This window comes from Anabrus simplex, chromosome 1 (genome assembly GCF_040414725.1).
Source record: "Anabrus simplex isolate iqAnaSimp1 chromosome 1, ASM4041472v1, whole genome shotgun sequence".
NCBI lineage: Eukaryota > Metazoa > Arthropoda > Insecta > Orthoptera > Tettigoniidae > Anabrus > Anabrus simplex.
In genome coordinates, this window is record NC_090265.1 from 518,845,919 (window position 1) to 518,990,097 (window position 144,179).

The 144,179-nt window shown below is 42.0% G+C and overlaps 1 protein-coding gene across 1 annotated transcript; it reads right to left on the bottom strand.

Moving 5' to 3' along the window:
* Positions 1-16,975: 16,975 nt before the first annotated feature.
* Positions 16,976-108,725, bottom strand: LOC136868845 (free fatty acid receptor 4). Its single transcript, XM_067144806.2, has 2 exons — positions 107,413-108,725; positions 16,976-19,249 (listed from the first exon to the last, which is right to left on the bottom strand). The coding sequence occupies exons 1-2, from the start codon at positions 107,755-107,757 to the stop codon at positions 18,254-18,256; spliced, it is 1,341 nt and encodes a 446-aa protein (XP_067000907.1). The 5' UTR covers positions 107,758-108,725; the 3' UTR covers positions 16,976-18,253.
* Positions 108,726-144,179: the final 35,454 nt, after the last annotated feature.

Below are 144,179 nucleotides of genomic sequence, written 5' to 3' on the forward strand. Positions count from 1 at the left end.
TATTATTATTATTATCACGACCTCATGATTGTCCTCACTCGTTATTACAATGAATACAATATACGACCATTTCTGTGGAATCTGAACTCTCATTATCCTTAGATCCCTTGTATCTCAACGAATAACTGTGCAGTCTATTTATTTCGTACATGCTGTCACGGGTTCGAATTCTACCCGCTGCGTAACTCAGTATTTCTCTGTGACACTGCCCGTACATTTTACACTCATATCAATATCCTAAGTGTCTCTCGTACGGAATTTATTTTCCTCTCTATATCAATATTCCTCGATTCATTTATTTATTCCTCACAGAATTATCAACTGACTTATTTATTCATTTCGGACATCGTACGACCTTTTATTATCTGACTGCAAATTCTTTCACATTTTCTATCTCATTTGGATCTATGCCTTAGTTCATTCTCCACAAATAATCGTAACATCTTGAAATTATATTTACCAAATTTTGACAATCATGGTCTCGTAATATTAGCACTACATGTTCCGGCTAATGAATCGCAACTTCAAAACGCGACATTTATACGTAAAAAAAAATTTTGGACCGTAATTTAAACCACACGTTCATTAACATGTACGGATTATTAACACCGATCTACATTTCAATATTATTAATCGATCAAATTAAGTTATCACGCACTTTAATTCCAAATTAAAACGACCTCCCGTCATTAAATGATTCCCAATAAACTCAACACTTGATCACATGAATTACATGAATTATTATTATCTCCAAATCGGATTAAAAAAAAAAATATCTTCTTTAAAAAAAATAGTTATATTATTTATTTATTATTATTATTAATATTTAAAAAAAATAATAATTTCGCCTGTAACTCGGTAGTCCACTCTTATTATGTTTAACGCATAACCCCTTTTACAAATTCAATTTATTCTGGCACTAAACACTCCAGATGTGATTTACTTGGAAATATTATATTAATCGCATCTCACAAATTTAACAACTTCACTTTGAAAATATGACCATATTAATTACAACAAAACACACTTGGTATGGCGAAGCTGGATTTTCCTTCCATGTCATTAAATGGCTCGTTAAAATGACAAAACATAAAAGCACATATCGGGTCTTATTTAACTAGCATAAACAAAATCAAATGTAAAGAAAATTATCGACTACAAAGAAAATATGAATGCATGCATGACTTAACGTACTACACTATATATACAAATTTACATCTCCAACAAACTGAATACATAAAAGACCCGATTATTTACATTATTATGATTTACTACTGTCCGTGCTACAAATTTAGGATGGGGTCGTTAAGCGACCCATCCTGTTACAGAAGGTAACCAAGTATGACCAAATTATTCCCATTTTTCCCATCACGATAACATTTCCCAAATATATTTTACAGTTTAGTACTCATCTTAGTTATCGGTATTCCATTGCAGCTTTGCAGACGAGAGGCTTCATCCAGCCCCTCTCTGCGTTTTACTCCTCCATCCTTGATGGCGTAGTTTCACAAAAGATTTCCTGGCACATTATTATTTTACTCTCATATCTTGATTACCACAAACCTTCACCATTTACTACGTTAACACTGTATACTTTAATTTGGATACAACAAATTTCTATCCTAGACCCAAGAATTTAATATATTTACTATTTAATCTTCGTCCACCTACCGCACAATGGACCTGGACACGTACGACGAGGTGTCAACTATTTCGCCCGTCGCGATACGCCCGATTTATACGGCATTCTTGACGTGTTCATTACATCGGTTCGGTATAGCTAAGTACAGGCTACTACTTCCTTAAAGTACTGTTCGTCACACAGTCTATTATGTACGTACTTATGGTGATATATTTTATACTACTCTCTTGCAGGGTAATTACTTTACGTCACTGATTATTCATAAATAACAAACACTATCCTACGTTAACTATTTCCAGATTTAACATGTTGCTTGAGCGCGATCACACTTTACAAACACTGGCGGATGCTCGCGCCATTAAATGACTGTACGTCCGTAGAATTCTAAGTTACCGGCGACCAACAGTTCAGCTCCCGATATTCAATTCACGTGTGCTGGCGACCGTCAATTCAGCTCCAACGATTCAAGACAAGTGGCTGGCGAGCGTCAATTCAGCTCCAACGATTCAAGACAAGTGGCTGGCGAGCGTCAATTCAGCTCCAACGATTCAAGACAAGTGGCTGGCGAGCGTCAATTCAGCTCCAACGATTCAAGACAAGTGGCTGCTGACCGTCAATTCAGCTCCAACGATTTAAGACAAGTGGCTGGCGACCGTCAATTCAGCTCCGTATATATGGATGAAGCCTTTTTCCCGCGGATTCGTTGACGTCATGCCCCTTAGGGAGGGGGTGGATTTTTAATATCGGTACTTGCACTCCGAATTGGAAGTTAAAATTTACATCAAATTAATCCACTCCGCTAGCATATCTGCTGGATAAAATATGAACTCCTGGTGATCACAGATTTAGGAGATATGGGTGGATTTAGCTCCTCACATTTCGCGCCTTTGTAAGCGTCCCTGACAACGTGGTCTTCTTTCAGCCAATGAGATTCAAGCTGTCCGGTTTCCAAGAAATCCAGCCTTCAATTTAATTAATTTGCCAATAAGTATTGATTATTTTTCCATGCGTGACATCTAATAAATTCATTACATTCATCCGCGTACTCATATTAATTTATTACTGATTACTTTTGTAGTTACGAAAATATCTCATCCATCATTCCTTAAGATGGTATCACTGAGTCTCCCATCAAATTTTTACTATTGGCCGGCAAGCGGTCACGTGATTTAAATCTCCACCTGCTCGAACTTAGGCTAGCGAACGTACACTCAGCCGCTGTAATTTTCCATGAGGTCATGGAATTTCCGTCCTACCAAAAATATCCCAAGGTCTTACTCATGTGGTGGGTTTTCTTTGTATGACTCTCCCCCTTCCTCTTTCTGACCAAGACTTATTTGTGGACTCTGTATTTCCTTGTACGCCAACTAATGATATTCCCTGCTGTGAAGTAGCTAAAAGTTGTCGTGTTGAGCTAATCCGTCAGGCTCCAGTCTGTCGTCCTTCCTTCGCTCTGATTTCGACATTACCTAAACGAAATATTTTCAAATACACTCCTCTGTATTTCAATAAATGTCTCATATTATTTTACCGATCAAATCATGATTGATTATGGGCCTAAGTCACTCGGGTTCATCTTCCTCTTGCCCAGGTAAAAAAAAATCTAGTGAGCATCATGAGATTTTTTTTTTTTTTTTTGATGTGTCCATATCATCACTATCATGATTTGACCTTGGATCCTCTGTTCTGTGACGGCTATTGATTTCGTCTCTCAACATCTGGTTCCTGAACCTTAATTCCTCGTTCTGTCTTTCGATTTCATGGATCGTATTGACAAATTCCTGCACGTCTCTGTCTATCTCTCCACACTCTGGACATGGCCTTGCTTCAATTGGTGTATGGATTACTTGGACTTCTTCTTCCCTTCCGTCTTCTTCTTCATCCTCTTCTTCGACATCATCTTCTTCCGGCTCGTCATCTGCTTAATCTCGTTCATCCTCTGCTTCTAGTCACATCTCTTTGTTTCCTTGTCCCGAATCGAACGTCGGTGCATTCGGGTTCAAGTCGCCGCCCCCTTTCCTTGCTCTTTGGAATTGCAAGCTCTCCGCTCCTGTTGCTTCCTCATCACGGCCTCGATCATGGATCGCCTCCTTCCATTTTCTCTTGTTCAGCTCTTCTATGTACCGCCTAGACTCTTGATATCTGTCATCCTTCTCCTGACGAGATCCTCCCTGGTAATATCTCGGGTTCCCTTGATTCCTAGCTGGATACGGCCTATAATTACTTCTCTGGACTCCCCGGTATCCCCTCGAAAGTTCCCTTGGTTGGTTTGCCGGTTGCCTTCCGCAAAATTCCTTGGTCTCGTCCATTGTCGCGGCTTCCACTCCGTATTATATGCTCGACGAGGTTCTGGATCAGTACTAGTTCCCTGGTTCTTCGTACTAGTGGTCTTCGGTTCGATTGTCCGTTCGATATTATTCACCTGTTGGTCCCTGCTCCTAATTTGTCTTGGGTTCGAATGATGCGTTGTGAGGTCTAATTGACGTAATAAAGCCTCCGCATCGACAGCTGTCTGGACATTTGACGCTATCATCATTCGTTGGACCTCGAATGGCAATTGTTTTCCAATGGCGCTAATCAATTCTGTTTCGCTCATTGGATTATCAAGCTCCCGTAGCTTGTGAAATTGTGCCACAAAGTAATCAGAGAATTTCGTTGGTGAAGATGTTGCATATCGTCTGGAGTATACTTCCAGCCTTAACTCCTGCTGTTCCTGAATACTCCAGAACTTTTGGAGAAAAGCCCGCCGAAATCCTTCAAAATCTTCAAAAGTATACAAGAAAGCCCTGAACCATACAGCTGGTGCTCCGTCTAGGAATTTCTCGACTGTTCGCAGTTGTCGCTCTACTGGTATTTTATTCTCATTTATATAACCGGCGATTTCCCGGATGAAACCTTTCGGGGTGACATGCCCACGGGCATCGAACTTTGGTGGCTTGTCATCAGACATCTTAATGACGTGTACCACCGATGTCGGGATAGCACTTGATGACGTAGACGACCCATCTCTGTTTTCAAACTTGAAACCGTGTGTATCAGCATGGGATAGGCCTCCTTTCTTATGAATCCCCTGGTTATCATGGGGTTCGTATTCGCGATATTGGAGGTTAAAATCTTGACTAGATGCTGATGGTTCCAACCTAGCCTTCAACATCTCCAAGTCTTTTCGCATGTCATCCATTCCGTCGGGATTACAACTTGACATTTCTTTTGTGCCGGAATTTTGCCCATTATACGCCTTGCATTGTTCTAATAGGCGAACTTCCGTGTCGGCAAATGATTGGCCCTGTTCGATTAAGTCTTCCGTCCGCTGGAATAACGCTAAGTTTGCGTCTTCGCACTTAGTTATTCTCTGGCTACGGTCTTCTAAATTTACAGTTAGTTCTTCGACTTTGTTTTTCAGTCCTGCTACGATGACAAGTGTACGTGCGGCTTCCCCACGTAACTCGTTCATGCCCTTGTCATGCTTGTCCAAGGTGCCAGCTATCTGCGCGCATTTTTCTTCTACTTGTCCCCGGACGATGTCATTCTCCTTCCTACACTCATCCCGAATTTCCTCTATGTGTGATTCTATGTCTTTTTTATCAGTTAATCGCAGAGCGGCGATTTCCTTGACACTAGCGTTCAATTTTTACTTAATTTCTGCGCGTTCCATTTGAGCCTCATCTCTAACGCGGTCAACCTTTTCATTAACGATGGTAATGTACGCATCCATGTGCACTTTTAATTCGTCTTTCGCGAAGTGACATGCTTCCTGGACTTGAGTTAATTTGTCCCTAAGTTCCTGTCCCATCGCTACGCTCGCGGCCTGAACTGCATCTATTTGTGCCTTGAGTTCTGTTTTATTAACTTCGCAAGCAGCCTGTACTTGGTCTATCTTATTCTCTAGTGAAACACTCGCGGCCTGTACTTGGTCTATCTTATGAATAATTTCCTGTTTATCTGAAACACTGTTAGCCTGTACTTGATCTATTTTGTTTTCTACCGAAACACTATTAGTCTGTAATTGATCCATCTTCAAAGTTAAATTTCGTATTAAGTCCTCTAACGTGAGAGCTTTCACCTCTCCCTGTCCTTCTACCAATATGTCCTGGGATTGCTCCCCACCGTCGTCAGACATTATAACTTTTCTTGAGAAAGCAAAAGGGCCGATCGGCCTCTCGCCTTGCTGCACACGAAGGAATACGCTATTGGGTCTAGGCCCTATCCTATGACATTATACCCCTACACTAACTTTCATTTAACAAAAAAAACTTTTGACTTTAAAACTTGTTCACATTTGCCGGTCATTCAACTTGAATGCTGGCTTGCGCCTAAGATTTCACAATAAACCGCTCCAATATAACAACAACAACAGCATTAAAAACAACGATGAAGTTGGAAATCTCCTGCCCTGAAATACGTTAATTTTAATTTATACCATCTCAACCTCTTTTTAAATAACAACTTGAACTGGTGCTCAGTAATATTTTTACCATTTCAAGCCTTCCTAAACAACTGTTTATAATATTCATCTCATGTCCACTGACATTTAAATGGAGTCCTGAATTACCAAAATAATATCAAATTTCATATGGGAAAAAGAGAAACATCAAATCTTCGAGCTTATTGAATTTTGAATCATTGCCAAACTTGAAGAGATTAGCAATGGATTATATTAATACACTAGTCAAATCTAGCTCCGTTCGAAACTAACCTTATTCTAGCATGATATTACGTTACAAGTGAACACACACTTGACCGTGATGCGGTCATCAATTAATAAAAATCAAAAATTTAAAAATATAAAATTTTGAAAAAAAAAATATAAAAATTTTACAATTGATTAGCAATAATATTGGCCTCTCTGCCGTTCTTAAAGCAACACTTTGCCGTTCTTAAAGCCCCACTTTGGGCCAGCCATTTTGCACCCGTCCACCTCCCGAGTCCCAGACTAGCATTTATCTCAGGGGTGTCGGTTCATTATTTAAATCATCAAATATAAATATAACGGCATAATAGAACACGGGGATGAACGGAGCAACTTAAAATTAAAAGGGGGAAGGCTCGATTGTAACTTGAATTTAAGGACTCCATGATAGGACTAGGAAGTGACTGTTACTTCAAAAAGGGCATCATCTAACTACAATAAAAAGATTATGAGAGTGGTTTCCTTTGAAATAATTTGCCAGAAGGAGCGGTTTATTACGCCATTTGACGTATAAAACTTTGATACACGTGGCAACAATATTTGAATTTACACACATGTTACATATATAAATCACTTGCCATACCGCAAGTGGTATCAATATCTTGCTGCGTTGCTTCTGGAATAAAATGACATTTTGGAGGTATAATTTACGGATCGATTCCATTTGAATCGAACCGTCACTCAAAGATATAGCTTCCTTCTATCGGGAGCCCGAGCATAACCCATGTTACGGTCGGCTTCCCGATTTAACTAAGATGACGTACTCCGGCTATATACATTTTTCCGAGACCGGTACTCGGACTGGGTAATGTTTCTCGTGAAGTGCGAAAACTGGATTCCACGGACAGTTCCTATCTTACGATATCCAGCTGATGCCATACCAATGAATTAGCATATACATATTATTTACATGTGATCTGAATTGTTACCAGTTAGCCTCAGTAGACTACTGACACAAATGAGATAACGAGGAGCGGTGGGAAATACCATGCCAGTGACCCCCCTCGCATCGCGAGCGAAATAAACAAACACGCAAGTATGACTGTCACATCGTCCCGTACGGAAACCGTACAATAACGCGGTAAAAAAAATGATTCTAATATTATCACTCGCATTATTCAAACATACGAATAGAGGGATATCGTCACCAAATAATTTAATCCACGAAATTATCATCCTCGAAATTATTATTATTATTATTATTATTATTATTATTATGCAACGGTTCCTGGCACTGTCACGTTGATTAATATCATCATTATTATGCGGGATGCAAACACAAATGGTTATTACTGTTATTATTATTATATCCCTCTCGTGGTTATTATTATTATTAATTAATAGGTGACTCAAGATATTATTATTGTTATTCACGTCACTTAAGAGGTTATTATTATTAATGGACCGGTCACTTCCGCCAAATTATATATTAAGATATCGGTCGCAATTACAAACATTTCACTGATCAACCAACGACATCATTACAGTTATTATTATGACAATTATTATTAATCTGACTGCGATGATTTAACATTGTCCTTACATTGTTATTATTATTATCGGTTGCATATTATCATTTAGATTCCCGTTTAACATCCTTATCAACGCTCAATTAATTAAGGCGGTCCAATCCTTTATCTGCAATATTTATTATTATTATTATCACGACCTCATGATTGTCCTCACTCGTTATTACAATGAATACAATATACGACCATTTCTGTGGAATCTGAACTCTCATTATCCTTAGATCCCTTGTATCTCAACGAATAACTGTGCAGTCTATTTATTTCGTACATGCTGTCACGGGTTCGAATTCTACCCGCTGCGTAACTCAGTATTTCTCTGTGACACTGCCCGTACATTTTACACTCATATCAATATCCTAAGTGTCTCTCGTACGGAATTTATTTTCCTCTCTATATCAATATTCCTCGATTCATTTATTTATTCCTCACAGAATTATCAACTGACTTATTTATTCATTTCGGACATCGTACGACCTTTTATTATCTGACTGCAAATTCTTTCACATTTTCTATCTCATTTGGATCTATGCCTTAGTTCATTCTCCACAAATAATCGTAACATCTTGAAATTATATTTACCAAATTTTGACAATCATGGTCTCGTAATATTAGCACTACATGTTCCGGCTAATGAATCGCAACTTCAAAACGCGACATTTATACGTAAAAAAAAATTTTGGACCGTAATTTAAACCACACGTTCATTAACATGTACGGATTATTAACACCGATCTACATTTCAATATTATTAATCGATCAAATTAAGTTATCACGCACTTTAATTCCAAATTAAAACGACCTCCCGTCATTAAATGATTCCCAATAAACTCAACACTTGATCACATGAATTACATGAATTATTATTATCTCCAAATCGGATTAAAAAAAAAATATCTTCTTTAAAAAAAATAGTTATATTATTTATTTATTATTATTATTAATATTTAAAAAAAATAATAATTTCGCCTGTAACTCGGTAGTCCACTCTTATTATGTTTAACGCATAACCCCTTTTACAAATTCAATTTATTCTGGCACTAAACACTCCAGATGTGATTTACTTGGAAATATTATATTAATCGCATCTCACAAATTTAACAACTTCACTTTGAAAATATGACCATATTAATTACAACAAAACACACTTGGTATGGCGAAGCTGGATTTTCCTTCCATGTCATTAAATGGCTCGTTAAAATGACAAAACATAAAAGCACATATCGGGTCTTATTTAACTAGCATAAACAAAATCAAATGTAAAGAAAATTATCGACTACAAAGAAAATATGAATGCATGCATGACTTAACGTACTACACTATATATACAAATTTACATCTCCAACAAACTGAATACATAAAAGACCCGATTATTTACATTATTATGATTTACTACTGTCCGTGCTACAAATTTAGGATGGGGTCGTTAAGCGACCCATCTTGTTACAGAAGGTAACCAAGTATGACCAAATTATTCCCATTTTTCCCATCACGATAACATTTCCCAAATATATTTTACAGTTTAGTACTCATCTTAGTTATCGGTATTCCATTGCAGCTTTGCAGACGAGAGGCTTCATCCAGCCCCTCTCTGCGTTTTACTCCTCCATCCTTGATGGCGTAGTTTCACAAAAGATTTCCTGGCACATTATTATTTTACTCTCATATCTTGATTACCACAAACCTTCACCATTTACTACGTTAACACTGTATACTTTAATTTGGATACAACAAATTTCTATCCTAGACCCAAGAATTTAATATATTTACTATTTAATCTTCGTCCACCTACCGCACAATGGACCTGAACACGTACGACGAGGTGTCAACTATTTCGCCCGTCGCGATACGCCCGATTTATACGGCATTCTTGACGTGTTCATTACATCGGTTCGGTATAGCTAAGTACAGGCTACTACTTCCTTAAAGTACTGTTCGTCACACAGTCTATTATGTACGTACTTATGGTGATATATTTTATACTACTCTCTTGCAGGGTAATTACTTTACGTCACTGATTATTCATAAATAACAAACACTATCCTACGTTAACTATTTCCAGATTTAACATGTTGCTTGAGCGCGATCACACTTTACAAACACTGGCGGATGCTCGCGCCATTAAATGACTGTACGTCCGTAGAATTCTAAGTTACCGGCGACCAACAGTTCAGCTCCCGATATTCAATTCACGTGTGCTGGCGACCGTCAATTCAGCTCCAACGATTCAAGACAAGTGGCTGGCGAGCGTCAATTCAGCTCCAACGATTCAAGACAAGTGGCTGGCGAGCGTCAATTCAGCTCCAACGATTCAAGACAAGTGGCTGGCGAGCGTCAATTCAGCTCCAACGATTCAAGACAAGTGGCTGCTGACCGTCAATTCAGCTCCAACGATTTAAGACAAGTGGCTGGCGACCGTCAATTCAGCTCCGTATATATGGATGAAGCCTTTTTCCCGCGGATTCGTTGACGTCATGCCCCTTAGGGAGGGGGTGGATTTTTAATATCGGTACTTGCACTCCGAATTGGAAGTTAAAATTTACATCAAATTAATCCACTCCGCTAGCATATCTGCTGGATAAAATATGAACTCCTGGTGATCACAGATTTAGGAGATATGGGTGGATTTAGCTCCTCACATTTCGCGCCTTTGTAAGCGTCCCTGACAACGTGGTCTTCTTTCAGCCAATGAGATTCAAGCTGTCCGGTTTCCAAGAAATCCAGCCTTCAATTTAATTAATTTGCCAATAAGTATTGATTATTTTTCCATGCGTGACATCTAATAAATTCATTACATTCATCCGCGTACTCATATTAATTTATTACTGATTACTTTTGTAGTTACGAAAATATCTCATCCATCATTCCTTAAGATGGTATCACTGAGTCTCCCATCAAATTTTTACTATTGGCCGGCAAGCGGTCACGTGATTTAAATCTCCACCTGCTCGAACTTAGGCTAGCGAACGTACACTCAGCCGCTGTAATTTTCCATGAGGTCATGGAATTTCCGTCCTACCAAAAATATCCCAAGGTCTTACTCATGTGGTGGGTTTTCTTTGTATGACTCTCCCCCTTCCTCTTTCTGACCAAGACTTATTTGTGGACTCTGTATTTCCTTGTACGCCAACTAATGATATTCCCTGCTGTGAAGTAGCTAAAAGTTGTCGTGTTGAGCTAATCCGTCAGGCTCCAGTCTGTCGTCCTTCCTTCGCTCTGATTTCGACATTACCTAAACGAAATATTTTCAAATACACTCCTCTGTATTTCAATAAATGTCTCATATTATTTTACCGATCAAATCATGATTGATTATGGGCCTAAGTCACTCGGGTTCAATATATATGTATATATACAGTTGAACCTGACTTATACGTATATCAAGGGGAAGAGAAAAAACTACTTGTAACTCAGAATTACTTAGAAATCAGACTTACGCAATACATCACATATTTACTGAAAAACCAATGGAATAGACCTGCATGTGTAAATCCTTGCAAATAATAAATACATTAAGACAGAAAATAGTATTTTGAACTTGGCCCGGCCTTAAAGATATCAGATAGTTTGGCTTATTTCACTTTTCTTGCATTAAGAAAATAAACCTCCTTTAGCAAACTTGGTAATGCATTCAAAGCATTTTCACTTTAACTTTTCGCACTGATGGAACGCCTACACACTTCGATTGCACTTTAACACTTCACTCAGTTCAGGTGTCAAGATTCAAGTCGTTATCTCCATCTCCAATGTCACTATCGCTTGTAGCTGGTCCATCACCGCCGCGTTGTTGGCATACATCAGCAATAATCTCTTCTTCCGGTAGTTCTCCACATACAGCCAGATTGTCATCGAAATGCACAAAAGTATCGAATTCTATTTTTTATACACTCACCGTTAGCTCGCTTACGATACCCCATAATCACATCATAATTAGAGGCAGCCTCTTTTCGTAAGACACCAGTTTTGCAGGAACGGTTGCTGATTGTGGAGGATGACACCTGCTTCCAGGCAGCCGAAATAAAGTATATGGCTTGTAGCAAATTAATGGAGAGAGGTTCATTTCCTGCATCACTCAGTGTTATTAAATGTTGAGCCAGCATTTTTCTATAATGCACTTTGAAATTTGCAATGATGCCCAAATCAAGCGGTTGTAGAACGCTGGTACAGTTAGGAGGGAAAAATTCCATTCGGATATTCTCCAGAACGATTTGAGGTGGATGTACTGCACATCGATCCATAAAATGAATGATCTTCTTCTGTTTCTTTTTCACTTTAATGTCCAGTTTTTCAACCACTGTTCCATTGGATTCAACTTCCTTAGGTTTTGTTTTCGCACCCTTAAAAGACCTCGGATTCTTCGATTTTCTTATCACAAGTGGAGGAAGTTTGTCAGATCCACCTGCATTGGTGGCGAGAAGTACTGTTACACGAATTTTATTTTTCTTCCCTCCGTGGCATGAGTCACCTTTTTCAGCTAATGTCTTATTAGGAAGGAGATTGTAGAATAGGCCGGTCACATCACAGTTGTAGATGTTTGGAGGCTGATAATCGCTTACGATACCCGGCAGAACCTCCTCTTTCCAGTGTTGCACCGTGACGTCGTCTGCAGATTTTGAGTCACCGCAAATTGTTCTCCCTGTAATTCCATGACGATATTTAAATCCTTGCAACCATCCTGATGAAGCCTTGAAAGCAGCAGTGATACTCATCATTTTAGCTAAATCTATCGCCTTTGCCTTCAGCATGTCTGCACTAATTGGTAGTGCTGCAGCCCGCTTTTGCTGGAACCATGTGAAAAGTGCTTTCTCCAAATCTACGTACCATCCTTCTTGCTGACGGCTGCGCTTTGGTGATTTTGAACCCAGATTTAAGAACTCATCCAAAATAGCGTTTCTTTTACTGATGACTGTACATAGCGTGGTATAAGCAATGCCTAAGTCTGAAGCGATTTCAATTTTCGTTTTGTGTGGATTAGCGTCCACTTCTCGTATAACTTTTCCCTTTTCTGTTCTCCATGGCTAATCAAAAGCAACTACTGTTCAACAGTAAACATCAGACACCGGCATCGTGGACATTTTATTCTCCGTTGTTCCCACGAAAGAAATTCTCATATTCAAACAAATGTACTGTATTTTATTTTGTTTACGCACCGACACCGCCCATTTTGCTTACAATGTACCTTAATCTTTGGCGGCGTGTTAAAAACGACGAAGGTAGAGGAGGAGCGAAGGGGGCTCGTCTTTGTTAACCCGCCAGTAAGTAAGGGTCAACAATGTCACTCGGCGAAACTCTCTGTTCTGTTTCAGCACCGAAACCCGATCGCTCTATTTCCGCCTACGCCGACAAAGAGGGAACTTCGTAAATGCAGTAGTTTCTTTTTAAAAAGCACATTCTCATTACAATTACGCAAAACTTAGTTATATTTCACTGGCACTTAATACGTATAACAGCGAATTACGTATAAACGGATTACGTATAAATAAGATTTAATTAACACGCTTTTAAATTATATTTTTCCGGGACCTAAGGGAAATTACGTACAAATACGAATTACGTAGAACAGAGTTACGTATAAAGCATGTTTAACTGTATATATATATATATATATATATAATAAGAGTTTTGTCTGTACATTGCTCTAATTTGAAAAGAATGGCATTTCTGTATCGTTCATGACCACAGTAACAAGGAAATGGACTTTTTACTTTTCCGTAATTTCTGTCTGTCTATCTGTATGTATGTACACGATCACGAGAAAAGGGCTGAAGAGAATTTAATGAAAATCGGTATGTAAAGTCGGGGGATAAGCCACTACAATCTAAGCTATAAATCACTCTATTAACGCTGAGTGAAATGGTAGTTTAGGGGAATGCCTGAAATGTTACTCTCAAATATTTATATTATTAGCGGTCCTATCGATAATTACTACACAACTAAGTTATATAGAATTAAATTTCCGATCATTTATGTCTTATACTGTTCGCGTTTAGCAAACCGGCTATGATAACACAGACATTCACGAATTTGTATTTTTGTTGCTAAGTCCATGTCAACGCCAAGCCACGAGAAAATTGGTTAACAGAATTAATGAAAATCGGTATGTAGAGTCGGGGAATAAGAAACTACAGTCTAAGCTATAAACAATTGTATTCACCCTGGATGAAATTGTAGTTTAGGGGAAGGCGCATAAAAATCATGCACTTATGTTATTGGTCCTATCGAAAAGTAGGCCCTACTACATGACAAAATTTATAGAGAATACAATTTCTGATCATTTACTATATATTCAGTTTTACCGTACCGACTATGATAAGAGATGTATTTCAGAGTCAGAAGAAAACTAAGCGTGAAGACCTACAATATCGAAAGCGCAAAACATTGATCAATAAAAACCTTACATTGGCCATTGTTTGCTGTGATGTTCTTTGTCTCTTATGCTGCTCCTCAACTCCGATAGATGGGATTACTGCTGCGTACTAGCAGCCTGACTGAATATTGGTGGGAAATAGCTGGGGAGTTAGAAAACTTTCTTCTTTAGCATGCCATTCCTCTGGTTCATACATTTTCTGATACTGGTGGTACGTAACACACTGGTTCATCATAGTATTCCAGCTATTCGATCCCTTAAGGCAGAGGCTCACTTAGTAGTAGCCAATTTAGCGGTGAAGAGGGGTTTCTCTCTTGCTTGGAGGAAAAATTTGGCTCCAAGTCAGATTTTTCCGCCGCCAGTGTAGTGAATTGAGATTTTCCGACTCATCGGAATGGTTTTTGCCCTGGGACTCTCCACTATTCGATCCCCCCCCCCCATCGCCGCGAAAAAAGATGAAGAGTGTTCACGGATCACGGCTGTCTGCGGCTTGGTCATTCCAGCTCTGGAAATTTGGACTGTTAGATCGGCAGCGTAGTACTGTTCGTTAAAAGTGAGAAAATGTGTGGTTTTTCATTTAATGGAGTATATCTGATGAAAGCGTTGCTTTTAATCGCGCTATTCCTACTGACGTCATTGTATGTTCATTACGGTTGGAAAACAACTAAGGCATCCTTTCTGAGGATGTAAAAAGGCAGGTGGAGAGTGAGTGTCTGCCATTATAATGAAAACTCCCCAACATGATTGTGACTGATGGTAGGCAAGCGGGCCCACCATAACAATTAAAATTCCCTAACACAGTCTTCATATGAGAAAAGACGTTCGGTGATTTCCCCGTCGCGTTTCTAGGGTAACTTTAAGAGCTATGTATTTTAATACTATCTTGCTCACAACGTGTACACTACCTAACCTAGAATTCTGTATACAATATAGAATTCCGTAGCGAAGCACGGGTACATCAGCTAGTCTATATTAAAAATGAACATGTTTTTCATAATCAAACTCCCATTACATATAATTTTTATTATTTGATTAGGGCCTATATAAGTATTTTTGAACTTACCAGAACTCGTAAGGAATTGGAACTGATGACATACTCTCCGAATTACTGACAGCCTTAGGAGAAACCGATATGGCAAGGGTATTTCATTTAGTGTGCAAGATGCATGATACAAGAGAAGTGGCATCCGATTTTAGACAGAATGTTGTCATAACTATTCACAAGAAAGCAGGTGCTGACAAGTGTGAAATCTACAGCATCATTACTAGAGCCCTGCGCGGATATACAGAATATTATCCGCATCTGCACTTCCTTCACCCGCACCCATATCCGCATCCGCGAATGGTTATCCGCGGATACTGTAACTATTTACTATGTTACACCGAAAGTGTTGGAACGGATAGATCTGTTAACATAATACAATAGGTCTGATACCTGAAGAAGTGAAGATTGAAATGGGAGTGTATGATTCTCGAATTATTTTATTTGGCAGTAAAAGTCTACCAACTCAAGTCAGGCATATTTGAGCACCTTCAAATACCACCGGTCTGGCGCGGGAAGCACTCGCCAACTTGAGCTCAGAACAAAATTCTTACCATCTGAGCTACTCAGCCCGACTGACTCGTTCTTTTCTAGAGAGAACCTTTACGCGGTACGGGTTGTGTAGATGTAAGCGTGCAGTCGCGAGATTATGGGTTCGAACTCTACCATCGGCAGTTCTGGAGTACCGGTAAGTTTTTCAGTAGTTCCCCTTTTAGTTATATGGAAAACGCCGAGTTGCTTCGTAATTAAGGTCACGGTCATTACCTTTGCCCATTTATCGATCTTTCCTCTCCCAACCTCAGAAAAAACTTACCTGGGTTAGTGCAAAAATTAACTGCTATCAGTGGGGACGATGAAAATTAGCATGTGACACCTCACATCACCACATGAAACGCCATCTCCTGATTTTCCTCTCCTAAGAAGATCCTCAGTGACAAAAGTCATTGATACTGCACGGATTAGAATTTTGGCTATGTTTACTCTTAGCTCCAGTTGTTATGATTGGTTGTCTCTTGTACAGTGTGTTGAATATTATTATTATTATTATTATTATTATTATTATTATTATTATTATTATTATTATTATTATTATTATTATTATTATTATCATCATCATCATCATAATTAAATGCCCTTTTCAGTGAAGTGATTATCTTGTTGAATATAAAATTGTCACTTAACTGGATTTTTAATTGTTTGGTTATGAGGAAAACGTCGCATCAACTGAGATAGGTTTTCGGCGATGTTGAGAGATGAAAGGGAACGGCCTTGAAAGGTAAATTTTCAGCCCAGAGGCTGGCTGATCCTCAAAAAAATCAATCAATCAATCAATCAATCAATCAATCAATCAATCAATCAATCAATCAATCAATCAATCAATCAATCAATCAATCAATCAATCAATCAATCAATCAATCAATCAATCAATCAATCAATCAACCACTCAACCAATCAATCAATCAATCAATCACCACTGATCTGCATTTAAGTTAGGGCAGTCGCCCAGGTGGTAGATTCCCTATCTGTTGGTTTCCTAGTCTTTTCTTAAATGATCGCAAATAAATTGGAAATTCATTTAACATCTCAGGCAGAAAGACAAGTACATGATCATAAGCCAATAAAATGTCAATTTTATGTGTTACACGACCAAAGTTTTATGCGGGAAAAGGATAAGAAAAGGTAGAAATAAATACGTCATATGTTATTTGTATAAATTCTGTTTTATATAATATTCGATACATTGCATCGAGATTATGCATATGTGTTACATATATAATAGCATACAAATACATATTTGTTTCAAAATGCAACTGTACAAATGTCTCCTGTCTAAAAATATATTACATGGGACATTTTTATTGGAGAAAAATTACCTGTTCAAATTTCTACACAGATATGAATACCTATTTACAATATTATATACAAGAAACAGTATGGGAACTACATGCTGTTCAGTCAGTATACTGTTATTTGGAATTTCATTATCGTTTTCTAATTTGAACAAAATATCTCATATTAAGTTCCTCCAAATATTTCCGACCGATACACAAGAATTATCTCTTCAGTAAAACTGACTTGATAAAATATACATAAATTATTACTCGTATGTCTTTTTTTCTTAAAAAAATATGGAAAGAAAGTAACTTAGAGTAACACTGGTCCCTGAAATTCCCTTCATTGTACTACAAGAACATAACCGTCACTGACACAGTTAATGTTTCGTCTTACAGCAATAAAGGCGGTAAATGAACGGTAATTAAATGTTCAATTAGATATCATAATATTCTTCGGTCCAAATCACTCAGAACCTTTCTATAAACTTCACATGAAGTGCGACAAGAGCGTGAAATACGAAGTCACTCCTTTTATCCAACCAGGAAAAGGAGCACATGTGACACTTTGAACAAAACTAACGTACTCATCATACCATCGCACTTCAATAAAACTGCACTAAGAGTTGTTCTGTTGCTAGCTAAAGGAAACCAGATGTCGCGGAAAAATACTGTTACGGGTAGGAGATCAAGTTTGGGGGTACGTAGTTTTCGTCTTGAGATTTTTGTGTTCTCAATCAATCAAAAGGAGCTTCGTGATTATAGGATTGATATCACTTTGAATAATACGGGTATTCTGAGAAGAGAATACGAAGTACATTATTGTAAGAAACATTTACACTAATCACGATCTCCAATTCAGGTGGAACACAGATGGAACAAAGTATCAGTACAGAATCTAAGGTATTTTTAAGTTTTGTTAAGCATAATGTTCATAAGGTTTTAATATAATATGACACTGTGTTAACAATAGAATGTCCTGAACCACTTTTTACCGTCCTTTGTTGCTAAATGGGCTTGAGGACCACTAGAAAGTAGAAAGGCAAGAAATCTGTTTGTGAGGTTCATATTTTCTATAATGAATCTTAGATAGTGATATTACTTTCTATGGCATCTAAGAGCGTATCCCTCACCAGAAAAGGTAGTGGAAGAAATCACACGAGATTTCCATTCGGAGATTCTAGAATGGAACAATTGGACATCTTCTTATGCGGCATGTATCCATTCGCTCGGCCACTACTTGGAGTTCTAGTCCCGTTCGTTCTATTCATGCACTCTTGAAGCACATCGAGGTTAGATTTACTCGCACCTGTCCTTATATCACAGACATCACGGCTCTTCTTCTTGGAGCCAAACCAGAGCCTCAAGAAACAGGCCCTGAAATTTTCGGATAGCACACCGTACAAAAGTGGGTTCACGACCGTATTTAACAGAGCTACCAACAGTGCAATGATGAAGTGTTGAGATCTAAGGAAGAAGTTGGTGTCTTCATTAGGTCTGCTACCATCCACATAGATGAGAAACATGAGGATGGTAATTGGGAGCCACATCAAGAGGACTACCACAACATTTAATAACAGAACTCGGACGACCCTCAGATGTTTGTTCAGTCTCAGCTCTTCGTGGGTCGAGAGGGAACCATTGCGTCCATTTGGAGTCATAGACGCTTGACTCGCTGTGGAGATCTTCCTCGTCCACGACGTGACCAGAGAGCCCACGAAACTCAACTCGCTATCCCGACGGGCAGATGGAGGCTCCGTATCTGGCTGCATTACCACGCACGGCACGGCCCATCGGCTGCGAGTGGCGAGTAACTTCTGGAAGATCCTCTGATAATGGTAGACTAACAATCCCATTGGTAGGAGACAGGCTAGCAGCAGTACGGGGATGGTGAAGCACAGCGACATGTTGACACTATCCGACTTCGGGAACACCAGAGTGCACACAGTGGAGCCATTGTCCGCCGGCTGCTCGTGAAACCAGAAAGCCACTGGAAGGAACAAGACTGCGGCCAAGAACCATGTAGCTGCTGTCAGTACGGTGGCGAGCCGCGGGGTGAGCTGCGAGCGGTACGGGGGCACCACGATACAGCGGTGTCGATCCATGCTGATCAGCGTCAGAGTCCACAGCAGCACGAAGCCGCAAACGAACTGCAACAAAAAGAGAACCGAACTTATTTTATTGCAACATGAGGCCTAGTAAAAATAATATTTTGGTAACTGCTTGGAGTCACCAGCCTTCAGACTGGCTGTGCTATAATAACTATCTCTACGAGGATAATCCACACCGTCACTATCCTCGCAGGCATTACGACATCGTCAAAGGCCCGACCCGACCATCAGGGTGGAAACAAACGAGCGCCAACCAGCTGAGGCTAATAACCCCATCATACCCTACTATCAATAGAAATACAATGTAACATCCATTCAAATTACAGAATTAGAATTATACTTGAAATTATAAACCATAATAATAATAATAATGATAATAATAATAATAATAATAATAATAATAATAATAATAATAATAATGGTGTATGGCCTCTGGAGAAGGTCTTTCGCGTTGACGTCCATGAGTGACCTACGCGTCTGTGAGGATGAGGCCTTACCTAGGATGAAATGTAATGTTCAACGCGGCTCAAACACCCAGTCCCCGAGCCATAGGAATGGAGATTAAAATCCTCTACCTGACCGGGAATCGAACCTGGGGACACTTGGATCCTAGGTCAGCATGCTAACCACTTAGTCACAGAGCCAGATGAAGCTCTAAAGACGTTATGAAAACCGATGCCAGATTACTGACTTAGTCGTCGATTTGAGAAGCCATTAATAATAATAATAATAATAATAATAATAATAATAATAATAATAATAATAATAATAATAATAATATGATTAATTTACGACCTACTAACTACCATTACAATCTTCGGAGACGCCGTGGAGCCGGAATTTTGTTCCGTAAGTGTTCCTTTACGTGCTGATAATTCTACCGATACGAGGTTGGCATATTTGACTGCCTTCAAAAACACTAGACTGGTGTGAAAATGGGAAACGATATTCAAAGCCGTCGTCGGTGGATTTCGAATCCATCATCTCTTCAACGGCCTGTACCACACAGCCAACTCGCTAGGTGACAGTCACTTAAAACTAGTCAGCTTGCTTTTGCTTACACGGATAGACAGTGGTGAAACAAGGTTACGGAAATCATCCACAAAACCTGCGGGAAGTACTAAACTGTCTGGACAGAACTAGCCCCGGTACTGGCCATAGTGTTTGAGGCAGGATAGCGGATCTGAAGGCGGGCTGTTTACTACTACTGTATCTCTTGCGTGTTAGTACTAGCCCAGTGTAAACTGTAGGTGGATACTAGGCTATCACGGACTATGTGCTAAACGTTCTATGGTGGGAGAAACCAGCTGGAGTAAATTTTCAAAATTCTCAGATTCAGTCTCAAAAATGTCTGCTTTCAGTTGGGTCTTGTACAATTAATTCCTTTAACTTTTTTTTTGCTAGGGGTTTTACGTCGCACCGACACAGATAGGTCTTATGGCGACGATGGGATAGGAATGGCCTAGGAGTTGGAAGGAAGCGGCCGTGGCCTTAATTAAGGTACAGCCCCAGCATTTGCGTGGTGTGAAAATGCGAAACCACGGAAATTCCTTTAACTAGCTAGCGGAAGCTCCTAACTTCCTTCTCCTTCCAACCCATTCACTTCTTGAACAGGGAGAGGGCGTAACCCTCTAGGTGGCCCGCCCCACCCCTTCAGGGTTGAATATGAAAACTTTTGCCAGTCAGTCATTCTCTTTTCGGTAAAAACATTTCGACCTCAATCATAGCACTCAGTTCGGTCCACACAGCTCTGCACACAGGCAAGATACGTTTTTGCCAACATTTTACACTGCGTCCTTGAGAGATCACGACCACAACAGACAAATGTCAGGTTCCATGGATAAATGGTGAGCGTGCTGGCCTTTGGTCACAGGGGTCCCGGGTTCGATTCCCGGCAGGGTCTGGAATTTTAACCATCATTGGTTAATTCAGCTGTCACGGGGGCTGTATGTATGTGTTGTCTTCATCATAATTTCATCCTCATCAAGACGCGCAGGTCGGCTACGGGTGTCAAATCAAAATACCGAATTTGTCCTTGGACACTCCCAGCACTAAAAGCCATACGCCATTTCATTTCAACACACAAATGGCTTCATATTTGTCGCAGTGTTGTTAACCCAATTTTTATTTAATAAGCTAGGTTATCGTCCAACATAAGCTAGAAAAAGCTAAATCAGAACAAGCAGCAGTTAAAAATAGACCAAAAATTTATATCACTGCTTACCAGGCAGGGAATTAAATTATTCTTTGTTCTGTTCAATTAGCAAACTGCTATAACCGTGAACAACATTTAATTATATACCATGAATTAGTTATGCCAGGATGGTTTGTGAAAAAGAAGGAAGAAATTTCGCGAAACGACAGGAAATCCAGCCTATACACATTTTTACGAAGGACAATCCGAACGATTCTGTGAAAGGTTTGTCAGTAGTCTACCTATATATAATTTCGTATGGCTATTTCTAGCCGGATGCAGCCCTTGTAGGGTAGATCCTCCGATTAGGGTGGGCGGTATCTGCCATGTGTAGGTAACTGCGTGTTATTGTGGTGGGATTAACCATTTAAGGTTAAAATCTCCGACTCGGTTGGGAATCGAATCCGGGACCCTCTGGACCAAAGGCCAGCACGCTAACCATTCAGCCATGCAGCCGGACAGTAGTCTACCTAAGAATATGTAAATACAAAATACCAGCTGCCACATTAAAGTTTAGTGGACTTCTAACTGAAATTCATTTACTGCATTTTGCCATGCAACGTAAGTCGAAATACCGGATTTTAAAAAAATGATTATAAATGAGTTAGATATTTTGAAGTTTCATGAGGTCATCGATAGTGGAACTAAAGGATGAGAAGGTAAATCCTCTCTCACACTGGACCAGTGGTGTGTCGTATACTGCACCATTTACAAAGACACATCACTTGAGATAGCCTGCATATGATATTCGGCTATTATGGAAAAGTTCGAAAAATTGTTTAAAAATCTAAACATCCCGCTGAGTGGGAATATTGTTTGTTTATTTGCCGCTAAACATTGGATTAAATAAGCTAGATTTGATGGAGAAAAAAGTTGCATTAGCAACAGTGATTCGTCGCTAGATTAGCCGCTTTACTTGATGCTGCTCTTTGGGTGTAAACATTTTCTATCCTTTTTGTTAGATAGTACAGCGAACGGGCCAGTTATTAGGCCTAGTGACTACCCCTGACGTTAGTCCAATGTAAATCAGCCTTTAGGATCATTCATTCATACAGCGTTTCTCTGACAGCTATGCTCTAATGAGAAATATACAAAGGACAGATGACGTGCTATAATGTTATCACCTCCCCTTCACTATTCGTTCCATTATTATTTGCACAGAACCAACAAACAGGAGGGCAAAGCTCTGGTAATATTTCAACGTGTCATCCGATCCTACAAGAGAAATATTCTATGCAAAGCCACGCCCCCAGATGACATGACGCACGTGATCTTGTGGAAGGTGAGCACAAGGGGCGAGCCCTTGTTGCTAAGTCAGGGGCGTGACCCTACCCCGATCGGTTTGCAGTGAGACCGTCGTGATACGCACTATGAAATCTCAGTAGCGCTGAATGGAGTGGCTGACCCTGTATATTAACGAGGTCATGTTCTATTCTATAAGTCCACCGAGTACAGCAGCAGGCTTCGGCTTAACAGCGGCTAGCTTTGACTCGCCCTACGGCTCTACATTCGCGAGGCAGAGGGGTTGAACCCAACCGTTTTCCGTGGTTTTCAATTCTCGTGCACTAAGGCAAATGCCGAAACAATTCATATTACAGACCACGGCCGCACCCACCTCGCCTTATCCGCAAATCACGCCACCGATACAAGGCCCGAGAGGCGGCGTTACCGTCTAAGAGGCCCGCCGTACCCTGCCCGGGTAATGAATGAAAGCTCTTTAACCCCCTCACCTGTGACCACGACAGTCGGTTCCAACATGCAACTCAACATCGGCCTATGTATTGCTTGGATGTTATGCCTGTGACTCTATGGAGTCAAGGTTTAGACTGCTGCGAGGCTTTCTCGGCTTCGTAGAATATCTATTACGCATGAATTATTCGGTGATCACTGCTTACAGCGCTATATTCTGTTTTTTTTTTTTTTTTTTTTTTTACGATTAATAACTCCGAAACTTAAGGATATACGAAGGTGTGTACGATGTCTAAGGATAGAGAATTTCAAGCTTTGCGTTCCCGTATTAAAAGGGTGTGAGCCCCAAAAGAAAACGACAGCAAAGTAATGTTTTGAATTTCGAAATGGAATTGTTTTTGAAAAAAATAAGGCGATTTGACCACCTTAATATCAATTCCGACTCTTCGTGTGTGGTGTCGTTAGAAAGCTCTCTCTCTTTCTCTCTCTCTTTCTCTCTCTCTGTCTGACATGATGGTACTACAACGATTGCCCTGCGACCCTTAGAAAAAAGAAAGGTTATGTGGGGTCGAAAATATGAGGACTTTTGAATGTAAAATCCGATCTATTTGGTATGTATCATTGAACAGAGAATCTTAAACTCAACTTAAGGGTACCATTGCGGTCGACTGAGGGTAGTTAGTAATAATAATGCTATTGGTTTTTGCCCCCCCCCCCCCAATGTCGGCATCTCTGACTTGGTTTTCCGTGCTTTCTCATGTTCACACCAGGCAAATGCTGGGGCTGTACTTAAATGAAGGCCACGGCCGCTTCCTCCCCACTCCTGTACGTTCGTCGCAACGTAAAACAACTTGGTAAAAAAAATTATGGGTTTTGCGTCCCGCTAACTACTTTTACGTTTTTGGATTTTTGGAGACGCTGAGGTGCCGGAAATTTGTCCCGCAGGAGTTGTTTTACGTGGAGGTGAATTTACCGACACGAGGCTGACGTATAGCCTATGAGCACGTTCATATAACCAGAACTGAGCCGGGATCGAACCCGCCCATGTGTGCTTAGAAGACAAGTGTTCCACCGCCTGAGCCACTTATCCCGGCAAAAGGACAATTAAGGCAGACGTTACATAATGTACGAAATTTTTTAAATCACTAAGTACATTGAAACATTTGCTCGGGCTATAGAGTATAATTGCTCTAGCCACTTGTGTCACTAGGCGACTAACCAGACACGTTAGTTCGCGATAAATAACAACAGCAACAACAACAACAACAACAACAACAACAAAATGTTAAGATAAAATCAGTTATTTATTTATTTATTTATTTATTTATTTATTTATTTATTTAGTTAGTTACTAGCATGTACCCGCGGCTTCGCCCGCGTTATTAATTCAACCGTTAGATGTTTTTCAACTATTTATTTAAAAGCAATATTAAAATAAAACATTATATTTTATTAACATACGTCGTTTTTACATAAAGTGCATGAAGTACATTATTTTATTTTTAATTATATTGTTACTTCCAATGCTTATGCTATCACCGGGCGAGTTGGCCGGGCGGTTAGGGGCGTGCAGCTGTGAGCTCGCATCAAGGAGATAGTGGGTTCGTATCCCACTGTCGATAGCCCTAAAGAAATGTTTTTCCGTGGTTTCGCATTTTTACACCAGACAAATGCTGGGGCTGTACCTTAATTCAGGCCACGGCAGCTTCCTTCTCATTCCTAGACCTTTCCTGTCCCATCGTCGTCATAAGACCTATCTGTATCGGTGCGACGTAAATAAAGTAGAAAAAAGCGCTTATGCTATCGGGTTGGTGGATGTAACAAATAATGTTATAACAAAATAAAATACCATGTTCTATTTTTGAACACCTAAAGTTTAATTATAGAGTTTCCGGATAAACTCTGTTAAGCGTACTTCCATTTGGAGCTAGGATGCATAGTGTGTTTGTCTCTCCAACTCGTGAACAATCCACGCACAGTTGACCATGGGAGAACCACCGTCTCCGAAGATCGAGTCATGCAACTTTAAGTGATTTTCCTTGTGCCTTCATGATGCACACAGCAAAACTCAAACAAACGAAGAACTGCAGACGTCTAAATTGAAACGGTATATCCGAAGGTATGATTTGAATCCGAGGAATTAATACTACTCCACCCCGCGGCATGTCCGGTAATCATGGTGGCTTCAATAATATTCGGCATCAATTTCTTGACTGAGAATCGTGTTCCGTTGCAGAGGAGAAATCATATTCCTGAGAAGGATATTAATCAGTGCCACAATCGTCCCCTCCAAGATGTTCGAGGGTGTTACAGGTGACTCCAAGCTGTTCAAAAGCTGTGTCGTGTAGTTGGCAGCCTCATCTGTACTACATGCCGTGTCGATAGACTTGTAAATTACTAGATAATTTAGGAAGCCCCATAAAGGTTAATTTACGCCGATCCAGACGACGTTTTATCATCAGTGAAGTTCGCTTTTCAACCATTATATGCGATTTTAGTATTCTTCATCATGTTTATTTTTAAAAAAACAACATCATAGTTTATTACAAGAGCTCACCCTTATGTGAATAACTGTTTTTACCATAAACAGTCTAATGCAATTGAGCGAAGAAATAATGGTCAACGATTTATACGAACATCTAATCACTACATACTATAATAACATTTTAAGTCATTCATTCCAGTTTACATTTCAAGCAATTTTAATGATCAATTTCTTTTAATAGACATAATCTTATTGATTATTTTTAAATTGTTAACATTCATATTTTATCAATGTATATTAGACATTTTTTCGTTATATATACCAGGATCAGGGCCCTGACCCACCATGGTTTATGTTATCTATAGCTGATGATGCTCACTATGATTGAGCGAAACATGTCCTACTTGTAATTAAATGGTTTTATCCTAAATATAAAGGACATTGAGTATTGGAAAGGTGGTTTTTATTAACATAATAATTTCTTAGAGAATTCTTCTAAAAGTTGCGTGTTAATGACGTTGGCAGCTTAATTTCTTGGAACAAGATTTGCTCTTTGACGCAGCCATCATGCGTGGTCGGTGAAACGCTGTGCCCACCTATCGCAAAAATGTCATATCTCTGCATGCCGTAGATTTGGCTGGGCATCGCACACATACACACAACCAGACACTTCCGGATATCACGCACTGAACGAAAATGGCTTGCTATGCCCTCCCCATTCATTTACCACAGGCTTCAGAAGTATCTCTGGCTCACCCTCAAATACATCACTGAGGGTCGTGCAAGAATACTTGCGCCTTGCAATACTACCCATGGCCAGTAGGCAGTAACGATAGGTATTTGAATGTTTTGGTTATGGTGAAGGAGATGCTCGGAGAAGGTGAGCGGGTTGACGCCCGTGGCCTATGCTAGGAAATGTCCCGGCATTTGCCTTATGCAGGAGAATGGAAAACCACGGAAAACCATTCTCAGGACAGCCGACGCTTGGGGCCAACCGTGAGGTCAACCCTGTTCCATCTCCCGAATGCAGAGGCGTAGAGCCACGGTAGAGCCGTGGCCACCCCTCCTCTGCTCGGTAGGCCGGTCAGAGTACAGAGCTGTGGGACCACGGACCAGCCGTGGCCACTTATGGGCCTAGACCCACTCTGCATCTACCGACCGTATATATATTTTCCATGGTGGCAAACCACATCACATACGAGAGTTAAGGTACCAGTATTAGCTCCAGTTAATCAATCAATCAATCAATCAATCAATCAATCAATCAATCAATCAATCAATCAATCAATCAATCAATCAATCAATCAATCAATCAATCAATCAATCAATCAATCAATCAATCAATCAATCAATCAATCAAGAATTAATTGTTGCTAAATCTAAGACATTGAACAAAAGTTGAACTTTAAAGCTTGACATTTTCGTCACCAAATGCAAACGAAACATGTGCCGTAGAGGGTTGATGAAAGCATCTATAAACAATAACAATACACCTACGTTAAACATTTCAGATCTCTGCGCGACGTAGATTTGGTTGGCATCGCACACATACACACTTCCGGATGCTACGGACTAAATATGGCTCCTCATGTCGGGGATCTAAAATGGCTTCCTATGGCATGGACTTAAAATGGCTTCTTCATGCGTATTACCTATCTTATAAGTAGCCTACATTGCCTGACGACAGTGAATCTTTCTCAAAACACCTCAGGGAAAGCCTGACTGTGTCAGTTAAAACAATATTAACGAAATTAAAAATCTACAGCTTCTCTCCCTGGAAACTGCCTTGAAGTTGTTCGATACCAAAATACTACCCACGTTAACATACGTACATACGTACATACATACATACGTTCATAACTCATCAACGAACGCGAATATTAAAAATCTGCCGAGGTGCAGTTGGACCCCTTTCTTTTACCTGTGTTAAACATTTCAGATCTCTGTGAGCTATAGATGTGGCTGGGCATCGCGTACACACGGACAGACAAACACTTGCTTTCATTTTTATAGATGTATTTATTTATTGACAATTGACCACTACGATGCCACTCATCTCTTCATCATCAGCCACTTGCAAATAGCATAATCGTATTGAATAATTGTACCTCTCTGACGTGTCTTTCATTTCACCCGCAGTCACACTTGTGTCGTACTACGTTGTCACGAAAACCCAGCGAGACAGTCCGTCCCTGTTCCCACCCATATTTTTGTGCTTGTCCATGGTTGCTGATCTATTGTTCTGGGAGTTAACATTGAAGCTTCCCGCTCGTCTGTCCCGGGTTCGATTCCGTATTATGTGACGAATTTAAGATTGGCTTAGGGGAATACATTTGATTATTCTCAGTCTCAGCAAATGGCTAAAGAGTGCACGATACTGATGATATAGGCTACATGTGTAAAACTCCTTAAATAAAACAAGAACTAATCTCTGTTCGTGAATAATTATATTAATAATATTTATAATAAAAATAATAATATTATTATATTCGGTCCACTTCCGACCATCCTCGGAGAGGTTTCCCGGACGTCTGTCATATTAAGTCCAGACAAATGTTGATAGGAACGTAATATACGCACCACAGCTACATCCGTCGCACTTATATCCCCAAGTTATTAGAGATACAGTATGCACGTGAGTACAGACAGACTCTACAATAATACTGAAATTTCAACTCATTTTATATTTTTAAACCTAACTTCAGGGGATGTTCTTAACATTAATCGCCTATTATTAACAACATACAAAAACAATTTGTTATAAACGCTATGTTACTCCTGTATTGTTCCTGACTTCCTTATTACTGCCATGAAGCTAGATTAAAAACATACTCCCACAAAAAAAAAACGCGGAAGTTAAATCTTTCGTGTGTAGTAACTTTGCACCAGAGCGCCCTCTCCTGCAGTGTGTTGTTATCTTGAATTGCGAATCTTGACAGAAAGAAATCAGACAAGCCTAGGGTTAACGTATACACGATAAGTGAAATTCGCTCCACGCTAACCATTATCCCCCTGTGGATGGGGACGGTAGAATAACACCCACAGTAATACCTGCATGTCGTAAGAGGCAACTAGAAGAGACGCCAGGCGCTCTGAACTTGGCAGAGCGTGGTTTGTGACCACGGGGCCTTTAGCTGAGTCCTGGCATTGCTTCCACTTACTTGTGTCAGGCTCCTCACTTTCATCTATCCTATCCGACTTCACTTGGTCAACTGTTATTCTTTTACGACCTCGACGGTATTAGGTTGCGAGGCTTAGGGAGTCTTTCATTTTCACGCCCTTCGTGGCCCTTGTCTTCCTTTGGCCTATACCTTCCTTTTTCGAAATGTCGGATCCCTTCCACTTTTTCTCTCTGATTAGTGTTATATAGAGGACGGTTGCCTAGTTGTAGGGGCCTATTTTCTCTTAAAACAGTAATCACCACCACCGCTAACCATTATGACTAGGAATGCACAAATATAACTAATTTAATTTCACTAGTTCTGAAAACTGCTTGAGAGATTTGCATTTTTGAATTAACTACACCCACTTCCCATCAGCTTGCTTATTTGTAGCTGTCACTTACAGCTATTCTTTCTGAAGAGGCACACGGCCCTGGGAAAAGGCAGTTGGGCATAGAGCTAACCACTCTTTCCACTTAGTAGTGAGGTTGCGGGTAGTAAAAGCCTTTACCTTCCATTCCTCCAATGATCTTCATGTCTTGTACGATGATGAATTTTCTCTAGGCTCATTGTCACATTTTTTCACCAACTTAAGTGAATACTTATCGTGCCATAGAAATGCAGTTAGTGAGATGTAAAAACAGTAACATCATTATAATCATTTCTTGTTTTCCAAAATTTCGTACCAGAAGAGTTCTGACGTGTACGCAAATTTTGGTTTACATGAAGAAGAAAACGCTTAAAGTCCCGCTCGTTAGGTGGAGTTAGTGGAGAGAAAGGTTCAACGAAGTGAATGTTTCTGCATGATAGCAGGGTTTAGGTTCGACTCCCTTCCCTTGCTCGTTAGCGCCTTAGGTTCAGATGGCGCTGAGTTGGTTCTTGTTTGGGCCGGGAAATTTAGCTGCGCCTGATTATTTCTTGTAGGTCAGGGGCTGCGTCGTTGTGTTCGTCTTAATACACATCCTCATTTGCATACAACATACCACATTACTTGCCTTCGCAGAAACGTGGGGCAGTGAATACTTGAATACACCCTCCCTCCATATGGAGTGGGCGTCAGGGAAGACATCCGCCTATAAAATTGGACTCTTAAAATGACGACCACATGTATCCGGGGTAACTCCACGAAGAAGGATAAGGAGAAGGAGAAGCATATTTTATGAAGTAATGAATTTTGGCCTTCGCAAATTACCATAGTATGTTTTGCGAAGCATAATGCAGTGGTAAAAATGCTTCATAGTCTATCGGGTACCCAACGGTGAAATCACTTAATAGGATATGCTTCACGGACCTACAACTTCAGCTCAGTCGTCAAGCGTGTGTGATGCTTCTCCCTGGGGAACAACAGTTTTCAGATGAACGTCCCCACTATGGTTGTTTAGCCGAGCGATATGTTGGAAATAATCCACTGAAGCTATTAAATGTTTCTTTATTTTCTGCTCTATGGTGTAGAAAACTCACTTTGATCAGCGTGAGCAGAGGTGTAGGTGGAGTTAGCGGAGAGAAAGGTTCAACGAAGTGAATGTTTCTGCATGATAGCAGGGTTTAGGTTCGACTCCCTTCCCTTGCCACATCGCATTCTACTGGTTGAACAAACGAACGCTCGGAAGAACATAGATGTTATGTTCCAACTACAGAAGAAGAGATATCAATTTTCAATTTTCGTCTTGTAAGTCTGGCCTACGTCTGTCTCTTGATTATGCTGTATGTTTGCTCAGGTCAGAACAAAGGTTCGCTTCTAATTACGTCTCAGTCTCATTTATGACTGTATCTGTGTCGGTGTGACGTAAAACAAATTGTAAAAGAAAGTATGGCTGTGACAGCATATTAGCTGGTGAGGTATGAGTTAATGATATTCAGAGCAAGACTAGCGTGTTGTGAATGGCAATAGCACTTTCTGACTCAGTTAGAAACGCAATGGCAAACGACTTCACCCCTTGTCTTGCCTAGCGCACCTCATTATAGCGCCGCCATCGGTCTTTGTGGTTTCCCTATGACTGCATAACCAGTGGCGGCTTTAAGGACTCAGCAGACCCTGCGGGGTGAGGGGGTCCATGGCTTGTGAGGAGTCCATGACTGTTTCTTAATTCACTAGCTGAAGAGTGATTTTACATATTGATAAAGCTACAGCACAAAATACAGTATTATTTTTATTTCAGAGGGTTATTACAAACTTAGGCCGTCGTAGCGCAGGGCTTCTCTCATCAATAGGAGTACGGCAATCATTTCTGAAAGAATGTGGGTTTTCCAACCTGTTCCAAAAATAACCATTCCTTGCTGCCACTCACAACAATCAACAAGGCTTTTGAAATAATTAGCCAGTTCTGAGAACCCAGTAGTCAGCGAAGATGCGATAACAAAGACATCCTCCTTATCTAAACTCAAAATGCTGAAGTTTCGAGCCGGTTTATAACTCTCGACATTCAGTGTAGGTAAGTAGGTCTACGATTGACGGTTGAGTTGTAATTAGTAGTAAATTATTTGGTCCTAGAAACGAGATTATTTCTTAATATTTTGACGGTCAGTGTGTTTTGGTTACTATAGTTGGAATATGCATTGTGTGTGTGTGATGTACTACGGAATAAACTAGCAACTTTCCTTATCAGGAAACGAGGCGCCCATTTGTAATTATTGCGGGGTGGGGGTGGGGCAAGCTTCTTAGCGTCGCTACTGTGTATAACCTTTGATGATGCTACTTGAGGATCCACTCAGCTCGGTCTGGAATGTTAAACACATAATAATTATGATTATTAATTCGTAGACCTACACAGCCGATCTATGTTGAATCGCATCAATTTTGTCATCCGGTTCCCTGTGTCAGAATACTAAATAATGCAAATAAATTGACGCCATTATAAATATTAGAATACTACTACTAATAATAATAACAATAATTTTACGTCCCATACTACTACTATAACGGTTTCTGGAGACGACGAGGTAATGAAAAATTTGTTCTGCAAGAGCTCTTTTGTGTGCCAGTAAATCCACCGAAACGGAGCTAGCTTATCTGAGCACCTTCAAATACTACTGTACTGCAATGAACCGGGATCAAACCCATCAACTTAAGTTCAGAAAGCAAGCGTCTACCATCTGAGATACTCACTGCGGTGGTACCGGGATCCTACGCTATTTTAAACTTTTACAGCCTAACGGTGTTAAAACACATCCTAAGTTATGTGGAAGCATTTACTGTTGCTAGTCCTGAACATTCTGAACAAGGCGTTGACGATTTTCTAGCACTAAATGCAGGTGTATACTAAAACTACACAGTGTGGTCTGCCACTCATAGTTGTGTTTACACGTTCTTGTAATACTAGAGACTGTCGAGTATGAGATCGAACAGCCGGCCATAGGTCTGTTTACGTCACTCACTCCTTCCTCGTATACGCTCATACAGTTCTGGATCAGAACCAAGAGCTGTCAGACAGCGTCGTGTTATCTATTACGGATTTATATTCGCATTAAGTTGACAATACCTGGCGTATATCTGGCTACCTGTGAAGTGTGAGGGTAGTAACCTTTAACTTAGCGCATCTGTTAAACACAGCGACGTCCACGAGGGATGCGCTGAAGCTTGGCTCGGGGCATGGGAGCGTGACATGACTGAATGCCGCGAGGGATTCATTAAATGCAATATGTTATTGTGTAAAGTATTTTGATGTTTACGAATACATTCTTCCAAAAAATGATATGATAAATTACTTTCCATAATAACTTATTATGAAGATGTGATTATATAAATTAAAAGAGTTACGTGATTTTAACAAAACAGAAACCAATAATTTTTCAAATAATATATTACATTTAGCATAATTATATCTTTACATTACTACATAAACAAAGGGGTATTGTCTCATAAGGGTACACCGTAACCCTTAATCACATTTGGAATCAGATGCCCTCCGTATGAGTGAGTGGTGTAAGAAGCGGATGTTGCAGGTCAATGTTTCGAAGTGCAATGTACTTAATGAGTTTCACTCGTAAGAAATCGCATGTCGAGTATAATTAAGCGTTCAATGGCGTATATTTAAACCGTGTAGGTATAATCAGTATTAAATGCATCATATTAAGCAATGCAAATGGTCTTTCATTCCAGGGCCATATAGATTTTATAACAAAGGAATCTCTTAGGTTTTTGCGTTTTCTTAAGATAAATTATAGGGATTTTATTTCTGTTCGAATCCTGAAAACTCTATATATTTCCTATATTAGGTCAGGGTTGGAATATGGTACCGAGATCTGGATACCATCCCAACAATATTTGACTCCCTAGAAATGGAGAGCAAGTAACATTTATGAAGTGGGCGAGTTACAGAGGCTTCGGAATTAAGATGACGTCTTCATTATATGATGAGTTTTGCTAACAGCTGCAAATGGAGAATTTACTGCTGCGTCGCAAATATGCTAACACAGTGTTCATAATGAAATGCAAAACAAATAGAACTGATCGTCCGGAGCTCCTGTAGCTAATACCACTTCAGGTTTCCGCACGAAACAAGACACTTCATGAGATCAAGTGTAGAATTGAACACGACGCGAGTTCGTGGTTCGATTCCCACCTCAGCCATCCTGGAAGTGGATTTCCGTGGTTTCCCACTTCTCCTCCAGGCAAATGCCGGGATGGTACCTAACTTAAGGCCACGGCCGCTTCCTTCCCTCTTCCTTGTCTATCCCTTCCAATCTTCCCATTCCCCGCAAGGCCCCTATGCAGCATAGCAGGTGAGGCCGCCTGGGCGACGTATTGGTCATCCTCCCCAGTTGTATCCCCGACCCAGAGTCTGAAGCTCCAGGACACTGCCCTTGAGGCGGTAGAAGTGGGATCCCTCGCTTAGTCCGAGGAAAAAACCGATCGTGGAGGGTAAACAGATAAAGGAGGAGGAGGAGAAGAAGAAGAAGAAGAAGTTTCTGTTCTGATATAAAGACTATTAGAAAGGCAGTGTTGCATATGGCAAAAGAATACATCTCTATGTAGTATTGTAAGATGTTAATTTTTGAACATTATAATTTGTGATTATTTGTAAATATAAGTTAGTTCTAGGAAATATATTATAACCTAGGTGTAGTACACCATCTGTACTTGGAAATAGCCTGCTGGTGGTTAATAAATATATCTATCTATTTATCTACGAATAAGTTTTGCATTGCAGACTTTGCTGGTGGTTTTGCCAAAACACTTCCACTCTTAACTCTTGCCCAAACATTTCCTCAGAGATTTTACACGAATCGTCCTTCGCATAACACTCGACAGTGAGCACGCGCTGTTTTATCGTGAGCACCATTTTGTGTTGCATTCAGCTGGTCACTAAACACGTCTGTTCCTCTCACTCACTCACACGTAATGACACAGCGACGTACTCGGGAGTTGCGCACGCGCAGACAAGTGATAACACAGCAACTGATTGGTGCATCGAAATCACGGTTCCCAGCGTTGCCTGTGATGGGCAGTTCACCTGTTCATTAACAAGAGTCACTTCCGCGTCAGTCTTATAAATGTATTCCGTGCCAGTTTTTAAATTTTTTTTTGCTAGTTGCTTAACGTCGCACCGACACAGATAGGTCTTATGGCGACGATGGGACAGGAAAGGCCTAGGAATGGGAAGGAAGCGGCCGTGGCCTTAATTAAGGTACAGCCCCAGCAGTTGCCTGGTATGAAAATGGGAAACCACGGAAAACCATCTTCAGGGCTGCCGACAGTGCGGTTTGAACCCACTATCTCCCGGATGCGAGCTCACAGCTGCGCGCTCCTAACCGCAGGGCCAACTCGCCCGGTCCGTGCCAGTTTTATTTTGCTCACCTGTATATCTGAATATCTTCGGAGCCAGTGAATAAACATCATAAGCTGTAGTAATCTGTTACGAAACAGTTAAATAAAGTAACTTTTTATACCCCTAATTCGCACTCTTAGGAAAATGACATACCTGGAGAGTAGGTACCGTACAAATTCATATTTCAATCCGGTACGTATACGTAATTTTTAATTTCATTTTGTACAGCATTTAAGCTGAAAATGTAAGGCTAATATTTTTGTTTTGTTTTGCTAGTTGCTTTACGTCGCAGCGACACAAATAGGTTTTATGGCGACGATGGGATAGGAAAGGCCTAGGAGTTGGAAGTTGTCGTGGCCTTCATTAAGGTACAGCCCCAGCATTTACCTGGTGTGAAAATAGGAAACTACGGAAAACCATCTTCAGGGCTGCCGACAGTGGGATTCGAACCCACTATCTCCCGGATGCAAGCTCACAGCCGCGCGCCTCTAACCACACGGCCAACTCGCCCGGTGGCTAATACATTATCTTTGAATTCAGCGAGGATATTCTTTCTTCAAATGGTTACCTACTTTTCTGTAAAATATGCGAACTGAAAGTGGCAGCGGATGAAATTAGCAACATACTGAACACGACGAACAGGTACTTGGTATCTATAATGTGAGTAGATTAGACTATAAGGATTGTATAACGTCGTAATAATGACGGGATACAGGTGCTCAACTGTTTTGACTGTCAGACGAACTACATACCAGACAAGGACTAAATTATTATAATATATATATATATAATTCGCTGGGGCCATCAAGGACCACGTTAAGTCTTGTTGCATTTGACACTGAACTTGGCCTTCTTTAGAGCCCAAATTTCCCTCATTCTTTGTGAGTGGGCCTGCTTACGCTCCTCTGTCCAAGGGGCACCGTGTCTTCTCTTCGGTTGCTCGTCTCGGTTTAGCCCGTTCGTCAATATTTTCTTGCGGAAGAGATCTCTGTTAAGGGCGTCTTCAGCTGAGATATGTAGCATTTTGCAGGTCTTCTTTGGTATTTCTAAAACAGGGAATTGTGGTTTTGGGCTTTGAATCAAAAAATATTTCTTTAGTTAACTTTCTTCCGTCCATTCTTTTCAGATGACCGTAAAATCGTGCCCGTCTTTTTCTGATTGTGTCGGTAATTTTCTCTATTTTGCTGTAGTCTTCCTTGTTGGATCTCTTTTGATGGATTCCATTTTTGTACTTTGATCCCAAGATTCCTCTCACAATTTTGCGTTCTCTTTTCTCCAGTTCTTCAAGGAGTCCTTTGTTGGCATTTAGAGACAGGGTTTCGGCTGCATATAGAACTACTGGCTTCAGAACTGTTTCATAGTGACGTATCTTGGTGTTTTGGGAAAGACATTTTTTGTTGTAGATTGTGCGGGATGTTTGGTAGGCTACTTCCAGTTTGCGTACTCGCTCCTGAAGTGCTCCTTTGTCCAGTCCATTTTTCATGATGATCTCACCCAGGTATTTGAATTTGTCTACTCGGGTGATGTCCCCGTATTTTGTATGGAGTTTTGGTGGAGCCTCTTTGATGTTAGTCATTACTTCTGTTTTCTCAAACGATATCTGCAAACCAGTTTGTTCGGCAATTTCCTTTAAAATTTCAACTTGAGCTCTAGCGGTTTCTATGTCGTTTGAGAGAACAGCAATATCATCGGCAAATGCTAAGCAGTCTGTTGCGATCTATTATTATTATTATTATTATTATTATTATTATTATTATTATTATTATTATTATTATTATTATTACTAAATTGAATTCACCCTATTACGATATTACGATTTAAAGGTAATGTGGACAACGTGTATCTTTACTTTTTCGAGTAAAAATATACAGTATTTCCTTCATATATTAGAGGCAGTTTTCTTAAATTTTTGTAATTTTCTTAAGAAGTTTTAGGACATTTTACTGTTTTTGTGGCATTTATTAGGTCGTAAAAATCCTGGCCTTGGTGATGAATATACAGTGTGTTGTAAAGATGAAAGTGTTGTTTATAATTTTTAGTTGATGGCCCCCGCAGTCTAAGGATAGTGAGCCTGTCTCTTACCCGGAGGTCACGATTTCGATCCTCTGCCAGGTCAAGGACTTTACCTCCGGATCTCAGGGCTGGTGGTTCGAGATTCACTCATTCTACGTGTTAACACTTTTTTTACGTCGCACCGACACAGATAGGTCTTATGGCGACGATGGGATAGGAAAAGCCTAGGAGTGGGAAGGAAGCGGCCGTGGTCCTAATTAAGGTACAGCCCCAGCATTTGCCCAGGTGTGAAAATGGGAAACCACGGAAAACCATCTTCAGGGCTGCCGACAGTGGGGTTAGGCTACGTGTGAACAGGTGGGGAGCTATCTGACGGTGAGATAGAGTCCCCGGTCTAGAAAGCGAAGAATAACGGTAGGAGAGCATCCTTCACACTGACCACGTGTCACTTCGTAACCTGTCCGGCTCCATGGCTGAGTAGACAGCGTCTTGGCTGGGTCAAGGAACTTTAATATAAACGGTTAATTTTCTTGGCTCGAGGACTGAGTCTGTCCCCAACATTCCTGCAACGCATACACCACGCGCGACATTTTCATAAACACGAAAGGTGCCGTCCAACCTCGACGGAGGCTTGCAATAGCGACACGAAATTGTTATTATCTCGTACTTTGCAGACCTTCGGGCTGAGCAGCGTTTGCTTGGTAGTTAGGGCAATAGCGTAATGAGGTTTGTTGTGGATCATTTGTAGTTGCTGAGAAATTACATATTTGAGTTTTACTAAATTTCAGGTACCGAAAATTGTATCTACCACTTTAATCGGATCATTTACAAAGAATAAGAATAAGAATAGTCATTCCATGCTAATAAGAATACCTGGTATGAACTGTCCTCGTACGTTGTCACAAAGTATGGATGACATGTTAGTGTGCCACTAAGCAGCTCTCAGTACTTCATTATTGTGTAACAAGTCATGTGGATCATATGGCATATTGGCCATCAAATTCCTCTGAAGAAAGCACAATGCTGCCTTGTTAAAAATAGGTTAATGATGTTGTAAACAGATCGTTACCGAGAATTGACGTCATTTACATTCGTGTGTATGTGTTAGTAATGTATGGGGGCGTCTCGGATCATCAGCTCCAGCCTCTCATTCTCCTAACTTCAAGGACGCAGTCACACGAAGGATGAAGAGGTAGCATCAGGGTCCCGGCGTGATGCTCTACCTCAGCGCAGGACAATGCAATGAGTTGCGACGTTTGTGAAGGAAATGCAAGCCGGTTTGATTTCACCATCAGAATGTTGGTCGGCAGGGTAGGAGAAGTGGTATTATACAAATTATCACTAGATCCAAAAGTCTGGATTGCCTCTCAGTATTGTTCATATTGACTGAGGACTATTGATCATGATTCGTCCATCGGATGGGGACGTTAAACCTTGACCAGATCCTTTGGTGTTAATCGACAGGAGTAGGCTATGTACTGACACCAGGTTTCACCCTCTCCCTACCTCGTCATCGTCATCTCACACTATAAGGCGCGCAGATCGCGAATGGGCGTCACGTAGAAAGACCTACCAATCACCGCAGAAACACGCAATAGTCAATACATCCCTCTGCTAGGGCGGGCATCTGGCCGTAAAACTGGGCTAAACCCTTACACAAACTGTCGATTCCAGGAAGTTGGGAAAAGGCCGAAATTCTTCTTCTTCTTCTTCTTCTTCTTCTTCTATGTATGTATGTATGTATGTATGTATGTATGTATGTATGTATGTATGTATGTATGTATGTATGTATGTTTATTCCTCAGCCCGAAGGCTGGTTGGATCCTCAACAGCTCCACTATCAGCTGTCATAGTTGGCATAACAAACACTGAAGAAGTGTACTAGGGAAATGAGGAGTGAGGTAGTTTCCCGTTGCTTTCCTCTCCGAGCCAGCAGTTGCTATTACATATCAGTCTGCCAAGCCCACTGAAATGCATGCACCAACCGACCCTATGAGCAACATTTTTACACCATTCAAAGCAGGGACTGGCTGCAGAAGGAATGACATTACTAGCATCGCTCATACCTCAGTCACTTTCATATTGTTAAAGCCAAAGGTAAGACAGAGACAGATCAATGAAAGTAACAAAATTGCTCTCGCCCATACCAGAAGACATAGTGCACTGTAAATACTAGGTCCTGCAAGCAAAGGCATGGCAGTACAATATACAGTATATTTTTTTAATTAACAATTTGGGTCGTATAATGGTTATGCCATCACCAAATGGCTTGCAGGCATTCAGTCAGAGGGCGAATTCATAACCCACGTCCTGGAAGTGCGGGGATATAGTACATAGTTAAGTAGAAATGAGGGGCGACGCCCTTTATTACGTACATAAGTAAATGGATGCAAGCATTAATTAAGACAAAACTAATTACATTATATTTTTGTCAGGGATATTATGACACGAGAAATGAGAAACTATGCTAATTAAATTAGAACTCATAATTTGTGTCCATTCCCAAACCTTTCTTATCTACAAATCGGTGTTAACGGTCGATGATCTCAATGTTAGGCCTCTAAATAGCAATTGTCATCAAATTATGTTAATGATTCATCGATAGAGATTTAATTATTAGTGAGCAAGTTGGCTACGTGGTACGAGACTTAGAGCTGTAAGCTTGCATTTGGAAGATGGAGGGAAGCTTCGGAAGCTCTGAAGATGGCTTTCCATGCTTTTTCTATTTTTACAGCACGAAAATGCCGAGGCCTTTTCATATCCCATTGTCGGCGAAAATCTTTATGAGTCAGTTCAACATTAAACAGATACAAGGAAAATATATAAATCGTTAAAATTTGAAAGAGATGCTCCTGGATGAACCGAGAAAATTAGCTGTGTGGTAGGAGTCGCGTAGCTGTGAGCTACGTTCTGGAGATGACCGGCTGGAACCCCACTGTCAGAGCTCTGAAGATGATTTTCGGTCTGATCGCAACTTGGCAGGTTCGATCCTGTCTCAGTCTGGTGGCATTTGAAGGTGCTCAAATACGTGAAGTTTCGTGTCGGTAGATTTACTGACATGTAAAAGAACTCCTGTGGGACAACATTCCGGCATCTCGGCGTGTCCTAAAACCGAAAAAGTAGTTAGTGGGACATAAAAACAAGAACATTATGTAAAGAGAGATGATTTTCGGTGGTTTCTCATTTACATACCAGGCAAATACTGGAGCTGTGCCTCAGTAAAGGCGACGACTGCTTCATTTTCATACCAGGCAAATACTGGAGCTGTGCCTCAGTAAAGGCGAAGACTGCTTCATTTTCATACCAGGCAAATACTGGAGCTGTGCCTCAGTAAAGGCGACGACTGCTTCATTTTCATACCAGGCAAATACTGGAGCTGTGCCTCAGTTAAGGCGACGACTGCTTCATTTTCATACCAGGCAAATACTGGAGTTGTGCCTCAGTAAAGGCGACGAATGCTTCATTTTCATACCAAGCAAATACTGGAGCTGTGCCTCAGTAAAGGCGACGACTGCTTCATTTTCATACCAGGCAAATACTGGAGCTGTGCCTCAGTTAAGGCGACGACTGCTTCATTTACATACCAGGCAAATACTGGAGCTCTGCCTCAGTAAAGGCGACGACTGCTTCATTTTCATACCAAGCAAATACTGGAGCTGTGCCTCAGTAAAGGCGACGACTGCTTTATTTTCATACCAGGCAAATACTGGAGCTGTGCCTCAGTAAAGGCGACGACTGCTTCATTTTCATACCAGGCAAATACTGGAGCTGTGCCTCAGTAAAGGCGAAGACTGCTTCATTTTCATACCAGGCAAATACTGGAGTTGTGCCTCTGTAAAGGCGACGACTGCTTCATTTTCATACCAGGCAAATACTGGAGCTGTGTCTCAGTAAAGGCAACGACTGCTTCATTTTCATACCAGGCAAATACTGGAGTTGTGCCTCAGTAAAGGTGACGACTGCTTCATTTTCATACCAGGCAAATACTGGAGTTGTGCCTCAGTAAAGGCGACGACTGCTTCATTTTCATACCAGGCAAATACTGGAGCTGTGCCTCAGTAAAGGCAACGACTGCTTCATTTTCATACCAGGCAAATACTGGAGCTGTGCCTCAGTAAAGGCGACGACTGCTTCATTTTCATACCAGGCAAATACTGGAGCTGTGCCTCAGTAAAGGCGACGACTGCTTCATTTTCATACCAGGCAAATACTGGAGCTGTGCCTCAGTAAAGGCGACGACTGCTTCATTTTCATGCCAGGCAAATACTGGAGCTGTGCCTCAGTAAAGGCGACGACTGCTTCATTTTCATACCAGGCAAATACTGGAGCTGTGCCTCAGTAAAGGCGACGACTGCTTCATTTTCATACCAGGCAAATACTGGAGCTGTGCCTCAGTAAAGGCGACGACTGCTTCATTTCTCGTCCTAGATTTTCCTATCCTATCGTTTTGACGAACTATTAGTTGATGGGTAAAGTGTATTAAAATCATACCAACAAGGAATGAGGTTAACAATTTGACAGGTGAACGATGTGATCACGTTGCTGCCACATATCTCTAGTTCACATTTACAGTTTGACCTCCCTAGGTCTTCTCTGTAAACAACAACACTTCGAGATCTCTGAAGAAGTTGACTAGGATGTCTTTCCACAAATGGATCCACAAGACGAGCTGATAATGTTGTCATCGACCGGGCGAAAGGTATGATGATTGATTCCACTGTAAGATTCGAGGAAAATGAACAGCAGCCTCGATTACTCTGTGAGGAGAAAAGGGCCATATATATATTGAGGATCTCGGAAAGAAGTATGAAATTACAAAATTGGAAGCGAACTCTGCGTTGAAAAATTCATTGGCGATTGTTAGACACCATTTGTACTCCCTCACTTGAAATACCATGCATTGGATTTTCTTTTCCAAATAAAATCAGAAAGAGACAATCCGCCTGATGATTGGCAATTTTAATATTGAGTTATAACTCAAGTCTTGCTTAATCCAAACATTATATAAAATAAATAGTGTTCATATGAATTGATTAGGAGGCCGATCTTTCGATTCCGTAATAGGGGCGGCTATTAGGTGGATTATTTCTCTATGGGTTTGCAAGATTTTAGGGGGCCTTCAACTTTATAACTTCTACGGCGAGTAGGAAGGCACTTGATGATTGGGTTGGAGGTATTTCAATTGGTGGGAGAAAAATTAACTACTTGCGGTTTGCTGATGACACTACCCTGCTTGCCAGCTGTGCTACCAAGAGCGAAGATTGTGAGTCTTGAGTATGGACTGGAGCTCAACCTTTAGTAACCGTAGTAAAGCGATAATGATATTGTAGTTTACTAACCCCTTCAAGAACAATTATCACATGAGTCACATGACCAAGTGACTGCTCATTGATATAGCAGCACAGATCGAGCTAAAATGATGTTTGAAAGAGCTTGTGCAGGACTTCGTATACCTTAGGTCAATGATACGGGGAACTCCCGAGAAAGAGATGAGGAGAAGCATTTTGCTAGGGCGATTCACTATGAGAAATTGACGAAGATTTGGAAGAACAGGGCAATTACTAATAATACGAAGATCTGTCTTACTGAAACCCGTGTATTCTCTGTTTTCTCATATGGCTGCGAGACCTGGACCTAAAGGCTTTAAATAGAAAACTCATCGGTGCCTTCGAAATGTGGTGCTGGCGTAGAATTATGCGTGCCTTTTTCTTCCACTACGAGCGCTAATGTCAGTCAATGCGGAGTTTCACTGAAGCCCTTATAACTACATTCGGTGTAGACATTTTTTCAAAAAAAATATCTGAGAGTATTGAACCAAAGAACCGCAAGAAGAATCACGGTGTCCATTCTTCAGGGGATGAAGCTTATAAAACGCTCTTCTTCTCGTATCAGTGAAAGGATACTTTAGTTTTTCGGACACATTGCGAAACGACCTAGGCAAGTTGATCATGGACGGGAATGTTGAGTGGAGTAGACCAAGGGGAAGTACTGCAACCAGATGGATAGGACAAGTGAAGGCTATCACCGGTTTATACCTCCAATGTGCCCCGAGGAAAACCGAACATCGTACAGTATGGCGATGCTACAGCAGAGATGTGACCAAGAAAGACAAAACCGTTGGAGTCACGACACTCAAAAATGAGTAAATCGACAATTAGTGATGATGATGAATAATCTTTTCACCTTGTACAGCCTTCCTTTTCTTTCTTTCATTCATCCATGGATCCCGTGAATCTTCGAGAGGTTGTAACTCTCACTCTTTTCTCCTTCGGTTAATATTGTTAGGGGATGAAGATATTGTAGTTTAATTACTTCTTAAAAAACAATTATCACATGAGTCACATGAGAAAATTTCGAAACCTAACGAGACTGTCTTTTTTCCGTTCCAAAAAATCCACAGTTAGCCCTTCAAGCTAGCAACTCAATGTTGGAAACATCCTAGGGATACGAGCTACGAATTTTAGGTTAAATAAAATATAATAAAGTATGAGAATATATTTTTTATTTATTCCTAAAAATTACAATACTTTTCTTAATCATCGTTATCCGGTCGATTAGATTAGCAGCTTGCCTTTTTCTTCCACTACGAGCGCTAATGTGAGTCAGTGAGGAGTTTCACTGAAGCCCTTATAACTACATTCGGTGTGGACATTTAAAAAAAAAAAAAAAAAATGTCTGAGAGTATTGAACCAAAGAACATATTACAGAAATAATTATGTAAATACGTTAATTTGGCTATAATTTGAATACAAAAGAAAGCGAGTAAAGAAACAACCGATTTTAGGCTCATTTTCCGGAACTGCGTTTAGGCCGGAAGCGATTTTTGAATTTTTTTTTAAAGTTTGATAGAGATATCCAAGACTCACAATTTGAAATATTTCCGGGCCTTTTCGGCACAATTGAGGAAATTACTTAATTTTACGTTTCTCGTAGTGTGGTGACCCCCACTTTGTCTGTTGAGAAATTTGTTCAACATTTTAACAATAAACAGGACACTGAATTCAAAGCGTACGAAATTTACGATCTGTATTCTCAGAATATACGGAGATGTTTACATCTGGTAGTTAAACGTTATAAATTACGAGAGCAATACTTTACTGAAGAGATCACTATGCAGTATTGATGTGTAAAGAGAAAGTACTTTCTCAGAAAATAAACTACATCGCTCTACAACCTTGCCGGCGCGCTTTTCATGGATCTGTAGTTACTGGAACGTCTCCGTTATTTGGAAGAAACTCTTTTTCTACCCTTCGTATTTCACATATAAAGGGAGCAATTCTTGAAATCCTAAGATAAAGTGCTACAGCAAACTGCAAATGTGGTACGTGATAAAATTCAAATTACAGGTGGCCGAGTGTAGTGGTTAACTGTTGGGAGTAAAGTCTACAGATGATATTGAAAATGAAAACCCACAGCCTGTTTCCTAGTCATTGACCGGGTCAGGAATGGAATGAATGAAGTCCCCATCTTGCGGCGAGGATGAGAATTGTGCCGGCTGCCGAAGCCTGTCGCACTCCTCTGGGGCAATGATTAATGACTGACAGATGAACTGAAATGATATTGGAGAGTGTTGCTGCAATGAAAGATGACAGGGAAAACCAGAGTACCCGGAGAAAAACCTGCCCCTCCTCCGCTTTGTCCAGCACAAAATCTCACATGGAGTGACCGGGATTTGAACCACGGAACCCAGCGGTGAGAGGCCAACGCGCTGCCGCCTGAGACACGGAGGTTTCTCTACAGATGATACTATGAAAGTAAAATAAAAATATTTACCTCAGATTAGTTTCTAACATATTATTTTATTGTAAAACACCCCGCCTCTGTGGTGTAGTGGTTAGCGTGATTAGCTGCCACCCCCGGAGGTCCGGGTTCGATTCCCGGCTCTGCCACGAAATTTGAAAAAGGTGGTACAATGGCTGGAACGGGGTCCACTCAGCCTCGGGAGGTCAACTGAGTAGAGGTGGGTTCGATTCCCACCTCAGCCGTCCTGGAAGAGGTTTTCCGTGGTTTCCCACTTCTCCTCCAGGCAACTGCCGGGATGGTACCTAACTTAAGGCCACGGCCACTTCCTTCCCTCTTCCTTGCCTATCCATTCCAATCATCCCATACCCCCGCAATGCCCCTGTTCAGCATAGCAGGTGAGGCCGCCTGGGCGAGGTACTGGTCATCTTCCCAGTTGTATCCCCCGACCCAGAGTCTGAAGCTAAAGGACACTGCCCTTGAGGCGGTAGAGGTGGGATCCCTCGCTGAGGCTGAGGGAAAAGCCAACCCTGGAGGGTAAACAGATAAAGAAAGAAAGAAAGAAAGAAAGAAAGAAAGAAAGAAAGAAAGAAAGAAAGAAAGTAAAACACCACCACTTAGCTCCAATATCTGATGAAAGTCTGAACAGTTGTTCTCATTCGTGTTATCACAGAAATTAAATGTGCATAAGAAAATCAATGTCCGCCTCTGTGATGTAGTGGTTAGTGTGATTAGCTGCCACCCCCGGAGGTCCGGGTTCGATTCCCGGCTTTGCCACGAAATTTGAAAAGTGGTACGGGGGCTGGAACAGGAGGTCAACTGAGTAGAGGTGGGTTCGATTCCCACCTCAGCCATCCTGGAGGTGGTTTTCCGTGGTTTTCCACTTCTCCTCCAGGCAAATGCTAGGATGGTACCTAACTTAAGACCACGGCCGCTTCCTTCCCTCTTCCTTGTCTATCCCTTCCAATCTTCCCATCCCCCCGCAAGGCCCCTGTTCAGCATAGCAGGTGAGGCCGCCTGGGCGAGGTACTGGTCATCTTCCCCAGTTGTATCTCGCGACCCATTGTCTCACGCTCCAGGACACTGGCCTTGACTTGACGCGGTAGAGGTGGGATCCCTCGCTGAGTCCGAGGGAAAAACCAACCCTGGAGGGTAAGCGGATTAAGAAAGAAAGAAAAAAGAAAATCAATAAGCGGTAAGACTTAGGTAGAAGTCATAAACGGCCAAGAACGTCTGCATACTGTACAAAGCCCCGACACCTACAGCAAACTACTGACCTTCGGACAGAACGGACCTCTTGAAAATGCCAGGTGCAGTTTCCGATGAAACGTTCGGAGCTACTAGCGCAATTCAAGCACAGCCTACAAGCGCGGAAGATGCTATCACAACAAAACGAAGCCATCTGGCAGGTATAATCTTCTCTATATCGTTCATTAGCACTTTCTCTAGACACTCCCAAATATGTTATCATTATAGTTAGAAGAGGATGCTTACATCTGCGTTTGGGATAGAAGTGCAGCTCTGTGAGATACCTAATTGTCCATGCATACGTAAGCTCAAATAAGTGGATAACTTCTAAGTGCACTTCCGAAACTCGGACTTACAACAGCGCTAGGTATCTGAATGCTGAGTCAACTCTAACAGAGGTGTTTCCTAGAGCAGCCGTAAATATCACTGTCTGAAGACTGACTTAACTCTGACATACGAACAGAAATTTACTTTGAGATTATCCCAGACAGACGTGTCTGTCGTTGCCAGTAGGTACGTGAAATTGAACTGCTAGTAGTATAGGCAAAGTTTCAGAATTAGGCTGTTCTCTGAATGGAACATGGAGGTTAAAAATAGTGCAGCGGTCTGTTTTCGTAATAAGAACATGTTCTAAATTTAAAATACAAACATAGAGTGTGTTTTTCTGAAATAACTGTAAACATATTCGGCCCGTGAGCATGTACAGGGAGATGTAAAGTACACGACACTCAAGACGTTCCTGGAGCAGTGATTTTGGTTTCGTAATCAGGCGCTGAATTTAACTTCTTCGCAATCAGGTCGGTCTTTAAAACCTGCCTCATCATTGTACCTAAGTCAGCCAGTGTCTTTTATTACATACTAGCCGAATTACTAATTCTTCGTTCGAGTGTTCTTAAAGAATATTTTCCTTTGCACTAAGACAATATAAAAGTAAAGATCTTCTTTGGTTCTTAGGATGTCCACCTTGGGGAAAAAATACAACTACTGTCTCCCTTGATAGCCACTACGTAGTGAGAAATCGCTAGTCTGTCATTAAATATATATTCATCCGGGAGATAGTGGGTTCGAACCCCACTGTCGACAACCTTGAAGATGTTTTTCTGTGGTTTTCCATTTTCACAGCAGGCAAATGCTGGAGCTGTACCTTAATTAAGGCCACGGCCGCTTCCTTCTCACTCCTAGTTATTTCCTATCCCATCGTCGCCATCCTGGTATTCACAGATTTCGTACTCAACTTGCTGCTCTAACCTCGAATACAGTGCCATGGACAGGATCTTGTGTGCGTGCGGTAGCAGTCAGATACTTCTCTCTCACTTTTTTTTTTTTTTGCAGTGCGTACTTCTAGTTACTGGGAGTAGTAGCAATACACACACTACACTCGTGTTTTTATCCCAAGGCACATGTCCAATAGGGGTGAGCTGCATGTACCATTTCAACCACATACCAGCCCTCTTACCGGGAATCGAACCCGGGTCACGGAGGACGGCAGCTAATGGCGCTAATCGTTACACTACGGAGGCGGACAGTAGTAAAAGTATAGACTATCAGCGTTCAACATTTAAGCCTCTGTGGATTAAGTAAGCGCCTCCACAATTGCAGCTAGCTCTGTGGGCTCGTTTAGTTCCACACCTAGCATCATTAAAACATTAAAAACTTAGTTTAAATACCGCCCCTTGCTCTCCCGCTGCTTCTCGTGCCATGACCATTATTCTACTAAGTAATCTCACCTCCTCCATTCGCCTCACATGACCCTGTCACCAAAGCGGGTTTATAGGCCTACGCACACTTCATTTATCGAGTTCATTTCTAACTTAGCCTTTATCTTCTCATTCTGAGTACCCTTCTGCCATTGTTTCCATCTGCTTGTAACAACAATCACTCTCTGTACCTTCATGCCTGTGAGTCCTTCCAGCCTTCAAGGGGAATCCACAGGGGCTCTCAACTTGAGAGCGTGGGTTGGCAATCACGAGAGGTCACCGAACTGAGTCTGGCATTACTTCCACTTACTTGTGCCATGCTGCTCACTTCCGTCTCCCTTGTTCTTGTTTGCGAAGTTCTAGGAGCCTTTCGTTTTCAAGGCCTCTGTGGTCATTTCCATTCTTTTGTCGATACCTTTATTCTTCGAAGGAATTGACCTCTTCCTTTTTCTCTTCCCATTAGTGCCAAGAGAGGATAGTTCCAAGTTGTATTTCCTATTAAAACAGCCTTCACTCCCAAACAACAGTTTTAAAACAGACCATTATAAAGATAAGTTCGTCCGAGAACACTTCAGTCTTGTTAATGATAAACTAATTTCCTTTTGGTCTTGTCAAATACAACTCGCAATTCATTGTTTTGTTATGATGGAAGTAATAATAAAAATAATTTCGTGTGGCTATTTCTAGCCGAGTGCAGCCCTTGGAAGGTAGACCCTCCGATGAGGGTGGGCGGCGTGTTATTGTGGTGGAGGATAGTGTTGTGTGTGGTGTGTGAGTTGCAGGGATGTTCGGGACTGCACAAACACCCAGCCCCCGAGCCAATGGAATTAACCAATGAAGGTTAAAATCCCCGACCCGGCCGGGAATCGAACCCGGGGCCCTCTGAACCGAAGGCCAGTACGCTGACCATTCAGCCAACGAGTCGGACATGGAAGTAATTAGAAGTAATGTAAGGCTAAGGAACGCATTTGCTTCAGGGAAAACCGGGCGAGTTGGCCGTGCGCGTAGAGGCGCGCGGCTGTGAGCTTGCATCCGGGAGATAGTAGGTTCGAATCCCACTATCGGCAGCCCTGAAGATGGTTTTCCGTGGTTTCCCATTTTTACACCAGGCAAATGCTGGGGCTGTACCTTAATTAAGGCCACGGTCGCTTCCTTCCAACTCCTAGGCCTTTCCTATCCCATCGTCGCCATAAGACCTATCTGTGTCGGTGCGACGTAAAGCCCCTAGCAAAAAAAAAAAAAGCTTCAGGGAAACTGCGTGATAAACAAAGTACGTAGTATATTATTGTAGGAAGTGTTTTGCCCTAAGACAGATCTTCATATAGGGACATTTATAACATTATTCAAAAAAAATTTAAAGTGCCTACGTGTATCTGATCCATTTCATTCTCTAGTGAAGGTTGTCGCTCTCCCCGTGCGGCGAACAAGCAGGCAGGTGGTCGACTGATAAGGCAAGGCTCGTGTTTGCACTCGTAATTACAGAGTAATTACTTTCTGGCGAGATAAAATGATGGAAGTAATGAGAAAGAATGTAAGTAAGGGTAGGGGACTTATTTGCCTCATAGAAGTTGCGTGATAAACAAAGTAGTAGATTATTACACAGTGCTTTGCCCTAAGCGCGCCGTACAGGCCCTGTGACTTTGCCGAATGGAGCAAACCTGGCGGTCGTGTCGGGATTTATCCCTTCCGTCCGCCTGCTCCTAGCGGTCGATCATGGGTATACCTCTGTTCGATGTCGGGACTCGGAATCGTCTGTAGACGACTTAGGTACCGGGCGGGGTGTTGTACTCGGTAGAGCAGTTGCCACGCTGCGATCTGTTGAGACTCAGCCCTAGCTTGGGGGATTCGTGGTCTTCACGTAGTAACTCTCCACGAAGTCCTGCCTTCTGCTATCCTCTTCACTTTCTGGTAGCTTCCTGCTATCCTGATCCTGTTCATCATCTTGTGTCCTCCTTCCGTCCTTCAAATGAACTGCAACTTTTAAAGGATTATAAAAATAAAACTAGGATGTAAGTTGGGTTGAGTCCGTATTGATGGTACTAAGATCCTACGCTACTTTATATTTGTGCTAGTGGTTTAACGTCGCACTAACAAATCGAAGGATTTCGGCGACGCAACGATAGGAACGGGCTAGGATTGGGAAGGTAGCAGCCGTGGCCTTAATTAAGGTATAGCTCCAGCATTTGCTTAGTGTGAAAATGGGATACCATGGAGAACCATCTTCAGGACTGCCGATGGTGGGATTTGAACCTACCATGCAAGGTCACAGCTAGGTGACCCTAGCCGCACGGCCAACTCGCTCGGCACTCTACTTTTTATGTACCTGCTTCCTAGGCCTGCGAGTTTCAGCCGAACGGTGTTACGGCACAACAACAGTTTGGTACAAGCATTTGCTTGGCTATTTATTGATAGATGAAGTATATTTTTACATCTGTCTCTTGGGACAGTCTAGGACGAAGTGTTGCTTGCACTGAGGTCCCAGTCTCATTTATAAATGTGACTGTATTGAAGCTGCTGAAGTATCCGTGGTGCTGAGTAATGATATTCGGTACACGACTGCTATGTCTCAGTGTTATGAAAGGCGCTACTCATTGGGGCAGCCATGCTGCAATAGCACTAAATGATCCAGTGAGGAAAGCAAGGACAAATTACCCCAGTAGCGTAGCCAGTATCGGCCGATGGGGGATTATAGTTACAAAAGGTGATTATAGAACACAATGAAGTAGCTTGTGCGCGTGTAGTGCGTGCAGGCAAGACTCAGTATTATAAGCACACTGATACGAGTGAATTATGTTGATATTCATATTGTAGTACAGGACAAAATCTTACATTAAAATGCAGAACAAGAACAATGTGATCGAGGTCAACAGTTTTACAGCGAATGGTATGTTCAGTTTACAATCTAGAATCCAACTTTTGAGGCTTCTTAGAAAATAGATTCAACAGAACTGTTGGTTATATAATTATATCTCTGAATGTTTCTTTAGTTTATTGTCATTTTATGCTTTCTTTTTGTAAAATGTTCATGGCGGGGGGAGGGGGTTCTAACCACAGTAATCCCCAACCCCCTTGGCTACGCCTCTGAAATTATCTCACTTCACACCATTCCTCGTACTCCTCACAGCGGCCCTGCCATCGGTGTTTGTGGTGCTATTAGAGGATCCAACCAACCTCCTGCCGTTCACCTTTCCTTCTAGTCCGTCCACCAACAGAAAATCTCTTCTCTGTTCTCTAAATATCTCCAACACCTCCTCATTCCTGACCCTTTGTATCTAGGTTATTCTCTCCATTCTCCTCCACAACCACATCTCAAACTCGGCCAGCTTCGTCCTCTTTCCTCAGCGTCCAAGTCTCCGCTCCATACTTACAGCACTACGATCCAAACAAAACACTTGATCAGACTCTTTCTCAGGCAAATGCCAAAGAATCCACATAGGAGTCTCTTCTTTCTGTTGAAGGCCTCCTGAGACCAGCTAAATACAGATTAGTTATGGAGTGATCAAAGAAAGCTACCTTGTACGTTTACACCACTGTTGATATCGTGACCATAACCTATGGGCCTTCAGTTTCATGTGGAATCTGCACCACAGAGATGTGCCCTTTTCACTTTAAAAATACCATATTATCGTCCGCCTGTGATGTAGTGGTTAGCGTGATTAGCTGCCACCCTCGGAGGCCCGGGTTCGATTCGCAGCTCTGCCACGAAAAATGATACGATGGTACGAGGATCTACTCAGCCTCGGGAGGTCAACTGAGCATAGGGGGTTTTCATTCCCACCTCAGCCATCCTCGAAGTGATTTTCCGTGGTTTTCCACTTCTCCGAGCAAATTCCGGGATGGTATCTAACTTGAGACCACGGCCGCCTCCTTTCCTCTTCCTTGTCTATCCCTTCCAATATTCCTGTTCCCCCACAGGGTCTCTGTTCGGCATAGCAGGTGAGGCCGCCTGGGCGAGGTACTGGTCCTCCTCCCCCGTCGTATCCCCGACCCAAAGTCTCACGCTCCAGGACACTGCCCTTGAGCCGGTAGAGGTGAGATCCCTCGCTGAGTCCGGGGAGAAAAACCAACCTTGAAAGTTAAACGGGAAATGAAATGAAATACCATATTTATTGGTCGGGTTTCAAATCGCAATCACCTTGGTGGGAGGCTAGTGATAATACAACTCGGCTATCGGTCCATTGTCCGGTACCGATTCTGGCCTTTAGTTCAAACGGTGCTGGGATCGATTCCCGGCCGGGTCGGGGTTTTAAACTTTCATTCGGTAATTCTTCTTGCTCGGTGGCTGGGTGTTTTATCATTAGTATTCATCTCAGGTAGAGCCCCCTTCTCATAGACTTTCAGGTCGCCTACATGGCATCAACTCGAATGACCTGCAACAGGCCTTTCCGGAGGCCACGCGCTATTATTATTATTATTATTATTATTATTATTATTATTATTATTATTATTATTATTATTATTATTATTATTATTATTATTATTATCGAATACACACATGCATCAAACATCCAGTGTAATTATTGTCTTGTGCATTAATATTTAGGAGATTTCTTTATCAAGACTTATAACATGCATGATAACCGCCATGATAAGTCAAAATTGGTACAACCAATATTAAACTTCCTGTTTTATTAAGCATTATAGCAATTTATGTGAACCGAAAACGCATTGTCACTTTCAGAACATAACTCTTCCGAATGTTTCACCAACGAATGGTGTGTAATAAAAGATGGCATCATTATTGATTTCCCACCAAGGTGGCTTCGGTTCGAATCACATGAAATATATGTGGGATTTTTGAAATTAAAAATCATGTCCTTGTGGTTAGAACTGACGTGAAACTGGAGATCCCGTGGCTATAATAATTACTACTACTACTAAACGTTTTCATTCCTCCCCTGAAGGGGGAGGCGGGCCTCTTAGACGGTTACGCCGTCTCTCAGGCCGGGAGATTTGTTACGGTGAAGGAGATGTGTGGAGAAGGTGAGAAGGTGGGAGGCTGTGGCCTATACTACGAACTGCCTCGGCATTCGTCTTAGTGCAGGAGAATGGAAAACCACGGAAAACCTTTCTCAGGACAGCCGACGGTTGGGGCCAGCCGTGAGGTCCAGCCCTGTCCTGTCTCCCGAATGCAGAGGCGTAGAGCTACGGTAGAGCCGTGGCCACCTCTGCTCTGCTCGGTTGGCCGGTTATAGTGCAGAGCTGTTGGACCACGGACCACCCGTGGCTACTTAAGGGACGAAACCCACTCTGCATCTACCGATCCTATAATTACGATGTGGAAACTAAAAGCTTGATTATTTTCGTCGTCAACGTAAAGTATACACTGGCTTCATTCATGTTTTCAGTCGAATATGACTACATTGTCCTCTTATAGTTACCATTTTTTTTTTCGGTATCAGTGGATAATGGCGAGCTAAAAGACGGCTGGAGGCGCCAATGATTTCTTGAGTCCTTCACGTAATACGACTTCCTTGCGTTGTGTACACTAACAGACAACTTAGTTCCTGGTGGTCCAGGCAGGTGTCTGTAGCAGAGACAGAAATAGCTTCAAGTAGGTCGTTATTGGAAAGAGAGTCTTTGATCACTACTATTGAGGTCGCTGGGCCAGTAAACTTCGAGATGATTCACAGCCAGTGACACACATGTTGTTCGTGTACATCCAACATCTACTTTACGTGAGCATTTATGACTATTTCAAGGAGTCGTCATTTTATAAGTACACAAACTCAGTTTGTTTGCCTACCCCGTAATCCCGTTTCTTGAAAACGGAGTTGGAGATGAGATGAATTTAACTGGCATGTTTTACTGCCGGATGCCCTTCCTGACACCAACCTCAGTTGAAGAGCTAATTAAGATGAAATGAAAAGAACATGTTCATCTTTACGAAAAGTGAAGTAGCTATTAAAGCGCTTGAGGCTGTTCGAATCTCGTCCAAAAAGTTTGGTATTGCCACTGAAGCTCTCAGAGTACAATGTTATAAAAATAATATGGGTACCGGGACATACAGGAACTGAAGGGAATGAGAAGGCAGATAGATTGGCCAGAACTGGATCAGAGACACCTTTTGTGGGCCCAGAACCAGTACGTGGGATCTCATACGGACAAGCTAGCAATTACATAGGTAAATCGATACAAAAGAAGCAATTGAAAAGCTGGAAAAATGCTCTAGGGTGCAGGCTTGCGAAAAACTAATGCAAAGGCCAAACAAGAAGCATACAAAAGAACTGCTGAGGCTTGGCAGAGAAAATATAAGATGGGTGGTGGGACTGCTCACTGGCACAGCCATCTTAAAACGCATCTACATAGAATTGGAGTAACTAGGGACAATGTATGCAGAAGGTGCAATCAAGCAGAGGAATCACTCTCTGAATGTGAGTCCCTGGGAACAATAATCTCTACACTGGGCTTTTCTGGTGAAGAAAGGGAAAATATCTTTGAAGACCCAATAAGAACAATCGGCAGCTTCATGAAGGGGATAGGTATAACTAGGTGGGAATAAAGGACAACACATGGTAGAAAAATATCATAGAGATCGACGCTTAAATAAGGAGCTGCAAAGAGGCCCCTTGAAAATAATAATAATAATAATAATAATAATAATAATAATAATAATAATAATAATAATAATAATAATAATAATAATAATAATAATAATAATAATAATAATACATTAATGATGGTGAATGAAACCGGGTAAGGGGGCGAAAGGAATCTGCTGCTAGTTGCTTTACGTCGAACCGACACAGACTAGGTCTTATGGCGACGATGGGATAGGAAAGGCCTAGGAATGGGAAGGAAGTGATCGTGGCCTTAATTAAGGTACATTCCCAGCATTTAGCTGGTGTAAAAATGGGAAACCACGGAAAACCATCTTCAGGGCTACCGACAGTGGAGTTCGAACCCACTATCTCCCGGATGCGAGCTCACTGCTGCGCGCTCCTAACCGCACGGCCAACTCGCTCGGTACGCGAAAGGAATTGACTGTGGCCTATGAATTGGAAGTGTCCCAGCATTTGCCTGGAAGTGAAAATGAGAAGCCACATAAAAGCATTCTCAGGACAGTGGACGGTGGAGTTCGAAGCTTCTTGTCTCCCAAATGCATAGCTTGGCTCTATAGCTGTAGCGCATTATGAACGCTCGGTACATACATTAACTCAGTAATACTTCAATACTGAAATGAAAGAGCACATCAATTTATATGTTATTTTAATTATTTAAATCCAATATTTTTGCTTTTAACTCTCTTCACATTTCATTAATTTAACCTCATATATTCTTCGTATTTCTCTTCTTCTTCGTTGACTTTTAACAGTTACCTGGGATCGGCACTTTGTAAGAATTCAATCCAGTTTTACGGCCGGGTGCCTTTCCTGACACCAACTCTATGTGGAAGGATAAATTCACTATTGCGTGTTTATGTGGTGCTTTGTATTGTGATATGTTATGTGTAGATGGAGATGTGTATTGAGGCAAACACAAAAACCCAGTCCCCGAACCAGAGGAAATAACTATTCGCAATTGAAATCCCCGACCCGGTCATGAATCGAATCCAGGGCCTTCTGAGCCGAAGACCAGCACATTGACCATTCAACCAAGAAGCCTATCATCTGCTTCATCGAAACCTAGTTGTTGTGCCCGATATTGACGGGAATGTCACTTCCATATATAGGACTATACTTTTGTCGAACATGTATTGAGCGTTTTACACAGAACTGTGGCTTTGCGATATCCGGATATTGGTTTCATGTAGCGGTTAGGAAGCATTTTCAACAGGCCCTCCACGTTACCCCCGACGCACACCTCTTCCTAAGCTCCACAAACTCTCATGTCCACCCACCCCACATCGTTATTACAAATATTATTCTCCTCAGAAACGATTTTACTTCTAAATTCAATATACAGTAGTATAACAACTTTTATGCTAGGGGCTTTACGTCGCACCGACACAGATAGGTCTTATGGCGACGATGGGATAGGAAAGGCCTAGGAGTTGGAAGGAAGCGGCCGTGGCCTTAATTAAGGTACAGCCCCAGCATTTTCTTGGTGTGAAAATGGGAAACCACGGAAAACCATTTTCAGGGCTGCCGATAGTGGGATTCGAACCTACTATCTCCCGGATGCAAGCTCACAGCCGCGCGCCTCTACGCGCACGGCCAACTCGCCCGGTGGTATAACAACTAACTTAAATGAAAATTAGAATGTGCGGATAAAACAAGAATGTCTTTCTTCTTTCTTTCTTTCTTTCTTAATCTGTTTACCCTCAAGGGTTGGCTTTTCCCTTGGACTCAGCGAGGGATTCCACCTCTACCACCTCAAGGGCAGTGTCCTGGAGAGTGAGATACAGGGTCGGGGATACAACTGGAGAGGAGGACCAATACCTCGCCCAGGCGTCCTCACCTGCTATGCTGAACAGGGGCCTTCTGGGGGATGAGAAGATTGGAAGGGATAGGCAAGGAACAGGGAAGGAAGCGGCCGTGGCCTTAAGTTAGGTACCATCCCGGCATTTGCTTGGAGGAGAAGTGGGAAACCACGGAAAACCATTCCCAGGATGGCTGAGGTGGGAATCGAACCCACCTCTACTCAGTTGACCTCCCGAGGCTGAGTGGACCCTGTTCCAGCCCTCGTGCCACTTTATAAATTTCGTGACAGGGCCGGGAATTGAATCCGGGCTTCCTGGGGTGGCAACTAATCACACTAACCACTACGCCACAGAGGCGGACAACAAGAATGTCAATTGAGACATATAACAAGAATGTCGAAATTTATAAAATTACTCAACAAAGCGTTAACATCAAACTGCTGCCTCGAATCCAAAGTGTTAGCCTGAAGAGAAGTTGAGAAAAAAAAAATACGTAACTTAATTAATTAATTATGTCCATTCATCTTAATTTACCAGAAAATTAAAACAACAATTTGCATTTAATAATAAAATAATAGTCACTCAGACGTCCGACTTATTGGCTGAATGGTCAGCGTCAAGGCCTTCGGCTCAGAGGGTCCTGGGTTCGATCTCGGTTGGGTCGGGGATTTTAATCACGTCTGATAAATTTTTATGACCCGGGGAGTGGATGTTTGTGTTGTCCCAACACTTTTCAGACAACTAACACTACTAACCACCACAGAAACACGCAATAGTGATTACATCCCTCCATATAGGGTTGGCGTCAGGAAGGGCATCTGGCCGAAAACAGGGCCAAATACACATGTGCGACACAGTTTGTATCCGCGACCCCACAGGTGTGGGAAAAGCGGTAGAAAAAAGAAGAAAAGTCACTCAGAGACAAAAGTGGAAGAGATATGGTGGGAAAATAGACAGGAGGATATCGAACCAAACCCAATAATGTGTGCTGTGCTCCCTGGGACGTCTGATGAATAGATGGGCTGAGGTCGTAACGCTCACTTGCAGGTTTTAATTGCCGTATGTACACTCTCTGTGAAGGAGGCATAGGCGGCGATATGGTCAGATATGGAGGCATACAGACGTTGGATGTTCTCCTGAGGAAAATCCTGCCGCAGCTAATGCAAATGACCCTCCAAATCTTCCGTAGTTGCTGCTGCCTGAAGTTGCCGGCCAGTCTGTTCCCAAATATTCTCGGTGGGCGAGAGGTCCGGAGACCTTGCTGGCCAAGGAAGCATGTTGACATCACGAAGGCAGGTTAGAGATATACGTGCCATGTGAAGCCGGGCATTATGCTGGAAAATGGAGTTACCGAGCTATACCAAGACAGGAAGCACACGCCGTAACAGAATTTCCTGGATTTATCGTCGCACCATCAGGATTCCCTCAGTCATCACAGGTAGGAAACGGGAATCATAGGAAATAACACCCCACACTAGGACACCTATCTTCGGGGTGGTGTGCCACTCTACAATGAAGCGGGGATCACTGCGCTGCCATGGAGGTCTCCGGACTTGAATTCGATGGTCGTCTGTATCCAGACAGAACCGTCATTTGTCGCTGAACACCAGTCGTCACCAATCTGCAAGCTCGCATGAAGCCCGTTCCTGGCAGAAGTTCAGACGTGCTCGGTGATGCTCAGGTCGTAATGACAGACGTCGTAAGGGACGCTGCGATGGTAGATCCTGCTCTGCTAGAGGCCTGGATAGAGTACTGGTGGATACAGACGCATCCTTAGCTGCTGCGGCGTGTCTCTGGATGGTCCACAGCCATACCGACGGAGTGCTTACAGCCTGTCAACAGATGAAATGATCCTCCCTGCTGTTGGTCTGGCGGGATCGACCCGAAACTTCTCGACGCGTGTGTGTATGTGCATGTTCCCATTGCGCCCAACACCAACGCAGAACGGTTCAAGTGGCGTGTAATGTGCTGAAACATCCAACCTGCCTCTCTTCGGCCGACGAAGTGGCCTCTCTCAAACTCCTCTAGCTGGTCAAAAGCTTGTCGAATGTGCCGTCGGGACATGCTGCGTGTTCACTCAACTTAACTCTGTGGCTCACCTTGTTTACACTGCTACTAAGACCTTGTTCGGTGTCTTGCTTCAATGAATGAGTGAGGGACATACACGCCCCTCCTAGTGGCTCTTCTACGCAAGCAATCAGCATTAAGCTCAAATGGAACACATGTCAGACTACGACGATACTGTATGACAACATTCGTTGAACGCGCACGATTATTTCATGTTGTACAATCTCTTTTGAAAATGAGTGTATTTCTCTCTTTACCAGGTCACATTCTTTTTTTTCGTTCTGAGTAAGTTGTCTGAGCCACCAAGTTTGGGAACCATTGGCTTAATGTATGGATTGTTCGTTCTAAACGGTATATATCTAAGATAGAATACTCGTCTAAAAATCCGAATTCGTAGCGATGCTGATAAGTGATTGAAAGAAGTAGCTAGATTGAACCTAATCCATAGTCTAAGGTTAGACTAATTACTACTGTAAACATATGCTAGTCTAATCTATTCTTTAGCAATTACGTATTGTGCTACTTTTAGCAAGAAGTACATACAGTCTGAGAACAGGTGACGACAAACTTCCAGGTCCATTCAGAAGAATAATAGTACAGGAGCTGACGAGTGAACACTCTGGGTCAGTTCAATAAGCAGTAACACATAATAACGCAAAAATAGAACGTTTAGCAGGCTTGCTCAAATGGATGCGACCATACGCTACGAGCATGACGACAAGAAGGCGCAGCTATGGTCCACCATTTCTTCTTACCAATAGGTATCGCCCAGCGCTAAGAATAGTCGTTTATTTATTTCCTAATTTATTTCTGGTTTACAAAACCCCAATAACAGTAAACCTCTAGTGATTCATTACAGCACATAGCTATCTCAGTGATAATTTAATCTTAGATTAATTACTACTGTAAGCATTCTTTAGCAATTAAATATTAGACTATTTATTAAATAATGTAGCCTCCGTGGCTCAGGCGGCAGCGCGTCGGCCTCTCACCGCTGGGTTTCGTGGTTCAAATCCCGGTCACTCCATGTGAAATTTATGCTGGACAAAGCGGAGGCGGGACAGGTTTTTCTCCGGATACTCCGGTTTTCCCTGTCATCTTTCATTCCAGCAACACACTCCACTACCATTTCATTTCATCGGACAGTCAATAATCATTGCCCCAGAAGAGTGCGACAGGCTTCGGCAGCCGGCACAATTCCTATCCTCGCCGCAAGATGGGGGCTTCATTCATTCCATCTCTGACCCGGTCATTGACTGGCAAAAAGGTTGTAGGTTTTATTAAATAATATTGTGTGCTTTTTCAACTTCCAATCAGAATGGTATTACTTCTTCAGTATGACAGCAAAATTATCCATACATTGATTAACTGGTAATGTGAAATCTAGATTCTTATTTTGAAGGACAGCTGTATTGATACTATTCTGTAGAATGGTGAATTGTTATGGGAGATAGTTAATGCCATTTCAGCTCTGAACACAGTCCATGTCCTTTAGTTTTGTTATTTGTTGCATGAAAAAATGTACAGTTAGTAAATTATAAGAAATAATATTTACTTTAGATTTTTAAAAGTAATATGCACTATGTCGCTTAATAGTGACATTATTTTTCTTATTATTTAATTTATTTAAGGTTTTGTAAATATGCATATAAAAATGCTCTCTAGATTTAGTTTGAATTTGTTTATTATTTTAGGAAATTAGTGTTATTTACTTAAGGTGTATTTGTTGTATATTATGTTTTATTAAATCATCTTTAATTGGGAAAATAACCTGTTGATGATAAATAAATCTATTCTATTCTATTCTATTCTACTCTATTCTATTCTATTCTACTCTATTCTATTCTATTCTATTGTATTCTATTTGCCTTATATTATACATAAACACAAATCACTTGTTAAATGGGCTCATTTTCGAGAAATTACTTTCTGATATAGCTTCGATCTTTAGAACTTCGGATCGCGAAGATAAACGATGTAAAATTTTTGCCGAGTATCTTCAAGAGCTCGCTCTCACAAGGCCCGTTAATATTTTCCTAGTTCGCTACTGAAGTGTAAACTAAATGCATGACGATTAAAATGTTCGTTGTTTTATGACTTATTGAGAGCAGTAGACCATCCGCTTAGCTTTGCTCATCCGTCAGCAGTAAACGCATCGCAGAGTTAGTTTGCTCTGTTGAGCCCGTCCCTGAGCATCTGATGACGTGTGAAGTGATGAGTGCGTTCACAAAGAAGCTTACATGTGTGCACCATCCCCTAGTCGCATCCACAGGTTGTACCATATCACTTTGTACCCTACGTAATGCCATTCAAGAGGAGAAATATTGTGAATACCCTGGAAAGTTTTCTGTGAACTTGTTCAGTATTACGAAAGTATGACTTTTGCAGCCTATTAGGTAACTAACGAGGAATCGATCTCATTTCATTTCATAACAATGTTGCCACTATCGTTGAACGTGAGACACAACGTATAATTCGCATTCGCAATATTAACTGGTAATAACTTCTTCTTGGCCTTTTTCGCAACTCCTTGGGTTAGGCACTTTGGGTGGATTTGGTCTAGTTTTACTGGCGAAGCCCTTCCCGACGTTAACCCTATGAGGAGGGATGTATTCCCCATTGCATGTTTCTATGATGGTTAGCAGTGAGATGTGCTGTATGTAAATGAAGATCTGTATTAAGACGAGCACAAATACCCAGTTCCCGAGCTAGGGAAGGAGCCGGACTGTTAATAAAAAGCCTTCTCCACAGGAAAATAGTGGAAATATTGTCCTTAGGTGGTGCGTAAAGTATCTGTCGCTCATTATAAAGATGATCTACTGTATAGGAGTTACAAATTGGTCATCATCAGAGTTCATAAAATGATCGAAGTAGTCTTATGACTTGCACTATGAGCAGTGAACGAAAAACGAATGACTGCAGTGTTCACAGAAGTCCACTCCATCGAAATGGAAAGTGTCTTCATTCGATGCTGTGAAGCACTCTCAATTTACGGTAGCCGGAATGGTGAGATATGGAACAATGGAGTATAATTTAAAAACTATGTTTATTATTATTATAATGTGCCGAAAAGGTCGGACTTCATATCCTCTTCCAGAAAACTGAACTTTTCTATTCAAAACTAGACATCCATAGTCTCAATACAAAATACGGACAAATCAACAGAGTCTCTCACTTCAAGTACCTGGGTGAAACTCTCGGACCAACCGGACAAGAAAAAATAGCCCAAAACAACCGTGTCCAAAAACTCAGAAGAACATATGGGAGAACAAGAGAAATCTACAAAAAAAATGTATGTCTCTCCACGTTAAGATTAAACATTGCAATGCTGTAATCAAACATGAGGCTTTATATGCAGGGGCAACTCTAATGCTTTACAAAAAGAGCGAAATCGACCATATCCTAAAAGAAGAGCGAACAATTGTGAGGAAAATTTTAGGACCAAGGCACACGGAAGAAGGGTACCTCCTCTAATCCCGATAATCCACAGAAAAAATATCTAAAATTGCGGCAGACCTCAGGAAAAGAAGGCTAAAATGTTATGAACATGTTAAGAGGCTTCCAGAAACCAGACTAACCCACAAAATTCTTGAAAGAGTTGATAAACTGAAGAATTTCCCTTGGACACAACAAAAAAAAGCGGACATGAAGAACGCACAAATTCAATCTGAAGAAATTTTGAATGTATAGAAAGAAAACTGGCAAGTGGGAAGTTACTCCAGAGAATGAAGTACCAAAAAGAGCAGGTACCAAGTGGACGGAAGAAAGGAAGAGGATCTTTAGTCAACAGATGAAAACATCCTGGATCCTCCGCAAACGAAATCATAAATAAGGCTTCGTTTGTTCCGAAAGGGACCATTAACGCATAATAATAATAATAATAATAATAATAATAATAATAATAATAATAATAATAATAATAATAATAATAGCCGCTGTTCGGTCTAGACCGAGCTCGATAGCTGCAGTCGCTTAAGTGCGGCCAGTATCCAGTATTCGGGAGATAGTGGGTTCGAACCCCACTGTCGGCAGCCCTGAAGATGGTTTTCCATGGTTTCCCATTTTACACACCAGGCAAATGCTGGGGCTGTACCTTAATGAATTAAGGCCACGGCCCCTTCCTTCTCACTCCTAGCCCTTTCCTGTCCCATCGTCGCCACAAGACCTATCTGAGTAGGTGCAACGTAAAGCAACTTGTAAAAAAAAAAAAAAAATGTTCGATCTAGGAATGTTTTTGAACGTATGGACCACCCAATATCATATTTGTAAGCATGGTATGCTAAGGAGGGACTATAACATCATATAAGGGATTGAGAAGTGAGTGTATTTTTGACGCATGTATTTGAGTTGACTATCAACATCATTGACCTTGTGCTGGTCGTAGGAATGGCACGTTTAACAGCGACCCCATTAAGTTGTAACATTTCTGGGAACAGCTTGTTTGCGATTATGTGTGAGGTATACAGACGTCAAACAATGTAAAAATAGTTTTTCAGTTTCTTGTTCCTGTTTGTCTACAAGGGGGCTCCATTTAGCTTCACTGGAGTGCGCTCAAGCATAAACGATGTAGATTGGTTAGTTGTTGTATGGGCAACGCTTCTGTCGCGCCGTAATGCAGATTGTTGGATATAACCAGTGGCAACCGGTGACAATTCTTTTTTCTTTTTTTTTTCTTGCTAGTTGCTTTAAGTCGCACAGACACAGATAGGTCTTAAGGCCTAGCAATGGGATATATGCGGCCGTGGCCTTAATTAAGGTACAGCCCAGCCTGGTGTGAAATGGGAAACCACGGAAAACCATCTTCAGGGCCGCCGACAGTGGGGTTCGAAACCATTATTTTCCGGATGAAAGCTCATAGCTGCGCGCTCCTAACCGCACGGCCAACTCGCTCCGTCCGGTGAAAAAGTGTACGGTACTTGAACTTGTGGCTGGTAATATGTGTATATGTGTTGCTGTTTGTTTACTGCTACTGGTGAAAATGAAAATCCACAGCCCGTTTCCAGTCGTTTGACCGAGTCAGGAATGGAATGAATGAAGCCCCGATCTAGCGGCGAGAATAAAATCTGTGCCGGCTGCCGAATTCTGTTGCACTCCTCTGGGGCAATGATTAATGACTGACAAATGAAATGAAATGATATTGAAGAGCGTTGCTGGAATGAAAGATGACAGGGAAAACCGGAGTACACGGAGATAAACCTGTCCCGCCTCCGCTTTGTCCAGCACAAATCTCACGTGAAGTGACCGGGATTTGAACCATGGAACCGAGACGTGAGAAGCCGGCGTCCTGCCGCCTGAGCCACGGAGGCTCACTGCTACTGGTATACATCTGAAATTAAAAGATCTTGTGTGCAACCGAAACTTCCGATTTGAAATTTGTTACGGTGTCGTGAAGTGTTACCGCTGTTGCTTCGGGGTGCCGAAGGATGAAAATGAAAGGCCTTTGACATGTGGACGTATCGCAGATCACATGGGTAGAACACGTCGCCGACAATCAGGTACTCCGTCGTGCCGGGAAATTATTTGAAGTCTTAGCCCTCGTGACAAACAGGGGAGCGTCCTATTTCGGTCACATCTTTAGAAATGATAAATAGAAGGTAAGACAGAAGAGAACCGAGCTCGATAGCTGCAGTCGCTTAAGTGCGGCCAGTTTCCAGTATTCGGGAGATAGTAGGTTCGAACCCCACTGTAGGCAGCCCTGAAAATGGTTTTCCGTGGTTTCCCACTTTCACACCAGACAAATGCTGGGGTTGTACCTTAATTAAGGCCACGGCCGCTTCCTTCCCACTCCTAGCCCTTTCCTGCCCCATCGTCGCCATAAGATGTATCTGTGTCGGTGCGACGTAAAGAAAAAAAAAAGCACAGAAGAGAAATGTGGAGCCGGGAACCTTCGACAATGGTTCGATATTCACGATACAGGAAACACAAGATAGGATAAATTGTCCCATGATGGTTACCAGCGTCCTGTGAAGAGACATTACCGGACGAATAATAAGAACTGGTAATAAGAGATGCCAAGGTCCGCCTCTGTGGTGTAGTGGTTAGTGTGATTAGCTGCCACCTCCGGAGGCCCGGGTTCCATTTCCGGCTCTGCCACGAAATTTGAAAAGTGGTACGAGGGCTGGAACGGAGTCCACTCAGTCTCGGGAGGTCAAATGAGTAAAGGTGGGTTCGATTCCCACCTCAGCCTTCCTGGAAGTGGTTTTCTATGGTTTCCCACTTCTCCTCCAGACAAATGCCGCGATGGTACCTAACTTAAGGCCATGGCCGCTTCCTTCCTTCCTTCCTTCCTTCCTTCCTTCCTTGTCTATCCGTTCCAATCTTCCCATCCCCCCACCAGGCCCCTGTTCAGCATAGCAGGTGAGGCCGCCTGGGCGAGGTACTGGTCATCCTCCCCAGTTGTATACCCCGACCCAATATCTCACGCTCCAGGACACTGCCCTTGAGGCGGCAGAGTCCCTTGTTGAGTCCGAGGGAAAAACCAACCCTGGAGGGTAAACGGATTAAGAAGAAGAAGAAGAAGAGATGCGAAAGTGAAAGAAATTCCCATAAAAAGTAAATAATTCTTTAACGTGGTAGCAAACCTACTGACAAGGGAGGTTCTTCACATTAGAACACCAACCGACACGCTGTATGGGATTCGATTTCACAACCTTGAATACTGCAGGCAAGTACTTAACCAACTGAACTATGTAGCTGCCCTGGTATTTATTTCACTTTTGCTCTATGTTTAACGGTGCACTAACTTATATAACTTTTCAGCGTCAATGAAATAGGATAAAGCTAGGCCTCGGAAGGTATTGGCCTTGGCCTTAATTATGGTACATCCGCAGCATTTGCCTGGTGTGAAAATGGGGAACTCTGATAGTTTCGTGAATTATTGTAAAGTAATTTTATGTTTTAAAGTTCACTATCTTAATTCTGAGATTTCCAAGTGGGGTTCCACAAAAGCGCATAAAATATTTTAGAAACAGTAATAACTCAATCATCCGGCTCTTTGGCGGAGGTCAATGTCGAAGCCTTCGGTTAAGAGGGTCCAGATTCGATTCGTGGCCACGTCCAGGATTTTAACTGCATCTTGTTAATATCTATGACTCGGGAACTGGGTGTTTGTGTTTGTGTTTGTTTCAGGACATTCATTTTCATGTACACACAGCACACAACACCACCGATATCCACAGAAACACATCCGAGTGAATACGTCCATCCACACAGGGTTGGCGTCGGGAAGAGCATCCACCCACAAAACAGGGCCAAATCCCCACATGTGCAACACATTTCGTACGCAAAGACCTCAACAAAGTGTCGAGAAGGCGGTGTAAGAAGAAATAACTCCAACTTTTCTGTAGTGCTGATGATTCGACACGTGTTTGCCAGTCAAAGTTGCTGCCAAGAGTGTAATTATTGTGTTCCAAGAAAAAAATTCGAATATCACATTGAACTGTCAGTGTCAACAAATTACGCGTATAAGGAAGTGTTTAACACTTGTAACTGAGAGAAGAAAGCTTAGCGGAGACAGTATTAACATCGCTCTCTTTATTTTAAATACTGTATTGTAATATGCAAATATAAATAATGCTTCTGTTAATAACAACATTTATAAGTTGTAAGGTTAAACTGAAGGCCATTCTATGAAGTTAGTGGCCGTGACCGTAATTAATCTGCTCAATCGCTAAAGCCAAACGAAATGGCTAAAAGTATCGTCACGCTGATCACATGGAGCTCCAACATCTGCAGGCTATTTGGATGGGCAGTTGTCATTTTGGCAGGCCAAGGTTCTTAATCGGCATTTGTGGTCCGGGTTGGTTTGTTTGTCTGCGTTTTCTTGTTATATAAAACAAAGCTGAAATTAAGTTTTTAGAACTTGTTCTAAGCGGGATGATGCCGAGGGACCACAATTACGATATTAAAATTTTCATCGGTCACCGACCTCACTCTGTCCTTTTCTACATTATTATTTATAGAACTCTTTGCGTGTTCCGTGCTTGATACGGCATGGTGCTGAAAAAGCTCGGGAAAGCCGCAAATGTCAAAGGGCAACCCTAGGGTGAATGATTTCGACTAAAAAAATAATTTGCTCATATATGCAGGTTCCGCATGAGCTACGAGTGTTTATATAATACCTTTGTCTTCGGTTGTCTAGTAATATCTACTGATTAGTGCTATGCCATTCTGCACAGAGTTAAAATTTGGAATTATATGTTTATTAATCATAACTGAAAGCTAACTGAATAGGGGGATCGTTATAATGTGCACCAAGTGGATTAGAATTGACAACCATTTCTATTCTGATTATATTTTTTATGTTTTAATATCTATGGAGATTACTGCCATGTAGTTAAGGGACTATGTCGTGGAGGTGATAGAGAAGTACTCTCTTCAGACTGAAGGACGTGGGTTCTATTCCATGTCAGAACGCAAAAAATGTAGAAGAAATGTCCATTTATGGAGAGGCATGTAGTCCTGGAGTTCACTCATCCTACACTGAAATGAGTTGCAGGTTAATTTCTGGTGTCAACACGGTGGTTGGGCATTAGATGACAACTCAATTCTATTTAGTTTTTTCTAGTTACTTTACGTCGCACCGACACACAGATAGGTTTTATGGCGACGATGGGACAGGAAAGGGCTAGGAGTGGGAAGGAAGCGGCCGTGGCCTTAATTGAGGTACAGTCCCAGCATTTGCCTGGTGTGAAAATGGGAAACCACGGAAAACCATTTTCAGGGCTGGCGACAGTGGGGTTCGAACCTACTATCTCCCGAATACTTAAGTGACTGCGGCTATCGAGCTCGGTATCCTATTTAGTGCCGAGGTTACTGATTCTGGAAGCCTTTACCTTTCACTTCTCCAAGGGTCTGCTTGGTCTATACATACAGAGGTGAGTAGTTTAGACGAGAGCACCGTTCTCCTCAGCTGAAGTAGGTGGGTTCGATTTCGGCTCAGTCTGGTCTTTGAAGATGCTCAAATCAAATACGCCCGTCTCGTGTCGGTAGATTTTCTGGTACATAAAAGAACTCCTAAAGAACAAAATTCCGGCTGCTTCTCCGAAGAACCGCAAGAATACTTTGTGGGTCGCAAAACCAGTAGTAGAAGTAGTATATGGATATTATTACTCTGCTTTTCTTTTTACGGATGTTTAACTTTCTACTTTTTATTTTTTATCTTCAAATTTCAGTAAAACTTCTATATAATCTAATAATGCTATTTTAATATTTATATTTGAATACAAAGTAATTAGAAATAAACTCTGAAAATGTTAATTATTATTTACAGATTTTATAACGAGGTCGATCTGAGATTGTACACGGAGAGTTTCCAGCAAGAAGCTTTCAAACGCCTATAGATCACACAGTTTTGATACAGAATGCATCAGATGATAGTCAAGGGCATTTTGTTTGTTGAGTTGTTAGCTGTTATGTTACTGTTCAACTAGGCTATGTTGTATTTGTAGTTCTGTAGTGATTTAAATTAATATTCATGCAACAACACACACATTTGTAGTTCTGTAGTTCAATCAATATTCGTGTAAAAGCACACACCCACACATGTTATTTTAATAATATCGGGAAGACCGTTGAATATTAACAAATGAGAACTAATGAAAGAATGAAGAAGGGTGACATATAGCGCCGGGAACTTCCGCTGCCGATTCTACAGTTATGCATGTCATATTGCCTACATATTACTTTGCAGGCGCTGTACAGTTGCTAGATACAACTTGCTCGCTAGTCTCGTATTCAGCACACGGATTTACAGAAAGAGTGTTCTATATATCATTTCCTTCCTAATCCTTCTGTCTCCTTTTTCTTTCACTGACACGTACAGTTTTTCAATAACGATCCGTTGGGAAAGGACTACGACAAGCAAAGAAGTTGGCATGTTCCTAGTTAATACACAATCCCGGCATTTATCTGGAGGGAAAACGGGAAACCATGGAAAACAATCTTTAGGACTGCTCAAGGTGGGGTTGAAAGGCACCATCATCCAAATGTAAGCTAACAACTACCACCCGACCGCGTATTCAACCTATGTTTCCAAAAACTCTAAAATAGTTTGCGGGACGTAAAACAAATTACATATTCAACCAATCTGATATGCCTACATGGCTAATAAGAGTTTACGATTCTTCGTTAGCCTATAAACTCAAATACATCTGTAGTACATATAGTTAACTGTTAGCCTTGGCCTGCTTATACTACTACTTTCCAGCCAGATTTCCTGAGATAGTGGAGCGTCAAGTGGTCAGGGTTATGGCATCCATTGCTTTTTTTTTTGCTAGGGGCTTTACGTCGCGCCGACACAGATAGGTCTTATGGCGACGATGGGATAGGAAAGGCCTAGGAGTTGGAAGGAAGCGGCCGTGGTCTTAATTAAGGTACAGCCCCAGCATTTGCCTGGTGTGAAAATGGGAAACCACGGAAAACCATCTTCAGGGCTGCCGATAGTGGGATTCGAACCTACTATCTCCCGGATGCAAGCTCACAGCCGCGCGCCTCTACGAGCACGGCCAACTCGCCCGGTGCATCCATTGCTTGACTTCCTTGCCAGGTCAGCTGCTTCTCATATCAGAAAGGTCTTCAGTTAAGCTCACAAGGCTGGGTGAACTCTGTTTAAGCGTTGACTCGCCGGGAATAGATCTAGGGCTCTCCGGGTAGAAGTCAGACTCGCTACTCCTATACCGCGCGGTTGACACTTTCGGTTAGCCTAGTCCACGCAAATTCTCAGCTATTATAATTGTTTTCTGCAACCTTCAATCCTCCCGTTACTTTAATATCTGTATTGCCTTTTTGTCTAACACTTTTACGCAATAATCTGTGAGGGGTCAATGGTGTTCTAGCGTCAGAAATCAGGGAGTTATAATTTGCACTCGTTTCTATTTTAAAAGGTATGAAATAATGCCTCGTACTTTGTTTACAAAGTGACGGTGGACTACGAAGTGCCACGTCCTTGAAAGATACCTGAGTCTGAAATTTACCCTTAATAATAAAAATTAACATTGTCTATACCCTAATTTGTTTTACCTTGCTATTAAAAACGGGAACTGTCCCTTTCCATCTTTGACTTCCTGGAACAATAGATGGTTTAAGATGAAAAAATAATTCATGACATAACAAACATTGGCTCTTCTAATAGCACTGTAATAAGTAATTAAAATATATATTTCCATCAGACCGATTATTAACTAATGTTTTAACAGATTCTCCCGGGAAGGTTAAATGATGCCAACCTTGAGTGGACGGATAGGTTCACTATGGCATGTTTCTGCGGTGGCTGATAGTGTAGTGTGTTGTGTGTATAGAAGATGTGCGTTTAGATTTACACAATCACTCAGTGCTTGAGCAATAGAAAATTACCAGACGTGGTTAAAAGCCCCAGTCCAGCCGGGAATCTAACCCGGGGTCCTCTGAAGCGAAGACCACTGTGCTGACCATTGAGCAAAGGAGTCGGATTAGCATCTATTAATCACGTGACAATAGTTTTAAGAGAAAATAAATGAGTTATATTTTATTATTATTTATATGCTTCAACGATTTTTGTTGCCCATCATTTTAATTTATTTATGGATTGTGGAATGGTAATCACATGGTATTTCTGGACATTGTGTCCACGTAGCATCACCACTCGATTGAAAAGGTCACTCAGCCTCGTCAGCATTTCCTTGAACGACTCATTCCCAGCGGAATTATGGTGACACTTTCCATCTAAATCATATGTGAATAAACGTGGACTCAGACTAAATGAGTCACTGAGGAAGAAGATTCAGTTGATTAACTACAGTATGGAGGCAGAACTCTAAAAGGGACTTCAACATTTACAGAAGTCAGCATTTCGAAAGCAGGCCCTAGCAATGGCCATCTTTCTTTCCTGTTTTTTAATGCTGCACCAACACAGGTGGGTCTTGTGGAGACGATGGAAAAGGAAAGGCCTACGATTAGGAGGATGCGACCGTGGCCTTAATTAAGGTACAGTCCTAGCATTCGTCTGGTGTGAAAACGGGAAATGCCGGGCTGAGTGGCTCTCACGGTTGAGGCACTGGCCTTCTGACCCCAACTTGGCAGGTTCGATTCTGGCTCAGTCCGGTGGAATTTGAAGGTGCTCAAACACGTCACCATGTGTCGGTAGATCTAATAGCACTTAAAAGAACTCCTGCAGGACAAAATTCCAGGACCTCGGTGTCTCCAAAAAACCGTCAAAAGTAGTTAGTGGGAACAGTGGGAAGTAAAATGTTACATTATTATTCATTATTAAAATGAGAAACCTCGGAAAACTATATTCAGGGCTGCCGACAGTTGGGCATGCAAGCTCACAGTTATGTGACTCAAACCGCGTAGCCAACTCACTCGGTTTTCTTTCCTCTTTTGGCTAGGAATATAGCCTATGGGTGGTTCCTTATTTACAGTCCTGTTGCTTTTCTCGCAATATCAGTCAAAGACGAAACACAAACAATATAGTACAGGCATCGCAATAATATAAACAGTTTACTATGTTGATTCACATACTGCAATTTTGCGCAGTTTAGTTGTGACCAAGGAACCCCAGCTCAGTATACATTGCTTTCACTTTCCCGGGCCACACATTTCATTTTCATTCTCAGAAGCAGCAACAATTCTGAATGAGAGCAAAGAAACACGGAATGTGGAGAACCAAAGAAGGCATTGGTACAGCGAAAGTTTGCAAGGTAAGTGCGTAACGGTTTCGATTCTAGAAGTATTGTGACGAGAATGATAGAGAGAAGTGGGCGGGAGACAGATAGTGGGGGTAATGATTATTGTTTTAAGAGGATGTACAACTGGGCAACCATCCTCTATTAACACTAATCAGAGTGAAGAAATGGAAGGGGGTCTGACACTTCGAAAAATGAAGGTAACAGCCAAAGACTCCTTAGGCCTCAATATGTAATACCGTCGGGGTTGTGAAAGAACAAGTGACCAAGGGAGATCGGATATGATAGATGAAAGTGAGGAGCCGATACAACTAAGTGGAAGCAATGTGTAGAATCAGCTAAGGGACCAGTGGTCGCCAACCCACGCTCCTAAGTTAAGAGCCCGTGGGGATCCTTTTAGTCGCCTCTTACGACAGGCAGAGGAAACCGTGGGTGTTAATCTACTGTCCTTACCCACAGGAGAAGGTTGGGAGACACTGGTGGCCAGAAAGAAACGAGCACATTTATGTGCCATGTACAATAAGCCATCTTGTCAATTAGAAAGGCTCTTGTACACAAGCAGGATCGATCATTCACGTAACGTAAAAGGTAGACGCAGAAAAGAATGGTAAATATTCCTGTGTAGATTGGCGAATTAATTACTGGAGTACATTACCTACAGCAGTCTGAGAGCCTCTTAGCAAAAATATTAGATGCTTCAAGAGAAGACTTCAAAATCCTGGCAGTGGTGTATTTACAGTATTAAGCTACTACAGTAGTACGTCACTGCACTGCGCTATCTACTGTACATCGCAGTATTAAGCTACTACAGTAGTACGTCACTGCTCTGTGCTATCTACTGTACATCGCAGTATTAAGCTACTACAGTAGTACGTCACTGCACTGTGCTATCTACTGTACATCGCAGTATTAAGCTACTACAGTAGTACGTCACTGCACTGCGCTATCTACTGTACATCGCAGTATTAAGCTACTACAGTAGTACGTCACTGCTCTGTGCTATCTACTGTACATCGCAGTATTAAGCTACTACAGTAGTACGTCACTGCACTGTGCTATCTACTGTACATCGCAGTATTAAGCTACTACAGTAGTACGTCACTGCACTGTGCTATCTACTGTACATCGCAGTATTAAGATACTACAGTAGTACGTCACTGCACTGTGCTATCTACTGTACATCGCAGTATTAAGCTACTACAGTAGTACGTCACTGCACTGTGCTATCTACTGTACATCGCAGTATTAAGCTACTACAGTAGTACGTCACTGCACTGCGCTATCCACTGTACATCGCAGTATTAAGATACTACAGTAGTACGTCACTGCACTGTGCTATCTACTGTACATCGCAGTATTAAGCTACTACAGTAGTACGTCACTGCACTGCGCTATCTACTGTACATCGCAGTATTAAGCTACTACAGTAGTACGTCACTGCTCTGTGCTATCTACTGTACATCGCAGTATTAAGCTACTACAGTAGTACGTCACTGCACTGCGCTATCTACTGTACATCGCAGTATTAAGCTACTACAGTAGTACGTCACTGCACTGCGCTATCTACTGTACATCGCAGTATTAAGCTACTACAGTAGTACGTCACTGCTCTGTGCTATCTACTGTACATCGCAGTATTAAGCTACTACAGTAGTACGTCACTGCACTGCGCTATCTACTGTACATCGCAGTATTAAGATACTACAGTAGTACGTCACTGCACTGCGCTATCTACTGTACATCGCAGTATTAAGCTACTACAGTAGTACGTCACTGCACTGTGCTATCTACTGTACATCGCAGTATTAAGATACTACAGTAGTACGTCACTGCACTGCGCTATCTACTGTACATCGCAGTATTAAGCTACTACAGTAGTACGTCACTGCACTGCGCTATCTACTGTACATCGCAGTATTAAGATACTACAGTAGTACGTCACTGCACTGCGCTATCTACTGTACATCGCAGTATTAAGATATTACAGTAGTACGTCACTGCACTGCGCTATCTACTGTACACCGCAGTATTAAGCTACTACAGTAGTACGTCACTGCACTGCGCTATCTACTGTACATCGCAGTATTAAGCTACTACAGTAGTACGTCACTGCTCTGTGCTATCTACTGTACATCGCAGTATTAAGCTACTACAGTAGTACGTCACTGCACTGTGCTATCTACTGTATATCGCAGTATTAAGCTACTACAGTAGTACGTCACTGCACTGTGCTATCTACTGTACATCGCAGTATTAAGCTACTACAGTAGTACGTCACTGCACTGTGCTATCTACTGTACATCGCAGTATTAAGATACTACAGTAGTACGTCACTGCACTGTGCTATCTACTGTACATCGCAGTATTAAGCTACTACAGTAGTACGTCACTGCACTGCGCTATCTACTGTACATCGCAGTATTAAGATACTACAGTAGTACGTCACTGCTCTGTGCTATCTACTGTACATCGCAGTATTAAGCTACTACAGTAGTACGTCACTGCTCTGTGCTATCTACTGTACATCGCAGTATTAAGCTACTACAGTAGTACGTCACTGCACTGTGCTATCTACTGTACATCGCAGTATTAAGCTACTACAGTAGTACGTCACTGCACTGTGCTATCTACTGTACATCGCAGTATTAAGATACTGAATAAATTTAAGTTAGCTTTGAATTTGTTTGTGAATGTGTCGTAGTAACATTTCTCTATATACAAGGGAACATTTTACATTATTTTATCTCAATTTCGTATGAATTTGTTGGCGATTGTTTTTACTTATGGTACACTACTCGCAAGTAATTTTTAATAGTCATGTATTTGTTATTTATTTTTTATTCTTCTTAAGGTATCAAGAAATAACTTGTATAGAATTTATTGTAACATGTTGTTTTCAGTTAATGGTTTGTTGTATTTTTATCTACATTTAATTTCATAGCTATACTGTTGTGTGTAAACTTTTTTCGACAGGATATCTCCCAAACGGTATGTACTTATTATTATTATTATTATTATTATTATTATTATTATTATTATTATTATTATTATTATTATTATTATTATTATTATTATTAGCCTTTGTTGACGAGACCTAGTGTTTACAGTGCACTATGTCTTCTGGTATACGCTAGAGAAATGTTGTTACTTTCACTGATCTGTCTCTGTCTTACCTTTGGCTTTGACAATATGAAAGTGACTGAGGTATGAGCGATGTTAGTAATGCCATTTCTTATGCAGCCAGTCCCTGCTATGAATGGTGTGAAAATGTTGATCATAGGGTCGGTTGGTGCATGCATTTCAGACAGCTTGGCAGACTGATATGTAGTAGCAACTTCTGGCTCAGTGAGAAAAACAACGGGAAACTACCTCACTCCTCATTTTCCTGGTACGCCTCTTCAGTGAAGCCTAGGCCATCTATGATAACTAATGGTGATGTTGAGGATACAATATACCTTCGGGCATACACGTACATTATTATTATTATGTCCGACTCGTTGGCCGAATGGTTAGCGTACTGGCCTTCGGTTCAGAGGGTTCCGGGTTCGATTCCCGGTCGGGTCGGGGATTTTAACCTTAATTGGTTAATTCCAATGGTCCGGGGGCTGGGTGTTTGTGCTGTCCCCAACATCCCTGCAACTCACACACCACACATAACACTATCCTCCACCACAATAACACGCAGTTACCTACAAAAGGCAGATGCCGCCCACCCTCATCGGAGGGTCTGCCTTACAAGGGCTGCACTCGGCTAGAAATAGCCACACGAAATTATTATTATTATTATTATTATTATTATTATTATTATTATTATTATTATTATTACTATTATTATTATTATTATTTTACATATAGTTTCGGATATGATGAGTCATATTCGGCATCTCGACTCATTACTTCGGAAGGTTTCCATGTCAGTGTAATTATCGTTGTCAGTAATAGAAGCTCATCACTTCAAACCCTTCTGTAATCTCCAAGAACTGATGAGAAGGCTGTTATAAGCTCATATACTTCGAAAATGAAATGAATACAATAGATTAGCATCGATCGACAAGCAGCGATCAAACATCGGTATCAGACGGACATATATCTTCTTTCAAAATAAAAGCGCAATAAGGCAATTTTTACTATGGCACTTCTGATCTATCGACCAATAGGAAATTTGGAGGGGGACTCCAGGTCTTGTATACACTTACGTGTAGGAGATGAGTTAACGCTTTCACCGGTCATTAGGTCATTTGCCCCAAGAGGCAATCCACTTATTGAGGAAATTCGTCGGGCCATCTGGAAAGTGACTGACAGTTCATAAATCCCGTCCACTAGCAGGAATTAAAGTTTGCCTGGCTGAGAGATTAACCTGCGTACGTAGGAGGATAGAGAGATTTTCTTCCAGAATATAGGGTTTATAATTTCCTGGAGGCGTTATGTAATCCAAAAAATATATATAATTAAATGAGCTGAAAATTAAAATGTAAAGAAGAAAATGAGATGGAATAATTGTTAAGCTTTTCAAATAAAAAAAAATTAAAGCAGACTTCACAGAGTCGTTTCGGGCGTTTCCATTATCCGAATAGTCGTCAGCGTCTGTAACAGAATCCCGTTACTTCAAACAGAACAACAGTCACTTTGGAGCCTGCCGAACACCAGTATTCTACCCGTCTGCACGAGACAGAGTGCTGCACGGTGTCCATTATACCGTTTAAACCTTCGATGGATTCGGACGGTAAAGCGCTGGCTTTCTGAGCCCAAGATGGCGGGTTCCATCCCGCCTCAGTCTGGTAGATCTATGGGCAAGTTATTGAGCTCGCGCTGTTGTTATTAAAGATGTGATAATACCACTAGAAAAGTCTGTGAAAAGTCTTGGGGTCAATATAAATGAAACTTGAGTCTGGAATGAACAAATAACTGATACTTGCAGAAAAGTATAGCTGCACCCTCTCAAAACTCACCAGTCGCCTCTTCCACACAATATGCAAGTAAGATCAATTCAGACGATTGTGTTACCCACACTCAACTGCTGTGATGAAGTATTAACTGATGCTATTGATGAACAAATAAAGAAACTACAGAAGGCAATAAACTCTTGCATCCGCTTTATTTTTTATTAAAGTATACGACTCACGTCATTACCTACTACGAATCGCTCAGCTGGTTAAAGATAAGCAGGTGAGATATTTACACACTGTTACACTCATTTTCCAACTTTTGAATGAAGTAACACCGCGGAATCTTTCTTCAGATCTTAACTACCTCTGCTCCACTTATCAGCATTACACACGATCCTGTACAGAACTATGTTTTATTCTATAAGTTGCAATTCTTGCTTTTTTAACTACGGATTGAACGTTCAAACTTCTCCTCCACTATCATCATCGCAGTCATAATGTTCAGCTCCATGGCTCAATGGTTACTTTGCTGGCCTTTGGTCCAAGGTGTCCCGATTTCGATTCTCAGCTGGGTCGGGATTTTTAACTTTCATTGGTTAATTCCTCTGACTCGGGAGCTGGGTGTTTATGCTGTATTCAACATTAGAATTCATCTTAGGTAGGTCTCATCTTCACCAACGTGCAGGTCGCCTTCTTATTCTTTTTTTTCTACAGCTTTTCCCACACCTGTGGAGTCGCGGGTGCGAACTGTGTCGCACATGTGGATTTGGCCCTGTTTACGGCCGGATGCCTTCCTAACGCCAACCCTATATGGAGGGATGTAATCACTATTGCGTGTTTGTGTTGTGGTGGTTGGTAGTGTAGTGTGTTGTGTGAATATGAAGAGGAAAGTGTTGGGAAAAACACAAACACTAAGTCCCCGAGCCAGAAGAATTAATCAGATGCGATTAAAATTCCCGATCCGGCCGGGAATCGAACTCGGTACCCTCTGAACCGAAGGCCACAACGCTGACCATTCATCCAATGAGTCGGACACGTGCAGGTCACCTATATGGCGTCAATTTGAAAGACCTGCACCAGGCCGCTCCGGAGGCCACACGACGTTATTATTAGTTATTTAACAGAACCTACTACCAAGAATATAATTAAGAGCCGTAACTTCGCCACTTGTAGAGCCATAAATAAATTAATTAATAAATAATGATAATATTTTACCTGTCGGATTGAGTAACTCAGACAGTAAAGCGCTGAAACTTCTGAGATCAAGTAAGCGAGTTTGATCCTCCTCAGTCAGATGGTATTTGAAGGTGCTCAAATACATTTACAGTTTCTCGTGTCGATAGATTTATCAGCACGTAAAGGAACTCCTGTGGGACAAAATTCTGACACCTCAGCGCAACCAAAAATCGTAAACGTAGTCAGTGGGAAGTAAAACTAGCAACATTGTATTACTATTTATTACTTTAACCTTTGGATCATAGTGATCTTTAACGTCAAACTCATGATTCTTATTTTAATGAGTAAAGTGGGATACACGTGAACGGTTTTGAATTTATGGTGATAGGCCTTGTGAGATTTCGCTGAAGACGACATTCGTTGTTTTCTTGGTGATATATGTACCATTCATATTATATAGTGTAACTGATATTTTTATCTTAGATTACTGAGGTGAATGATCAATTTATGTTATTAAGTATTAAATTATTAATCTCGAAGTATGGCTTATAGTTTTAAGGTTAATTTTATACTGCAAAGTATAATATCATAACCCTTATTTAGGGCAACCTTCTACTGATAGGTATGTACCATCTGTACAGCTTTCTATGCTCGACAATTCTTCCGCATATTGTTGAGTTATATCGTTGACGCTTTAGGCAGGTTAAGCTAAGGAAGCGTTCGGTTAAACATTTCTTCCTTGCCTTACTTCACTAAAACCACTACTATTCGGCTCCCTTTTGTCATAGATTAATGTTTCTTACACCTAAGACTTATAAATGCTCGGAACGGTGAAAACTGCATCAAAATCTTTACAAACAAAAACAGTCACCTACCAAGGACTTGTTTTAATATGTACGCAGAGTGAACACGGACTCAATCGACGAACTATTGGAGGTTGTTAAGGGATACCTTCTAAGTGTATGTAATTATGATTTCACAACTGTGAAAAGGCATGTAATGTGCAATAACCAAAACGTACAACACAAACCACAGAGTAATGTAAAACTTGTAATATGCAATAACCCTCAAAAGAAACACGTACACTTTTATCACAGTGTGTTCGATCTGTTCCGTCAGTGTACTGTACAGGAAAGGGTGATTTAAATGTAACAACTCCTTATCGTTGGCTCCGGCACGTTAAAGACCCCAGCGTCTGTCAAGAACTAGCATTTAGGACGGACGTAAAACAAATAACATTATTATTATTATTTTCGGTGCAATACAGATACAAGCTAATTGGGACAACAAACAAAACGAAATGCCATTACTCCATAAGGGGCCACCGTACGGGTCCCTTATACCAATATGCTCAGAAGGTATTCCTGAACAACCTACGAGAGTTTGTCGGTAGAGTTCGGGTCATCCTGCATATTGTTACGTGCTCGAGCGGCCGTAAGGTCTGTCGAAGCCCCCTTCGGTATTTCCTGGAAGGGATGAGTGAGTCAGGCTGGAAACCTCCCAAAGGGCCTTGTAGCCATGGCTGGCCTCTCCTTGTATTGTGCTTTCGTATGGTTTCTCTGTGGGCCTTCTGGAACGCGAAACGAGAATATTACTTCTCTAGCCGCGTCACGAATATTCCAGTGCTGCAACAGCGGGGATATAAAAAGGAGACTAGCCGCGAACAAGGAAGTTGGAGTTAAAAAGCAGTAATGCTGGTGTCGAAGTTGTTGTGATTTACTAGAGTTAGTGCCAGTAGTGCTGGAGTGCTGTTGTTGTTGTTATGTTGTGGAGTTGGACGGTAGTGGTTGTTACTGGAGTGAGCGAGCAGTAGCAGAGGAGAACGACGGAAAGTGATGTTAACGTGTGGTTCCTGTTCTTTAGTGGTGCTGTCTAATTGCCTTTGAGAGTAATATGTGCCGAGTAGTTCACTCTGTGGAGCGACCACGTGAAGTGATTGTGTGAGTGACGGATTTCTCTGGAGTCGTGCCAAGGAACAGTCGTCGTGCGTCGTAATTGCTAACAGATTATGTTCAAATCTGTGTGCGCGAAACTGCTGAGTGGAGTGACTGAGCGTGCAAAGTGAAGTGAAAGGTGACCTGTCAATCAAGATTACGAAAGGGTCACCGTTTCAGATAAAGACTGCCCAGTTGGAGGCGTGCTGTGATGACTAAAAGACTTTGTATATACTGTAGCTACTAATTAAGGAACTGTTGTCATAAATTCTCAGATATAATTGTGTTTGTGTGCTAATTCTGCCATCCTTCGTTGAACTAGATCGATAAAATAGACAGAGATATTTTCGTAGCGGTATAGATATCACAGATATTGTTTTTGATATCGCTACAAGGCTTATTTCATGTCAGTATGTATGAACGAGAAAATCAACGCCGAAGCTGTTACGGCTGGTAACAATAATATGAGTGTAGTATTTACGCCCTACGATATTCCGCAATGCCCCTTATTTTCCATGAAGTACAGCAGTTCCTTAAGCGCAATTTTGTCAAGGCTATATTCGAAGGTTATGTCTGTTGCTGTTATACTCTTCGACTTTACAAGCGCCACTTAGTGAACGTACATAATCAGAAAGTAAACAAACACATACGAGGGCTAAGTTCAACACTGTATAGTGCTAAGTGCTGCTTGCATAAGAACCCTCATTGAGACTCGCACCAGAGTTGACAAAGTGACCGTTCAGCCTAAATTTAGCTCGCGTTCTTTTACTTTTAACCTGTGGTTCGTGTAGACCTTAACTTTTAAATGCATGTTTTTCAAACATTTCTTTGTTTGTTTGTTTGTTTGTTTATCTGCAAGGTTTACTTCAAGAGATTGGATATCAATTAATAAAACATATTTCATGGTGGCATGTCCGGCTTCTTAGCAAAATGGTCAACCTTGAGGCCTTGGAAAATTCGATTCGGATTCGATTCCCGAGCGGGTTGTGGATTTTACCTGTGACTGGTTAATTCCTCTGACTGGGGGACGAGTTTTTTGTTTTTTTCTCAAGTGGTGGTGGTAGAGGTGGTGATTATTGTTTTAAGATGAAGTACAATTAGGCAACCATTCTCTATATAACACATCAGAGAGAAAAAATAAAAGGGATCCAACACTTCCAAAAATGAAGATATCGACCAAAGATAGACAAGGGCCATGAAGGACGTGAAAATGAAAGACTCCCTCGGCCTCAAATGCTCTAATTCCGTCGGGGTCGGAAAAGAATAAGAGTTGACCAAGGGAGATGGATAGGATAGATGAAAGTGATGAACCTGGCACAAGTAAGTGGAAGCAATTCCAGGACTCAGCTAAGGGCCCCGTTGTCGCCAATCCACGCTCCCAAGTTGAGAGCCCCTGGAACCCCTTTTCGTCACCTCTTGCAACAGGCAGGGGATACTGCGGGTGCTATTCTCAATACGCAATTCTGCATATACATACACATATACATACCAACTACTATAGAAACACACAATAGCGAATGTTTCCTACATATATGGTTAGCGTCAGGAAGGGCATTCGGCCATAAACAGGGCTAAATTCGCCTGTGCGAAAAAGTTATCACCCGCAACTCCACCGGGATGTGAAAAAAGCGTTTATGTTGTACATATGGTACGTCACGAGAGAAAGAATTGATTGATAATTCTGCAACCTCCAAACGGACTTTGCTAATACAAAGCGAGTATGTTAATAACGACATTTTATATATTTTGATAGTATATGTTTATCCATGCGCTATAAATCCAATACACGTCCAGATCAAATGAAAATGAACTGTGGTATGTGAAATACATACAAGGTAGATTTATATTTTTAAACTCCATATATGAGCGATGCTAGTAAAACCATTCCTTATGGAGCTAGTCCGTGCTATGAATGGTGTGAAAATGTTGTTCATGTTGGTGCATGCATCTCAGTGGGCCTGCCAGACTGATATGCAATAGCAACTTCTGGCTCAGTGAGGAAAGCAATGGGAAACTACCTCACTCCTCATTTTTCTAGTGATGTGTCTATGCTATCTTTGCCAGCTAATGGTGGAGCTGTTGAGGATCCTACCATCCTTCGGCCTGAGAACTGAACATAAACACATACACACTACTGTATGTGATTCTCTAAGATACATAATGAACGTGTGAGAACAACATGGAATCACCTCTTTAATAAAGACATTGTTCAATTTAAAATCGCCACAAAATTTGTTGCCATAGTGTCTCGAGCACCTTTTATGAGTCCAATAACCTTGATGAATGTCAGATCATATCTTGTGCCGTAATAATCAATGGTCTGTTTATAAATGCGATATTTTATCATGTGTGTCTCAGTAGGATTCCAAGATCGTGGGTTCAGGTCTCTTTCATATAGGCTACTGGATTAAATCGACGTGTTCAGAGTAATACTACCGTAACTAGCATTTCTCACGCTAACAGCTATAAGTCCCCAGGGTGATTTCTGGCATACACGAACTTTTAATTTGCTTTCATGTTAGATGTGAACTGCTAGTTACGATATTATTGCTCTGAATCGTCGAAATTTTCAGTGTTCAAAAATCTGCAGATATCAGCCGGGATAGAACTTGCTCATGGATACAAGAACCTTTCATGCCAATTACTTGACTACAGGCAGATATTAACCGTATTATCAAAAAATGTGCTTGAAGCTATTTTTGTTCGTTTAAGCAGAGTATTTCCCAAAAATGTGGGAACTAATCGGGGCGAGGATAGTACAAACTAAAACAAGACCAAACGTCGCTATAAAGAAACGTCTGAAGGTCAATTATTTACAGGTTTCAGCTGTTTATGTTACCAGCTCGAATGGAGGGGATAGTTCGTGTTAATTTTGGGGTCAGTAATTCTGTCTGGCAGACTGATATGCAATAGCAACTTCTGGCTCAGTGAGGAAAGCAATGGGAAACTACCTCACTCCTCATTTCTCTAGTAATTTACCATGTAATCATTACGAAATCGATTATGTCTGTTCTTCTTCCATGGGAAAATCAACGTAAGAAATTCTGAACACTTCTTACACAAACATGGTTACAGCTACTCGGAGTCGGCCGATAGCTCCTAAACAATTCGTGCAAATGACATACTATAAAAGGTACTTTAGCTTAATAAATACAATTATCCATACGTTAAACAATTTATTTTGATAAGGGTTATGGGATGGATCTCAAAATATGGTTTCTAATTTTAAGGTTTATTATACACTGCGGTGTAGTGGTTAGTGTGATTAGCTGCCACTCCCGGAGGCTGGGGTTCGATTCCCGACTCTGCCACGAGGACTGGAACGGGGTCCACTTAGCTTCGGGAGACCAACTGAGTAGAGGGAATTCGATTTCCGTTTCAGCCATCCTCGAAGTGGTTTTTTTTGGTGGTTTCCCCACTTCTTTTCCAGGCAAATACCGGGATGGCACCTAACTTAATGCCACAGTCGCTTCTTTCCCTCTTCCTTGCCTTTCCCTTTCAATCTTCCTGTCCCCCACAAGGCCCCTGTTCAGAATAGCAAATTATGCCACCTGGCTCATCAAATGTCTCATGGTCCAGGACACTGGGATCCCACCGTGAGTCAGGGAGAAAAACCAACCCTGGGGGGGTAAACGGATGAAATAAATACTACTATAATATATACTTTACACTGCGAACTATAGCAGAACGCTTATTGAGGGCTAGCGTTTACATATAGTATATACCATCGCAGACTATGTATAGCTTTTAATGGTCAACAATTCTTTCACACATACTTGAGGACTGCCATTGACGGTTTAGGCAAGGAAAGCCAAGAAAACTCTCAAATGATCGTTTCTTCTTCTTCTTCTTCTTCTTCTTCTTCTCCGTTCCCTTTTGCCTCTCGGCTTCGGGATTCTTTTTTGAATGCTCGGCTCCCTTTTGTCGTAGGCTACATTAATCTGAGGGCTGCTTCGAGATCCACTCATCCTACGTGAAAACAATTCAGGAACCAGCTGACGGTGGGACGGTGGGCCTGGTCTACAAAGCCAAGAATAACGGCCGAGAAGATTCGTGGCGCTGATCACGCATCACCTCGTAATCTGCAGGCTTTCGGGCTGAACAGAGGACGCTTGATAGGCCAAGGCCTGTCAGGGTTATAGCTACGTGGGGTTTTGTTTTGTTTGATACGTAGACCTTACTCGGTAAATGCTCTATACCATGGTGAAAGCCGCATCAAAAGGCAGATGTAATTTGGATTTCTGAAGGGCAAAGAAAAATCATTTTGAAATCCCGCATGGTTCCATCTCAGCATGTAAATGATCTCTAGTGACACGTTTGCTGTTAAGGCCAAAATAGCTGAAGCTCGGGCACAGGTCGTCCAACAGAGTTTCTCTGCCACCTGGTAGAGTAAACCAAACCAAACCCCATGGTGCAACAGCTCAAAGACCTGTGGTGAGTGGCTGGGCCGTTTGGGTTACGTAGGTGACTGTATTCGGGAGAAAGTGGGTTCGAATTCCACTGTCGGCAGCCCTGAAGATGGATTTCCGTGGTTTCCCATTTTCACACCAGGTAAATGTTGGGGCTGTACCTTTTTAAGGCCACGATCGCTTCCATTCCACTTCTAGGCCAAGGTATTATACGGTAAGGTAAATTAATTGTTACATTAAATATCCACGTAAGGTTCCAGTCTCTTTCGCAAAATTATTCAGCATCCCTCATTTATCAATGGTTTGTCCTAAAATAACCCTAGTTGTAAACAGGAAAGGTTTTTCCTTACCGTCTCGGAAGATCGTGTAACATACGTCATCATTCTACACTACACGAGTATCTCTGTCAAAATGTTTGTTACGTTCGTTACAGAAATAGCCGAGACGGCTCATATTTAGCGTTCTCATAACTCCCCGTTTAAATTTAGAGTGAGAAGAGATTAGAGAAGCTATTGGCCTTGTTCTTTTAGGGTTTCTTGATGCTCCACACGTGACGAAATGCTTATATAACAAGGGGAAGGTTTTGTTTAAGTCGCAATGATATGCATTTTACTAAAAGAAATACTTCAATCTGAGATCGTAGGTTTTCCGAGAAGATATTTATTTACAATTGACTTTACGTCACACCGAGCAGATCTTATGATGACGACGGGGTAGAAATAGGTAGGAAAAGGAAGGACGTGTCTGCGGCCTTAATTAAGGTACAGCCCCAGCACTTGCCTGGTGTGAAAATGGGAAACCACGGAAAACCATCTTCAGGGCCACCGACGGTGGAGTTCGAACCCACTATCTCCCGAATGCAAGCTCACAGCTGCGCGTCTCTAACTGCACGGCCAACTCGCTCGCTTGAGAAGATAAAGATCACATAATAATAATAATAATAATAATAATAATAATAATAATAATAATAATAATAATAATAATAATAATAATAATAATAATAATAATAATAATATGCTTGTTTGTTCTTTTAAGGGGCCTATCATCGAAGGTCAACGGCCTATAATAATAATAATAATAATAATAATAATAATAATAATAATAATAATAATAATAATAATACGTGAACCACAATAGAGTGCCACGCAGTGTCAACGCTACTTGGCTATCAGAGCTCTTTGTTTCTTTCGGCCTCGTGTCTAATCTTCAGTGAAGGGTGGTCACCCCAACGGCGTATGTTACGATACGATACCGCTTCTGCTAACTGACAAAGAGGGACATTTACAAATGTTCACCGACAGAGATAACATTGCCTTACTGACATACGCTTGAAGATCAACGCTGAGAAAACCAAGCCCATTATAATGAGTCAGGAGAATCGCATCAACTTGCAGCTAAAGCTCGGTAAGGAGAAGTGTGACTGGTAATAAACAACCAAGCAATGGAAATGTAAGCAGGAAATTAATGTTCGAATTGAACAAACATTCGCTAAAAGCAAAATTGACTACGCATGCAGCAAGTTAACCTAGATCTTCAAACTCCTTTCTTAAACTGGTTGGCGGGGGGATGGAAAGAGAAGTAGGGGGAGTGACAGCTGAATGGTAAAGTCACTGGCTTGACGCCAGAGCGGCCGCGGTTCAAATCCTGGCCAATTCATGCGTATTTTGAAATGAAGACGTACGTGCCTGTGGCTCTCATTCCACTTATAACCGAGTGGACCAGAAGACATGGCAAAGTGATTTTGTTACACGACAACACGCCGTCTCACACAGCAAAACAAGTGAAAAGACACCTTGAAATCGCTTGGATGGGACATTTTTGCGCACCCGCCGTACTTCCCGACCTGGCGCCATCTATCACCTCTTCGCATCAATGGGGCACGCGCTCGCAGAGCAGCACTTCAGCAAGTTGGAAAATGGCTCGACGAATGGTTTGCCACAAATGACAAGCAGTTTTTCTGGCATGGTATTCATAACTTACCTGAAAGATAGGCGAAGTGTGTAGAGGCTGATGGCCAATATTTTGAATAGACAAAAACTAATTTCCCTTGAAAATTACGTGTTTTCTATACCACAAAAACCGGAAAAACTTATTGTATACACGCTTAAAGCAGGGCGGCCGTTGGGCTGAGGCAGCTGCCGTAGCGTAGAGTACAGACACCGTGCACTCGGTCTCGGTTTAAGAGAGACTCGGTAAACGAGCAATTCCTTCATGCGTAAGAATGAACACATGATGGAAGTCGAACGCCGTCTGGAGAGGGCTCTTTCCTTTAACAAGTTTATCTGAGGCTTAGCCTTACGAGGTCATTTTATTTTATCAAATGTACTAATTAATTATTTACTTCTTCTCCTTGAATTTCAACGATTATTTACACAGTGGGGAATAGTGTGCCCCAGGGAACGTAGTTTGCTCCTATTTTAACTCTGTAGGAGTTGATGTGTTTGTACTTGCGTGAAGAGGACAGAGAGTGTCGTGGAGTAGTAAGGCTATGTGAAGGGTGTTGTCTAGGTCATGTTTGTCATCCATCCGCCTCCGTGTTGTATGTTCTCTTTATTAAATCTCAGAAAACGCCAGACATATCTGGGTCTGCCAAGGTTACCGAGGTATCCCGCAGCTTCGAATTATGAGTTGAGCTTTATTACTAGCCAGTTCTGGATCATTATTTATATTAATGAGAATATTGCGACAGAGGGCTCGTCTTGGCCATGCTTCTACATATTATTGTGTTTACATTGAACAGTAAGCTCTAAATAATTTTTGTTAGGAACAGATTCTAAAGGGATAACTGAATTACCCAGCTATTATCAACTTAACAACAACAGCAACAATGGTAGTTGTCGCCATGATAAGGAACATAGGAAAACGAGTCTTACATTTTTGTGTAAGTTGCCGAATTTTTCACTAACAAGACAGGTATTAGCCGAGGCTGGGATGGAATGTAGCGACCCAGATCAAAATTAGCACGTGTGCATTACTGTATTTTTGCCACTTCCACTATAGTAAGTATATTGTTATACCACTGTTTCCAGGAAAGTAAGCCTGCTTTACCATAATACTTTTTGGTTGCTATTGACAACGGATATTGTTTCTAAGGAAGCAATTATGTTTTACCATAATTTTCTTTGGTTGCTATTGACAACGGATAACATTGTTTCTAAGGAAGTAATTGTTTTATATCCTATTTTTGGTTGTTGTTGGCGACGGGAGGTGAGTTAACTTAGCTTCGTAAGGAAGTAACTAAGATAAATGGTTCAACAAATAGTTTCACATGTTTCATAGCAATAAACGTCCGACTCGTTCTGGTAAATATAAGAAAGACGCATCCTTTTAATAGCACTGACAGCAGGGGCGAAACGTTGGGGCCTGGGCCTTCAAGGGCCCCACTTACTACTCGCAAAAAATAATATAATGTCACTCTGCACGCAAATGGTCAGATCATATCACAACGAAATTGTTTTTTTACAATTTGTGTATAGAGGAATTGCCATGTGCTTGCATGTAGCAACTATTTATTATAATTGTGTTGAGTGCAACACAGCATAGCTGTAAACAATGCTTGTCGTTGCTGTCTCACGCTGTTCACAAAAGACCTGCACTAAGTTATTAAAAAATAATTCAAGCAATGAATATTAATAACAAAATATCATATTTTAGTTAGAAAATGATACAATCTTAATGTGTAATGTACCTGAGATCGTATTATGCACAATTTTTGCTTACGATTTAACTTTTGTCACACATTTTTTCGACAACAAAGTTTAATTCCAACAATAACTTGATGTACTAGCTCAGTTTCGAACGATCTCTCTTTGCGCGAAGTACTAACATATTTTTTAAACTTCATTTGAGCAATTTTTGATTTAATTTTGTTCATATATTTTTCTGGGTTGTAATCGAATAAGTCCGCCTGTGTGGTGTAGTGGTTAGTATGATTAGCTGCCACCCCCGAAGGTCCGGGTTCGATTCCCGGTTCTGAAACGATATTTGAAAAGTGGTACGAGGGCTGGAACGGGGTCCACTCAGCCTCGGGAGGTCAGAGTAGAGGTGGGCTCGATTCCCACCTCAGCCATCCTGGAAGTGGTTTTCCGTGGTTTCCCACTTCTCGTCCAGGCAAATGCCGGGATGGTACCTAACTTAAGGCCACGGCCACTTCCTTACCTCTTCCTTGTCTATCCCTTCCAATCTTCCCATCCCTCCCGCAAGGCCCCTGTTCAGCATAGCAGGTGAGACCGCCTAGGAGAGGTACTGGTCATCCTGCCCAATTTCATCCCCGACCCAGAATCTGAAGCTCCAGGACACTGCCCTTGAGGTGGTAGAGGTGGGATCCCTCACTGAGTCCGAGGGAAAAACCGACCCTGGAGGGTAAACAGATAAAGAAGAAGACGAAGGAGTGATCGAATAAATTGTTATAACTGTGACTTCAATATCAGTTACAGAGCATAGTTCCGTAGTTATTGAAAAAATGAAACCAATTTTAAGTATGAACATCTAAGTGGTGTACGGTTGCATTGGCAGTCAGCAGCTCAGCCTTTAAACCACGGAGCAGTCAAATACAACCTATTAAAACATTATTTGTTAATAATCTAACAATAATGAATAACCCCTCTGTTCATATAATTTGATAACATATTGCATTAGTTCTGCTTGCTGTAATTAGTTATTACATTTTATTTGAGGGGGCCCGAATTTTAATTTTGACAGGCGGGCCCGTATCACAGTCGTCAACGCTCCTGACTGCCACTGTATGTTCGGTGCTTTTCCACCTACTTATATCACCGGTGCAACACAACGGCCGGCATATGCTACCGTTAATACACACGTGATCTACCTTTTTCTCTCAGTAAGGCTACCTCGAAAGATAGTCCAGTTCTCTACACGAGCATTAATACAACGGGTAAGACCGCACAGATTTGCGTACTCTTCGAGTTTTCTCACTATTGATGGTTTCTGGAATTATTTCTCGTGGTTGAACGTCCGATATTATTGCCACTCCATGTGTGTTTTTCTCACTATTCACGCAGAGTAGGAGAGGGTAAGGAGGACGGGCAAGGGAGAACAGGACATAACCGTAAGAATACGGGGTGGGACGGGCCCACCCCAAATTGTAAAAGAAGGTGGGACGGGCCCACCCCAAATATGTAAAAGAGGGGAGAAATGTGAGAGGCGGCATATAGGAGGAGAGCGGCTCCAGCTTCACGTGGCCGGCCGCAATGGAATGGTGAGAAAAACGCGCTGTCATCTGGTAAGGTGGTTGGGGTCCTCCTTAGGGCCTCACGGATAGGGCCAGTCGTGTCATCATCGGGAGGGGGCTTCTTGTCACCAGGGGTGATGACACGGCCGGACAGTAGCAGTAGATTGTAACTAATAATATTTCTTGCTTTCATTTTATTATCCCTTATTGTTAATTTATTTTGGTTTCTTAATATCAAGTGGGGGCGATGGACGTGGCATGAGGGACTGAGGATGATTGCTGCGGTGACCCTTCCTTGGGAGTGTCACAATTCCGGAGTATCCAATGAACCTCATGGCATGCCCAGGAATTTTGTATTTTTTAAAATATTCTTTTTTTGTTAGTTGTCCTTGTATCGGGGCCAATTCGCCTGTTATGTTCAATAAATAAATGAAATGAAATTATTGCCACCCAGGCTTGAAAGATAGTCACGTCATACGCTAAGATTTCTGCAGGAGCCATGTGACGGGAATTGAATATTTCCCGCGGAGAAGACAGAGATGGTAGTTTGATGTGTTGTATGTAGATGAGGAGAAGTATGTTAAGATCAGTACAAATACCCAGTCCTTGAGCCTGAGGAATTAATTATACGCAGTTAAAATCCCCGACCCTGGCGGGATCGAACCCCAGGTGTGAAGGTTCAACCTGATGGAAACATGGGGAAGCACGCAATGCTGTCTTTAGGGACAGTGAGGTAACTCACCATATTTTGAATGTAAGGAAACAGCTACACAACCCGCACCGCGAACAATAATCGTTCGACCCGGGTTTGTTCATCTCGACGGGATTCTAATCGTGGGCGCAATTATGAGAAACTGGTGAGATCATGCCCCTATTAACTCCTCAGTTCAGAGTCTAACTGCCGCACGGTTCGGGTCGCCCACGTCCGCAGCCTAGAAGATAGCTTTCAGTTGTTTCCCTTTTTCACCCAGACAAATGCTGGGGCTGTATCAAAATTAAGGTCACGGCCGCTACCTTTCCCTTCCTAGCCCTTCCCCCTACCTGCGTCGCTGAAATCTTTCCAAGCGTCAGTGCGACGTTAAACTGCTAGAAAACAGAGGGGGAAAATCTAACTTCTATTCTTTCTTTTAAAGATCATTGCATGTAACAAGAAATTGTAGACGACTTAACTAAGAAGCGCACCCTATTATTGAAGAATTGATGGGCCAGAAAATTGAAAGCAAGAGAATGCGGTAATAGCTCCAATAAAGCGGTTATTCACCTTTAGACAGTCGTCACGGTAGAGACGTTTTGAGCGAGAGGAGATATGCGTTTACACAATCTCGGGGTTAGGTAGTGTACACCTGACAAGCCCGCGCGCACGTACACGATAATAATAATATTAATAATAATAATATTAATAATAATAATAATAATAATAATAATAATAATAATAATAATATGGATGGCGTTATGACGGAGTAACATATCACTGGTTTTTCATAAGAGCGGCTGTGATTTAAAAATCAGAGAATTTTCACTTCTTTACCTGACATTTTCCCAATTATTTGCAGTCGGTGCTAAATGTGAATTTGGCCATTTTTTGCGACCAGATGCCCTTGCTGACGCCAACCCTATGCAGGGGATGTATTGGCATATTGTCTGTCTCTATGGTGGCTGTCAGTGTGGTGTATTGTGTATATATGAGATATGTATTGAGACAAGATACAAACACCCGGTCTCCGAGCCAGAGGAATCAACCAGACGAGGCTAAAAGCCGATATTAAGTCACGTGCAGATTTGGCAACACCGCCTCGCAAAGCTCATTTGAATTCGCCCGCCAAGCCAGCTGATTCGCTAACTTCAGCAGCTGATGAAATGAACACGGCGTCAGATATCGATTTTTTTTTCCAAATTATTTATCAGTATGGCCAACCCTCTGGCGCTCATATACTCGGTTCATGTTGTATCCGACCACCCGGTGTAAAAGCTGAGGCGTTTAAATCTTTGTATACAAATCGTGTTCAGAGCTGAAACAATGAAACTGACGATTACTGTCATTCCATAGTAGCCGTGACAAGTGAAACACCGGATCCCGAGAGATCTCCTAAGTTAAGCAACATTGGGGGTGGTCAAGATTTGGATGGGTTGCCACGCGCTGTTGGTGGGTAAACTTCGGCTCAGGCACACCTCTGCGGAGGTTCGGACCTGCCTTCGGGCAGAATAGACCCTTAGCTTACCTTTGTAACTACAGTAGACTCAAATAAGAAAGACAGTGTCCGAGGTGGAGTTCATTCAGGGCCTCTAGATTCAAGGAGAAATATGATGAAGACGTAATGATGGAGGGCAGCGATGCTCAACTCAGTACATACCTGTCACCTTTGTTAAAATGTCTGCAGGTGTTTAGCAATTCCTATCGCCTCATGAATGACTCGAGGTGTTAAAACGTTTCTCTTTACAAATGACAAATATTTCATCAAACATTTGATGGTCGTGAAGTAAGGCAAACATGGCTAATTTCTCAGTATTTTGTATATGAAATTGCTGCGAAATAAAGCTAGTTCATTTATGTCAGCTTCAACAAGTCATCGTTGTGTAACAGCTTCTCTCGGAATATGTTTCAAGAAGAATAATCCGACGCAACGCATTCTAGTGGAATTTACAGTATTATCTTTATCTGTTGCTGTGAGAGTCTATTTGAGGGGCAGTGTTCTGTTTATAGACGGATATCATTGTCGGTGTATGCGAAAGTGCGATTATTATATTCTTCATATCCTCTTTATTTTGAGATTTGTTGTTCTCACTTAAGTAATTTCTTCGTAACACCCTTTTGCCGGTGTTAATTTCTTGTTTTGCTAGTTGCTTTACGTCGCACCGACACAGATAGGTCTTATGGCGACGATGGGACAGGGAAAGGCTAGGAGTTGGAAGGAAGCGGCCATGGCCTTAATTAAGTTACAGCCCCAGGAATTGCCTGGTGTGAAAATGGAAAACCACGGAAAACCATCTTCAGGGCTGCCGACAGTGGGGTTCGAACCTACTATCTCCCGAATACTGGATACTGGCCGCACTTAAGCGACTGCAGCTATCGAGCTCGGTATTAAATTTCTTAACAATAGTTTACGTTGGCTGCCATGAGAGCAGTTTAAGTGGCGCGTAATGTGAAACTTCTCGGTGTGAGTTGCAAGTTACTTGACAGCGTCATAATATAGTAAAAATGGTAGAAATCCATAAGCGTAAGGTTATCGGGATAACATTATTTGTTACATATGTCCAAACCAAGAAACAAATATGGGGAGGGTCACAGTAATAAGGATTTACAAATGTTTGACCGGGGAGTTGGCCGTGCGATTAGGGGCGCGGCAGCTGTGAGTTTGAATCCGGGAGATAGTGGGTTCGAACCCTACGATCAGCAGACCTGAAGATGTTTTTCCGTAGTTTCCCATTTTCATATCAGGCGAATGCTGGGTATGTACCTTAGTTCAGACCACTTCCTTCCCACTCCTAGGCCTTTCCTGTCTCATCGTCGCCATAAGGCAAATGCCTGAAGTGTGAGTGGTGATTTCATAAGACATGTCAAGGATTGAAGTCATATTTTGCTGAGTTCATATGCCACTTATGCTCAGAGGCCGATTCAGATAAACTAATTATCATAAGATACCAGTCAATTAATTCGTTCATTCTTACCTTTTGTAAGGCCTTCCAGCGGACAAAATTCTGTGTTTCATGAAACTTCATTCTGCTTTGCAATTTCATTTCTTTCATAAATGGCTGTCGAGTAAGGGGCAGATACGCGATCTCTACATCTTGAAGCCAGTACGTCACGTTTATCTCATATTTTTTGTCTTTTCGGGAAGTTGCGAAGACCCGCAGGTCTAGTCTAGAAATTCACAAGTAAGTGTTGGACCTATGGTATTGAACTGTGAACATGAGATTAAAACTCGCTAAAAAGTTTTCACTGCGGATGTTAATTTGTAGAACGCGATAATTTGTCTCTAAGGTCATTGTGTCAAGTCCTTATACAAGGAACCTGGCCTTGGACGTTGATGATTTATGCAGACCGACCTTTCAGTACCTATTATCCCCAATTAGGTTATCGGATTGACACCTGAGAGCGTGATAAAGTATGGTATTTATGTGTTATGGATATTAGCAACCAGCCTCCAAAATACTATTTTTACAAAAAGCCTCACAATGCCATCAATTGTCCTTGTGAATATCATTTAAACTCACTGATCACGACAAGATTTAGACAGAATCTTGAATTTACGTTAAGCATTAGATTTCATTTGGTTGTGCTTTTTCAACTTATCTCTGTTGTTTTTGCGGTTATGAAACCACTCCAGCTTATCTTGGTTTTCTTTGGCCGAGGGATTAAAGCTGGATGCCTTTCCTGCCGCCATGTGATTTAGTCCCAAACCCCATGGCAGTACAGCTCTTGAAGGGCCTTGAGTTATTCAGTCTCCTAATTGGTCTTCCCCATTTCGTTCGGTCTTAAGCAGCACGTTTCGAATTTTCATAGCTTCGCAGTCCGGCGTTCTCGAGGAATATCTTCACGAGGATATTCCTTTAGTCTTCCTCGATGGCACTTGCCCTGTATTTTACCTTTGGTCACTTCAGTCATATGACTGCCGTGTCCAAGTCTATTGCCTCTCCACGCGGCCTGTTGTTTCCTAATCTGACTCAGCAACTGACGCCCTCTCTTACAACAGCTCTCTTTGTACCGTACACGGGTCTCAAGCGGCATCACTGACGTGTTGCTGTCCAGCGTCATCTGTTTGTCATGTTGTGTACTTTATTTTAGTGTCAATAAAACCCCATGTCATGCCAATCATGTGTATCAATTATTACCTCTCTACCTTCAACGTTCCGTGAAGTATTGCCTCGTCAAATGTTACCGGACTTTTGGGTCATTCTGTATAATTTCAGCTATGTTCGGCTTTGTACAGTCAGGTGTACAACACGGCGCGTAGTTCTCACTCATTGTGCCAGTCGCTCTCAATATCTCCTCCTCACGCACGTCTCCTTGCGACACGCACTTGCATACAGCACTATGAAATTATAAACATACTAGCTGATGTACCCGTGCTTCGCTACGGAATTCTACATTGTATACAGTGTTCTAGGTTGTGAGCAAAACTGTATTAAATTGCGTAGCACTTAACGTTACCCTAGAAACACGACGGGGAAGTCACCAAACGTTTTTTTCTCATATGAAGACTGGGTTAGGGAATTTTCAATGTAAGGGTAGGCCACCTTGCCTACCATCAGACACAATCAGGTTGGGGAGTTTTCATTTTAATGACAGACACTCACTCTCCACCTGCCTTTTTACATCCTCAGAAAGACTGTCTTAGTAGTTTCCCCAATTGAAATGAACATAGGTCATTACAATGACCTAAGTATGAATGGCGCGATTAAAAGCAATGCTTTTATATGAAATACTCGATCAAATGAAAAACCACACATTTTCTCTGCCGATCTAACAGCCCAAAATTCCAGAGCTGGAATGACCAAGCCGCAGAGAGCCAAAATCTCAGTTCACTACGCAGGCGGTGGAAAAATCTATCTGACTTGGGAGACAAATTTTTCCTCCAAGCCAGAGGAGAAACCCCGCCTCACTGCTAATTTGGAATAAAATGCATGTAGAATTTAATAAAAGTGAAGAGGAAGAAGCTTTCCTTAAGAAACGGCTCTTTTCAGGGTTGAATTTTGAGTTATTTCGTGAATTGTGGTGCTATAATTTGGATTAGTTCTAAATTGTAATCCTAGACCAGGTCATACTAATACTACTAAGTGAGCGTTTGCCTTAAGTGTGCACACTGCTCATTCAAAACACTGCGTCAGAGCAGGGATCGAATAGCTGGAGTACTCTGATGAACCAGTCTGTAACGTACCGGCAGTATCAGAATATGAACCAGAGGAATGGCATGCTAGAGAAGAAAGTTTTCTAACTCCCTAGCTATTTTCCGCCAATATTCAGTCAGGCTGTTATACTGTTATACTCGTTACGCAGCATTAATCCCATCTATTTGAGTTGAGCAGCAGCATAAGAGACAAAGAACATCACAACAAACAATGGTCAATGTAATGTTATTGTTGATCATTGTTATGCGCTTTCAATATTGTAGGCCTCCACATTTAGTTTTCCTCCGACTCTGAAATACCACTCTTATCATAGTCCGTACGGTAAAACTGAATAAAACATAAATGATCGGAAATTTTATTCTCTATAACTTATGTTATGTAGTACTTTTCGGTAGGACCAATAACATGGGTATTTAAAAATTAAATTTTAGGCGCCTTCCCCTAAACTACAATTTCATCCAGGGTGAATAAAATTGTTTACAACTTAGACTGTAGTTTCTTATTCCCAGACTCCATATACCGATTTTCATTAAATTCGGTTTACCCATTTTCTCGTGGCTCGGCGTTGATGTGGACTTGGCAACAAAAGTACAAATGGATGAATATCTGTGTTATCTAAGCCGGTACGGTAACAATGTATGACATAAATGATCGGAAATTTATTTATATATAACTTTCGTTATGTAGTATTTATCGAGAGGACCACTAATAAAATAAATATTTGAGAATTACATTTTAGGCCTTCTCCTAAACTACCATTTCACTCAGCGCGAGTAAAATGATTTATAGCCTAGATTGTAGCAGCTCATCCCCCGACTTTACATATCAATTTTCATTAAATTCTCTTCAGCCGTTTTCTAGTGATGCGTGTACATACATACAGACAGACAGACAGACAGACAGACAGACAGACAGACAGACAGACAGACAGACAGACAGACAGACAGACAGACAGACAGACAGACAGACAGACAGACAGACAGACATTACGGAAAAGTAAAAAGTGCATTTCCTTGTTACTATGGACATGACCGATACAGAAATACCATTTTTTTAAAATTCTGAGCAATGTACAGACAAAACTCTTATTTTATATATATAGATACTACGCTCCCGCCTAGTGCAGTGAGTCGGTTGTAGGCTACAAAATTCGTCATACCATAAACGCTAAGGCTTGAATCGTAGCGTGAACGATTTTAGTTTGTTCCCCAATTAACAAAGTGATGACGTCAGGCAACGAACACACCAGGTTGTTTTTTTTTTTTTTTTTACAATTTGTTTTACGTCGCACCGATACAGATGAGGTCTTATGGCAATGATGGGATAAGAAAGACCTAGGAGTGGTAAGGAAGCGGCCGTGGCCTTAATTAAGGTACAGCCCCAACATTTGCTTGGTGTGAAAATGGGAAACCACGGAAAACCATCTTCAGGGCTGCCGACAGTGGGGTTCGAGCCCACTATCTCCCAGATGCAAGTTCACAGTTGCGCGCCCCTAATCGCACGGCCAACTCGCCCGGTAACACCAAGTTTAGCGGGACCAACTTCGATGCTAAAAGCTTCACTCCATTCTGACAGGGCACATTATCCATACGCGTCAAGAGAGCAATTGCTGGCTCTCGTGCAACACAGCAATTTTTGCATTCTTGAGGCAGCGATTCGGTGTGGCGTTTCGCCTAGGGCTACTCAAAGATTGGATGTCTACCGGGCACTGGTTTAAAGCGGATATCTCTTTTGGAAGAAAATAGATTAATTTAAACTTCATAGGGGAACCCGCTCTTTAACTCGACGGAGCTCATGCAGGCGACCAATATTTCTGGGTGTTCATACACGGTCTGTAAACGATTACAAGAAGCCGAACTCCATTGCAGAAGAGCTTCCGCCAAAGAGTCTCTCTCCGATGAACAGACTGCCGATCAGTACACCTTTGACGAGATAGAGTTAAAATCGTAATTGGGATGATGTGCTCTAGTCTGACGTAAAACAATTTATCAATACATAGTGTATTGTAAAATAGAATTTAAATTTATGTTAATTCTGAGATAGAGTTGAAAATAAACACTTGAAATTAGCTAATACATTAATTTTCATTTCGAAAACATATCTTACACCATTCTACACGGTAATAATAAAGCTAGCCAATCCAATGTACCTTTAAAACCCAAATATTTAGATACAAGCCCATTTATGTGGCACTACTGTAATACACTCACATATGTACAGAGCATGTGCATTGGTATGTTCTGAAGAAATGATTAGCATTTGAACCATGTCGGCCCTCAGGTTGAAGGTCCACATCGATATCTCGGCGCACCACCACCGCCTGCTAAAATGTGCCTGTGGCTCCCGTTGTCGCTATAAACCGAAGGTAATGGATAAGTGTGACTTGAGCAGACGTGCAGGATGTGTCGCAGGCGTATGCGAGGACCGTACCGTCAAATGAGTGAGTCTGAAAGAGGGTGCATTATTGGCATGAGATAACGTGATGCATCCATCCGGGAAATTGCAACGGGTGTATACACAATGGTTCACAGAAGGCCGTAGAAGACGAGGAGATGGGTCTGGTCTCACCACCCAGACCCCCCTCCCACTGAGAAGATCGACACCTTATCCGAATGGCATTGCAAGACAGATCTGCGTCCTCCTCGGCTCTGGCGCAACAGTGGAACAGTGTAACACATCGTACACTATCAGAAATGACAGTCCGTCGTCGTTTATTATGGACTGGGTTACCGGCACGTCGTCCACTTCTCCGCCTACCTTTGACTAATGTGCATGAACATGCTAGACTGCAATGGTGTATGAAGGACGTCACTGGGGACAGGAATGGCAGCAGATAGTGTCTCCGGATGAATCCAGGTTCTGTTTGTTTGAAAATGATGGCCGCATTTTGGTTCGCCGTAGACAGGGGGAGAGGCGTCACATTCATTGCATTCGCACAAGACATACAGCGCCAACTCAAGGCCTTATAGTGAGGGGTGTTATTGGGTGCAACATCAAATCACAGTTTGTGCGTGTCCAGGGCACTTTGACCAGTTTGACCTACGTGAATGACATCCTGAGACCCGTAGCCATACCCTTAATGCACGATACCCCAGACGCCATATTTCAGCAGGACAATGCGTGACCACTTGTTGCTGCACGAACACGTGCCTTCTTGTTGTCACAGGATGTCAGACTGTTGCCCTGGCCCGCCCGATCACCGGACTTGTCGCCAATAGAAAATGTGTGGGATATGGTGAAACGACGGGTGCAGCGCTGTGACCCAGTGCCCACCACCAAAGATGAACTATGGAACCAGGTGAATGCAGCATGGATGGCTACACCCCAGGACGCCATTCGCGCCTTACACGCGTCAATGTCATCACGCATGGAACAATTTAACAGTGCCCAGGGAGGTCCTAGTGCCTACAAGGCAACAGGACACATGCTGAAGCTAGGTGACTGAACTGCTAATCGTTTCTGCAGAACATACTAATAACATGTCCTGTGAATATGAACTTCCTATCTCTAGCCTTTCAAAGTGTTTTTTTATTTATTTATGAAGATAAGTATAGTAATGTTGCGCACAAGCAACGAATTATTCTAGTTTTTCACTTTGAAAATACGCCTACTGAGGACTGCCAGTAACACAGGTTCACGTGCACAAGTCGGAAAAGTTACTGTAATGGTTACAAGTGTGATTAAATAGGGTTGATATATTCATCAGTTACGCTTATTAAGTTTCGTCATAAAACTGAAGATGTAAAATACTATCTTCTTTAAACAGGCTGGAATTTAAAACAAACAGCCCTTACAAACTCAAGTTGAATAAACCTGTTCTTATAATAGTGCAAGTACTTTATTTTGTAATAGCCCGGCTCCATGGCTAAATGGTTAGCGTGCCGGCCTTTGATCACAGGGGACCCAGGTTCCATTCCCGGCAAGGTCGGGAGTTTTAACCGTCATTGGTTAATTTCGCTGGCACGAGGGCTGGGTGTATGTGTCGTCTTCATCGTCATTTTATCCTCATCACGACGCGAAGGTCGCCTACGGGTGTCAAATCAAAAGACCTGCACCTGGCGAGGCGAACATGTCCTCGGACACTCCCGGCACTAAACGGCATACGCCGTACAATTTCATTTTGTAAAAATAATTTCACAGATTCCATGCCAATTTCTACGGAACACATAACACACTCAGTGATACACCTGTTTAATTTTTATGAATACTGAAACGTTTTTTCCCTCTCACGTCATTCCGACGTATGAACAAGTAGTACTGTGTGAAATGCACTCAGTGGTGGATTTGAAGATTCGGCGTCCTTGGTAAAACGGGAGGCAATTTACGTATAACAGGATACAAATTGCATAGTTATAAAAAGATAAACAGCCCTCTTGCAGGCAATCTACGTCACCCCATTCTGAGATGTCCGTTAGAAGGCCAAGATCGCAACGTGCTTCGCTTCCGCGAAAGCAGCCTTGTACCCTGCTGAGGGAAGTGCCGAGACAAGAATTCCATAAATCATTTTTAGTGACGATAAAATCAACACATGTATATCGCACTATCTGTAAATAAATAAGTGAGCCGTGTTGCAATTTCGCGAACCTTTGTTCGTTTATTCTGTACGCGTCGTAAATTTATCGAAATGCGAATAGAACGTGAGGAGACTTGGTTCAATAAACAGTGAAGTTACGAGACAGCCTACAAGAAAGGCTGGTGTAGGATTACTACACACGTTGTTAACTCCAACCTCCCAGTACCAATATACGGACCTACTGGACAATCACCAGAACGTTCATTCTCAGCTACAGTACATACAGAAAAAAATATGTTACGTTCACTCGTAGGTCAGTATAGTAACTTCTGGTTCTGTTGGTCCCGGTTCGAGGGTCTGGAACGATTGTACCCAGATTCCGAAACAAAACTGATCGAAGAAAATTACATTAAAGTCTATCCTACATCGCCCTCAAAATGTATTTATTTGGTTTCTCGCTTCAGGGACACTCAGGGGGCACTACTTTACCCTTGGCCTTCCATAGATACTGTAAAGGTAAATAAATAATGAATACTATGCGTAATTCTGTTCTAGATAGTTAGAAATTGAAAGCAATATTCTTTAATTTGTCAGTAATTTCAAATGTGTATTTATTTTGGCCGGTGAAAATATGGATCACTTTGTAAAAAATGAATCGGAAACAAATAAATCTTTCTTTCTTACTTAATCTGTTTACCCACCAGGTTGGTTTTTCCCTCGGACTCAGCGAGGGATCCCTCCTCTACCGCCTCAAGGGCAGTGTCATGGAACGTGAGACTTTGGGTCGGAGGGATACAACTGGGAAGGAGGAACAGTACCTCGCCCAGGTGACCTCACCTGCTATGCTGAACAGGGGCTTTTCGGAGGGGGGAGATCGGAAGGGATAGACAAGGAAGAGGAAAGAAAGCGGCCTTGGCCTTAAGTTAGGTACCATTCCGGCATTTGCCTGGAGGAGAAGTGGGAAACCACGGAGGATGGGTGAGGTGGGAATAGAACCGCCTTCTACTCAGTCGACCACCCGAGGCTGAGTGGAGCCCTCGTACCACTTTTCAAATTTCGTAGCAGAGCCGGGAATCGAACCCGGACCTCCGGGGGTGGCGGCTAATCACACTAACCACTACAATACAGAGGCGGTCTAACGAATAAATACCAACATAAATAATCAGCGTCCATTTATGGAGGTTTTATTAGCCAAGAAACATAACATTTTAGAGATAAGAGATCATAAATGTCACTCCATGAACTCCTTGTCAATCCTATTTAAAATCACAACCCAGACTCGACTGTAATTTTAACTTTAGCTCTCTGAGTGGAAAGCCACTGCGCTAATGACGTCTTCCAATAATAATAATAATAATAATAATAATAATAATAATAATAATAATAATAATAATACGGTTATTGTCTCTGTTGCTGCTAATGGTTTTAATCGACGTAGGTCTTCCGTAACATTAACCTTGAAGGGCTTCTTAACGTTCCAGTGGGTCTGTTGACACACGCGAACTACGCGAAACGGTCAGCCGTAAGAATTTGTTTTGGAACAACGTGATTTGATAATAGTTGCTTGGTAAGACACATCTCCTGGGAATATGACAAACTGGCTTCCTTTTAACAGGTCAGCCAGCCATAATCCCTCACTTCTCGCGATGGGAACGGAAAATGGAGCTCATATCCCGATGACATCCACAAAAGGAATTCTTTGGTATCATCTAATTCTACGTCCGACTCCATGGATAAATGGTTAGTGTTCTGGCCTTTGGTCCAGGGGATCCCGGGTTCGATTCCCGCCGGGGGGGGGGATTGTAAGCTTAACTGGTAAAATCGTCGTAGCTAGGGCCCCATCCTCACAGACATGCAGGTCGCCTATACGCTGTCTATCAGAAAAGAGGACCTATGCCGGGTTGCTCTATCATCATCATCATCATCATCATCTAATACTTCGTGCATCTAAAATGCTTAGGCCCTAAACCAACGCTGTGAAGAGTGAATTATGGTGTATATGAGAGTGAATTGATTTTGACTGGGAGTTTAAGGACGTGCGATCTCCCTGACGTCTGATTATTCAGGCGAAAATCTCAACCCAGGCTCGGCTATAATTTGAATGGCTGATATTTTCACAAATATTAGTATATTAGTAGTTTGACTAATGATATGTAGGCCTATATTTTAGTTTAAAACGGGTCTTGTATTGTACTTGATCTGTAATATTATTTAAAGGTTTTTAGATACGTTTTTGTAATATTTTACTGTAATGTGGTCAAGTGTAAGAGAGGACCGTGAGTCCTATCTTCGCCACTACTAAATACTAATAAATAAATAAATAAATAAATAAATAAATAAATAAATAAATAAATAAATAAATAAATAAATAAATAAAAAATGCAATAATTGTCTATTCTATGGAAGGCATGGTTTACTGGACAGGTATGTAAGGAGTACCGATGCAAATCGTATTATGACCACTGAATGAAGTTTTACAAGATAAACAGAAAACGGATTTAGCCAAACCAGGCAATTAGGAGATAATCACAAAGCAGTAATAGTGTAGTGTCCGCCTCTGTGGTTTAGTGGTTAGTGTGATTAGCTGCCACTCCCGGAGGCCCGCGTTCGATTTCCGGCTCTGCCACGAAATTTGAAAAGTGGTACGAGGGATGGAACAGGGTATACTAAGCCTCGGAAGGTCAACCGAGTAGAGGGTGGTTCGATTCCCATCTCAGCCGTCCTCGAAGTGGTTTTCCGTGGTTTCCCACTTCTCCAAGCAAATGCCGGGATGGCACCTAACTTAAGGCCATGGCCGCTTCCTTCCCTCTTCCTTGTCTATCCCTTCCAAACTTCTCATCCCCTCACAAGGCCCCTGTTCAGCATAACAGGTAGACCGCCTGGGTGGGGTACTGGTCCTTCTCCCCAGTTTTGTCCTCCGGCCCAAAATCTCACACTCCAGGACACTGGCCTTGAGGCGGTAGAGGTGTAATCCCTGAGTGCGACGTAAAAGCAACACTGGAGGGTAAAAAGGTTAAGAAGGAAAGAAAGAAAGAAAGAAAGAAAGAAAGAAAGAAAGAAAGAAAGAAATAATGCATATGTGTAGTAGCCACTCAGGAAGCACGGAAAATGAAATCATTTTAGATTTCGAGATTACGAAAATTGAAAAAAAACTTTCGGACATAATATGATTCGATCCGCTCAGTACATTAATAGGATATTTTACACACTGAATGACTTAAATCATGGAGCTATGCTATGTTGTAACTGAAGGAAATTCGTGCTTTTACAAGAAATATTGTATGCGGTGTTACGGATACAAATGTAAGGTGATAGTTTTTCATGTTTAGTGTTCCCCTACACTTTGCTGGCGAGACGTAGTGTTCGCAGTTCACTATGTCTTCTGGTATACGCTAGAAAAACTATTTACTTTCATTGAGTCCATCTCAGTCTCTCCTTGACTTTCGTAAAAACTAAAGTGATAGATATGAACGATTCACCGTGCAAGTGGCCGTGTGGTTTGGGTCACGTAACTGTCGTCACCATAAGACCTATCTGTGTCGGTGCGAAGTAAAACAAATTCCATTTTATTTTTATTTTTGACAAGTTGCTTTACGTCGCACTGAAACAGGTAGGTCTTATGGCGACGATGGGATAGGAAAGGACTAGGTGTAGGAAGGAAGTGGATGTGGCCTTAATTAAAGTACAGCCCCAGCATTTGCCTGGTGTGAAAATGGGAAACCACGGAAAACCATCTTCAGGGCTGCCGACAGTGGGGTTCGAACCCATTATCTCCCGATGCAAGTTCACAGATACGCGCCCCTAACCGCACGGCGAACTCGCTCGGTCCAAGAAGAAAAAAAAAGAAAGAGCGATTCTAGCACTGGTATTCCTTACGCAGCCAACCCCGGTTGTGAATGATGTGAAAATGACCCTTATATGGTTGGTTGGTGCGTATATTTCAGCGGACTTGGCAGATTGATATGTAATGGGAACGTCCGGCTTGATGCGGAAAGCAACAGGAATTACTCTACTCCTCATTCCCCAAGCTTGCGTCTTCGGTGACGCCTAGGCTATCTATGATATTCGATAGCTGTGCTGTTGAGGATCCAACCAGCCTTCGTGCTGACTACTCAACATACACTGAGATTTTGCTCCATCATTACTGTAATTGAGCTCAGACTGCCCAGTACTGTAAGCGAATGGCGTCTGATTTTCACAATATTAACATAACAGCACGAAAGAGCTCATGAAAAACTACATGAATTCGCATCAAAATCGATTTTGTCCCAACGTGGACATAGTACGTTTTGCAACGATACTCTTCTAATCTTTCCTAGTCAGGGTCAACATGATTACTGCTACTTCCGACATTATATTCAGTCATCAACCTACTACTTGTCTCGCACAGATATATCGTATACACAGATGAAGTTATATTCAGGTTGTTTTAGAAGAAGTAAACATGTCAGCTTTTTTTTTTTTTTTTGTTACGGACGATATTTTTAAAACTTCGTCACATCTGAGGGGCACTAAACCTTACGGGAAGATAACAAAGAAACATCCGGCTGGTTGGTGGGGGCAACAGACACGCACGCGAAGTCCTATTGTGTTATATGCGTGCCTTGTGGAGGGAGCAGTGAGCTGAGTTATTGTACCCTTGCTCAGCCGTCCATGAGCAACAGAGCTTGACGCTGCATAAAACACAAGAAAGCTGCTAGTCAGCTTGGCTTACACACGGGTAATTCAACTCCATCTGTTCGCCACGGTTCACCGGTTCTTCACCTGCCCGCTTCGAAACAGACCGGTCGCGACTTAATTCTTGACTAGTAACCTATTAAAGCCTATGCGTAGTAAGTGAAATCGAATTACGTTGTAATAAAGCTAATGCAGTGACTCGCAGGTGCGATAACGGTAATCTGTAGGAAAGAAGCGACTTCTCGGACGAATTGTCTCCACATCGGTCCAACCGAGATTGGCTTTTCACTAAAGCGGCTGTGATTCGAACCCTAGCCATTGCATGTGGAATTTCTGAAATGGAACGTGGGTCGGATTTTACGTAAAACGAGAGATCCTGTGGCAATGACCATTATGTCAACAGTCCCGTAAAACCATTAACCTTTTTCCCCATGTCACGGGTGTTATTAGTTTTCATTACGAGTGGAAAAAGTTGAATTACTTATTTCTGATGTGGCAGGTTGACTGGCACAGAGAAAAGAATGCTGGACTTCTGATCCTAAATTGGCGAGTTGATTCCGGCTCGGTTCGGTGGTACTTGAAGATGCTCAAATGCGTCACCCTCGTGTTGATAGATTTACTGACATGTAAAAGAACTCCTTCGAGACAAAATTTCGGCACCTCGGCATCTCCAAAAACCGTAAAAGTAGCTAATTAGGCGTAAAATAATAATAATAATAATAATAATAATAATAATAATAATAATAATAATAATAATAATAATAATAATATGTAGCCTCCGTGGCTCAGGCTGCAGCAAGCTGGCATCTCACCTCTGGGTACCGTGGTTCAAATCCCGGTCACCCCATGTGAGATTTGTTCTGGACAAAGCGGAGGCGAGACAGGTTTTTTCTCCGGGTACTCCGGTTTCCCCTGTCATCTTTCATTCCAACAACACTCTTCACTATCATTTCATTTCATCTGTCGTTCATTAATCGTTGCCCCAGAGGAGTGCGACAGGCTTCGGCAGCCGGCATAATTCCTATCCTCGCCGCTAGATGGAGGCTTCATTCATTCCATTCCTGACCCGGCTGAATGACTGGAAACAGGCTGTGGATTTTCGTTCAATAATGATAATAATAATAATAAGAAGAACACTGTTATTACTTTTTCATAATTTTACTGCATTTATGTGGACTCGGAATCACTAGGACTTGAAACGTCACTTCCATTGACCGAGGTTCGAAACACGACCACCTTAGTGAGAAATTAACGAGAAATTAACTAACTTGTAAGCTGTCACGCCCGCATTGGTCCGGCTCACTTTCTACCATGTCACACTCTGTTGTAGGGTTGACAGAGAGAGAGAGAAAGATGTTGAGTTTTATATGCAAGAGCTGATAGTCGGGAACATCTCATGAATTATTCTCGTGCATACATAAACAATGAGATTTTGTGTGATGAGAAATGATGCCGTCACTCTGGACTGTGCTGTTTAATTCGGGCAAGCGCTAGTTTAGCAGTGGACACCTACACTTGTGACAGAAGGGTATTATGTCTATTAGGCGCCTGAAAAATCTCTTTTGGGATTCATTACAGCTTCAGTTGGGGACATTGCACCGAACTGGGCTTGCCAATCGATACAGATTACCTAGGGAAATGTTGTGAGGAAAACCGAGCGAGTTGGCCACGTGGTTAGGGGCACGCAGCTGTAAGCTTGCATTAGGGAGATAGTGGGTTCAAACTCTACAGTCGGGAGCCCTGAAGATGGTTTACGTGGTTTCCCATTTTCACACGAGGCTGTAGATTAATTAGATTAATTAAGGCCGCGGCCGTTTCCTTTCCACTCCTAGCTCTTTCCTATCCCATCGTCACCATAAGACCTATCTGTTTCGGTGCGAAGTAAAGCCAACTGAGGACTAAAGATAAAAAAGGGGTGGAAGTGCTAAAATATGAAAAATGTGGGGGGTTTTTTGTAATAAGGGAATATATTAGCCATGCCGCATATGGTGGTAACTTATGCATGCCGGAAGTCATTAGTTTAGTTGATAGGAAGTTCAGCAGATAGAGCCACAGTTCAATGTGCCCAGCTGAGTTTGATAGGGAAGGGTGAATGTGCCAGCGTCTCGCGCTGCAATTCTTCTGTGCTGTCCATTGTGTCAGTGTGCTATCCCTAATGTATTTTCTAATTTATGAGGCACTTAATTAAAGAAATACAATTTATAGAAGCTAAATATTGTTATGTAATTATATAAAATGTATTGGATGTGGTATACTTGCACTTCAAAGGCCGTAGGTAATCTTTAATTCATGGTCTCCTTTGGTAGAGAAGGATGAAAGTGCCATTGTACTCGGGAACTATATTATTGGCGTTTACTGGAAAACAAGTTTCTGGCAATTTCACCCTTTTCCATCTTTGGTTCTCAATTGTAAACATAGTTCTAGGGTAATTTGAAGTATATCTCTAAAACATAATTACGAAAAAACATACAAGCGTTATGTTACACACTATGTTGATCACATGGTTTGGGGTCGGTACTGTGAACGGATTTAACCCAGTTTTACGGCCGGATGCATTTCCTGACGCCATTGCCATGATGAGGGAGATACTCACTACTGCGCGTTTCTGTGGTAGTTTGTAGTGTGTTGTATGTAAATAGAGATGCGTCTTAGGACAAACAAACCAGCCAGCCCCCAAGCTAGAGGAACTGACCGGTCGCGATTAAAATTCCCAGCCCGACCGGGAATCAAACCCAGGATTCTCTGAAGCGAAGCCCCCCCCCCCTCCCAGCTGGTCATTCAACCGAGGAGCCGGACCGTGGATATCATCTATTATTCAAAACTATATTGTCAAATATGCCTTTAACACTTGACGCCATAAGATCTTTGCAAGAGTGGAAATGTAGCAGGCCTATCGTAGATGTCCTCTTTCTCTTTATGCGCATTTTACGGCTATGAGATGGAAGTTTCAAAGCAGTTTTTTCTTTTCTTCTTCATACCCCGCCCCCTAGCGGTTTAACGTTGCTCTGACACATACAAGGTTTCGGTGACGATGGGATGGGGAAAATTTGGTAGCGGTCGTAGTCTTAATATTAAGTTACAGCTCCGGCAGTGGTAAAGTGTGAAACCGGGAAGTGCGAGAAAACCAGGGCTACCACTATATCCCGAAAGCACGACCTGTTCAGCTTAGCCTACTCGTTCGGTCAAAGCGTGATCTTCTGTATATCTACTGTACACGGGAAACAAAAATATCGATCATGACGTCTTGGATGCTTGGGGCGTAACAACCGAGTGGTTTTACTCCTAGTTTCTCACTAAAGTGGCCGCGATTCAAATCCCGGACAATGCATGTCTAAGTTTCGTACTTAGTCGGGAGGCAGCTACAGCTGAGATACCCAAAGTCCCAGTGGTTCTGAGTTCAAATACTATCTGCGCACTTTTTAGCGATAGATTTACACCCTAGTGCTGAAGCGTTCGACCTCGGCAATCTTCGAGATTCGTACTGGCAATCTTTGAAACACAAACTATGAATCGCTTATGCATCGCTGTACGACGCCTGGAGTACATACCTACTAGTACTGTTGTTATTTACACAGCAAAGCCAAACTATAGAATTCACTCTAGGAATAAGATTCGCATCGAGAAATGTTATATAATGTTATATAATGCGTGTGTGACACAGTTGTTGGCTTAAAATAACAAAGGTTTAGAAAATTCATATCGATCGATCATATTAACGATTCAATTCAGATTTCATTTCCATTCAGTTGGCAGTACTAACGGAACCGTAAGAGCTCCCTCCTTACTCCTCAAACCCGTACACAAATCTATCGCTAAAAAGTGCGCAGATAGTAAAACTGGTGGTCTCAAGGCTATGATCACGATGTCAACAGTCACGTAAATATAACCATTCTTGGTTTGTACCTTTTATATTTAAAGAATATAGAGAATAGGAAGATGTAATAAGTGATATTATTATTATTATTATTATTATTATTATTATTATTATTATTATTATTATTATTATTATTATTATTATTATTATTATTATTATTTTAAATTCTTTCAACTACTATTGGTATTGGAGTACCGCAACTTTGCCATGAAAAGAGAGCTCTTTAACCTGTCAAAAGATATACTGACAAGGATCTATTGTATTTAAGTACTTATATGTCCATCGATTGGACTAGAATTAATTACGGTACTGCAGCTTCTAGTGTAAGCTACGGTACTTTGTTGGTCGAATTACAAAATATAAAGGAAGGACTTGAATTCAGTTTTCAGTGGATACGATAGTTAGGACTATCAACGGGTTGGAAGAAAATATGACTCCCAAGGAAATGAAAAGACAGAGAAATTTGCAAAAAAATGAACTGGTAATTTGAAGTTGTACGGAGATTTGTGGAGATACGTTCACGGCTGTGGAGTCAACCGAAAAGAATAAGAAGATTTTGACTACCTTCATAAATAAGTACATAGAATGAATGCCATGGCTTACACTCACCTGAGAATATGGAAGTATCCGACACACGATGTCCCCCATCGTCCATTCTGTACTTAATCTGGAGGCAGCTACAGCTGGGATCCCCAAAGCGAACACGAGGTCAGCCGCGGCCAAGTTCAGCAAGAAACAATTAGTGACAGTCCTCAGCTCTCGGTACCGTAAAACCGCCGCCGCGATACTAATGTTAGCAAGCAGCGACGACAGGAAGATGAAGAGAAGTAGCGATACTTCAGCGACAGCTGCCCCTCGACGATCACCGAACTCTGTGTAGAAAGTGAAGAAATACCTGGGTCCCCATCCACCGAGTGTATCATTACCGAACACGTAGCTGGAGTTCACAGCCATGATAACACTTCACATCGGCACTGAACAATCCTGATCACTTGTTTCTCTCTTGTCGAGTTAGAACTGCTTCATGCATGCGGTACCACTTTCACTCAAACGGTTCCCAACTATTTGCATACGCAGAGATGTCATACGTGTAAGGTATTTCATATTATCTGCTTAAAAGCATCATTAGAAGCATGTCATGTAATTGCTCGATCACTTCTAGGTGATTAAACAGGTTTCTGTAACTAATATAATTAGAGTTTACAAACAGTAATGGATACGCTGAACAGAAATGTTATTTGATCCGAGGAGACCAACATATTTCACTGTAGTACAAAAAACGACGAACTAGGCTTTTGCATGTTTTAAAATATTTATTAGTTTTCACATCTTAAGTCAGTTTGATAATACTAGACACAATTACTCCTCTCGCAAGGAATACAACACAACACAATTATTCACTTTTTCAAACAATATACACGAATAGTATTTTGATTTCTAGCGTCAAGATAGTTCTTTCTGTTGCCCAAATGATCATAAAATATTCAGTCTTTCTCTCATATATTTTCCAGTTACCACGATGTACTGCTCCTCATGGTGAGTTTATTTATATATCTATTTATCAAAACTGTAGCATTCAACAAGCATCTAAAACTTCTTAAGGAGATTATTATCCGTCATGTACCAACTAAACAAAACACTGCTGCTCAAAGTCGAAGAAAATGAAATGACGTATGGGTTTTAGTGCGGGGAGTGTCCGAGGACAAGTTCGGCTCGCCAGGTGCAGGTCTTTTGAATGGACTCCGCAGGTGACCTGCGTGTCGTAATGAGGATGAAGACGACACAAAGTCGATGATGGGTTATCACAGAGTTCACCGTCGCGCTGTCTCAACCACGTGCACTTCTTACGGCCCGCACGAACAATCTGTCAGCCGGCGAGAGGCAAGGTACTCGCTTCCGAAATGCCTGCAGTAGCGCATGACACTAGCGTGCTTACTGGAGGCCGTGCAGAGTGCGCGCCAAGGGGGCCGTGACTCAACTGGAGAATACGTGACGTCACACGAGACAGCACAGCACGTCACTTCGAGTCACACCGCGCGTTCTTCTCTCTCTCTCTCTCTCTCTCTCTCTCTCTCTCGCAATCAACAATAAATTGTTAATGAAAACTGACACTCACAATTACTCAAATAAATGATAATTGTGAGGCGAGCTAGAATGTCTGTCAGATGGTAGTGCACTGGCTTTCTGATCCTAAGTTCGATTCGAGCTCAGTCTGTTAGTATTTGAAGGTGCTCAAATATGCCACCTTCATGTCGGAAGATTTTTCGGCATGTAAAACAACTCCTACTGGACAAAATTTACGGCATCTCGCCTTCTCCGACAATAACAGAAGTAGCTAGAGAGATTTAAAAACAAAATATTATTATTATTATTATTATTATTATTATTATTATTGTTATTATTATTATTATTTTGCTAGGGGCTTTACTTCGCACTGACACAGATAGGTCTTATGGCGACGATGGGATAGGAAAGGACTAGGAGTTGGAAGGAAGCGGCCGTGGCCTTAATTAAGGTACAGCCCCAGCATTTGCCTGGTGTGAAAATCGGAAACCACGGAAAACCATTTTCAGGGCTGCCTATAGTGGGATTCGAACCTACTATCTCCCGGATGCAAGCTCACAGCCGCGCGCCTCTACGCTCACGGCCAACTCGCCCGGTATTATTATTATTATTATTATTATTATTATTATTATTATTATTATTAATACCGAGCGAGTGGCTGTGTGGTTTGGTTCACTTAGCTGTCAGCATACATTCGGGAGATAGTGTGTTCGAACCCCACTGTCGGCAGTCCTGAAGATAGTTTTCTATCGTTTTTCATTTTCACACCAGGCAAATGCTGGGGCTGTACCTTAATTATTAAGGCCACGGTCGCTTCCTTCCCACTCCTAGCGCTTTCCTACCCCCAACGTCGCCACAAGACCTATCTGTGTCGGTGTGATCTAAAGTATATTGTATATATATCATCATCACCGTCGTCGTCGTCGTTCGTGATTAGCGTAGTGACGTAGCCGCTGACTTTCCATTCGGACGGCCGAGGTTCGATTTTCAGTCGATCCTGGGTTGGAATCTTCAAGTGAAGAATCATGTGGTTCAGGAAGGTTACCTGGCTCTCAACCTTCGGCCAAAATGCAAAAAGACCAGGATGGCTCAAGTGACAGCAGAAAAACTTGATATAAATATTTTTTTTCTCACAATTTGATTTACGTTGCACCGAGACAGATAAGGTAGGAAAGGGCTAGGAGTGGGAAGGAAGCGACCGTGGCCTTAATTAAGGTACAGCCCCAGCATTTGCCTGGTGTGCAAAATGACAAACCACGGAAAATGGAGAGATAAGTTAAAAATATAATTATTTTTTCAGAAGGAGGGCTTTAGCGTCCCTTCATTTGCTAATTTAATCACTCTACTGAACAGTAGGACAAAACAAGATAAGTGAAAAATTATGTAATATCATGAGAGGAATGTGAGAAAAGAGATCGAAGTAAGGCGAAGAGAGAGAGAGAGAGAGAGAGAGAGAGAGAGAGAGAGAGAGAGAGACGATACATATTAGTGAGAGTTTGCTTAGGAGATATAATAATCTTATTTTTACGTCCCACTAACTACTTCTGACGTCCGACTCGTTGGCTGAATGGTCAGCGTACTGGCCTTCGGTTCAGAGGGTCCCGGGTTCGATTCCCGGCCGGGTTGGGGATTTTAACCTTCATTGGTTAATTCCAGTGGCCCGGGGGCTGGGTGTCTGTGTTATCCCCAACATCTCTGCAACTCACACACCACACACAACACTATCCTCCACCACAATAACACGCAGTTACCTATACATGGCCGATGCCGCCCACCCTCATCGGAGGGTCTGCCTTACAAGTGCTGCACTCGGCTAGAAATAGCCACACGAAAAAAAACTATTTCTGACGGTTTTCGGAGACGCCGAGGTGCCGCAATTTGTCCCGCAGGAGCTATATTATGTGCCAGTAAATCTACCGACACGAGGCTGACGTATTTGAGCACCTTCAAATACCACCGGACGGGGACAAGATCGAACCTGCCACGTTAGAGTCTGAAGACCAGCGCCTCAACCGTCTGAGCCACTCAGCTCGGCGCTTAAGAAGATATCGTAGACTATACTCTACGGCTTAGTTAAACTAGGAAATGCTACATTAAGTGTATGCGTGATTATTCGTGGGATGCATCTTTATTATAAACTGTTATACCTTTCGGCTTTCAATCTGAAAGCCCCTATGAATTAACTAAACGTTACCATAATCCTCTATTCGTATTACTTACCTATGAGCTTGCATTCTGGAGGTGGCGGGTACGATTACGTCGGCACGCTGACCATGTGGAACTGTAAAATCTGCAGGCCATTTGGCTGAACAGTAGCCGTCTTTGTCTGTAGTGCAACGAGTTTGTTGTTTGTTGTACGTCGGTAAATGAATACTTTGGCCTTAGTTGCTGGCCATAAGTGACTAGGAGAGGAGAGTTTTCTGTTCATTCACAATTAAAACAATCTCCTTGAATTACGCACAAATCAGTTTAGTTAAAATTTCGTTCGTTCGTTTTGCCATGGAACAGTCCTCACTTTGCTTCTTATTTTTGTTTCAGAATTCACAGTCGGTGGTTGGAGAAGGTAGGTATGTAGCCATTCAAGAATGATTTTACAAGTTCTACGTGACCTGTACGTGTTTGTATGAGGGAACGGTGACGTAAATCTGTCTGCAAAACATTGGAGAAGGTTGTCTCGTGGCCTACAATACACACACGAGCTGGTTTTCGTCGTAATTGATATTAAATAAAAATGTAGTTGAGATTCCAAAAGGGGTAAAAATAGACTGTCTAGGCCTACTGTTGTCCTCGCTGTTCCAAAAAAGGAGAACTAATATTAGCAGTGTTTATTTGTCGTGTGGCTTTTTTATTGCTGGGAGTGTCTGAGGACATGTTCGGCTCGCCTGGTGCACGTCTTTCTACCTGACTCTCATGGGCGACGTGCGTGTCTGACTATGGGATGATGAAATGAAATGTCGTATGGCTTTTAGTGCCGGGATATCCCAGGACGGGCTCGGCTCGCCAGGTGCAGGTCTTTCTATTTGACCCCTGTAGGCGACCTGCGCGTGGTGATGAGGATGAAATGATGATGAAGACAACACATACACCCAGCCCCCGTGCCATTGGAATTAACCAATTAAGGTTAAAATCCCAGACCCGGCCAGGAATCGAACCCGAGACCCTCTGAACCGAAGGCCAGTACGCTGACCGTTCAGTTAACGAGTCGGATTATGGGATGATGATGACGAGGAAGGGAGAAGGTGAAACCCAGTGTCAGCACATAGCCTACTCCTGTCGAATAACACAAGGGGTCTGTTTAAAGCTTAACGTCTCCATCCGACGGACGAATCACCATCAACAGCGTCATATGCCCTCGCTCCATATGGGCTAAACACTGCGGAGAAGTTTGGAATTGATTCTAGGCTTTTGGCACGCAATCTAGTGATTAGAAATTGTATACCAGCACCTCTCCTACCCTGCCGGCCAACATTCTTATGGTGACATTTTTTCGACCAACGGAACTTGAACCGGCTAAACAAGGCCTCAGTCCACATAGACTTGGCGCCTTAACGAGCCAGTATCAGCAGCGACTATCGTTGTTCTCTTACTTACCGGTGTGTTCATCTTATTGACTATACGATACCGCTGTTAATTACGCGTATTTACTAGGTGTATGAAATATATCTTGTCATATACAGTTTTTGATGATTATTGTTTTACGGGGGAAAACAGCAATATAGCAAAACATTGATCAGCCTGTCCGCCTCCATGGCTAAATGGTTAGCGTGCTGGCCTTTGGTCACAGGTTCGACTCCCGGCAGGGTCGGCAATTTTAGCCATCATTGGTTATTTTCGCTGGCCCGGAGGCTGGGTGCATGTGTCGTCTTCATCATTTCATCCTCATTGCGACGCGCAGGTCGCCTACGGGAGCCAAATCAAAATACCTGCACTAAAAGTCATACGCCATGAACTATTGATCATTGCAGTGACACTGGTCAGCGTCCGACGGTTTCAGCTTTCGCCACCGACTCTGATATCTCTCATATAAACAGCTCATGAGGATGAATAATCCAGTTTCAGCCCACAGTTCAGAATGAAAATTCCTGGACTGGCCTGAAATCGGAACCATGAAGTCCGGTGAAAGATAGACGCTGCGGGGCTGGCGCCGAACATTATGGCCTCGGCTGAAGAGAAAAGGGAGGTCTCGTAAGCCTAATACTCTTAGGGGATAGATGAGAATAACTGTTGATCAAAGAAGGTTGGACGAAACCGACTGCTACAAATACGTAGCAATCAAGTAAGAAGCTTGAAGGATTTATGTGACTGTTGATGTGATCACGCCAGGGGATCTACTGTTTTATGTGGAATGCCAACCAGAGGAATGAGAGGTTTTATTATTAAAATACTAAGTACATTGGTCAGGAGTCCTCCTTCTGTCGCTATGGTGAGAAACTAGAGGAGTATTGGAAGTTATATGCGATTCATGTAGATCCTGGCAGTTTGCACGTCTTACAAGCCCTGAGGCATGAAATATTTTCTAGTGTGTGCTATTGCTGTAACTTAGGCGTATGATTAGACCACAAAGTTGAAAATTTTATTTAGAAATGCACCATCCCAGCATTTTTATGATATGAAGTGGAAAATTAGCAGAAACCTTTTGAAGGATGTAGAACTGCGAGATGATAATCAATCCGCGTCCTGAGTCTGTGCGTGACCGCCGTATTAACCAGAGCTTTAACATACTAAATAACCCTAGTCCAGGGAAGACGTCAAGTGGCCCAAAAATGGCGTTCAAAACATTGTTTGAAATGTGCGAAGAAAGTGTAATAATAATAATAATAATAATAATAATAATAATAATAATAATAATAATAATAATAATAATAATAATAATAATAATAATAATAATAATAATAATAATAATAATAATAATAATAATTGTACCGGGTGGTACACCCCCACGCCGCTAATTCAAACTTTGCGCCAGTTGAAACTCGTCTACTGGAGGAAGTCTGAACTTTATCTACTGTGTTAATTTTCAAGTTTCTCAAAAGATGTCACTACTTGGAAATTTTGAAGTTTCTGAACTGGGTCGTTTTCGATGTATTTTTGTTTTGCCTGTAGTAAGAAGTGTGGACATTCTCTTCCAGATGGCACTACTGAAGAACTACAATTGTGCACCCTAGTGCGAAGTGAAAGAACTATGTTTTTGGAGAAATTTTGAATTCATAAGTTTGTTCTTTGTTAAATTTCTTTCAGTTATTGTTTAAGTTGGCAATATTAACCCTTTCTTTCTGCCAGTTTTGAAACTGGCCAATCATAATTTTCTGTAATTAATTTTCCACCAATAAGGTGTTTCTTCCTCATCTAGTGTAGGGGTTTTCGTCGTTAACCAATAAAATTTTTGTGGGAGGGTGTTCTCATTCCTGAAACGACTCGAACTTTCCACGAGGGTATATAAACTGCTGATTTTCGGGTCTCCGGGCCACTTCAGTAACATCTATCAGTGCGTAAAGTACGTAGCAGGGGGCGGGAAGCGCCTCTTTCTTCGGGCAGCAGTTCAGCCACCAGGTAATGGCCGTTTAATAACTTCTTTTCTTGTCAGCTCAGCAGTTTAACTCTCGGGGCAGGTCCGAAGCCTTTCCACCATGTAACTTTTCCCTAAAATGTAAAGACATTTAGTATCAATTCTATCTTTTAAACTACATATTGGGATAGAGAGTGCTTAACCCTCTCGAGCTCCCACTCATATTGCATTGAGGTGAACTTATTTTCACAACCGTTTCTTCCTTAACGTGATGTAAATTGTTTCCTTCTAAAAGTCACCTCTTTAGTATGGGATTAGCCCTTGCAGTAACGGCCTAGTGCCAAGTAGGTTTTATATAAAGTGTATTAGGAGTGCAAGAACGCCTCCTCTCAAGTTGGTATTTTAGAGGCCATGTAATTTACCTGTTTCTTTACTTAATAGGCCTCAGTAGGTTGGGTATTTTTACCCCTGTTTTCATGTCCTTGGAGGACAACTTGAATGTGGAGTTTGGTGTGGCCTTTGATAGGCTTAAATTTTGAGAGCGAGTTGCTCTTTCTTGAAAATTGAGTTGTTGTATGCCTCGAGGAGGCTTTACCGTGTAAAGAGGAGCAAGTGCTCCTAGGCATGATTGGGGTCCTCTGCCCCTTTGTTGAATTCTGTATATCGTAAGGTTGGGCTTATAGCTCAAGAATTGTGTGTCTGGCTCTCGGACCCCAAATCCTGTAATCACTGTAATTGTACATTTTCGAATTGTGTTTCGGCTACTGAGTACCTGTTTTATTTGTTATTTCTTAGTCTTGAAAAGAAAATATAACCTTGTTAAATTTTATCTTAACTTTAATTCCGTATTTTGAGACCTGTTCACCCCCGCACCTTCTTTCACCTCTGCTAATTCACTATACTCCGTAACAATAATAATTGTTCCGAGGTATCTGTGGAACAGCAGAGGTGAAAGAAGGTGCTGGGATGAATAGGTCTCAACTTACGAAATTAAAGTTAATTTAAAATTTAACAAAGGTTATATTTTCTTTTCAAGATCAAGAAATAACAAGTATGGCAGGTACTCAGTAGCATATTAACAAATTAAGAATGTACAATTACAATTTGTTAATGGACTCGGGCTTCGAGCCCCCAGACACGCAATCCTTGAGCAATGAGCCCAACTTTACATATGAACAAGGTTCAACAAAGGGGCAGAAAACCCCAGTCATGCCAAGGAGCACTAGCTCCCAATTACCCAGTTAAGCCTGCTCGAGGCACACAGAAACCAAATTTAAGAAAGAGCAACCTGCTCACAAAGTTCAAGCCTATTCAAAGGCCACACCAAACTCATCCTTCAAGCTGCCCTCCAGGCACACAAGAACAGGGGTAAAAATACCCAACCTACTGAGGCCTATTCAGTAAAGAAACAGGACAATTACGTGGCCCCAAAATACCAACTTGAGTGGAGGCGTAACTTGCACTCCTAATACACCTTTTTAAAACCTATTTGGCACTAGGCCGCTTATGCAAGGGCTAATCCCATACTACGGAGGTGACACGATAGGAAAACTTTATTACATTACGAAGAGAAGGGAAACTGTTATGAAAACGTAGTCACCTCAAAACAATATGAGTGGGAGCTCGAGAGGGTTGGGCACTCTCTATCCCAATTTGTAGTTAAAGAGACAGAATTTATACCAAGTGTCTTTTACATTTTAAAGGAAAGTTACATGATAAAAGTTTCGAACCTGCCCCGAGGGTTAAACTGCTGAGCTAGCGAGCAAAGAAGTTATTAAAAGGCCATTACCTGATGGATGAACTGCTGCCCGAAGAAAGAGGCGCTTCCCGCCCCCTGCTACATAATCACACTAGGATAGATGTTACTGAAGTGGCCCCGGGACAAGAAAATCAGCAGTTTATATACCCTCTAGACCTTTCATGAATGATAACAACCCGCCCATAAATTTTATTGGATAACAGCAAAAACTAATACACCAGACGAAGAAGAAACACGTTATTGGTGGAAAATTAATTACAGAAATTCCTGATTGGCTACATTCAAAACAGGCGGAAAGAAAGGATTATATTGCCAACTCTCAAACCACAGAACAAAATTTAGCAAAAACAAAACTTATGAATGTTAAATTTCTTCCGGACAATTCATTCCTTTACACCAGAGAGCGTTATCAGTTTTGGTAGAGACATCTGTTAGAGAATGTTCAAAGTTCTTGCTATGGAGCAGACAAACACGACTCGAAATTGACATAGTTCAGAACACTACAAAATTTACAGTAGAAACATCTTCTGAGAAACTGTAGAATTAACATGGTTGTTAAAGTTCAGGCTTCCTCCAGTAGAGGAGTTTCAACTGGCGCAATGTTTGAATTAGTGGCGCGGAGGTGTACCGCCGGGTACAATAATAATAATAATAATAATAATAATAATAATAATAATAATAGTAATAATTGTTACAGAGTTATCCGTGGAAGGCAGAGGTGAAAGAAGGTGCGGGCTGGAATGGGTCTAAGTACAAAGCTGAGATATTAATTAAAATTGAATTAAAGGTTATATTTTCAAAAACTTAACAATTTTGACATATAATTTGAACATACAACAAATAACAACAAATTAACAAATCAGGTACAAGACCAGGAAGGCAAAGATTTAGAGATACTTTAACGATCTGGGCTTCGAGCTCCACCTTTTACAATTCCTGAGCTCTCAGCTCACAACCACATATTACCAAAGGGCAGAAATCCCCTTATTGCATGGAGCACTTGCTCCCACCATTTAACCTCAAGCCTCCCAGAGGCACTTTTCAAACACAAGAAAGAGCTGACCCGCTCTCAATTTTTCAAGCCTATTAAAGGCAATACCAGACTTTTACACTAAATTGCCATCAAGGCACCGCTTACATCAAATAAAACTGGGGTAACTCGTACCCAACCTACTGGGCCTCAGTGGAAAAGAACAGATTAATTAAGTGGCCCAAAATACCAAGATGAATGGAGGCGTTGCTTGCACTCCTACATGAAACCTTTTAAAACCTAAGGGGCACTAGGCCGATGACACAGGGGCTATTTCCAAACAAGGGAGGTGACTCGTGTAAGAAAAAAGTTTAATACATTAAGAAGAGAAGAAAATCGGTTATGAAAACGTAGTCACCTCAAATCAAAAATGAAGGGGAGCTCGAGAGGGTAAAGCACTCTCTATCCCCGATTTACAGTTAAAGTAATAAGAAAATTTTACATAAGCCGGAACTAAGTTACATTTTTAGATAGGTAGGTTACATTGAAAAGGTTTCGGACCTTCCCCGAGGGTTAAACTGTTGAGCTAGCAAGAAATAAAGATGTTAAACGGCCATTACCTTGTTGAAGAGCTGCTGCCCGAGGGAAGAGGCGCTACCCGCTCCCTGCTACAAGTCCATACACTAAGCTAGAGGTTGAAGAAGTGGCGACGAGCCGTGAAAATCAGCAGTTTTTTTTAACCCTCGGGGAAAGTTCGAGACTTTTCATGAATAATTAAGACGCACCCACAGGCGTTTATTGGCTGGCTAAAAGTTACACATCAAAATTGAAGAAGGACACGATTGGTCAAAAATTAATTACAGAAATTCTGGATTGGCTAAGTTCAAGACTGGCGGAAAGAAAAGATTTATATCGCCAACCCACAAATGAAAGAACGAAATTTAGTTATAGGAAAACTTATGAGTACAAAATATCTTCAAGAAAAGTTCCTTCACTTCGCACCAGGGTGCATGATCATAGTTTTTTTAGTAGAGACATCTATAAGAGAATGTCCACACTTCTTGATTAATGGAAAACAAAACAAGTTGAACTCCACACAGTATTGACAACTTTGTAATCACAAAATTTATGGTAGCGCCATCTTCTGAGAAAACTTATAAGTTGATACAGTTGGTAAAGTTCAGAGTTTCTCCTGTAGAGGAGTACTTAACGCGGAAAGTTCAAAGGTGCGGCGTAGGGGTGTACCAACCGGTATAATAATAATAATAATAATAATAATAATAATAATAATAATAATAATAATAATAATAATAATAATAATAATAATAATAATAATAATAATAATAATAATAATAACAATAACAATAATAATAATAATCCGGGTCGATCTCATGGCAGACTAAATACCCCTACTACTCCACAGTAGTATGTACTGAAACTCTGTATTCTGCCTTGTGCTTGGGCCTCATTCACCACGGTGAGTTAAAGATAATCCAAATAAAAGATTGGACATTTCTACGCAAGATCCTTGGCCTCCGTCAAATTCTGAGGGCGAATATATTCTGAGGTCAAATGCAGAGCTGTACTCTGAAAACTCTCTTGGTATGTGGAAACGCCACCTCACGTTTTACGATTTTTTTTTCTTTCTCGAATGCCTAACATCAGTGTATCACGTAGACAATCTTCTCATGACCTGGAAATGTACCTCTCCACCGGCAACTGCAGTGAAGGAGGATCTGAGTCACTGGTTCAACAAAGAAGTAAGTTCAGGGTCTAGGTACACTAAATTAAGGATCTTCCGGAAATAGAGAGAAGAACTGGCACAAAGTGGTCCGAAGAGCGAAGAACTGCATTCTCCATCACGATGAAGGAGTATTGGATATCTACGAAGACGGACAAGCATTAATCGTGTCTTGATGATGATGACGCTTGCTTAAAGGGGCCTAAGATCTACGTCATCGGCCCCTAATCGTGTCTAAAGTGGCCGAATAATAATAATAATAATAATAATAATAATAATAATAATAATAATAATAATAATAATAATAATAATAATAATTGTACCGGGCGGTACACCTCCGCGCCGCTAATTCAAACATTGCGCCAGTTGAAACTCCTCTGCTGGTGGAAGCCTAAACTTTAACCACCATGTTAATTCTAAAGTTTCTCAGAAGATGTCACTATTGTAAATTTTGAAGAGTTCTGAACTGTGCCTTTTTCGATTTATATTTGTTTTCTCTGTAGCGAGAAGTGTGAACAATCTCTTCTAGATGGCACTACTGAAGAACTACAATTGTGCACCCTGGTGCGAAGTGAAGGAACTGTTTTTTTGAGAAATTTTTCATAAGATTGTTCTTTGTTAAATTTCTTTCAGTCATTGTTTGGGTTGGCAGTATAACCCTTCTCTTTCCACTTGTTTTGAATTTAGCCAATCCCGAATTTCTTTTATTAATTTTTAACCAATAATGTGTGTCTTCTCCGATATGGATATGTTGCTTGACCCTAGCCAATAAAGTTGAGGGGGGTGTGGGTTCTCATTCTTGAAACGTCTCGAATTTTCCGCGAGGATATATAAACTGCTGATTTTCTTGTCTCCTGGCCACTTCAGTAACATCTTTCCTAGTGTGATTATGTAGCAGGGGGCGGGAAGCGCCTCTTTCTTCGGGCAGCAGTTCATCCATCAGGTAATGGCCTTTTAATAACTTCTTTGCTTGCTAGCTCAGCAGTTTAACCCTCGGGGCAGGTTCGAAACTTTGATCATGTAACTTTCCTTTAAAATGTAAAAGACACTTGGTATAAAATTCTGTCTCTTTGACTACAAATCGGGATAGAGAGTGCCTAACCCTCTCGAGCTCCCACTCCTATTGTTTTGAGGTGACCTTGTTTTCACAACCGTTTCTTCCTTTCTTATTGTAATTAAGTCTTCTCATACAAGTCACCTCTTTAGTATGGGATTAGCCCGTGTGTATACGGCCTAGAGCCAAATAGGTTTTTAAAAAAAAGGTGTATTAGGAGTGCAAGTTACGCCTCCACTCAAATTGGTATTTTGGGGCCATGTAATTGAACTGTTTCTTTATTGAATAGGCTTCAGTAGGTTGGGTATAATTACCCCTGTTCTTGTGTGCCCGGATGGCAGCTTGAAAGTGGAGTTTGGAGTGGCCTTTGAATTGGCTTGAACTTTGAGAGCGGGTTGCTGTTTCTTAAATTTGGTTTCTGTGTGCCTCGAGCAGGCTTTACTGGGTAATTGGGAGCTAGAGCTCCTGGGTATGATTGGGGTTTTCTGCCCCTTTGTTGAACCTTGTGTATAAGTAAAATTGGGCTCATTGCTCAGGGATTGTGATTCTGGGGCTCGAAGCCCAAAAGCCATTAATAAACTGTAATTGTACATTCTTAACTTGTTGATATATATAACTGAGTTCCTGTTGTACTTGTTATTTCTCGATCTCGAAAAGAAAATATAACCTTTGTTAAATTTTAAATTAACTTTAATTTCGTAAGTTGAGACCTGTTCATCCCAGCACCTTCTTTCACCTCTGCTGTTCCACAGGAACCTCGGAACAACAACAACAACAATAATAATAATAATAATAATAATAATAATAATAATAATAATAATAATAATAATAATAATAATAATGGAAGTTTACATTTTTCACAATTTTACTTTAACGTCACACCAACACATGTACACAGGTATTATAGCGACGATGGGACAGGAAAGGACTAGGAGTGAAAGGAAGCAACCGTGGCTTTTATTAATGTACAGCCCCAGTATTTGCCTGTCGAGAAAATGGGAAACTACGGAAAACTATCTTCAGGGCAGTCCGGCCCCGCGATGTAGGGAGCAACGCGTCCGCCTTTCACCCGGCGGCTCCGGGATCGATTCCCGGCCGGGTCCGGGTTTTTTAATTGTAATTATTAATATCCCTGGCATGGGGACTGGGTGTTTTGTGACGTCCTTAATCTTCCTTTCCTCACACACAACATTCCACACTACCACCATTCCAATTACACGCGCAGGTTCATACAATATGGTGCCAGTAGGGGCAAAAGATCCACATGGGTCGATGCCCCGAACAAACAGCATTTTAAAAAAATCTTCAAGGCTGCCGACAGGAGTTGGAACCCACTATCTCCCGAATGCAAGTTGATAGCTACGTGACCCAAACCGCACAGTCACTTGCTTGGTAAGAAGTTTGTATACAAATACACTCATTATTAAGAAATAAAGAAGCCTCCGTGGTTCAGGCGGCAGCGCGCCGGCCTCTCACCGCTGGATGCCGTGGTTCAAATGCCGGTCATTCCATGTGAGATTTGTGCTGAACAAAGCGGAGGCAAGACGGGTTTTTCTCTGGGTACTCCGGTTTTTCCTGTCATCTTTCATTCCAGCAACACTCTCCATTAGAAATTTCATTTCATCTGTCAATCATTTATCATTGCCCCAGAGGAGTGCGACAGGCTTCGGCAGCCGGCACATTTCCTCTCCTCGCCGCTAGATTGGGGCTTCATTCATTTCATTCCTGACCCGGTCAAATTACTGGAAACAGGCTGTGGATTTTCATTAAGAAATAACAAAGGAGGGGTCGGGTTGAGTGCGCTGACTTTCTGAGCTCAAGTTGGCGGGTTCGAGCCCGGACGCGGCTGATGGTATTTGAAGGGGCTTAAATATACCAACCTCGCGTCGGTACATTTATCGGAACGTAAAAAAAAATCTATGGGACTTAAGTCAGGTATCTAGGCGTATTTAAATACCATGAAAGTTGTTAGTGAGACGTAAAACCCATAACTACTTTATTGTGATTAGAAAAGGGGGAATCTTTGGTACCTGAACCGGTGTTCTCAAGCGGTCTTCTATCGAGGTTATGACCAGGCGGAATGTTGTTAAACTGCGGTGAATAGGAAGAGAAGAGTGTAATCAATGTGCTACGACTGTGGCCTTGAATTACGATTATGTAACATTCATACTCACTGAGGCATTTAAACCTGGAATCCCCAGAACTGCATGTTCGTACTCCGGACGATCTATCACAGTTCGTCTGTGTTGAGCTTAGGCATCATTTATCTGTTTGTTTATACATTTTGAAATCTGTTGGGTGTCATTTGTCTATTACATTGCCTCACGCGCGCTTGGCTTGTAGCCCAACAAAGCTTTGAATGCCAGAATAGTTTTCCGCCTGTTTCTCTAGTGAGAGACATCGTACGGCGACCGCCCCTCTTCCACCTGCGAATCGCCAACTTCCTTGTCGTCGTAGAAATAGAGTATCAGTTTTAGTTTATTTAATGTTTCCTTTTCAAATATATTTCATCAATTTTTCTGTTAGAGCCCAGCACTAGGTTCCGTTCGAACTATCGCCACATAATAATAATAATAATAATAATAATAATAATAATAATAATAATAATAATAATAATAATAATAATAATAATAATAATAATAATAAAAATAATAATAATAATTGTACCAGGGGTACGCCTTCCCCGGCTACTTAAAGTGCGCTCCTTCTCCACTATGGCCATCTATGACAGTGACCAAGAACTTTTAAGATTTTCTAAAACTTTCTTCTCCGATGGTTAGATGGCTCTAGCATCTATTTTCTAGGACCTCTGGTGGACTAAGTCCCAGTTAATCGCCAGATAATTTGTTTTAATGTGCCGAAGTTGTCAACACTTCACCTGGTTCCTCCTCTAATGTAATCTGCTTATCACATGCCTGTAACTAAGTTATCTAGCCAATCAAAACCTGGGGGTGTGCAGGGAAACTTAGTCTATCAGCGCACTGGATTTTAATTGAATATAGATATGTAAGGGAGCAAGAATGGTGATCCTAGAATCTCTCCCCTTCTACTTTCGAGCTGGGTAACTAAATTATTCAACCTCTAAATGTTGGTACTTTTTCTCGGCCCTTAAACACTCCCATTTACTCACCCTTTTAAGTATGGGATTACAAAACCTGGGGGTGTGTAGGGAAACTTAGTCTATCAGCGCGCTGGATTTTAATTTAATCTAGATATGTAAGGGAGCAAGAGTGGTGACCATCGAATCTCTCCCCTTCTACTTTCGAGCTGGGTAACTAAAGTATTCAACCTCTAAATTTTGGTAATTTGTTTCGGCCCTTAAACACTCCCATTTACTCACCCTTTTAAGTATGGGATTACAAAACCTGGGGGTGTGTAGGGAAACTTAGTCTATCAGCGCGCTGGATTTTAATTTAATCTAGATATGTAAGGGAGCAAGAGTGGTGACCATCGAATCTCTCCCCTTCTACTTTCGAGCTGGGTAACTAAAGTATTCAACCTCTAAATTTTGGTAATTTGTCTCGGCCCTTAAACGTTCCCATTTAGTCATCCTTTTTAGTATGGGATTAGCCCCTGTGTCATCGGGTCTTAAGCCCACTTAGGTTCTTCTAAGGAGAGCTAGTGTTTCGCCTCCTTGCTTTTTGTTAATTACCTGTTTTACGTGCCCTTTACTTTTCCTTCTTAAGGCCTAGTAGAATGGGTAATTATGCCCCTGTATATTCTTTATGGTAATCATGTCTACGTTTAGGTTCCCTTGGGAACAGTACCTTAAGTGGTTATGAAGCTTTGTAAATTATAAACCCACCATGGGGCAACCTGTGTATGAACACTATGAAGTAAGGGTTATCAGTGTAATTGAAATTGTAAATAGCAACCGACTGCCTGATTGAGGCTAGCCTCTATGTATTTTGGAGCTCAGAGTCTATAATATGTACATGTTCGGAGCAATTATGCTTTTTCATAATGTTTTACCTGTCAGGAGCAATTATGCTCTTTCCTATGTAGATTAATGACAGTACTCCGGTCAGTACTCCAAGGCAATACACACAGTGCTCTCCTCAGACTTCGGTGGGACGCTGGCACCAGACTTCTAAGGCCAATTTATTGTTGAATCTGATGAGCTTGTTATTTAATGTGAATATCCTCAAGTAATATTTCAACTGTTTCTTGTTATACTGTATCATTAAATTACTCTATGCGAATTTTAAGAAAGGAAAGAAATAAAATTTCCAATTTTTAAGTAAAATTTTGCTCTAAGTGATCCCCAGTCTAGCCGTTCATCCCACGCGATTCCTATTACTCTGTGAACTACGGAAACACGGTAATAATAATAATAATAATAATAATAATAATAATAATAATAATAATAATAATAATAATAATAATAATAATAATAATAATACGTGCCAGGCCTGTCGTAGCCCCCTTCAGTATTTCCTGGAAGGAAGCAGTGAGTCAACTGGGAGCTTCCAGCCTGAGGGCACAGTGACAGCCTCTCTCCTCTATTGTTTTCTTCGTTTAGTTTCCCCCTTAACCTTCTGGAAAGTGCAGCGAGAAAGTTCCGTCTCTGAGCGAACCCCGAATATTCTAGTACTCCACCATCAGGATATAAACAGGAAGCTAGCCACGAACAGTCAGTCAATAATGGGACGGCAGATGTGTCCCACCGGAGTCTGAGGAGAGCACTGTGTGTATTGCCTTGGAGTACTGACCGACGTGGAGTAAGTGATTGGAGCAGTGTTAATTGTCGTTATTATGAGGAACATCGTAGTGCTCGTTAGCACCGTTCGCCAAGTTGTTTCCAAGGAATCTCCCGCCTGTCAAATGAGAGTGGGAGTCCTTTACTGCCATATGTCCGAGGCTTGCTTATAACGTTCCTCGTTCTGAGAGTGGCCGAAGAAGAGGTACTAAAGGCTTCGTGAATTAATCGGATACAAGCCTTTGAAATGTGGTCACGGATTGTTGAAGATGCCATTGAGAAGATCGTGTTATCAACGAGGAAAGGAGCATATTTCAGCCACATTTTCCACAGTGAAAAATACTACCGGCCATGGTCGATAAGGTGTCAAGTCTATATGGTCTGACTCCGTGATTTGCCGGTTGGAATTCCGTTGGTATGAACAAATTTAACCATCAGAATGTTGGCCGGCAGGGGAGGGCAGGTGGTGGTATACAACTTCTAATCACTAGATTGCCAAAATATTGGATTCACTTCCAGACCTCTCCGCAGTATTCATATGTTGCTGTTAATGGCGATTCGTCCGTCGGATGGGGACGTTAAGCATTGAGCAGACCGCTTGGTGCTATTCGACATGAGTAGGATGTGTGCCGTAAATGGCTTTCACCCTTTCCCTTCCTGCTATTGTATTTATCACGTCATTCATTTCATCTTATTAACCCCTCTGATGAGGTTGACGTCAGAGGGGCATCTGGTCGTAAAAAATCACCACGAAGATTCATATCACTTCATACACGACCCAGTAAAGAAACGGGACAAGGGTTGGACATATAATAATAATAATAATAATAATAATAATAATAATAATAATAATAATAATAATAATAATAATAATAATAATAATAATAATGAGATAATCGGGAACTTGTTTATCTATTTCAATTGATTTTCGTGTAGAAATCCTGTTCCATTCCATTTCAGTAGAAGTGAACAGGTGGAGTGGAATTTTCGACTCTATTAAATAGAGAGGGGCGGACTTCGACTTATTTGTGAAGTACCAGGTGCGCCTAGAAATAGTTCCCACTCTCATCGTTTGTGCTATGCCTTTCAGAGCCTTTCCGCTTTCTATCTTAACTATTTGTAACGTTCACATTGAATGCACTCTTGCGTGAGTAAATTGGTGGTGCAATTTGCGCGAACTTGCACCAAGAAACAAACTAATCTGATCAAGACGTCAAGAAGTGGAATTTCGCTGGCGGGTGTTTACACTGTGTGCACGTTGGATGCACGTGCGTGCTCGTGGTTGAACCACAAATGCAATGAAACAAAATATTTTTTGTTTCTAGACGCAAGCGTGCTGCTCGTCGACTGAAACTGCGAAGTGCATTAAAATCTTTCATTAAATTAGTTGATAATCGTATTTTTTAAACCTATTGGTTTTGTATACTATTTCTCAATTTGTATACTCATACATACAGTGACTCGCATAATTATTCGGACAGACATGATTTATTATAGTTTCCTTTGTATTAGTGGTTTCAGTAATAATAAAACGCTCATATAAATTAGATACAAGTTTCTGTATGGAATATAAAAGCTAAACATCCATCATTCTTCTAATGAACACGTTCAATGAAAATATAATCATTAAAAAACAAAATCAAAATCAAAACCAATATTGAACAAAATTATTCGGACACTTGCCATTTTACTTATGGTCCTAAAGGTTCAGTATCTGGTGGGTTTTCCTTTCATTATAATTACTTCCCTGAGTCGACTTGGCATGCTCTCCACTAATTTCCGGATGTAATCGGGAGATATCTTCTGCCACTCTTCTTGAAGACCATTTTTCAGTTATTCTCTAGATGTGATTGTTGTTTTCTTTATTTCTTTATCCAGTTTGTCCCAAAGATTGTTAATCCCATTCAAGTCTGGTGACTGAGGCGGTGGATGCAGCACCTTTGAGCAATTAAGCAACAACCACACCCTTACATTCCAGGCCATATGCTTTGGGTCGTTATCTTGATAAAATTTAAAATGTTCACCAATCCCCATCTTTTCGGCACTCTTTTTCATATTGTCCCTCGGTATTTTAAGGTATTGAAAGTGGTCCATTTTACCCTCAATAAAAATCAATTCACCAACTCCATTCGCCGACATGCACCCCCACAACATTACATGTCCATCGCCATCCTTCACAGTTGCTTTCAGATTTTTCTCTTGAAGCTCAGTATTAGGACGCAGCCAAACTGTTATCCTCCCATCAGATTGAAATATGTTAAATTTACTCTCATCAGCAAATATAACGTCATTCCACCACTCATTGTCTTCTTTAACATGCTCTTTGGCAAACAACATTCTCTTTCTTCGATTTACTTGATTTATGAAGGGCTTCCTTCTTGCAATATGGCCGTGAAAGTTACCTCTTCCGAGCACTCTCCGTATCTTTTAGGGATGCACTTTCTTTCCGGTGTCTGCGGCAATCTCCGTAGGGAGTTTTGGAGCACTTAACTTGGGTGCCTTTTTCATTTTTCTGATGATATAACACTCTTCCCTCACAGAAAAAAGTTCTTGGACGTCCCGTATGCGGTGGATGTCAATTCTTTCTTCCTCCCGGAATCTTGTGATAATATCAGAGACTGTACTTTTCTTCATTTGTAACATTTCAGCAATTTTACGACAACTTTTACCTTTGGCATGGTGAAAATTTACTAGCTGCCGCTGTTCGATTGTGCTCTCTCTTTCTCTGCGGCCCATTTTCACCTACAATGTACACAGCACTCTAACGCACTGAATGTTTACGTTCACATTGCCCGTGGTTCTTTTACATACGACCTCTGCACGGCAACTGACTTTTGTCCGAATAATTTTGTTGAAGCACGTTAACTGCGTTCTGAGGTTCCGTGGTCACTGGTTCTCTCCTGTTTTCTAAAAGTACACATTTGAACATCGTGTTGAATCTGTCAAACTGGGTTCTGTCAGAAACTAGTTTGCGTGTACGATATTTCCTCTGAAATATAGGGCCAGTGTGTAGCAAAGACTATAATTACTAACGTGTCCGAATAATTATGCGAGTCACTGTATATATATATATATATATATATATATAATACTTTAATACACGAACAGTACGGCAGATATTTGATTAATAAAATGACTTCATGTAACAGTTTAGAAGACCAGCTTGCTTAAAAGTTGTAGGCATTTTCTTTTCTTGATTTTTTGATTTTATTGTCTGAAGATTAAGTTATTTTTTCCAGAAAGTATCACTATCATAATCGATTTCCTCACAGGGATTGCGGAGGACTTTGGAGAGGAACCGATCACCCAGGTCATCCACGAGGTGATTCCTGACCGGACGATCATCATCCGCCCTAAGGACCCAAACTGTTTCCGCGCCTGCGAGAGCCTTGTGTCCCAACACTTCCAGTTTGTCCGGCTACCATGACTCAGGGAGCAGCTGGACGACACAGGCAGCCAGGAGGCAGCCAGCCAGACCGAGCCGAGCACCGAGGACGACGGTGGCGTTCCTGAGCACCGCGACGGCACGACCCCAGTTGGATTCCTGTACTTCACGAAGTACACACAGACTAACAAGGCCGCCAAACCGGAACGTCGACCACCAGCCAAGGCGAAGTGGATGCAGACCCAGGCCTACCAGGAACGGCCTGTTACCCGGGCGCAATCCAGGAAAGCGCTCCTGACGGCGGACGGCTGCACAGCAGTGCACGAGGACGCCCCCTAGCGTTCGGAGGCTGCTATCCAAGCACAGCCTGCCAGCGTATCTGTCGAGCTGCAGACATCGATGTGCGCCTCACAGGACAGGGAACGCAGTCGGGTGTCAGCACCGACCGAAGCCACCGCTGCCAACCAGGAGGAGGAAGAAAACGGCCACCAGGAGCGGGTCGCCCAGCCACAATGCAGGACTGCTCCCAGGACAACAGTCGACCGAGGAGCCAATCAAGAGAGGACCTCGGCGGGCAGCAGCAATCAGGTGAGATCGAAACGTCCCTCTCAGCAGCTCTTGCAATGTTTCCGCTGTTTGAGGTGGGGCCACCGGCAGGAGAGGTGTGGGCTCTTAGTGAGGTGCAACCGTTGTGGGGGCGATCACCATTACACGGCCAGCGCAGCACTTAAGGAGGCGCCGGTGTGCGCCAACTGCGCGGGGGCCCACCCGGCCTCTCATCGCAGTTGTCCTGCTTACCGGGCCCCCGCGGGCAGAGAGGAAGGAGGCCCGGCGTCATGACCCACCCTAATCCAGGCGGCCCCCGCCCCGGCGGGCTTGGCCTTATTCTCCGGGATCGGAGACTGGGTACGAGGACCCCAAGGAGGTGGCGCTGTGCGGCGGGCCCTTGTGGTTCTTGACGCATGGCTCCGCAACCGGCAAGGTCGCGCTAATCACGGCAGTGCCTAGACGGATTGATCCCCTGACAGCTGGAATGGCGAGATTATGGTTCATGGCTGGTGCATGATACCTTTGTCCCAACTAACACAAACTCCTGGACCTATCCAGAAACCACATCCTTGCATGTGCTATCAAAATTTGTCAGGTTTTACATGTAGGCTCTTTCTTTTTTCCGCCAATGTGGTTTTCTCCTGACCCTTAATACCACGCCTTAACACCACCTTACCAATAAAAACCTTGCGTGGTAACACGTCTAACGTGCAAACAGGCAGGTACTCCTGTAGTACCTTTCCCACTCTTCCCAGATATCTCTTTTCTTCTTAGAAATTAATGGCATGTCTGAGGCAATGTAGATTGCGTCGATTGCCACGCGGGTGGAGCGGGCTATGCGGTACCCCCGAAGAAAAACAGTAGTGAATGGGACCGAGAACGAGCTTGGCAGCCACAGCGAGAGGACGTTCGTGCTTTCCGCTGACTCACTCTCCTCGCCAGGCTACTTGTACTTTCCAAGTACTAGTCAGGCCACCTCTACTTCTTGGTACAAACAGGAAAGAGCTTATTTTTCTGGGCCAGTGCACTTTACAGAGCACGGCACACTGTATACTGTATGTACTGTATGTGCACACAAAGATCTTCGTCAGCTAGCGCTTCTCAGCGCTATTTTTCAGGTCTGTTTCAGGCATCATGGACGACGATGAAATACAAGGAGGCCAGCCGGGTGAAGGCGATGACCCCCGAAGAGGCTGGGATCGAGCTGGGGCGCATGGTCACTAATCTCTTTCGGTGAACCATACCAGCGTTGGAGGACAACACGGAGCCGGAGACGCGGCACCAGAGCTGGAGCAGGAGGCGTCGGATAACGAGGTGGAGACGGAGCTGTACAGGGAGGGTATGACCCCCTAACGGCTTTTTCTTCTCCGACGGCTACACGGAGCCGGAGTGCGAGGCGCTTATCCTCTACTACAGGCTGGGACGCCCTGTACCTTCTGAAAGGGGCCTAGTCCTGGAGAGAATGTGGCACCCTCTCCACGGAGGCAAGAAGATCTCGACGACCATGTCTGTCGAGAGCTTCCTACCAGGAGGTCTCATCATCAGGCATCACGGCCAGGAGCGGATGCGCGACGTGGAGAAGGAACTCTCTATTCCGTTTCAGGTCATCTGACTGCCAGGGAGGGACGGCGTCCCAGGTATGAACGCCGGGGCCCTCAGGAGGAAGGCCGAGACGGAGACGGAGACCAGGGAGACCATCACCCAGACGCTGAGGAGGCCAAGGCATAAGGCGGTTAACACCGACTTAGTCCAAGCCACCCAGCCGGAGACTAACGACGCCACCACACAGGGAGTGCGCGCCGCCCCGCGGAGCCGCGACTGTGGGACCCAGGCCGAGCGGTTCGACTCCGCCAGGTGGACGCAGACCGAGGTCCCCAGCCCCCCTGCGTTGAAGGGGACGCATACCAAGGCCTACCAGGAAGGGCCTTTCACCCGGGGGCAATCTAGGAAAGCGCCCCAGATGGCGGATGGCAGCATAGCAGTGGAGAAAGACGCCTCCTGGCGTTCGGAGGCTGCTATCCGAGGCCAGCCAACCAGCGTGTCGATCGAGGTGCAGACATCGATGTGCGCCCCATACGACAGGGCACGCAGTCGGTTGTCAGCACAGGACGATGCCACCGCCGTCAGCCAGGAGGAGGGAGACGCCGTCTCTACAGCGGGACCACCAGCAACCCCAGCGCCACCAGGCCGGGAAGAGGGCCACCAAGACGAGGCCTCTTCCCCCACCGAGAAGAGACCACCACTCCCGGGAAGAAGACGCCACGAACGGACCAGGAGAAAGAAGACGACGCCGGCCCACCAGGAGAGGGCCACCCAGCCGCAACCCAGGACTGCTCCCGGGATAGCAGCCGAACGAGGAGCCAATCAGTAGAGGACTTCAGCGGGAAGCGGCAATCAGGTGAGACCGAAACTTACCCCTCAGCAGCTCTTGCAGTGTTTCCGCTGCCTGAGGTGGGGCCACCGGCAGGAGAGGTGTAGGCTCTTATTAAGGTTCAACCGTTGTGGGGGTGATCACCACTATATGGTCTGCGCGGCACTTAAAGAGCCGCCCTGCCTCTCATCGCAGTCGCCCTGTTTACCAGGCCATGGCGCGGGCAGAGAGGATGGAGGCCCGGCGTCATGTCCCACCCCCATCCAGGAAGCCCCCGCCTTGGTGGGCTTGACCTCATTCTCCGGGATTAGAGACTGGGTACGAGGGACCCCAAGGGGTCGGCGCTGTGTGGCGGGCCGTAGCGGCTATCGACGCAGGGCTCCGCAACCGGCAAGGCCCACGCTAGTCACGGCAGTGCCCAGACGGACTGATTCCTTGATAACTGGACTGGCGAGAATATGGATCATGGCAGGTGCATGATACCTTTTCTCTACTAACATAAACACCTGGGCCTATCCAGAAACCAGATCCTCGCATGCGCTATCAAAATTTCTCAGGTTTTACATGTAGGCTCTTTCTTTCCCGTTTATGTGTTTTTTTCCCTGACCCTTAATACCATGCCTCAACAACACCTTACCAACAAAAACATCTGCCTGGTAGCATGTCTGACATGGAAACAGGCCGATACACCTGTAGTATTATCACCCACTCCTCCCTGCTATCTCTTTCTTCTTAGAACTATTAGCATGTCGGAGGCAATGTAGAATATTGTCGATTGCCACGCGGGTGGAGCGGGCTTCGGCTTGCCCCCGAATTAAAAAATGTAGTGAATACGTTATATAATCACTTTAAATAAAATTTCCAGCTCTCCGTTTCAACCAAAGAATACGAGACAATGTTTCAGTAATTAATAGATATATTTGAGTCTGATGCAGAAATAATATAAGTTACACGCAGACTTTAGTAATTAATGAACACGAACCAGTGTTTGTGCCCCCCGACGAATACGAATCTCCATGAGAAGAATCTACTTCACTTTCATCAAAACAGGAATCAACATCAAAAGGTCCACATAGGCCGGAAAAAACATAGAGTAGAATGGTCATTGGAAGAAAAAAGAAAAATTATAAACACATGGTTGAGTGCAAAGAAGCGGAAGCCTAAGCAAACATTTCCTCACGTATGGAACTCTATGAAAAACAGAAATCCTCGATTGAAGCACAGACGGTTGTACCGTTCTAAGGAAGATATTGCAAAAGCGGATTCCTTTGGCAGGTCATCTTCTAGTTTAACAGTCAAAGATAAATATAAGCAGTTGTACGAGTTGGTGTTTACTAAATTTATGGAAGCTCGCGCAAACAACTTGATAGTGCACGATATGAACTTTCAAAAATGGGCCAGTGAAGAAGCCAAATCACTTGATTTACATTTGTCAGCAAGTGCAACATGAGTATGGAATTTCAAGCAGCATTTTCACATAGGATCAGGAAAAAATACGCAATTTGTCACATGAGAAAAAGGAAGAAGATGATGATGAAACTACTAACATCATACCGCATTCCTGGAGAGAAGAGACAATGTTGCTTATAGAACAGTATGGTGTTGACAATGTGTATAATGCAGATCAGTCTGGCATCAATAAGGAATCGCAATCGCATTCCGGGAGAACTCTTGATCGCCGTGGTAAGAAGATAGTGTGTGGTGTTATACAATGACAAAGCGCACAGACACATTGATTCACAGTTATGCCAATTGTATCCTTGTCTGTTTATCGTATTTCAGAAATCAAAACCACCAAGTCAAGCTGACCAGCAGGGTATGTTTAAAGCCCCTAATTTAATTGTGCAAAGACAAAGACAAAGTCACCTCCATACAGGCCATGAAGGCCCTTGGAGGAGTGGAAGGTAAAGGCTTCCATCATTGTTAACCGCGGCACGTGATGGAGTAGAGTGGTTAGCTCTACGCCCAGCCGCCTTTGCCCCCAGGAATTAACCTGGTACTTATTTTTGGTGTAGGTTGAGTGAACCTCAGGGCCATATGCACCTCCGGAAGTGGAAATCTCGTTTCTTAAATTTTACGACTACCTGACGGGGATTCGAACCCACGTCCTTCCGGGCGAACCGAGGAGCACGCCTTTACCACCTCGGCCAGGCAGCCCATAATTTAATTGTGCAGTGCTGAAACTGTGAAAAAATGACAAAATACCTTTTCCGCATATTTTTAACTCACACTGGTCCATCGAACTGTTTACTGTTGGATGGCTTCTCACAAAGATAATAATTTAATACATGAAGTACTTTCATTAAATAACTATGAACCTGAAAAGTTACAAGTCCAAATCATTCCAGCAAAATTAATTTCTGAATTACAACCGTTAGGCAGGCATTTTTCCGAATGTTCAAAACAATGGACCCACATATCTGTGATTTCGTTGTGTTAAATAATATCGACGTGAACTTTAACAGCGTAACAATATTATCAAACGCATGTCATTGATCGACAATCAAGAATGTTCACCGCGCTTACGTTTGTCACATAGGTATGGGTGGAAATTGTCTGTATCTGTTAGGTCATCAGCCCAGAGGCTGGTTGGATCCTCAAATAGCACCACCAAAGGTTATGCAGTTATAAGGAAACCCCAAAAACCAATGGCAGCACCAAAATGTGGCGTACTAGGCAAGACGATGAGTGAGGTAGTTTGCCATTGCTTTCCTCACTGGGTCAGAAAGTGCTATTGCAGCACGACTGATCCTATGAGCAACACCTTTCATAACACTCAGATGCACTAGTCGTGCTCTGAATGTCATTACTCAGCACCACCCATACCCAGCAGCTTCCATATTGTCACAGACATGGATGAGACTGGGACTTCGGTGGAAGCTACACTTTACTCTGGCCTGTGCCAAGAGATGGATACAAAAGTACTGTATCCTTCAAGAAATGGCAGCAGGCAAGGGTAGCTGGCCTAATTAGCAAGAATGAAACTTTTGAAAATAACACAGACTATTGTATTAGAAAAGGAACTGGTACTTGCGAATTACTAATGAAGGACAATAATAATTGTGATGAGCTGTCTTTACTCAAATGTAGCTGGTGCAAGAAGTTATTATGTTTCGAACATTTTGTTTCTTAATTTCTATTATCATTCACAGGTGATTGAATATCTTGAAGAGGATTAAACACAATTGCCATATTATTGGGGAATATGTAATTGTTTAATCAGTACATACTCATACATAAAGTGTTTAAATGTTTACGTTGAATATTTTTATCCCTTGTGCGATTACAACACAAGCGCAGGTAGGTACTGTATTTAATTGCTTTAAAATATGCATACATTAATTCCAAGTTTTGTGATTACTGCGTTACGATTTAAAAGAAATGAATACGTAGTTTCACAGGCGTACAACGTTCACACGGTTCATTGCACTCACAGTGCTGTTTCTCACTCTCTCTCTCCCTATGGCCGGAATTACACCTAGCGAGTACTGGGCCGAGTAACTTATTAAGGAGTAGATGTGTTTACACGAGGAAGAGACAGGGGACGAGTCAGTGCACTGAAACTTTTAAAGGGTGCGGGAACATGGTTATGCTAAATAGGAAAATGAGGAAATTGAAGAGTGTTTTTAAACACTGTTGCAACTTGATCATACCTGCCATAATAGATGAAATCGAAAATGACACGGTACACCAGAGTGAGGCAAATTGATAGCTTCTACCAACTTGTGATAAGCAGCATCATGCATGTTTTGGATTCGTGTGTTTTGTACTCTTGAATGAATTTTAACGTTCTTTCATTTAGCTATTGTCATTGAAGAAATTGAATCACAGCGCGCTAGACAACACGAGAACACTCCTTCACAATTGACTTGACTGATTACACTGACCGAGTGAAGAGCGAGTGAAGGTGAGTAGGCAGGTGGTGGAGGTACTCATTCGGCCGAGCAGTTGGGCCACGTTTCTATCAACTGTCTCGCCCAAATCACTCGCTCGCTACTAGGCCGAGTACTGACTGTACTTATCACATTAGCCGAGTACTCGGCAGGTGTAATGCCGGCTTATCTCTCTCTCAGCCGATTCTCCTTACAACGTGCCAGCATTCAAAATAACTTCACTCGGAGTGGACACTGACGACCCCCATCCGTACATCTTTACCGCCCTGTAACTCGTATATACCTGCACGACAGAGATATAATAGTCGAGGGTTTTATACATTTCAGCGTGCTCTTTCGGATGGTGTATAAATTGGTTTCAAGATTTCTTAGCATTGATTAATGGTCCCTAGTCAGAGGCACAAGTTTCTTTCAAAATTATGCCTGACACACTTCGAATAATGTGTTTACAGTCATTTCTGCTCAACAGCCTGTTACACGCTCGTCTATAAACGATTATCAAATCAACAGGGGCAATGAGCACCCATTCTAAATGGCCTTAATGTAAAAAGAAAAGGTTTAACATGCTCGACCATTAACAAAAGGCCAGGAGATGAAACATTTGCACTCCTTTTAGGAAAAACACTTAAAACCCTAAATGGGCTAATGGCCCGAAGTTCAAAGGCTAAGCCTATGCTACGGAGGGGTGACTAAACGAGAAATATTAAATGCCGAAAGGGTGTTAAGAATGTAGAGGTTTAGAAAATTTTAGTCACCCCATACAAAGTTGAATGGGAATCAACAGAGGGTGATCACACTTTGTTCCCTTTAATTTACATGTTTCCCAGCAGGGATTTGAACAGAGTCTTCAGACTTGCCGAAAATATACATTTAAAACCTTTACATAAAATTAAAGTTGAAACCTTTCCCTCAAGTTATCTGCCTGGAGATATCACATGTTAATACATTTCTGCCATTACATTCCGAACGCCACCCTGCACCCCCTGCCTCCGAATAACTCGACGCACTCACTAGACCAGAGCGATGAAGATGACAATATGGCCCTAAAGCTCCCAGCTTGTATAGCTACCTAGATGACAGAAAATTCCAGGTGTAGGTTGTTACAGCTCTGTCGGACCCGCGGCCTATAAAGGCTGGGGTACCACAGGGCAGTGTGATCTCGCCGACAATTTTCAACCTTTTCATGTCAGACATGCCAAAACCAACGAACGCGCAATTACATTTATACGCGGATGATACAGCGATATCCTCTGTTTCGTGGCAGGCACCTAAGTTGAAAGATTACCTCCAAGACGCGCTCTCCACTCTCGAGCCATGGATAGAGAAGTGGAGAGTTAAAATAAACGTTGACAAGCGTAGCGCCACGCTATTCACTAAACGCCGCCCCCCCCCCCTCGACCCCCTGATGTTTTTCGACCAACCCATCAGGTGGACTAAGCAAACCAAGTATCTAGGTGTCACCCTAGACAGAGGATTAGCGTTCGGAAATCATATTTCTAATATCACTGCGGAGGCAAATGTGCGCCTATTTAAATTACTTCCGATGATTAGAGCCGACAATGGGCTAACAATAGAAAACCGACTCCTGCTCTACAAATCGACTATCAGACCGATATTAGAGTATGCCAGGCCTATTTGGGGCACTGCAGCCAAGACGCACCTGTTAAAAGTACAGCGCGTGCAGAACCGTGCACTGCGCCGATTGACATGTGCCCATTGGTACGAAACAAATGACGACCTGCATGAACGGTACCAGCTCCCCATCATTCATAGGAGGATTCGCAACTCAGCCGCGAAATTTTATGACGCGCTCACTGAGAGCAAAAATCCGCTGATCAGGAACATAGGAAACTATGACACCGTAGGTCTTCGGTACCGAAGACCTAAGGACATCCTCACCTAACCCCACCCCATAGAGGGGTGCAGACCATACCCTGGTCAGCGTGATTTAAAATTTCAAGGTCCACAACCATATCAACAAAAATGCAGTTCTTAGGTAATATTATATTAACAAATAGCACTCAAGGCCCAAATTGGGTCGACGGGCTAAAATTACTCACTGGTACCGGGACTTCCTGGCACCGATGAGAATTGTGGCTGCTATAGCATCTCCGAGGGGAAGTGTCCAGAACTCTTTACAGACAGGCCTGTACACTCCCCCAATTTCAATTGGCTAGAGAGAATATTCCAAAATTCCTGATTGGTTAATAACCAAGGAAGAAGGGTTTTTTTCCTAGTTGTTTTACGTCGCACCGACACAGATAGGTCTTACGGCGACGATGGGACAGGAAAGGGCTAGGAGTGGGAAGGAAGCGGCCGTGGCCTTAATTAAGGTACAGCCCCAGCATTTGCCTGGTGTGAAAATGGGCAACCACGGAAAACCATTTTCAGGGCTGCCGGCAGTGGGGTTCGAACCTACTATCTCCCGAATACTGGATACTGGCCGCACTTAAGCGACTGCAGCTATCGAGCTCGGTCAAGGAAGAAGGATGCGGTAGAAATGTTGACAACTTTGATACCTGAAACAGAAATCCACAAAAATTTAAAGTTTGTCTCCCGTAAAAATTAACTTTTCCTTAAGAATTAATTATCTTTAATCCCGCCAGAGCGGTCACTTATGCCGATGGTAGAGGCATCTAGCAGTAGAAAATACAAATATCTTGTATAACAGTAGTTCAAGTTCCATAACAAAGATGACCCTATAGAAAGCGTGTAGTTTAACAGGACGGAGAAGGTGTACCCCCGGTACAATAATAATAATAATAATAATAATAATAATAATAATAATAATAATAATAATAATTTCATTGGGTTTTCGCCGCTCTAACTACTCTTACGATGTCAGGCTCCGTAGCAGAACGGTTAGCGCTGTTAGCTGCAGTCCTCAGAGGCGCGGGGGTTGATTCCCGATACTGCCAGAGATTTAAGATCGATAGGTGAGCTGGCATGTGACTAAAGTGGTACTTGCAGCTCACCTCCAGTGGGAGTGTGCCTGAAGAGAGCTGCACCGATTGCTTTTAAAAATTTCCGAAACATCGAGGTGACGAAAATTCTCACCGCAGAGTTCTTTTACATGCCAGTAAATTTCCCTTCGCGTGGCTGACGAATTTGAGTACCTTCAAATACCACCGGACTGAGTCGACATCGAACCTGCTAACTTAGTTCAGCTACTCAGCCCGGCGTGGTGGAGAACTGTTGTTGTTGTTGATGTTGATTATTATTATTATTATTATTATTATTATTGTTGTTGTTGTTGTTCTAGGGTTTCCATGGCTCACAGAAGATTAGAAAAGGTGGACAAGGAATTACTTAGAGCAACATTAAAAATAACCAATTTGGATATTTTATTTCTTTCCTTTCTTAAAACTGAGAGACAGAACATCTGAACAAAACAATTGAACAGGTTAATAATGAGCTCGTCAGCTCTAACAATATCTGGGACTTAGAAGTCCTGATATCAGGTACAAAACTTGAAATAATTACCCAGTCGTTAAATGACTTAGAGGAGAACATTACTGCTCCTGACAGGTACAATATTTTGCAAGAGCAGGATATGCTCCGAGCAAGTACACTACACAGGAGTCTGAGCTCCAAATTGCAAGAGTCCAGCCTCGAAGAGGCAATCAGTTTCTCATGACGCACTTAAAATTACACTAGGCAAACCATCGGGTAACCCGTCGTCATTGCTCAACAATGATAGTAGTGAAACGAAGAACAGTTACCTTATGAATAACACCGTTTAAACAGGGGCATAATTACCCATACTACATGGCCTTAAGAGTAAAAAGAAAATGTTGCACATAACTGGCCATTAACAAAATGCAAGGAAGCGAAACACCAGAAATCCTTATAGAAATTACTAGAAACCTAAGTGGGCTTACGGCCCGACGGTATATAGGCTAATCCCATACTAAAAGGGGTGACTAAAGGAGGAACATTTAAGGCCGAGACAACATTTACAAAATTTAGCGGTTGTAAACTTTAGTCAGCCAATTGCAAAGTTGAATGGGAGACGGCAGAGGGTCACCACTCTTCGTTCCCTTACAATACATATTTCCCAGCAGCGAAAAGAACCAGAGTCCTCAGACTTGGCCGAAAAATTCTACATTTAAACCACCAGTTTACAAAATTACATTAAAAGGAAACGGCTGAAACTTTCTTCCTAAACTACCCGCAGGCGCTATCACATGTTTAGGTAAATTCTGCCATTACCTTGTATCGCTGGATCTTCTTCAAGCAGGCCGTGCCCCTGCCTCCCTAGGCCTCCGTCAAGTCGCACTCCCAAGCACTGAAGCAATTTAGACAAGACGGCCCCAAAGTGCCCTGCTTTTATAGTTCCGTAGGGGAAGCTTCGGGACGAAATTGTAACTATACTTTGCTTATAGGCTGAATTCCCCTACACACCCCTGGGTTTGATTGGCTAGAGGACATACTGTCAAGCATCTGAGAGGTAGATTACAATAAAGGAGGAACCAGTTGAAGTGTTGACAACTTCCGTACATTAAAAAATCCCCAGAAAAAGGTTTACCAACTTCCAAAATAAATATTACTCTATCTAGTAATTTGTTTTTAGTCCAGTAGGGAGCATTATTAAATAGATTATAGAGCCATCTCACCACAGAAGAAGTAAGTTTTTGGTAAGTTAGAAGTTCAAGTCCATTGGCATAGATGGCCGTAGAGAAGGCGCGCAGTTTAAATAGCCGGGGAAGGGGTACCCCTGGTATAGTTATTATTAGGGGACGGATTTTTATGACAAGTCATTTTTTTCCCTTAACATTATATCTCATAGTCTTGTATTTTCAACACGTTTCCAAGCATGATAATAAAAATTAAATAGGTTATATTGGGCATATAAATGCATATTTAGGCTTTCTTAAGTTTTATGTCATATTTTGAACAAAATATCATTATAACGGCATATTTTGGTAATTTTCATTTGAATTTCGCTTTATAAAAATCAGAATAAGCTCTAGAAATTATTTTTCAGGATAGACTGGAATATACTACTGAAGAACCATTCTAAAGTAGTGCATGGAATATTTCTAACAGGTAGGAGCTATTGTTTGCTATCTGGGTCAATTCCTGGAAACCGGGCTATTGTTTACACGGAAGCAGAGTTAATTCTGCAGTTATTTATCATTGTTCTTATCTCTCTCCTTCGCCCTTCCCTCTTCCACCTTCAACACACTGAATGACCTTGGTCATTAGGGAGCTTCAGTCATTCAGTTCCTTTCAATATGCCTAAAAGGAAAGTTTAAATTTATGGGAAGTTGCAAAGCTTTGTTCGCGAGTTCGGTGAAAACATATTCAGTACGGATGGAGTGATATTATTCTGTAAATTGTGTGAGGTAAAAGTTACTGCCAAAAAACCCTTCTCCGTGCAACAACACTGTTATACTGTAAAACATAATTGTGTAACTAGATATTCTGCACTTGAAAATAGGCAACGTCTACTATTCGAAACCCCGACATCAAGTTCACAGTGTTCACAATTTTCACAAGATCTCTGCAAGATGATGGTTTCGTCTAATATTCCTTAACAGCCGAAGCTTCAGACAGTTTCTTGAAAAATATACAAAGCATCCTGTTCCCAACGAATCTACTCTTAGGAAGGACTATCTGACCCCTTGTTATGAAGAGATGTTGGATATAATAAGGCGTGGCGTGGGAGACAGTAAGATATGGGTTTCAATAGACAAGACCACAGATGTGGATGGAAGATATGTAGCAAATGTGATCGCTGGCACGCTGAAGGAAGACCGGCCTGGAGATACGTTCGTCCTGACATGTGAAGTGCTAGAGAAGACAAACCATTCCACCATTGCAGTTCTCTTCGACAATTCAATGAATCTGTTGTGGCCAAACGGGGCAAAGAGAGAGCACATTTTTCTATTTGTAACTGACGCTGCTCCGTATGTGATGAAGGCAGCCAAGGGACTTAAATTGCTATACCCGAAAATGATACACGTCTTGCACACGCCTTGCATAGGGAAGCTGAAGAAGTTAGAAGTAGCTACCCTGAAGTTGATTAATTAATATCGAACTGTAAGAAAGTGTTTGTCAAAGCTCCACTTCGCGTTCAGAAATTTCAAGGAGAAGCACCTTCACTACCCCTACCTCGCCAGCCAGTTATAACGCGATGGGGGACTTGGCTTGATGCCGCAGTGTACTATTGCAACAACTTAGATGTCGTAGAGAAGATCGTGAAGTCTTTTGATCCTGAAGAATCCTCCTTCATAAAAACCACTCAAGATTTATTTTCAAGCACTACATTAAAAGCGGACCTGGCCTACATGAAGTCCAATTTTAATTCTTTATCAGGAGCAATCACGCAAGTGGAAGTTTCAGGTGCGGAACTAAGCGATGCACTGGATGTTGTAAAGTGCATTGAACAGGAATAAAGCACGAGAAAGGAACAATAGCATCTAGGGTGTGTAGAAAATTAGAAAATGTACTGAAAAAAAAATAGCGGACTTGCGTACCTGCGTGGAATAAGTGATAATCTTTGTGGAAACCCTTCATCTGCAGATTTCCAGGAATTTTCTCCAAGTGATTTAACTCTATTCAAGTACGCTCCCGTTACATCATGTGATGTCGAAAGAAGTTTTTCGCGCTACAAGACGATACTCAGCGACAAAAGGGATTCTCATTCAACAATCATAAGATACATGTGGTCATAAATTGCAGCAATTCTGATAATGGAGACTAGATCAGGTATGAAAGTTTCATTCAAATAACATATGTTTAGTGTATAAATTAAAACATTGAATATTGAACAGTGAAAGTAATTGTAGTGTTTTATATCTTCCACAGAGTCCGTCCTTGCCTAGGAGTATGCAGTGTAACCGTAACGAGTTCATGAAATATTCATCATTTTAGTTGATTTTGAGTTAAAGATTTCGAAGAATTAAAACTTGTTTAACTCTAAATTAATTGCAGCCTGTAGCAATCGTAATAAAAGTATAGATGCTATTCATTAAGTCATATTTTGAATTTTATTGGTCATATTTGTATGTTTTTAGGTCATAAATGCATACATATTTTAGACATTTTTAGGTCATAGAAATCCGCCCCCTAGTTATTATTATTATTATTATTATTATTATTATTATTCGCTTTCTTTCTTAATCGTTTACCCTCAAGGGTTGGGTTTTTCCTCGGACTCAGCGAGGGGACCTATACCTCCTCAAGGACAGTGTCCTGGAGCGTAAAACTTTGGGTCGGCGGTACGAAACTGAAGAGGAGGACCAATACCTTGCCCAGGCGGCCTCACCTGCTATGCTGAACAGGGGCCTTATTGGGGGAGGATGGGAAGTTTGGAAGGGATAGAGAAGGGAGAGGGAAGGAAGCGGCCGTGGCCTTAGGTACCATTTTGGCATTTGCCTGGAGAAGTGGGAACCACGAAAAACCACTTCGAGGATGGCTGAGGTGGGAAATGAAGCACCCTCTACACAGTTGACCTCCCGAGGCTGAGTAGACCACGTTTAAACCCTCGTGCCACTTTTCAAATTTCGTGGCAGAGCAGGGAATCGAACCCAGGCCTCCGGGGGTGGCAGCTAATCCCGCTAACCACTACATCATAGAGGCGGACATTATTATTATTATTATTATTATTATTATTATTATTATTATTATTGTTGTCGTTGTTTTAAGCCCGCCTGGTTGCCATGATTGTTAAGGCGTTAAGTCTATAGGGTGTGACACCGTGGTTAGCCAGGTTGAGTCCCATCATTCGAATTAAAATTCACCATCAGTCTTGGCCGGCACGGTAGGAGAGGTGGTGGTATACAGTTTATAATCTCTAGATTGCGTGCCAAAAGCCTGAATTCAATTTCAAACTTTACCCGGTGTTCACATATCGCTGTTGAAGGTGATTCGTCCGTTGAATTGAGACGTTAAGCCGCGAGAAGACTACTTGCTGCTATTCGACAGGAGTAGGCTATGTGCCGGTACCAAGTTACACACTCTCTCTGCTTGCTATCATAATCATGTCATCCATACATCTCTTTAACTCGTCTGATAAGGTTGACGCCAGGAAGGCATCCGGTCGCAGAAACTCATTACGAAGATTCTTCTCACTTCACACCCGACCCCGTAGAGAAAATGGACAAGGGTTGGACACGTACACACATATTATTATTATTATTATTATTATTATTATTATTATTATTATTATTATTATTATTATTATTATTATTATTATTATTATTATTATTATTTTAAGGGGCGTTACATCTAGGTAATCACCCTAAACAGGGGAAAATGAGAAATTTAATGCTGCTGTGTATCTATTTGGTATGAATTATTGGAGTATCACCTACCTCTGAGGGCATATTGATCATCGAATTCATATATGTACTCCTATATAGTCAGGGGGGATAAAGTGCAGAAATACCCCCCATACCTCTTCGCTGTTTTTTTTTTTTTTTTTTCTTTTTGACATGGGTTGTGTTCGTGTTCTTAACGTGGAAATTTAACTTAAGAACGCACGAGTACCTTCACCAAAACACGCCTCTGCTATTGTTCTGCTTTCATTGTGGGAACAGCTGACGTCTGCTGAGCTTATTTCATGTTTTCTGTTTTGTTTCCAGCTAAGACACAAAATGTTGACGTTGCATATGCTGTGCTGACTCCGGAGAATACTTCATAAATATTAATACAGAACAGACTATGGTATTAATTGTTGTTTTAATGGACGAAACAGCAAGATTACCAGACATTTGGTTGTACTGACCTACTAGGGACGAAGAAGAAGAAGAAGAAGAAGAAGAAGAAGAAGAAGAAGAAGAAATAAGCTCATTTCATAACTCAGGTGATTTAGGGCCAATCAGAGTATGACAGTGCCTTAAAGCCTGGGCAGTGTGGTCAATTTTTAAGAACTCAGGAAATTAATGGGATCGCCATGGAATTAATATCCTGCACCAATCATATCACCTTGATCCACATCGCACCTCCTGGCCTGTGAGACAGTGTCATCCACATGGACTGTCACATCCTGTTAGGGTGAAGAATGAAAGCTTTTAGTATATGCCCAGGTATAGGAGAATTAGGGTCACGTCGTCCACTTGCCTAATACACGCCTTCCAAAGCTGCAGATGTATTCTCAACTGCAGAATGGACAACATAATCTGGGAAGAGAGCAAAAGCGATACAAGTTGGAACACTGAGGCATGTACATCAGGAGACAGAACTAGTGCTATTAGCGTATACATAAGTTAGTGGAAATTAGGGGAATATTTAAGGACGATTTCCTCAATATCTCTGCCAATACTACTTTTGCGTTACATTTAAATCAGAGAGAGGATAGGATCATCTATAAGAAGAATCTACGGAATACAAAACCCAACCGGAATATCTCTGGGCAGCGATGCAATTATTGAAATAC

Bases quoted from the DNA above. Each gene is read 5' to 3' on its own strand.
- LOC136868845 (XM_067144806.2), bottom strand. From the start codon at position 107,757: ATGGCTGTGAACTCCAGCTACGTGTTCGGTAATGATACACTCGGTGGA. The intron at 19,250-107,412 runs GTGAGTGTAAGC...TTTTTGTTGCAG, and splicing joins GGATACTTCCATATTCTCAG to TTCGTTTGCGGCTTCGTGCT.